The sequence below is a fragment of the Somniosus microcephalus genome, chromosome 11 (genome assembly GCF_052327205.1).
Source record: "Somniosus microcephalus isolate GS21.2 chromosome 11, FLI_Smic_1.0, whole genome shotgun sequence".
NCBI lineage: Eukaryota > Metazoa > Chordata > Chondrichthyes > Squaliformes > Somniosidae > Somniosus > Somniosus microcephalus.
Window position 1 is genome coordinate 18,856,387 of NC_140997.1, and position 144,179 is coordinate 19,000,565.

The 144,179-nt window shown below is 44.1% G+C and overlaps 1 protein-coding gene across 1 annotated transcript; it reads right to left on the bottom strand.

Moving 5' to 3' along the window:
• Window positions 1–9,730: 9,730 nt before the first annotated feature.
• On the bottom strand, window positions 9,731–116,122 carry gna12a (guanine nucleotide binding protein (G protein) alpha 12a). The gene is made up of 4 exons (XM_086000283.1): window positions 115,627–116,122; window positions 70,386–70,601; window positions 20,688–20,738; window positions 9,731–18,246 (listed from the first exon to the last, which is right to left on the bottom strand). Exons 1-4 carry the CDS (start codon window positions 115,897–115,899, stop codon window positions 17,677–17,679), a joined length of 1,110 nt encoding a protein of 369 aa, XP_085856409.1. The 5' UTR covers window positions 115,900–116,122; the 3' UTR covers window positions 9,731–17,676.
• Between the last annotated feature and the right edge of the window lie 28,057 nt (window positions 116,123–144,179).

A 144,179-nucleotide genomic window follows, 5' to 3' on the forward strand; every position in this document is an offset into this window, starting at 1 on the left:
CAATGTCCCACCTTGGGGCTCCAGATAATGGCATGGACATCTGAAGATTTTGGAAATTGAAGTTTGTTTGTTTTCTGTGATTCCCATAGAAAGGTGGTGGGGGGGGGGGTGGGGGGCGCGGCGGTGTGCACCAGAGGCTGATATTCCCTGTTTCTGGGGGGACTGGGGGGGGAAAACATACGTCGCCCCAGTCTGGGCTTCAAAGCTGCATTACGCAGCATCTTTGGACAGGCAGGAGCACGAGAATCACGTATAGTGGGGTGGGTGCGTGCCGCCAGTATTTGAATGAGATGACCTCCCATTGACCTTGGGTATTCCAGCGGGATCAGCGGCAGAGGTAACTGGCGGGCAAAATCCCAACGTAATTGCTGGGATCACTTCCCAAAGGAATTTCTGGGCCTGTAAAGTAAGCCTGTATTGTAATCTATCTAAATCCACTGTTTTTTTTTTACTCTTGCCTCTGTTTAATATTTTTTAATACATTTGATTCATAGTTTGCAGCTTGAGTCATCCAGTCTGTCAAGTGGTGTTTACCCTCAATCAGAAGGATCAAGAAACACAGTGCGCAATCCATACTATTTCCACAGTAGACCTCCATGGTAAAGGGGTTTACTGTTTGCCTGGAGGCTGCTGTCCTAGATACTTTGTGTATAAGGCCAAGTTTCGGTTCATAGGAAGTGCATGCTTGCCTTTGGAAGCTCACTATTGCCGTAATCATGAATAAAATGTAGCTGGAGAGAGCCTAATTTGATCCCTCCTTGGCCTTGCCCTTCCCCAACTCTGTAACCTCCTCCAGCCCTCCAACCAATCTTCCCTTGAAGCTACACGGCCGCGCAGCACTCTGCAGCTCCTGCGCAGCCCGCTTTTAAATAAGAAAAATCGCGCTTCCGTGATACTTTGAAAGGGCCACACTATAAAAAAAAATGAAAGGGAACATTGCCTCCAACCCTCTGAAATCTCAGCGCTCCTCCAATTCTGGCCTCTTGCGGATTCCCGATTTCCTTCGCTCCACCATTGGTGGCTATGCCTTCAGCTGCCATAGCCCTAAGCTCTGGAATTCCCTCCCTAAACCACCCCTCTCTCCTCCTCTAATGCGCACCTTAAAACCTCCCTCTTTGACCAAGCTTTTGGTCCCTTGTCCTAATATCTCCTTATGTGGCTTAGTGTCAAAATTTGGCTCATAATACTCTTGTGAAGCGACTTAGTGCCTTTTAATATAGTAAAATGTCCCATATAAATGCAAGTTGTTGTTGTTATTATTGTTGTTGGATACAGGCCAATCAACCCTCTCGGGGGATCGCACAACTACCACTTTGCAGGTTATTATACCGTGCATAGGATTTCATGTAGTATTAGTTTCAGTTGCGAGAGTAATTAAACAACAGGCGTGTAATGACTTATAAATCTTAAAATAATGTCACTATTGATTACACAGAGTAACAGATGCTGGTGGGAATTAAATGCTGCAATTCAATTTTATATTCATAATAAATCATGCGAGCTTCATAAAGTGATCAGAAGCCAGAACTGAATTAAAGCTTTAATTTCCTTCAAGCGCCTATTCCTTTGTCAGCAATGTCTATATTAATACTGCAGTTCCACTAAGACAATATCTTGGTCACATGGTAGCACATCATAATCTCACTTTCTAATTACATGGAGCTTATATTAATTTGGTTTTAATTTACAGATGTTGAGGGAAAGGGAGAGCTTTAATCATTTTTTATTGCATTTTTAACCAAATGTATTTTAGCCAGGATAATGGGAACTTACTCTCATGAATTTTCTTCCCCCAACACCAAGGCCAGTTGCTTTGCAGCATCTTGCTCAAGTGGCCATACTGGGTCAGTAGGTTGGGAAGGAAGGAGTTTGCATTTATACGGCGCCTTTCGTGACCTCAGGACGTCCTAAAGCACTTTTCAGCCAATGAAGTACTTTTGAAATGTAGTCACTGTTGCAATATAGGGAAACGCGGCAGCCAAATTTGCGCACAGTAAGGTCCCAGAAACAGCAATATGATAATGACCAAGTAATCTGTTTTAGTAACGTTGTTTGAAGGATAAATATTGGCCAGGACACTGGGGAGAATGCCCCTGCTCCTCTTCAAAGTTGTGCCATGGGATCTTTTATGTCCACCGAAGAGGGTAGAAAAGGCCTCGGTTTAACAGCTCATCCGAAAGACGGCACCTCCAACAGTGCAGCACTCCCTCAGCACTGCACTGAAGTGGTAGCCTGGATTATGTGCTCAAGGCTCTTGAGACTTGAACTCACAACCTTCTGACTCAGAGGGTGCTACTCACCGAGTTATTTGACTGTGAGAGGCATCCCACTTGGGCCGGATCCTATACTTATCAGACATTCACAGACATGCACTTCCGGCTGGAATCATCGGATAGCAATCAGGAACATGATTTCTGGCTGGCTTTGCCTTCTTGAACCAAGGAACACCGAGGCAAGACCCCTTTTGCTGCCCTTGGCATGGTGTGTGCCTGCCTCATGTGCTCAGAAGCTCTGGCGACCAGCTGCCAATTGGGGGTGGGGTGGGGCTTTGCTACCCTGGCCCCTGTTTCTCCACACCCCCCTCACCCCACAACCTAGTAAATGGGCCAATAAGGGTATGGTAGCATAGTGGTTATGCTACTGGACTAGTACGGCAGCTGGGGAATTTAAATTCAGTTAATTAAATAAAATATGGAATAAAAAGCAAATATCAGTAATGGTGACCATGTAACTACCAGATTGAATCCAGACCCCATGAAGTCTCATGGCTTCAGGTCAAGCATGGGCAAGGAAACCTCCTGCTGATTACCACCTACCGCCCTCCCTCAGCTGATGAATCAGTGCTCCTCCATGTTGAACACCACGCGAAAGAAGCACTGAGGGTAGCAAGGGCACAGAATGTACTCTGGGTGGGGGATTTAATGTCCATCACCGAGTGGCTCGGTAGCACCACTACTGACTGAACAGGCAGAGTCTTGCCAGACTGGACCTGTGGCAGGTGGTGAGAGAACCAACACGAGGGGAAAAACCTACTTGACCTCCTCCTCACCAATCTACCAGTCACAGATGCATCTTTCCATGACAGTATTGGTAAGAGTGACCACCGCACAGTCCTTGTGGAGACGAAGTCCTGTCTTCATACTGAGAGCACCCTCCATCATGTTGTGTGGCACTACCACCGTGCTAAATGGGATAGATTCAGAACAGATCTAGCAGCTCAAAACTGAGCATCCATGAGGCGCTGTGGGCCAGCAGCAGCAGCAAAATTGTATTCCACAATCTGTAACCTCATGGGCCAGCATATCCCTCACTCTACCATTACCATCAAGCCAGGGGAACAACCCTGGTTCAACGAGGAGTGTAGAAGTACAATCCAGGAGCAACGCACCATACGTATCCAAAAATTAGGTGCCTACCTGATGAAGCTACAACACAGGACTACACGCATGCTCAAAACAGAAATAGCATGCTATAGACAGAGCTAAGCGATCCCACAAACAGATCAAAGCTCTGCAGTCCTGCCACATCCAGTTGTGAACAATTAAACAGATGACGGGAGGAGGAGGCTCCATGAACATCCCCATCCTCAATGATGGTGGAGCCCAGCACGAGTGCAAAAGACAAAGCTGAAGTGTTCGCACTCATCTTCAGCCAGAAGTGCCAAGTGGATGATCCATCTCGGCTTCATCCAGAGGTCCTCACCATCACAAAAGCCAGTCTTCAGCCAATTTGATTCACTCCTTTGAGCGCACTGGATACAGCAAAAGCTATGGGCCCAGACAACATCCTGTCATGCTGAAGACTTGTGCTCCAGAACTAGCTGCACCTCTAGCCAAGCTATTCCAGTACAGCTACAACACTGGCATCTACCCAACAATGTGGAAAATTGCCCAGGTATGCCCTGTCCACAAAAAGCAGGACAAATCCAATCCGGCCAAATACCGCCCCTTTAGCCTACTCTCAATCAGCAAAGTGATGAAAGGTGTAGTCGACAGCAACGTTCCCTATAAGCTGCATGGCTGCGCAGCACGCCAGGGACCCTGCGCAGCTGCCTTTTCAGTACAAAAACCGTGCATGCACGGTATCTTGAATGCCTCGGGCAGCCCCTTAAAGGGGCCGCACAGCACCAAACAAAATTACAGGGAACATTGGTTGACAGTGCTATCAAGCAGCACTTACTCACCAATAACCTGCTCAGTTTGGGTTCCACCAGGACCACTCGGCTCCAGACTTCATTACAGCCTTGGTCCAAACATGAACAAAAGAGCTGAATTCCAGAAGTGAGGGGAGATTGACTGCCCTCGACATCAAGGCAGCATTTGACCCGCAAGAAACCCTAGTAAAATTGAAGTCAATGGGAATCAAGGGGAAATGTCTCTACTGGCTGGAGTCATACCTAGCACAAAGGAAGATGGTTGTGGTGGTTGGAGGTGAGTCATCGCAGCCCCAGGACATCGCTGCAGGAATTCCTCAGGGCAGTGTCCTAGGCCCAACCATCTTCAGCTGCTTCATCAATGACCTTCCCTCCATCATAAGGTCGGAAGTGGGGATGTTCGCTGATGACTGCAGAGTTTTCAGTGCCATTCGCAACTCCTCAGATAATGAAGCAGTCCATGCCCGCATGCCGCAAGACCTGGATGACATTCAGGCTTGGGCTGATAAGTGGCAGGTAACATTCTGTGCTGTAAACTTCTATGATTCTATGACAGGCGAATGAAAATGCCAAATGATTGCTAGTTAGATGAAATTGCCACTCGAGGCCTATGACTGCAACATGTAGACTGTTGAAAGGAGTGTCCATTCTCAAAAGGACCCCAACATTGGATAAGCAGAGATATACCTGTACTATTAAAGTCTGATTAAAACTTAAGCAAGCATTCCTTCCCCACTGTTCCCCTCTCCTGAAAGCACTGCCTCTTGTTGGGCATTGGTATCCCTTGGGTATCTTGCTGAAGTGGCCATTAGTTTCGAGCCTCCACAACGAATGGCAGTAAAGTATTAACTGTGGATGTCATCACAGCCACATCTGATCTTGTTCTAACCCAAGATCCCCAAATGTGCACTTCCAGCAGTGGATCATCAGGTGACCATCAGGAGCAGGAACTCTTTGCTAATCTTTCACTTTTCCACCACTGCTGTCCCAGCGGAGATCCAGCCAACAGCATAGAAGGGGCACCGAGGAAGGGCAAAATGGGGGTGGGGGGGGAGGCAAACCCTTCTCAAAATTTAGCCAAACTTTTGGCTAAGTTCTACCTTTGCCAAAAGGTCATTAAGGAGCGATGATGAGTGAACAATTTGAATGATGTTGAACTGGCATCTCTCCTGAAATTAGCAGTGGAACACAAGTGGTTCAGAACATACTTGTTTTGAGCAGGATGCCAGTCTCTGATGAAGGGGGAATCAGACTAAAGTTCAGGCTGCAAAGCATTAAGATAACGGGCCAGAAATTCAGGTCGGAGGCTTCCCGCGGGTGCAACCCTCCGACCTGCACTTACCTAGCGCGCCGGTCATTGTGCTGTAGGCCCGCGTGGGATTCCGATCCTGGGCCTCCTCCAACTGCCAGCGCGCAGTGCTTGCGTATCCCAGGGGCGCAGTTAGTTCGATGCGTCCCCTGGGATCACGTGGGCCATGGAGAGCCAATGGTAGCAGAGAATCTCTATTCATAGATTTGACAGGAAGACCTGTCAAATCTATGAGTTAGAGATCGGCCCCAAAACATAACTAAAACGTCAAATAAATATTTAAAAAACCACATTTTAAAAATAACTATTTTAAACAATAATTTAAATTTTTGAAAAAATTTATTACAGTTTCTAACGGGGCTAAAAATAAACTTACCTTTCTTTAAAGTATTTAAAAATAATAAACCTGTGGGGAAAGTATGTTTTAATTCACCACTTACCTTGTTAAAAGCAGGCCTTGCGACTGCTTTTTATAAGCGTAGCTGCTGGAGACTTACCCTCCCGGAGAAACCTGCAAAAAAAACGGAAGTTCCAGGCGTACACGCTGCCTCTCAAGCGCACGCGTTCGACCTGTGAACCCCTTCAAGGAAACAGAAGTTCCGGTTTCCCGCGCATGCGCAGTGCATGCACGAAACCGGCACTTTCGTTGGGCTTACGCGTGAGTATCCAGCGCGTACTCACCCGTGGGGACCCGAATTTCTGGCCCAATATTGAAGTCATGATCTAGACCAGCGGTTCCCAACCTGTGGTCCGCGGACCACCAGTGGTCCCTGAGGGCACTGCAGGTGGTCCGTGAAAAAAGTGATGATAATGTAATACATACGAGGTACACGTGATTATATCATATTCGATACACGTTGTGGTCCACAAAAGCTTTTGATGACGATGTAGTGGTCCGCATAAAGGAAAAGGTTGGGAACCGCTGATCTAGACCCAGTCTCCCATTTCTAGTACAGTGAAAGGTAAGGGGGCAGAGTTAAAGTGAAACGTCACATTCAGCCACCGAGAGCTGCAGCAGCATTTCTGTTCCACATTAAAGACTGTGATGAGAGTACAGAGAGATTCGCTCACCAGTAAGAGATACACAGCTCATTTACTGTCCATATCGAAAGCTCAAAAAGGTAAATCCTGTCAAGCTCATCTGGCATCGATTTCAAGTTCCAACACCCAAGACTCCCTGGACAGAAACAGCCAACAACTGCCAGCCAGGCCATTCTTTTAATTTGTCCAAAAAAGAAAATGAAATCTATCGCTCTTCGTGCCAAGTAGAAGCGACCTAGATATGGCCCACAAAAGAACTTTTAAAGCAAGTATACGGTATGGTCCACTGGTAGCTTACAAGTGCCCCAAGCTCTTCAGGCTAAAGGATTTTTCGTATCTTGAGACATCTACATCCTTACACTCGATGAAATGATCAAAGTTGGACTTGAACAGCCAATCCAAAAAAGGTACAATTGAAAAGATTATAAAAGACTGGCTTTACAAGAAAAAAAAATCAAATTGTTAAATTCTCAAACACACTTTATTTGAACTGCTAAACTATTAAAATCCCCCCCCACCCCACCCCCTAGATCCCACTCCCCCCCCCCACCTAGATCCCACTCCCCCCCCACCCCCCAGTATCCGAGTCTTTGGATTTACATTTGTGACTCATTACTGAATGTCAGAGTTCAGTTCAAGGTCTGTTAGTCAGCCCTAAGGCTCTACTGTGGGAGACGCAGTCATTAGTGAAATCATATGATGTGACTTGTGACTTGCCATGGAAATGACCCATGTTGGGTTAAGTACCGTAGTTTCTTGAATAGAAGTGATGCTTAAAATTCAGTGTTTACTGGAAGAACTAATATAGTCACTTTTTCCCCCCAAATGTTACAAAATTTAAATCGATGCACAATTACAGGAAACTCTCTTTTTATCTGGCACAGACGGGACCGGCGTGGTGCCGATTTATCAAAAAGTCCAGATTACAGAGAAGTATAGTAAAAGGTACGAGAGCCCCAGACACTGTCACAGATCCAGGCATCCCTGTTGCATAGCAACAGGTGCAGGAACCCCGGTTACACGGCCACAGATCCAGGAACGACCACTAATATGAAATAAAACTTACCTGAACCTAGTCCTGAATTTTGCTGGTTAACAGAGATTTCCGGTTATTTAGGTGCCGGTAAATCGAGTGTTTCCTGGCTACTCCGATTAACAATCTTCCATGGTCATTATTCTTAAATTGAACTGAAGGTCACCAGCACAATAGAAGTTTTAAATGGGTTGGTTTAATGGTCCATGAAGGAATAATGCTGAATAACTTTGATCGTTGGGCAGAACAACGAATACTTCAACTGTAGCACCCAAAGTCTTGGCCTAACATCTTACAAGTTAAAAACTCAACAGCGGCTCGCGCTCTACTTCCCTAGTAATGATGCTAAACATGAACATATTGCATATCACGATGATCTGCTCATCACTACACATTTTCAGCTTGCCAAGCCACTAAAGTGGGTTTTAAAATCCTAAGAAATTTTAAGGTTGCTTACTCCCATTTCTTGGAAAAACCTTTCGGCACTAGGTCGAAGTCTTTGATCTTATTTATACATTCTCACCTTTCCTTCACCACTTACATTAAAGAGGTCTTGGTTTTATCCGGTTGCTTCCATGTTTACTTGACTTCTTGGATCCATTTGTATTTTTCCATTTTAAGCTACTAAGTTTAGTGACTAATCCAATGCCCTCCTGTATATAAATGTCTTCATCTTTTAAATGAACCGACTTTGGGGCAGTGTCAACCTGGTTCCTGGAGGGCGAGAGTCCACAGCATAAACTATCCCAGCAAATTGGCAACTCCTCTCAAACCACAAGAATAGCTACACAGTTACAGAGCCTATAGCACAGAAACAGGCCATTCGGTCCAACTGGTCTGTGCTGGCATTTATGCTCCACACGAAATCTCCTCCAACCCCTCTGCCATCTAACCCCATCAGCATATTCTCCCTCATGTGTTTATCTAGCTTCCCCTTAATAGCTGGTGCAATAGATGGTATTCTCCTGGGTTTAACGGTACTGTTAGGGCAGAGGCCAGTCCTATACCTGATCCAAGTGTGCTTGGTGCTGACCCTGGGTGCAAAAGGTGGGAAGTTTCTTACGCTCCAGCAGTGACACCCCCTCGCCTCGATGAGCAGTCTAAAGTGATCAAGCTTCACTTTAGCAGTTACCTGAATTTTTATGATTTTCAACTCATATTGGCAATATCCTGTACTCAAATGAATAATTCAACATCACCAGCTTCTTGATTTGATTAGATAAAATTCTTTAGGATAGCACCATTGTCTTATAGTTGTGACATTTTTCACTTTAGTGACGTTATTGCAATAGATATCTAACTGCTTCTTGTGCACAAGAGCATTAAAACAAGCAAACAATTTCACAACCACCAAAAGGTTAGCTTAAGTTATCAGAGTTAAACAATAAAGAGAGCCAAAACCCTGGACTAGAAGATCAAACAGTAATATTGTTCTTCTATCCAGTAAATATTTGGAGAATGGACCAGGTTTTGCCTGGTTTATCATGCTCAGCTCTTCTTAGGCAGTCGCTCAGAACCGAGGATGACTTGCTTCCACATTAAAAATGAGTTCTCAGGTGACTGATGAGTCCAATGCGGGACCTACAGTCTCTGTCAGAGGTGGGGCAGACGGTGGTTGAAGGGGTGGGTGGGTGGGGTGCTTGGGTTGACGTGCGCTCCTTGCGCTTGACTTCCGCTTGTTCCTGGCGAAGAGACTCGAGGTATTTGGCGCCTTCCCGGATGCTTCTCCTCCACTTTGTGCGGTCTTGGGCCAGGGATTCCCAGGTGTCGGTGGGGATGTTACAGCTATGCTGTCACTGGAAGCATGATGCTTTTGCACAAGGGGGGGGGGGGGGGAAGGAAGCGGGGATGGCAGGGAAGAAAGAGAAAGCACTACACCCAGAACTGTACTAGTAAAGGCTTGGAAGCAGCATCAGCCATTTGCCTCCCGACAGCGGAGGAATGTGCATGGCCTGGGAAGACCCAAACAGATGGGCAGTGGAGAAAGAGAGAGAGAGAGTAGGAGAGAACAGAGGGGAAAGAGAAGACCGAGACAATAGAGGCAGAGATTCAACATATCTGGCCACATAACTAGTTTGATTCTTGTGCAGAGAACATGCTAGAATTCCCACATCAATTTATTTTTACTGCACTCAAAATAGCACACAAACAATGCCAACTTTTATCAGCAAAAATGAGAGCCAACTTTTTAAACTGCTTTTTCATTTTTTTTATTTTTTATTATCGAGTTGTACAAGAGTTTACACACTTTCTCAGAACATGTTAGAATACAAAAGAGTACACACTGCTTTCCAGGATACATGGTACCTGCAGATACATATACTGCAGGTCCTATACGGCTATATAGTTATGATGTCTCTGCCATATCTACACACTGACGGACAGTAAAATGCAGTAGAGGATATGGGTGGGGAGAGAGATGAGACTGAAGCATATGGTGAAGCCCCGTCTAATATTGCATTCCATGTGTCAAGAGTTTGGCAAAATCTATATCCCACTAATCAGCACCTCAAAAATACAGAATTATACAAATAGAAGACATTAAATACAGGCAACTACAATCCACATAAAGTACACTTTAATATTTATAAAATCATATATACAGAAACATAATAGAAAGCAATTTCAGAGCTAAAATACAGTTTATACAGTTAACAAAGGCATCAAATGTTTACATGGTTTGTCTTGATTTCTTTACTTGTATTTAATTCAAACAAAGTAAAGTTTAGTAGGGTTAGTATCACTGTGTCCATTCTTAAATATGCGAGATGCTAAAAGTGTTTTACTGCATTTATTTTGTAGAATGATTTTCCGCAATATAAAAAAAAATTAAAAGTTGATTCTGTCGGATGTCAGGCAGCAACATAACCATTGACCCCATGAGCTCTGAATGGCCTTTGCATTTTCAAAATCTGCTAATTTTCTAGCAATCACTGAAGGATTCTGCAAATCAGCCTGGATTAGAAAAAATATACAAAATCCATACCAAATCTTGTGTGCGTGTTCTTGGTATAACTTGATTCTTTAAAAAAAGTTAAAAACTTCTTCCTCCGTACAAAGTGGTTACAGTGGGGTTATCTTCAATACACCAACTGCTCGGGATTTTACATTCAACTACAGGGACATTTTTTCCCATTAGTTGTCATGGAAAAATTCCTCTTAAAAAGGAAATGGGAGGCAATCTTTAATTAGCAAGTGCTATAAGCCGTCTACTTTCACAGACATTGCCTGTACTGCACAGGCGGTGCCTGTGTTGACCAGTTAAGGGAACTCACGATTTTATAAATGGAATTTCTATCTCGCAAATGTGAGGATATAAAACCCCCACCTAAAATGGTAGAGGGATTGGGATTAATGTGACAATAATTGTCTTATGTAGCTCAATATCTACAATAGTTATACCTGCAATGTATAATGAACCAATATTAATTTCAGTGCAAGGTTCCTTTGCATTCTTCAGCATCAAAATTGCCACCAATGGGTAACAAGAATGCTAAACTGTCACCTTGGCTCAGTTGGTAGCACACCCGCCTCAGGTCAGAAGGTTCTTGGTTCAAGCCCCACAGCATACAACCTAAACTGACAGTTCAGTGCAGTACTGACAGAGCGCTGCATCGCCCGAGGTACCATCCTTCAGGAGACCTGTCTGCCATCTTCAGGTGGATGCAATAGATCCTACAGTATCATTTCAAGAATAGCAGGGAGTTTTCCTGGCGTCCTGCCATCATTTCTCTCTCAAAACATCAAAAGACAGATTAACTGCTTATTCATCTCACTGCTGTTTGTGGGACCTGGCTGTGTGCAAAGTGGCTGCCATGTTTGCCAATCTAACAATAGTGACTATGTTTTAAAGGTACTTCAGTGGTTGGCACTTTGGGACATCCTGAGGAAATAAAAGGCGCCAAATAAATGAAAGCTTTTTCTTCTTTTGACAAAAAATTAGTTTCCGATATGCAAGAACGGAATACTACTTTAAATAAATTTTGCACATATGTGGGTAGAAACTTGGTGACGAAAGGCCACTCAATATTGTGAGTTAAGTACAATCCTGAAACCATGGAAACAAATTTCCACAATTGCCTCCTTTATTTAGAATCCTGCACTGGCTGCCTTGCAAATTGTTCCCAGTCTTAGCCCCTTCTACACTACAGCACAGGGCAGGATGTGTAACAAAGCAGTTCACGTGCAGCTCATTAGTATACATAAAAATGCCGACGAAAAATAAAACTGCTTTCTTTTTCATGATCTGTGCACATTAGGATACCGAAATATGCTGTTAACTGGCAGGCATTTATTCTAGTGCTGATTTTTGCCCATTTTTACCCAGATACACCAGTGTTAAACTGGCTGAGCGTTGGGCTGGATTTGGGTGGTACAATTTCAACCTGGTCTCATTTTGCAATTCTGCATTCAAAGGGCTAATGCAGCAGACACTGGTGATCCTTTTAGTGTTCGAGTACAAACATCTATGGAATGTACATGATCAGCACCATCCTGAACACGACACAATTCACTCAAACTTCCAGGTGAATGACTAAAGGTGATACTTCCGGAAGCCAACAATTTTTCCCCAACCTATCCTTCTCTTTCCTGCCCATCCAAGGGAACTAAAGAAGAACTCGGACACTGCTGAACCCCGAGCTGCTGCACTCCACTGATGACACTCGGACTGTTCTGCATGCACCAGTTCTTCACAATATCTAAGCATACACTTAGCCTAGTAACCTCCAGTTCATTATCTCATTGCGGTTTGTAGGAATTTACTGTGTGCAAATTGGCTGCCACATTTCCTACAACACAACAGTGACTACACGTCAAAAGTACTGCATTGGCTGTAAAGTGCTTTTGGATGACTCGAGGTCGTGAAAAGCACGATATAAATGCAAGTTCTTTCTTCCTTTCTAACCAAATGTTTATGGTGCTTTTAAAAAGAACGTTAATCATATTAGCATCAACTGAGTTGGATAAGAATCCATTCTATTTATCCAACACTTGGTTGGAGGAGGGAGAGAAAAACATGGAAGGTGGAATTCTTGGAGCTCAAGCCTCATCTGTACAATCTAGTTCCAAGATCAGTTTGAAGTTAAATAACCATTCATCTACGCTATCCGTGCCTCTCTGTGTATTAAAAACCTGAAATTAGAATCCCCTCAGTATTTTCCGCCAGTGGAAAAGATCAATTCGGCAAGTCTTCTCTTCACAACTTAGACCGCTATGCCCCAGAATCACTCATCACTTTTCTCTGAACATTCTCCAATACATCAATGTCCACTGCAAACGGAACTGCCTATGATATTCCAACCGTGGCTTTATCAACGCGTTTACAGAGTTAAAATAATGTTTGGTTTATAATTCAAAGCTTTGAGATACATGCCAGTTCTTGATTAGCGCTGTTGATAATCTCTAACTGGATTCCTTCAATGAACAGTTGAAATACAACTTGCTTCCCTCCGACAGATTTTTAAAAAAATGACTGGAGTTCCATTGTGATACTTCCGAGATCAAACAGTGGTTAGAATCCCATCTGTGACTGCATTAAATTGGCCATTTCGGCAATGTGGACACAAATCCTGATGACATTTGTATTTTCAATCCTCAAGTTTAGTTAACTGGATTAACAAGATGATGTAATTCATACCAAAAATAATTGCAGAATAGCTTAAAATAATCTGGTTTTGACCTAAAATCAGACCTTCGAGAGGTGACAGAATGGGAGTTGAATTGAAAGAGCAGTGTTGGACCATACTGTGCAAGAGGCATTGCAACATGCCAGCAGCTGGCACATACAAATCGAATTTCAAAAAAGTGGCAATTTATTCAAATGTCGGGCAAAGGCATGCAATACAGTAAATGAAAGCTAGCAAAATGTTGTGCGAAGCGATGCACAATGCAGATGATGAGATTTCAACGATGTTCAACTGTTTATTTGAGCAAAACAATCTATAATTGGAATCTGCTGCTCAGAAGTTAAGTACTATGGGAAAACAGTTTATACAGTTTAAAAGATCTTACTTCACGCTCTGAAGCAGAATTTCTGCAGATGCTCTCCTGCTGATCACCCACTGTAGCTTCAGTGAAACGGCGTAAACTGCCCTTTATACCGATTCTACAGGGTTGCCATTGATCTTGCGGTGGAAGGTCCGAAGAACTCTCATGGAATATCTACCCCCATGTCCTATTGGCTCATCAGTCATTACCAGCTGAAGTTAGGTGGACTATTGCAGGGACAAAGATCTCCGGGGGGGGGGGAAGGAAAAAAAAAAGTACATGGGCATAAAAGGAAGAGAAATTTCAAATCAGACAGCAGGGAGGTCAGATTACTACAATGAGAATCAGCTATCTTAAAAACAGCCAATACTGCAAATATTCTGCTACAAAACTGTCTGCCTCAGATAAGTCAGACACAGACCAACAGTGCAATGCTAGTATTGCATCAGAAATGAAATCAATTCACAACATACCAGGGAAGGCAACTGAAAAAGCTGCTATACGACAACAAAAGGGTTAGGCAACAGATCAGTATTAGATACTGAGCAAGTATGTGGCAATCCATCTATCTTTGCCATAACAAAAAATACCATCATGAAGAGCGAGTCTTTAAGCCCTAAACTTGCTTTTCATGTCATTTCAGTTTTATGCAAATACCTTCATAAACAAGAATGAAGCCAAGGAAGACCAACACAGCGTAATGACCACCAAATGAAGCCCCCACTGTAAACAGATTCTTCTGCCAACAAAGCTGGTCCTCCCAAACAGCTTGGACTGTACTGTGTAAAACTAGGACGATTTAAACAGATGGTGCAGCTATTTACTGTTTTAGGCATCAGGAATTGGGGTGGGGGGGGGGGGGGAAAGAAGGAGGTGAGAAAGAGAAGCAGAACACAAAAAATATCCCTGCTGATCCTAAAAGGATCATTTTCCAATTGTATTTCACTCCCAGTGTTAGAAGATGGTTAAGTGCACTTTAAATAAAATACAAATCGTGCAAACCCTAAATACACAAACATACACACACCTGGTTTCTGTACAAATTAATTCCGGCTCGTTTTAAAAACAAACCACATCACACTCTGATGGCCTACTTAAAGACTGAAATGCAAAACCTATGCAACACGATTTTGCATATGCTCATATATAGCCCAAGAGGAAAAGTTACACTGTACAGTGCGATTTATACAAGGATGGCAGTACAGCCACATATAAAAAGGAGCAGGAGGCTGGAAACATGGAATCACAGACAACTTTGTGGGGGTTTTCTCAGCACATCCTACAACTGACTGGCCACAGAATTTCCATCGGGATGACCACTGTGTTTGGTTATCACCACAGAAACGAGGAGGAAGCAGACAATTATGCATCAAGGCCAACATTAAATACCATTTCACTTTAAAAGTTTTATTTATGCGATAGATTCCACACTTTCAGTAGGCTAAGCAAAAAGGCATGGCTACTTGGGAATTTTAAAGTGAATTTTGCATAGTTAGACAAATGAGAGACAGATCTTTCAAAATTTATTCTAAGATTGAAACAGCGTAGAGGAAAAACTATTTTGAACTAGCTCATTTTACAAGTAGTTGCCCGAGAAGAGGATGCCACATTACAGGATAACCCTTTGACTAAGTCATGAAGAGGAGGACTGAAAAATGGGAAACATTAGTTAAAAAGGAAAATTTCTACCAGAAGACCTGCTCAAAAGATTCGCTTGACTCTACTTCTGACCTGGGTTCTTTACTTCATTTTGCTTCGATATCCCAGGGAATCTCAATTTTATTGTAAAATATTAAATCTAGGAAGAAATCATTAAGGGGGGGGGGGGGGGAGGGGGAGGAGTCAAATTACTACATTTTCCATGCGAAGACTGTAGAAAATCAGTTCAAAAATAAAACTCTGCAAAATATCTTGCTCATTCATTTTAAATTCTGTGTAAATACGTCTTTACATTTCACAGTGGAGATGATAAAATGCAGACACTATCCATGGACAGCTGAAAAAGAATGCACTAACAGATTCTCTGAGAATCGCACTGCGTGGGTTGGCAGGTTTGTAGTTTTCAAATGAATACCGAAACTAAAGCGGACTGGAAATTTCTCGAGTTCTGAAATGGATTGGTGAAAATTGGTTTAAAAAGAGCAAAGCTACATTTATGATACATTAGCCGAAGTACTCAGTGTGTCATTATTGTAACGCCAGCGTTAACCCAGTTCTTTTAAATAGTTTGACACATTTACCCTCGTTATGCATTTACAATAAAAATGCCTCTCAAGTTGTCACCAAATTGCCTCCAATTGACTTCAATCTCAGGTGAAATCAGGCTTCCCAAAATTAACCCACTATTCCAACTCATCATTTCTACTTTCCTTGTAGCAGGGGCGTTTGAACCTATATACAGTGAACATAGCAAGAAAGCAGCTGTGAGAGTCCAAGTGTTGCCGCCTCTTTATTGGTGAAAACCCTACTTACTGCACAGGTTACGTACCATTTATTAGACAATTTAGTACTGAATGTAAGTGTGGTGTTCAAGATAGTGTGCCTAGCGTGGTCAGTAAATTCCAGAGTTAAGTGAAAAGTTGAATTTTCGGAAGGAAGTGATCACGAAAGTGAAATTATATCTAACAGGTTAAAGATCTAACTAGGCATACGTAACAGTGCCAGAGCAAATCAAAAAAAGTGCTTAAAACTACAGGTAGGTCAAAAATGTATATGTAGGAAATTTTTAGTTCTTTCATCTCCAATTTGATCCTGCTCCATTTATCCTTAGGGTGTTGTGCGGTAAGGTATTCAATTAAATCAGATAAACCATCTGGAGGCCAAGTAGAAAAACACGTGCCATTTTGCACCAGTGAAAAGGTTAGCTGAAAGTCCAGATTCCCCAGATCCATGATGGAATTTGAAGGCTTCCTGGGTCACGTCTGATCGATGTGGCTTAGAAACCAGTTGTCTGGTACCACAGGTGGTGCTAAGAAAAATGCAACTGGAGTCTGGGTCACTTATTTCTGTTTTCAGGAAAAGACTCCTCTCGTATGCTCGGTGGCAGCAGACCACTCACTTCAAAACAGCAACTCCACACCGGTGGCTCAGTTCCAAACCCACCGGTGCTACACAAGGGAAGCACAGTCCACTTGGATTAGGATTTCATTTAAAATCTTTACTCTGCCGAGAACCTAGTTGAAATCACAAAAATTCATGTGACAAGCTAAAAGGTTAGTGTGTAATTTTGACCCGTTTTTAGGTACAAAACCATGAGTTTTGAACAGCGCTCCAGATAGCAGAGGCTTCTATCCGTTCATCAAGCTTAAATAACAATTCATATCCGTGAGACATTCTATGAATGTCCTACACATAAGCCAGATATAGCTGTAAAGGAACTTTATGAAAATTATAATAGCTGTCAGTAAGAGAGAGACACACATTCACAATAAAGCAGAACTCCACACTGTACCAAAAACTTCTGCACTGTCGCACTTGGCTGTGAAAGGATTGCAAAACCAATGAAATAAACTGTCAAGCCAGGTCCTTTGCATTACAGTCCCAAATGTCTGGCACATTAGCACTGCTGTAATTGGAGCCATTTTTGTTGCAATTCGCAGCATTGTCCCTGAAAAGCTATAAAGCAAAGGAGGACCAGCATCCACGCTCTCTGCCAAGAGACTTCAGACTCCGGATCCAGTTTGCATTTGGCAGTAGTGAATAGCTGAATTCCAGGGAGGGCTGAAGTCCATGAAGTAGCTTGGATAGACGAGTTAGAAACTTTCCCTGAAACTTTAGTCCATGCAGATTTCCATGCAAGCACCCTTGGGTTATATGCCATTCTGGTACATGGAACTCAACACATTGCAATAGGCTGTTCAGTCGCCCAACTTTCCCATCCAACACAATCAGAAAAGAGGCCTTAGTGCAATGAATGTCTAAAACTATTGCTCACTATGCTTCTGATGTCGGAGCACTTGTATAGAAGTGAAAAGGACACTTAAAAGCACTTCCAAGAAGATGCTGGCAAGCATCAAGCTTTCATGTAAAATCACTGTGATCTCTACTTTATACCCATGACCAGAACTGTTGGCCACTCATGGACACAGTGCTGACGGCAGAGGGAATACCAAGGAGCAACACAAAATCCAATGATGATCTCACTATATCTCTTCACTGCAACATCACATCTTTCAAATTCTCCTGCAGAATAGTGTCTTTCACTGCATGAAACACAAACCGAATGTTTTCCGTGTCGATGGCTGTCGTGAAGTGGTGGAACAGTGGTTTGGTGCGATCTCGTCGCTTGTTGTTGAAGCATTGCACCAGGTATTTTTGTACATCCTCCAGTCTGTGAGGGTCCCCTTCAAAGTTTGGGAAATATTTCTTAATACTGACTGTTTTCACCTTCCCCACAAGCAAGTCCATTTTGTTGAGGAACAAAATAACAGAGACAGAAGAAAACAACTTGTTGTTTACAATCGTCTCGAAGATATTCATCGATTCTACCAGACGGTTTGTCCGCCGGTCTTCCATAAGGACCTGGTCGTATTCGCTGGAGGAAGCCATGAAGAGAATGGATGTAATGCCATCGAAGCACTGAAACCATTTCTGCCGCTGTGATCGTTGGCCACCCACGTCTACCATTTTGAAAGGAATGCCTTTTATGACAAAATCATGCTCCACAATTCCTTTGGTGGCTTTTCTTGCAAGCAGGACATCGTGCCTGCTGGGAAGGTAACTCTGAAATAAAGAAACTGATTAGATCATATTGCAAAACCAGGCATATTGATGACCGTCACAAGTTTTCTTTTACCTTCTCTTTCTTCGCCCCCTCCCCCAAAAAAACCTAAAACATATTCAAAGTGGAGGAACCGCTGGCCCAGCAATATATCAGTTTAAGATGCTTATTTTACAAGCCCACGATCGCAGCAGGCTCGGACTCCAGCACTGGCTGGATACCAGCCAGACATAGGTTTGAGCTTGTTGTTTGCTTTTGAAAGGAGGGGTGGGGGAAGAGAGAGATAGGAAGGGAACTGCTTGCCAGCTGTATTTATTTTCTAAAGGAGACATAGACACACATGCAAGTTTCCATCCCAACCCCCCCCTCCCCCAAATCGGTCCCATGCTACTGTGCTGGTGGCACGTTCTGCATTGGGAAAAAAAAGGATCAGATATCAGTTGCAGTGTTCACTGCAAATTACCGATGTTAAGTAGATTAAATTCGTACAAAGATTTAAAAAGGGGTAAGTGTTTGGTAAATATTTTAAAAAGTGTTCCTCTGCTGTGTTCTGTCCCTCAAACTTTGAACAATTCTGATTTACTTTAAAAAGAATGTGCAACATTTAATCTGAACTGCAGCAATAATTCAAGACACCACTAGTGGCACAGACCGAACTTGAAGCTCAGAAGCTTCAAGTTGAAGTTAACTGAAATTTACTCTAATGTTTCTCGGAGAGTGATTGCAAAGCAATAATCTCATCAAGGGGATCAAAAGCTGGAGTGGTTTGAGGGTTCAGAGTCCAATGAGATTATTGCCATGTGTTTAATTTAACAGAAAGTGCAGTAATATTTTTGATTTCTGCACACAGGTTTTTATTTTTTTATTTTTTTTTAGCTCACACACCCTCTTCCCCCCCCCCCCCAGTATTAACATTAATTTGGTGGGAACAGCTTTGGTCCGCTTCACTGCCGTTGTGATATTAAGCTGCTCCCAAATTGATCCCAATCGGTGCGGAGTTCGTTGATCTCATCTGGCCGCTACAATGCTACAAATTAGGCTGTAAATCTGCTGCAGTAAAAACACATACTATATTCGCAAAGATCGGTAAGCCAGCAATAAGCTGAAGTTACAGTTTAGTAATAATGTGAATAGTGCACTTGTAAAAGTTAATGATAATTACTCAATCTACAGCTTGACTAAGACTATTTAAAAAAAAGCTTTACATAAAAAAACTGCAAATTTCCAGCAGCCAAATCTGTAAATTTCCGTGAGACATAGCAGCAATTTCCAAACCACTGAAGTCTGAGAGTTCCCTAGCTTGTACTTATGATGTGCTGCAAACAGGAAAACTTGGACCCCATTTCCAAATACCTGCAGCAAACTGTGGGCAAATACACCACACAATAAACTGCAAACTGTGCTAGCCAACAGAACTGAAGATTTTTGGAAGGAATGGTGGTGGTTGTGGAGAGCCAAGGAGGAACAGCTGTTGGTTTGTGCAAGTTCTTCAGTTGTAGGTGCACTGCAACAACTGACTACTCTGGGACAGAAGCAAGGCCAAAGAAAAAAATCTGGCATGGATAGTTTTGACCTTTAACATGAAAATTCAAAAACTTCCAACTTCAGCCCAATACCATGTCAAAACAATTGAGGGTGATCATAGCCAGCCAGAGTGTCTTAAATCAGCCCGCAACATTGAAAACATTTGTTAAATGAAGTTCAAAAAGCACAGGCCAAGACAGGGTAGAATTACCACTAAATATTCAGCGGAGAATAAAATGTCCTCCTTCTAGAAGCTCACAGGTGCTGCAAACTGTGCTTTGTAAACAAATGCATTTGAGTGAGGAGCAGAGCAGAGAATTGCCATGAACTTGGAAAGTTTGATTTGAAACAAAGGGTAGCCTCTCCTCTCTTGCCTTTCACTTCTTTCCTCCACCCCCCCCCCCGCCCCACCCCAAACCCACCCCAGTGTTCTTCCTAGCCCAAACATCGAATTGTGGCAGCAATGTTCCTGCTAAGCTGCGTGGCTGTCTGGAGGTCCCGTGCAAGCCGCTCACTGGCTTTTATATGGGAGAAACCGCGCAGGCACGAAAATTTTACTGAGCCACAGAGCCAGTTAAAGGGACCACGCACCAAAAAAAAGGAAACATTGGTAGGCAGGCTCCCACTTAGTTTTTTAAATAGATTTTAAGTTGCAATGAATGCAATTAACAGGCAGTTTGGATGGAACCACCTTGGGCGCACCATGATGAGATTGAGGTTCCCCTTCATATGGTAGAAATACCAAACATCTCAATCTGTGATTTTTCCCACTGATTACTTGATGAGGTGTTAGACACTGAAGAATGCACTAAACTTGTATAAATTTTAAATATACACACAATGTAATCTAGTTTTCCAAATTAGCAAGGGTGAATTCCCTATGTTCTGATTGTTATAGTAAAATAGAATTAACACTCACCAATTGTCCAATCTGGTCAAGGTTATCCAGAAAATACTTCACAGATTCACCCTGTTGGCAGGAAAAAGTAAAAAAAATCAGCTCCAACTTCCAAAATTAACTGGAGTCCATTAACATCAGCTTGCCATTAACTTGCAATATTTCTCTTAAAGCAGTGTGATCTCAGGCCAGGCGCTGAATCACTGTTGATTATACTGAAAGTCCTTTGCACTGGTGAATTAAGAATAGTATAGCAACATCACTGGGAAATTGCTTAATTCTGCAGTTGATATCTAAAGTAAAATATCATTCTCAGATTTCATCCAGAAAACAGACTATAAACCCTAGCCTGAACTGTTACACCAACTCTTCGGTTTAAATTTTATTGCAGTAAAAATAACCGAAGAACAGTTGTTAAACAGTGGATTTACATGTTCGTTTCTGTTCTATAAAAATCCATCTCCTCCTTTCACCCACAGAACTATTGTAAGTTTGCTATCTGTTGTACATCCTACACCTCCGAAGACAGCTGCAGCAAAACATCAGTGTTCCACCGTAGGACCACCTGATTCATCACCAAATGCCCACCATCTCAGAATTTATTTAAACCTACGACCCTTTTAAACTCATATACTGGTTTAAAGAATGAAAACAAATCATGCAACAATCCTGTGAAAACACAAATTCGGCACAAACTTATTTAACTCCACTGTAAATGGCATGTCTGAGAGTTTTGAACCCATCCTAAAAGCACTTCACGAAAAAGTCAGCGCTATTTTGAAAATCCGTGATTTCTACATTAGGCTTGGAGGCACAGCTGAATTTCTTTCCAGAACGACACAAATTTCCCTCAATATATGAATGGGGATTTTGCTACTCAATAACAACTTGTATTTATATAGCACCTTCAACATAGTAAAATGTCCCAAGGCACTTCACAGGAGTATTGAGACACAAAACATTTGACAGCCACACAAGGAGAAATTAGGGCAGCTGACCAAAAGCTTGGTCAAAGAGGTAGGTTTTAAGGAGCGTCTTAAAGGAGGAGAAAGAGGTAGAGAGGCGGAGAGGTTTAGGCAGGGAATTCCAGAGCTTAGGGCCTCGGCAACAGAAGGCACGGCCACCAAAGGTTGAGCGATTATAATCAGGGATGCTCAAGAGGGCAGAATTAGAGGAGCGCAGATATCTCGGGGGGTTGTGGGGCTGAAGGAGATTACAGAGTTAGGGAGGGGTGAGGCCATGGAGGGATTTGAAAACAAGGCTGAGAATTTTGAAATTGAGGTGTTGCTTAACCAGGTTAACCAGGAGTCAATGTAGGTCAGCGAGCACAGGGGTGATGGGTGAACGGGACTTGGTGTGAGTCAAGACACGGGCAGCCGAGTTTTGGATGACCTCAAGTTTAGGTTGGGTAGAATGTGGGAGGCCAGCCAGGAGTGTATTGGAATAGTCAAGTCTAGAGGTAACAAAGGCATGGATGAGGGTTTCAGCAGCGGATGAGCTGAGGCAAGGGCGGAGACGGGCAATGTTAGAGGTGGAAATAGGTGGTCTTAGTTATGCTGAGGACGTGTGGTCGGAAGCTCATTTCAGGGTCAAATATGACACCAAGGTTGTGAACAGTGTGGTTCAGCCTCAGACAGATTTTAGGGAGAGGGATGGAGTCAGTGGCTAGTGAACGGAGTTTGTGGCGGGGAACGAAAACATTTATTCAGGTGGTCAAGGAGCCTAGAACCACACAAACGTATTTGCCAATGTTTTTCACAAGTTGAGTGGAACTAGAGAATAACGCATCTGTCTGACCTTTCCTATTTAATGCAGATAGACAGATGATTAACTCGTGCAGTTAATGGCCCCTGTTACAGTGCCAGTTCAAGTGAAGTGCATTGATCACCACCGACTCATTCGTGCCAGCCAGGCCACATTGTTGCCGGATAATGGCTCTCTATAGGTTTCAGAAGAAATAAGAGTGCCAGCACGTGGCCTGTGCCACTTGGCCTCGCGCATGCTTGCTTACTGCCTGGCCAAGGAAGGTGTGGATGTGAACTTTGACCCATGAGTAGATGGAGAGGTTTTTTTTTATTTATTTCTAGGGTGTTGTGATAGCTTTGGATATGACATTGTTACATAATCCAGCACTTCAGGGCCTCACCACTCCCTACCTCTGCAGACTGCTCCAGCTCTACAACCACACCCCCTCCCCCACCCCAAGAACTCAGCGCTCCTCCGACTCTAACCTGTTGTGCATACCCTCCACCCTTCGACCCACTATTGGTGGCCATGCCTTCAGCCATCTATGCCCCAGGCTCTGGAAATCCCTCCCTAAAACCTGTCGCTGCACCTTCCTTTTCTCCGTTAGGTCCCTGCTAAAACCCACCTCTTTGACCAAGTTCTCCTCTCCCAATATCTCCTCCTTTGGCTCGGTATTCACCTTCGTCTGATTACGCTTCTGTGAAGCGCCTTGAGACGTTTTTCTATGTTTAAGGTGTGATACAATTGCAAGTTTTTGTTGTTGTTGACCCAATTGGATGAGACCTGGCAGTCGAATAGCCAAATTGAAGTGCTCTACACTACAATTTTTGCACTTATTGTAGGTTTGCCATAAATATCCTAGCATGGAAGGTGGCTTCACGATCAGAAAATGGGTCCGATTTGGAAAGCAAGGGAAATTTTAACCAAAATGTAGGTCCTTCGCAGTTAATGTCAGCCTTTCAACGAGAGATCCCGAACATTCCGTTCCGACTCAGGTCGCCTCCCTCACCTCTTTTTCCAGTACATTGCTGACTGTATTAGTGCCACTTCCTGCTCTTATCCCAAACTGAAAATTTCACTAACTTGCTTCCAATTTTCATTGTTCCCTCACCTTCATATGCTCCACCGGAGACTCTTCCCTTCCTCAACTTCTCCATCTACATTTCTAGGGATAGGCTGTCAACCAATATCTACTGTAAATCCACCGACTCCCACAGCTACCATGATTACGCTTCCTCCCACCCCTCTTCCTGCAAGGACTCTATTCCATTCTCTCAGTTTCTCAGTCTCCATCGCAGCTGTTCTGATGATGCCACCTTCCACACCAGTGCTTCCGATAAGTCTTTGCTTTTCCTCAACTGAGGAGTCCCTTCCACTATGGTTGACGAGGCCCTCAACCATGTCCGTTTCATTTCCCGCACTTCTGCTCTCACCCTGCCCTTCACTCACAGAACCACGACAGGTTTCCCCTTGTCCTCGCCTTCCACCCCACCAGCCTCCACATTCAGCAGATCATCCTGTCATTTCCGCCACCTCCAGCGGGATGCCACTATCAAATACATCTTCCTTCTCCCCTCGCAGCATTCCAAAGGGACCATTCCCTCCGCAACACCCTGATCCACTCTTCAATCAACCCCAACACCCGTTCCCACGGCACCTTCCCGTGCAAGCGCAGGAGATTCAACACCTGCCCTTTCACCTCCTCCCTTCCCATCGTCCAGGGCCCCAAACACTCCGTCCAAGTGAAACAGCGATTCACTTGTACTTCTTGCAATTGAGTATACGATATTCACTGCTCACAATGCGGTCTCCCCTACACTGGGGAGACCAAACGCAGACTGGGTGATTGCTTTGCGGAACACCTCCGTTCAATCTGCAAGCGTGACCCTCAGCTTCCGGTCACTTGCCATTTTAATTTTCCATCTCACTCTCACCACGGCCTCCTACGGTGTTCAAATGAAGCTCAATGGAAGCTCTAGGAACAGCACCTCACTGTTTGATTAGGCACTTTACAGCCTTCCGGATTCAACATCGAGTTCAACAATTTCATATTATAACCGCTGCTCCCATTTTCTCAGACAGCAGGTTATGGTAATGGTTCTGCTGTTGTCATTTACAGCGCCTCTGGACCCATCTTTTGTTTCTTTATTTGTCTCATGACCACCCCCTTTTTGCCTTGCACCATCATCCCTTTTGTCATTTCTGCCTTCCACCCCATCACAGCAATTCCCTTTTGTTCTTTCCTCTGCCACTGTACTTGTTTAAAACCTGTTGCATCCCGAACTTTTGCCACTTCTGACGAAAGGCCATCGACTTGAAACGTTAACTCTGTTTCTCTCCCCACAGATGCTGCCTAGCCTGCTAAATATTTCCAGCATTTTGTTTTTATTTCAGATTTCCAGCATCTGCAGTATTTTGCTTTCGATTAAAAAAAGCACCAATGTCCTGTAGTCAAATATTACTGCATCCATCTGCACAGTTCAGAAAGAGACAAGGGGGGGAAAAATTGGGTTGCTTTGCGCCTCCGGTTAAGTGCCCGGGCGCGGTGCCGCCCACACCTCCTGCGAAATTCAGCGGGAGGTTAGCGGCGGCGCTAACCAGTAGCGCCCCGCGGCGCCGGCAATGATGTCATCGCCGTGCGCAGCACCCCACTCGCGATCTTCGGGAGTGTCCCCTGACTTACCGCTGGACACCATGTCCGACAGTCAGGGGGGCCTACCTGCGGCCAGGGAGGCGCGGGGCGGCCATTTTTGTTGCTGGCCGCCTGCCAGCACCAGCCTCATGAATGACCCCCCACCCCCGCTGTGGAGTGCCGGCTGCGCTCCGAGAGCCCGGCACTTTGAGTGCCAGGCTCTTTTGCCGGCACTCCCGATCCACGGGTCCCAGCTGGGCCCCGGGTCGCGCTGCGTAAGGCCCCTCTCCTTTAAGGGGAGGAAGGCCTGCAATACCGCGGCGTGACGTAGTGTGTGGCACTGCGGCACGTAGTGTCGCGATACTGACTTGCTGCGCCCCAAGAGGGATGCGAGGCGCTTCCAGTAGCGCCCCGCTTCCCTCTTGGGGCACAACCATTCAATTTCCGGCACGGGAACGCTAACTTTTCCAGGGAGCTAAAGGCGAAGTTAGCGCCTTAATTTTTAGCCCCAGATGTTTGAGAGATATTGACTATGCCAACCACACTTCCTGCTTTAGATTATAAGGATCGTCTTGGCACCTAAAGGTTTTGCACTCTTTTATCTCACTTACAGCAAAGGGGGCAAGCAAACCTCATGCAGGTAGTGAACACAGATCTCAGAGGAATGCAGACACCAAGGCCCCAAACTCCAAGATGTGATAAAGGTGATTTTAGGATGCTTGGAAACACAATTAGGACAATCATCCATCAGGGCGGGATTGAGAGACCTCGCAGCTGCCCTCGATATTCAGCCTCCAACACGAACACGTGCAGAGTCACAGGAACAGCATGTTTACTGCCAAGCTCTTATCAGCACTTGCCTCTGGGCAAAAAAATAAATCACAAAAGAACTACCTCAAAGCCCCAAGCTCCATACAACCAGTATAGCCTCTTGCCAGAACACAGGTAGGTTCACCTGGCTCTGCCACATGTATAGATGGTTGCCAGCAAAATTATAAACTGGTCTCAGAAGAACTCAAAAATCATTCTTATAATAAATTCCAATAAAACAGCACCGAGAAGTACAGGTGAAAGAACAAGGCTCACAAGTATATGTAACAGAGGGTGGCTATAGCACAGATCACTGTAAACATACTGTACGCACACAATTAATAAAAGCAGTGACCTCTAAAGATTGCAGTCTTTTTTTGATAACTAGAGAAACATTTCTGTGCATTATCTTAAGAGTATTACCAGTCACCAAATCCTACATTCGGTCAATAAAAGTGGTGATATTTTTCTCCACACCATTTTCAGTCTTAATATTTTAAATCTGCTTTATAATTGTGAAGAGCTCTACACTAATTGTTTATTGGCATGAGCTGTACATTTTTCGCATCGACTCCAATACAATCCATTTACTGTATGATGGACTTCTGCTCGCTCTTTCGACAATTACTTAACAAGCGGTTGTAATTATAATAAGGGCTTAACTGCATCAGCAATTGTTTTAGGATAAGCAGACTTGAAGAAATTACTGCTGTTGTAAAAACCTCAGCAAGTGGACATCTCATTTATTCTTGCCATTATGTTCCTTTCAACCAAGTGCAATTAAAACAATAGCTCAATCAGCCAACCAACATTAAGATGAACGATTACTAGTCACACCAGCTACAAGTGGAAAATCTACATCTGTGCGAGATGAGAAAATCGATATAAAGTAATTGGTGAGTTCCTGGAGACTATCAGGTATTCCAACATTACAACAGCTAATCACAGTATCAAGGACCCAATCAGGATATTCCAACAGTCATTAATCATACGCGTTTTGTATTCCTGAGGAGTCAGCTCTGGGGCTGAATCACCAAGCCGTTTGGTTGGTACAATTAACATTTGCCATTTATGCAGACCCACAATAAAAAGGACATCAACTCTTTCGGATTGATTTTAAACCTTCCTGCCTGGCGGAAACAGGGCAGGAGGGCAATTAAAATGGCCTCAGCGGCTTAACTGCACCGGTCCCGCTGCCTTTCCGCAGGTAGCAATCTTAACCTGCTCTTTTCAGCAGGAGAGAGAGAGAGAGAGACCCACAGAAGTGAGTGGGGGGGGGGGGGGGGGGTCTTTAAATATGCAGAGCTGACATCATCGCGGCCCGACTGCAATTTTAACCCAAGGCCTGCACGGGAAATCCTTCGTGGTTTCCCCACCAAGCCACCCTCGTGACAAGGAGCCGGGGCCAGAAGAGACCCAGAAAGGCAAGATCAATTTTATTATTTTGTGTTTCCTTGTGGGCCAGCATGAGCAGGAATGCTCCTCCAGTCCCCACAAGGAAACCTTGGGTCTCCGCTGTCCCAGGCTTGCCTCCCCCTCCCCGACCACGTGCCCTCCTACTCTCCCTTGCTCAAGTGGCGGGGACTGTTCCTTGGGGTCAGTGTTGGCACCCTCGTAATAGTGCTTCCCACTGGGTTCGGATGGGAGACTGATGGGGCCTACGCAGATGAGGTCCGGCAGTTGAATTCTCCCAGGCCTTATTCTGCAGAGGATTGGATGGTTTGCTATCCTCCTAGGCCCCACCGGCATGACTCCTGCCGGAATTAAAATCAGCTCTTCAATTTCTAAAAGGGTTATTTCAATTATGAGCCTTTCCCTTGAATGGGTTAAATGCTCAGTCTTGCTCTGATGTAAAAGACATTTGCTGTTCTGCATAATTACAAAGTCTGGAAAGAGAACACAAGCTCTAGCCATGTTAGAGCTGTTTCACAGTAAATACCCTTGGCCCGCCTCCTCACTATTGTTCCTGCTGTGCCCCAGACAGCGTAGGAGGCCTTGCCTGAAACCTCTAAAAAACACAAAGACTCAATACAACCAACTTAAAACATCTCAATTCAGTCAGAAAGCTCAATCTGGTCCGACAGATGGAAGAACCCTGAAATAAAATAATTACAATTGGCTACAACACTAAACTCTTATCAGTTCAAGGTTAGACTGTTAAAATTTGTGCCGAGTTTATATGCTTTCTTTCCTTGTTACTGCTAATGGGTGGGTGGACAACCTGCCAGTGTGTTTGTGGTCCAGGGATGGCTCTCTGATTTTTCTTCCCTCCACCAGGATCCTGCTCCCATTCAAACTGGCCCATAGCAGCAGGGAGGACATTGGTATTTCATTTGATCTCACTTTGAAAGTTTGAAATATGGACACAACTTTCTACATTTGCCTTCCAGCTACTGGGAACAGTGCCAGCACTGAACAGAGAGAGATCACATCAATGCTCCTCTCTAGCCTGGGTGCCCAGAGCGCTCTCTGTCCCAACAATGCAGTGGCTTCATACTGACAAGCTTTCCATGTTTTAGAAGTACTTGGAGCAAAAAAATAAAATGTGCGCCGTTTTTGTTAAACTTGATTGAGTGTGATATTTCTCTATGTTAAAGGCGCTACATAAATATTTTTAAAATCACAGGTAAATTTGAGCAGTTCATTAAAAAATAGTTGTTACTATCCGAGATAAAGCTTTGCCCGAAATAAAGCTTTGGAGAATGCAACTCCACAGCGTGTTTCGAAGCCTTCTGGAAAATACAATGACTCAATTCCTCACCCTTTGCTTCAACTCTGACAACTACCAGTGTGGACCAAGAAATTCGGCAAAGATTGCTCAGGTGTGATTGGCAAACGCCCAAAAGTGGAGTTGGCTCTTGAAATAAATTAGAACTTTGGGCTACATACCAGATATTTTATAGGAACTGTACAATATTTCTTCCTTCATGCTCTATAAAGTAATAGTGGTAATAGCTGCATGATCACCTCCTGAAATTGGAAGTTTCAACATTAGTGATTTAATTTCTTTAATCATTAACTCAATTACCCCTTTACACAATTTCAAACATACTTGTGAAAAACACACTGTAGTTAAATGATCAAAGGCTGGCTCACTCACCAGTCTCGACTGGATAAAACTCTTAACTTCACATTTTCAACCAGCCAACCAAACACTGACCAACCCAATTTTCCCTTTGTTTTTGATGCAGATCTTTAATAAATGCCTTGTAGTTACTGCGGTTCTGTGGTAATGTGATGTATTTTTATCCAGTGAATACTGTAACATGTACATTGTACAATGTTTGGGGAAAATTGATAGTTGAGTTACTCCAATAAACCAGAGATCCTCGTAATGAGGTTCAATACAAGTCCAAGACCGTTCTATTTTCTTTCCTATATTTCCCACAATCTAAATGTACATGTTGCAGTATTCACTGGATAAAAATACATCACATTACCACAGAACCGCAGTAACTACAAGGCATTTATTTAAGATCGGCATCAAAAACAAAGGGAAAATTATGCAGAGGGTTATCAAGACATGGACTGCCCTACTAGAAACCGTGATGGTAGTGGAATCAGTAACATCTTTTAAAGAAGTGATAAATATTTGAAATAGTAGATGAATGGACTAAGGCGCGATGGGTTGGAAGACCTCCTTTTGTGCTATAAAATTCAATGATTCTATTCAATAATTTGACGGCATAATTTCAGATTCCATGTCACTACCTTTAATATTGTTTCACCAACATCACACTGCTGTTGCTGTGCTAAACTGGCCCTTCATATCACAATAGCCATTAAAAAAAATGTTTAACCATAAATATTCTTAATCACCTCCCTGACTTTTGATGCAGTAATGGAAATCTGCTTTTTTTCCTCCCCAATTTTCCAACACACAATTTCTCCATGTCTTTCACTAGTCTAACCAATAGCCACCACCTGTTTGTTACCTTTGATAGCTCTGCAATTAGCCCCCCTTTGTCGATCAACATTCTGGACCTCAACACCCCTTCCATTTCCAAAACTGCCTTCCTCTTTCATGCCAAGGACTTAACTCCCCCTCAACTGTTAACTCTAAATAAAACTCAAGTCGGTCCAATAACGGAACAGTGCGTCCAAATACAGGGAAGCTCCACCAGCACATCTGCATTTCTGTACAAGAAAAACTCTTGACAGCTGATCCCTCTCAATTTCAGTCTCCAACCTTTATCAAAACCTCTGTCTTTACTTACTTTATTGATATTGGCGTGGTCAGTCCTTCAAACTTTCCTACAAGCTCAAATACACTGATGCATATGTTCATCCTCCTCACCTCTTACCCACTGTGCTGAAACTGACACTTACACCGTTTCCTGCTCTAACGCATTCTCAGGTCCTCAAAACTGTGGAACTCATTACCTTCTTATATTCTTCAAACCATGCTACTACCCAATTTACTTACTGTTTTATTTAGTCATTCCAGCTTTGCTGGTGTCTTGTACCATGAGCCTTCTTCCTTCTTAAAGTAAAATATTACTATAAGTAATAAAACTGAGCCTTAATGAGGGATACATACCAAATAATATTTTCACTTTCTATTTTGGTCTCATCAGACCATAAACCAATTCCAACCAGGGAAGCAACTCTCTGGCCTACACCAAAGTCACGCTTACCTGACCACTTGGAAATGAGGGTTCCAGTGACAACACACCCTTCTGATTCTGTACCCTCTTCTCCCTACAGATCCAGAAAATGTCAAGGGATTGAATCTGCATCCTTCACCCCATAGCAGTACTTGGCAAGAATTTAACCATGGTGTTTTCCCTCCCAAGCTCATGCAGGTCATCAAAATTGCTCACTTGAATTATTTACTTTGTAGCACAACCAAACACATTTAAGTATTCTCTCAACATGTAGCAAACAATTCCATTAGATCACCATCTTGACTAAGATTTTAAGACTGTGAAAATCTGAATTTCCCCATCACTGTAAGGAACACATTCCACCAGGCTTTTTATTCCCTCGGCACAATGCACCAATTTGATTCAGACACACAGCCTAACAATCGTTTACTAGAGAGAACAAAATCATGTTGCCTTTCTTTGAAACCAAGGACACCTGCAGGTTCAATCATCTGGCATAAAGTAGATTTCTCTGCAATTTACAGAAATGTGATGCTCTACTTTATGGTCATGCTACCTTTTCATTGACAGAACCATCAGTTAATGGCATGCCACTTACTATAGCATTTACAGGCACCATACTGAGCACCAATGTTCCCTCGGCAGCTCCCGCCCAGCTGGCTCACCGGCTTTTAAATCGGAAAAACCACACACCCAAAACAAAATTAAAGGGAACACTGCCGAGCACCCATCCAACTTTTCAAACAACAAACTTTAGAAACTGGGTTGCTGCACAAACAATTGTATACGTCCTCCTTCTCTTATTCTTAGGCAGTCGCTCGGAACCGAGGATGACTTGCTTCCACAGTAAAAATGAGTTTGCAGGTGACTGATGAGTCCAATGTGGGACCTACAGTCTCTGTCACAGGTGGGGCAGATGGTGGTTGAAGGGGCGGGTGGGTGGGGTGCTTGGGTTGACGTGCGCTCCTTCTGCTGCCTGCGCTTGGCTTCCGCTTGTTCCCGGCGAAGAGACTCGAGGTGTTCGGCGCCTTCCCGGATGCTTCGCCTCCACTTTGTGCGGTCTTGGGCCAGGGATTCCCAGGTGTCGGTGGGGATGTTACACTTTTTCAAGGAGGCTTTGAGGGTGTCCTTGAAGCGTTTCCTCTGCCCACCTGGGGCTCTCGTGCCGTGCCGGAGCTCCGGGTAGAGCGCTTGTTTTGGGAGTCTCGTATCGGGCATGCGGACAATATGACCCGTCCATCGGAGCTGATCGAGCGTGGTCAAAGCTTTGATGCTGGGGATGTTGGCCTGAGCAAGAACACTGACGTTGGTGCGCCTATCCTGCCAATGGATTTGCAGGATCTTGCTGAGGCAGCGTTGGTGGTACCTCTCCAGTGCTTTGAGGTGCCTGCTGTACATGGTCCATGTCTGAGGCATACAGCAGGGCGGGTATCACTGCTGCTCTGTAGACCGTGAGCTTAGTGCCAGGTTTGAGGTCCTGGTCTTCAAACACTCTCTTCCTCAGGTGAGCGAAGGCTGCACTGGCACACTGAAGGCGGTGCTGGACTTCGTCATCTGCCCTTGTTGACAGTAGGCTCCCGAGGTATGGAAAGTGGTCCACGTTATCCAAGGCCTTGTCGTGGATTTTGATAATCGGGGGGCAGTACTGTGTGGCGGGGGCAGGTTGGTAGAGGACCTTTGTCTTACGGATGTTTAGTGTAAGGCCCATGCTCTTGTACGCTTCGGTGAAGGTGCTGACAATGGTTTGGAGTTCGACCTCCAAGTGAGCGCAGACGCAAGCGTGGTCTGCGTCCTGTAATTCAACGACAGAGGATGGGATGACCTTGGAGCTAGACTGGAGGCGACGGAGGTTGAACAGTTTCCCGTTTGTTCTGTAAATTAGCTCCACTCCAGCGGGGAGCTTACTGAGGGCGAGATGGAGCATTGCAGCAAGGAAGATCGAGAAGAGCGTTGGTGCGATGACACAGCCTTGCTTGACCCCGGTTCGTACGTGAATTGGGTCTGTGGTGGAACCGTTGGTCAGGATCACGGCTTGCGTGCCGTCGTGAAGCAGACGGAGGATAGTGACAAACTTTTGAGGGCAGCCAAATCGGAGGAGGACACTCCATAATCCCTCACGGTTGACAGTGTCGAAGGCCTTTGTGAGATCAAAGGCGGCCATGTTCACAGAATCACAGAAACCCCACAGTGCAGATAGAGGCCATTTCGGCCCATCAAGCCTGCACCGACACATATCCCACCCGATCCCCGTAACCCCTACACCAACACATATCCCACTCTATCCCCGTAACCCCACGTATTTAATCCCCCCTAACACTAAGGGTCAATTTATCATAGCCAATCAACCTAACTCGCACATCTTTGGACTGTGGGAGGAAACCGGAGCACCCGGAGGAAACCCACGCAAACACGGGGAGAATGTGCAAACTCCACACAGACAGTCGCCCGAGGCCGGATTCGAACCCGGGTCCCTGGCGCTATGAGGCAACAGTGCTAACCACTATGCCACCGTGCTGCTCCCTGTTGGTGCTGTTCCCTGCATTTCTCTTGTAATTGACGGGCGGTGAAGAATAAATGAAACACAGTGGATGTTCAGCAACAAAAACAAAGTTCTTCATTAGATTTGTCGCCTTTTCTGAAGTGCACCCAAGTCCCTCACCTGCTGAATGAATGAGCATTTCATGACCAAGTTTAAAAATAAATAGAAACATTACCATTAGTTAACCTCTTGTGGTAAACCACTGTTTGTATTCCACTGTGTACATGCCTGGACATGCCTCGGCTGACTCCTCCCACAAGTCCTAGTATAAAGGTGACTGCTCCCCAGCCCTTTGTATTTCTGGACCGGTCGACCACTCGAGGCAGACCTTCATTCTTTTGTTAATAAAAGCCTTTAGTTACTCTCTTAACTCTCAGTCTTTTATGAGTAATTGATAGCGCATCAATTTTATTAACAAAATTTTTATAATGGAGAAGATCCTCACACCAGCATGCCTGGACTTAGATCATCGGGAGGCGGACTCATCCACCAAGTTTACTCACTGGCTTAAGTGTTTCGAAAAATTCCTGACCGCCTCCGCAGCAATCAAATCGGACGAGGATAAACTGGATGTCCTGACCTCCAAAGTGAACCACCGAGTGTACTCGTTCATCCAAGACGCGACCTCGTACGCGGACGCTATCAAGCTCAAGGACCAGTACACGCGCCCAGTGAACGAAGTGTACGCCAGGCACCTTCTGGGGAGTCGTAAACAACCTGGGGAATCGACCGTGGAATACCTTCAGTCACCGTCTGTGCTTGGCCGGGCCTGTGGTTGTAAGGATGTAAAAGCCGCCGTGTACACAGAGGAACTTATCCGGGACGCTTTTGTAGCGGGCCACAGATCCAATTACACCTGACAGCGACTGTTGGAGTAGAGTGACCTCGACCTCAACAAGGCCTCTGAACTCGCACTATCATTGGATGCAGCCTACCGGGGCATGGATGCCTACTCCTCTGCACCGTGGACGCCGCGGGGAATGACAGCCTGGGACACGGTAGGACCGCCTCATAGCGCCGTGCCACCCCAGCCACACCCTAGCAACGGCCCAACTACCGCAGCAGTGTCCCAAGGCCAGACAGCAGTGCCCCAAGGCCAGAAATGCTACTTCTGTGGCCAGGCAAAACACCCCAGAGCGCGCTGCCCGGCAAAAAACGCGATCTGCTCGGGCTGCGGGAAGAAGGGACACTATGCTAACGTCTGCAGGGCCAAAGCCACCCCGAACCCCAGCAGCGCCGCGTGTGGGCCATGCGGGCCGCCATCTTGGGCCTCCCCGGCCATGTGCGAACCACCGGTACAGCAGCCATTTTGGACGCCTCCAGCCACATGGGGATCATGGACGCCGCCATCTTGGACGACAGCCGGAACGCAGCAGGCCCCCAACACCGCCTCATCTGATACCCGCGCATCACCTCTATACATGTACTTATAAATTCAATAAATACACATGTCCTGTTAAATCCAATGTCCCCGCTAATTTTTAATTAGGGTGCACGGCCCCTTTAATGGGCAGCACGGCCCATTCAAATGATCGTGCATGTGCGGTTTTTGCCATTTAAAAGCCGGTGAACGGCCTGTGCAGGAGCTGCAGATCTCTGCGCAGCCGCTTGACCGCGCAGCTAAACAGAAACATTGATTAAATCTACTCACAAGTTTGCCCCATGTATTAGTTAAGCCTCTGGAAGAATGAGCTCAAATATCAAGACTGGTTATGATGCAATCAATTAAGGTTATTGAAGGCATCTTATGATGTCTGTGCTCAACATTTCCCCCCAGAGAGAAATGGCAACAACAACTTGCATTTATAAAGCGCCTTTAACGTAGTAAAACATCCCAAGGTGCTTCACAGGAGTGTTCGAAGACGAAAAAATGTTGACACCGAGCCACATACGGTGAAATTAGGGCAGATGATCAAAAACCTGGTCAAAGAGGTAGCTTTTAAGGAGCGTCTTAATAGGAGGAAAGAGAGGTAGAAAGGCAGAGAGGTTTAGAGAAGGAATTCCAGCCCAGACTGCTGAAGGCACGGCCACCAATGGTTGAGCGATTAAAATATCAGGGATGCTCAGGAGGGCAGAATTAGAGAAGCTCAGATATCTCACCAGGGGTTTGGGGGGGGTGGGGGAAAAGAGGTTGGAGCAGATTACAGAGATAGGGAGGGGCGAGGCCTTGGAGGGATTTGAAAACAAGGATGAGAATTTTTAAATTGAGGCATTGCTTAACTAGGAGCCAATGTAGGTCAGCGAGCACAGGGGTGATGGGTGAACAGGACTTGGTGCGAGTTAGGACACGGGCAGCCGGGTTCTGGGTGAGCTCAAGTTTACGTAGGGTAGAATGCGGGAGGCCGGTCAGAAGTGCGTTGGAATAGTCAAGTCTAGAGGCAAATCATTGCGAGTTCCTAGTAGCAGACAGTTATAGAATCATCTTCTTAGGCAGTCCCTCGGGAACTGAGGATGACTTGCTTCCACATTAAAACTGAGTTCGCAGGTGACTGATGAGTCCAATGCGGGACCTACAGTCTCTGTCACAGGTGGGGGCAGACGGTGGTTGAAGGGGCGGGTGGGTGGGGTGCTTGGGTTGATGTGCGCTCCTTGCGCTGCCTGCGCTTGGCTTCCGCTTGCTCCCGGCGAAGAAACTCTAGGTGTTCGGCACCTTCCCGGATGCTTCTCCTCCACTTTGTGCGGTCTTGGGCCAGGGATTCCCAGGTGTCGGTGGGGATGTTACACTTTTTCAAGGAGGCTTTGAGGGTGTCCTTGAAGCATTTCCTCTGCCCACCTGGGGCTTTCTTGCCGTGCCGGAGCTCCGAGTAGAGCGCTTTTTTTGGGAGTCTCGTATCGGGCATACGAACGATGTGACCCGTCCATCGGAGCTGATTGAACGTGGTCAAAGCTTCGATGCTGGGGATGTTGGCCTGAGCGAGAACACTGACGTTGGTGCGCCTATCCTGCCAATGGATTTGCAGGATTTGCGGAGGCAGCGTTGGTGGTACCTCTCCAGTGCGTTGAGGTGCCTGCTGTACAAGGTCGATGTCTCTGAGGCATACAGCAGGGCGGGTATCACTGCTGCTCTGTAGACCATGAGCTTAGTGCCGGGTTTGAGGTCCTGGTCTTCAAACACTCTCTTCCTCAGGCGACCAAAGGCTGCACTGGCACACTGAAGGCGGTGTTGGACTTCGTAGTCGATGTCTGCCCTTTGTTGACAGTAGGCTTCCGAGGTATGGAAAGTGGTCCACGTTGTCCAAGGCCTTGTCGTGGATTTTGATAATCAGGGGGCAATACTGTGTGGCGGGGGCAGGTTGGTAGAGGACCTTTGTCTTATGGATGTTTAGTGTAAGGCCCATGCTCTCGTATGCTTCGGTGAAGGTGCTGACGATGGTTTGGAGTTCGACCTCCGAGTGAGCGCAGACACAAGTGTCATCTGCAACGACGCAGTTATAGAACACAGCAGTGGTAGTACCCTGGAGCTATCTGCATCAGTATGGTAACATGAAAAATTATTTTAAACCTTAAATTTAAAAAGTTAGATTGTCAGACCCCATTGTGCCATTAATTTGAGTCAGTTTTTGGCCAGGTGCATGTTGTGTTTTTTTAAAAGCCATATCCTTTAAAGATGCTTTAAACATGCACCTGGCCAAAAACTGACTCAAATCACCAGTGTGTAGATCTAACTTAAAATTCCCAACGATGGCTCCCACTTGTTTACCTAACAAGTTTAAAAAAAATACCATCCTCCCAAGAAGTCGACAGTGAGAAGCAAAGATGAAAGAAGAGCTCTGACCCAAAGGAAACTCTGGATCACTATCATACTGTACTTACTTTTAAAATAGAAGACTTATGTAATTCAACATGGTTATTTCCAGTAAAAGTGTAATGGAAAAACAAGTTAGAAGATGTTCTCAGGAACTACAGAGAGGTATTCAAAGTCCTAACAAGGGTTAACATGACTCTGCACTGAGTTTATGGAAAATGCTTCAAATCCCTCAACATGCTCACGATGTGCTAGACAGTATTTTGCTTGTGGTAATCAGTCTTAAACCTTAATGAGCACCTTCCGGCAGTTCTACTCGATCCTTTTATCAAAACAGCTGGCATTGGCAGTGGTTACTCTAAAGTTTCTAATAACAGCTTGTTTTTTTGGGTTGCTTCGATGTCCTTGAACAAGAGAACATAACTAGCCACATCAAGAGCACTGCAATGTATGACCCTGCTCTGAATTTAGCTTTTAACACCACCATTTTGCAGATGGATAACAAGAATCAAGACTTCGGCTTAGCTTCTACAGTAGTTACTTTTTTTTAAATCCCTTTTCTATACAGTTTGTAATGCAAAAAGCTAAAACTTCACACAGTCAGTCACACCAAAATTTTCCAATGAAGCTCATCAGCAGAAAGGGAGAGGCCCATGCCTCCATGCACCAGAGAAGATGCTAGATACACCATTGTAACCTAGTTCCACAATCAGTTCTTTTTGGGGGTGGGGAAAAAAGAAAGGGACGATGAATACAGCTATAACCTTTAACTGAATAAAATTACTTGCACTATAGAACTAACCCTTCCCTGTATAAAATGTATGTGTGTCTGAACACTCATGCTCAAAGCTTTAAAATAAACATTTTGCTTTAAAAGGATATGGCTTTTGAAAAACAAAACATGCACCTGGTCCCCGGCGGGCATACATGGTATTAACACTGTTCTCCATCTTTAATCTTAGTAAACATAGCTCTAGTCCACACATCTCTCTCAAAACAAGAGACATGGGTCACATTTTGTTGTTAACAGAGCATCTTCATGAAGGCGTTTGGGAAATGTGATGACATTTTAATCATAAAATTATGAGGGGTCTAGATAAAGTGGATAGAAAGGACTCATTTTCCTTAGCAGAGGGGTCAAAAACCAGGGGGCACAGATTTAAAGTAATTGGTGGAAGGTTTAGAGGGGATTTGAGGGGAAATGTCTTCACTCAGAGGGTTGTGGGAGTCTGGAACTCACTGCCTGAAAGGGTGGTAGAGGCAGGAACCCTAACCACATTTAAAAAGTACTTGGATGTGCACTTGGGATGCTCTAACCTGCAGGGCTACAGACCAAGAGCTGGGAAGTGGGATTAGGCTGGATGGCTCTTTGTTGGCCGGCGCGGACACGATGGGCCGAAACTGCCTCCTTCCGTGCTGTAACTTTCTATGACAAACTGTGCTAAAATAAGTTGTCACTCATACACAATGTCGTTGCAATTACAATCTCACCCAAAACAAAAATGCTCATCAAAACTTTGCCAATGCATCTTCCACATCACTTATTAAAAGTTGCCTCCTGAACATTCAAAAAAAGTGAATACACACAAGTCTACTTTTAGCTGCAGTTAATTTTCTTTCAGAACTACAACTCTTTCCGTGTCACATATTCCAAACCAGAATGCCTGAGAAATCTAAAGACATGTACTGTGTTCAGAAATGGTACCATTCCCCAGAAGTATAAATAAGGCATAAAAGGATGGAGCACAGAGGTCAGAAAAGTGAGCACCTTCAATTCAAAAGCAGTAACAGGCTTAGAATAGTTTGGCAGAAGAAAATTATTTTTGTAAATACCAATTTCAATTAAGTCAATATTTACTTGGATGCCAATTAGGATTGTGCAGCCGTAAGCACGTTTCAGGCAGTTGACAACCAGTAATTCATAGCTATGCCAGATGAATAGTACATCTCTGGAAGGTCTAAGGTACAGGAGAAAGAAAGAAATAAGCAGTACTTAATTATCCGATAATGCAATTTAAAAAGATTACAGAACAGAGGTCTGAGAGCAATTACATGGCAGTAACCTAACAGAAGGGATCAAACATCAGAGAGGAACAGTACAACAACTTGCATTTATATAGTGCCTTTAACGTAGAAAAAAACAAGACTCTTCACAGATGTGTAAAAAAGCCCAGATGCCAAACCAAAGGAGATATCAGAAGAGGTGAAGCTTGGTCAAAGATGTGGGTTTTAAGGAGGGTCGTGAAGTCGGTTAGGGAGGTGAAGGAGTTTAGGGCAGGAGTTCCAGGGCATGGGGCCTCAGCAGCTGAAGGCATGGCCACCAATGGCAGGGGCAAAGTTGAAGGAGGGTGCACAAGAAGCCAGAGTCACCGAGAGTTCCTTAGGGTGGGAGGAATGGATGGTTGAAGGAGGTTGCACAGAGAGGGGGGGGGGGGAGAAGGCCACAAAGGGATTTAAACCTGAGCAAAATAACTTTAAATTGGGGGTTTTGGGGGTCCAGGGACTGGTCAGCAAGAACAGGGTGATGAGGGAGTGGGACTTGATGTGAGATGGGATACAGACAGCAGAGTTTTGGATGGGGTGCCAACCATGTCAAACGCTGCAGAGGTCAAGGACAAGGAGGGAAAATGCGCCCTGCTCACAGTAACAGAGGATGTCACCTGTGGCTTTGATTAGGTCCATTTTCGTGTGGTGGCAGGGGCAGAAACCCGACTCCAGAGATTCCGCAGTTGCGGAAAAGATGGGCAAGAATTTGGGAGGCAACAGCACGTTCAAGGACTTTGCAGAGGAGTGAGAGGTTGGAGATAGGACGGGGGGCTTGCATGGACAGAAGGGTCGGGGGAAATGAGTTTTGGAAAGGAGGGGGAAACAGTACCCGAGGAGAATCCACCATTCTGCTAACATGGGGGTCAGGAAGGTAAATTGGGTGCTCAACAATCCTAAAGTTTCAGTTTGGTTTTTGCTTCTAGACTGAATTTAAGTTAAGAAGGGGAGAGGGGAGAGAGAGAGAGCGCAGGAGAGAATGAGAAATGAGAATTTTACAGGAAACTTTGGTTTATCCAGAGGTTAACTGTCCGGAATGCTCGAGCCACCGGCAAAAATCAGGAGCCATTTTGTATGGTTTTTTTTCTTTTCGTTGCTTTTTTCCCCCACCAGTCAGGCTCTGCAAGGTCTCGCTGAAGCTGTTGCTAAACTACAGAGACGCTTGCAAGGTACGGCCGACTGTTTAGAAGCAAGCAACAGGGTTTGTTGCCAGATATGGAGCTCAAAATCTCCATGTTTCAACATTAGCGCTGGTTTGTCCGGCAGTTTTGATGGGACGGCAACAGCTTGGTCCCGTCGGTGCCGGATAGCACAAAGTTTCCTGTATTAGCACCAGCATTAAAAGGTAGACTTCAAAATAACAGCATGAGTAAGCATTAATAACCAGACTCATGTACTAGGAATAAAATCTGATGCAAAATTTTTGAAGGTTTATTGGGTGGTAAGGAGAATGGCATCAAGGGAGCAGGAGGTGGGTCTCGTGGACGAGATGACCCAGAGAGGGCAGGATGGGATATGGGAAAGAAACTATAAAAGGACGTGGGATCAGGACTTATGCAAAGGCAAACCTGGAGGTAGATTTGGCTTGGTGGGCAAGGGGCAGGGAGGGGCAAGAGCAGCAGAGGTAGCTGAAGAGATGGTCTCAATCTTAGTGAAGAAGTAGTCCATTATCTCCTCACGTTGCTGGAGGAGGGTGGAAGAAGCAGGGGAGAGCAGTCTACACATGCAGTTGCTAATGGAGAAAAGCAGCCAGAGGTTATCTTTGCTCTCCAGGATGATCCTGGATTGCCCGGTGTTTTCGGCAGAGGAGAATGAGGCCCAATAGTGCTTACTGTGATCCAGTCAGATCTGGTGATACATCACTAAACCAGTTGTGCGCCAGATACGCTCACGTCTGTGCCATTTGGATTTGAGGGAGTGAAGATGGGAGCCATACCAGGGGGAACGACCAGGATGCAGGTTTTAACATTCAGGTAAATCCCTAGAATAGAACGCAGTTGTAAATATCAGCTGCAACATCTACAAGGAGGGGCTCGTCACGTGGGGGTAGATTTATATCTTCACCAACTGGGCAGTAATCTGTCGGAGGAAATCGCCTCCCCCATGAACTTCCTGAAGTGAGCAATTCTGCTCGGACACCATATTCAGTCTTTTGCACCTTCCCCACATGCTTTGAAGAAAATGTACAAGCTGCTCTGTAAATTAAATGTTTTCATTCCTACACAATTTTTAAAAAAAACGATGTACTGAAAAGAACCTTGTATATGCATCCAAGTCCAGTGTGGAATTAAAAATACACAACGTGAAAGAGGTTAATGTAGATAGCAACTATTAATAAGGGAGTTTATGGCTGTGCGGAGAATAAAAGTTTTCCCAGCAGCTTCAGAACATAAGAGTACTGGCTAGGATCAATAGTCAAGACAATATGCCTAAAGGAAGACTACTTCCAACAGTGGTTTATTTTGAGTCCTTCAGCTGCTGCTGTTAACCAGTGTTGCAACAAACTGCTCGTTACTGTAAAAATGCAAGTTTACATAAGGGTTTCACAATACTGGGATATAAAAGGAACCACAGTGCTAGATGTAAAATGGTTGAAGACTGTACCAACTCACCCCCTCCTGCACTCTGAATAGAAAGAGTCTCCACGGTTTATAACGGGGACGTTTGTGCGAACGCAATTTGCCTGCTATACGCGGGGCAGCGCTATAACAGTGCTCTACGAGTGTATATGCAGAACACTATGTCCTTATTTATAGTCTGGTTGGCAGCATGCATGTTCATTTCACAGTCAAACATACCTGATGTTAAAGCACACACCCATTTTATAGACACACTCATCAGTGTACTTTTTTCCCCCCTCAATCACAACATTTTATCCTTATTTCATATAAGCCGCCACTGACAGTCCCAGTCCTAGAGGTATCTAGTACACGGCACTGTTGCTTCACAATCAGAGGAAAACCACACTTATTCTACAGCTACATCACTGCAGCACTACACTCGCAGCTGGAAATTCTTGAGTGGCTAAACCTTTCTCGTAGGCAAAGGGACACTGGAGACATGATTTTGCCTGACAAATTTAGCAAGCAATGTTTAGCCAATAATTAAAAAAAATTTTTTGTTGCATCTTGTGACAAGAATCATCATCAGAAACAATAAAAATTTACATCGGAGTTTATACCAAATACAAGAATCACATGAAGTAGCGTGAATACAGAACAGGATTGTTCAGGTAACCAGTGAAAGAGGAGACAATGTGGGATCTCAATCTTCAACAGAGAAATATAACCTCACTTCCTTCAATGCACCTTAAAGAGGTGCTATTTACAAAAGATAGTTCATGCTTTCAGTGCATGTAAACGAGGTGCGATCTGGTGAGTGAACACAGCTGTTTCTGGACAAAATAAACAGAGCAATGAAGACAGACGCTATCACTGGCAACTTCAAAATTGACATTAATGCTAATGGTTAATGGTTTTCATTTTTTGGCCGCTATAAGCTACTGCCAGTTTTAAACATACACGTTTTAAGTGGTGGGACTGCATTAGAATATAGAATGCATCTTCACAAGTGGCGATTAAAAGTGAGTTAGTTACAGCATTAAATACTAAAATATTTGCGGCCAAGAGTAGCAAAACATGATACTGGCCTAGGATAATTGACTACCTTCTGTATTAAAATTCCAATGATTTGTTCAGTTCCCTTCGGATTATCTCCATAACATACCAGCATCTTCAACTGGATGGGGAAGCAACCAGAGAGCTTTGGCACGCCATCGAACCAATTGAAGGGCGATAAATGGAGCAAGTCAAACAAACGGCAGTATCCATTCCATGGTCTGTCAGATCCCTACAGTGAGGGACTACTATGTAACTAAATGAAGGGCTTTCATCATGAGGTATGCCTAAGAAAGTAATGTTCAAATAAAGGAACACAGATTCCATAAGTGTAATGAAAGTTTAAATAATTATGGATAGGCTTTTAAAATACCAGTAAACATACAGTTGAGCATATCATTTTCTGAAGCATTTAGCAAAACCAAAATGCTGAATAATTTAAGACATAACTAGAACTCTTTACACTTTGCAAATTATAGGGTGGGAGCACTGGAAGTTTGAGCTCATTAGCATGCAATTGGCCATCACAGTTTAAGTATCGACTCAGAATTCTGCCTACTTAATTTGCTATCTGTGAGTGTATGGCTGCTGTTGCAATGGGTTAAGTGCCACCTGCTCCCACTGCATGGGGTCCCATGTAGCCGACAGCAACCTCAAATTAAACTTTGCAGATTTGCAGGCAGAAAGACCTTTTTTTTTTTTTAAAAACAGTCGTTCCCATTATGAAAGCGGCTCATGGGTACACAGACTCCTCTTCAGCCAACACACACACACTCTTCATTCTCCATTGTGTTTGGTCAGTAATTTAGACAAAGTCAGGGAACGACTTGCACATCTCAAACCAGCTCAGGTTCGATTCTGGACCTTTGTGGAACCACCGCTGTACAGCATAGCATCACCTTGGCAACGGCTCGTTCCTTTGCCAGTTGTTTAGCCACTTATGGTAAAATGAGACTCATTGAAATGTCTCCTTAAATAAAAAGGAGCAAGAACATGAATAAAGTGGGGAAAAATTACATCTTGCACAAGAATTGCCAGACTTGTAGATTAAAGAACACAAGCAACCTGAAAGTAGTCCATTCTTATTGTAGCCAAACTTATGGGAAATGGTTAATAATAAAGCATTAGTCGCAGTAAAACCAGTATACCTACAGAACACGGGCACTATGGGCCGAATGGCCTCCTTCTGTGCTGCAAGATTCTATACCACGGAAAGTACAATGACAAATGCAATTTTTGTTGAACCAAAGACAAAAATGAATACTAAATGAAGTCCAAAATTAAAGACTAAATCTAAGAATGCTTTCTAGACCTAAAACACTGGTCCACAAATTTTATCCTGATGCTGGAAATTAAAACATACAAATAACGGCCTCATTATCATTCAAGCATCAGCTTACTATTTCTCGTGACCTTTAAACTAATTCAACAAATCCACCTGGGAAAGCACGTTGGATGATTGACAAGCTATATCTGGGTTCAAACTTTCTTTCCACACAGCAGCAACTGTGTTTCTGGTTGCAGTTGTCTTACTTGCTTCAGCTTTAAGCACAGCATTATTGAGCATTTATAAAATAAAATGTAAGCTAATTAACACCCAAAACTGATTTAAAAATTACTAGAAAGATTACATACAGAATCCAAAAAGGTGAAAAGAACATGTGAAAATTACTGGTACCTTTGAGAAACACTAACAAAAGCTCAAATGTAGGATTCCCCCCCACCACACAGAACAAGTAGGAAAATGGTCAGAATCCCAATACAATCTGGCAAGCCTTTAAACAAAGTTGCTCACCAAAGCCACATGGGAAGCAAGAGGAAGTATATGTCTCTCTGACTAACTTGCTGAATCACTAACTGTAAAAGGATGCAACAACCATTACAAAACACAACAAATGTTCCAAAAGCTGACTCAATCTCAAGTCAGGAGACTCATTTCTATGTTGACAGATTTTACAATAGTTCTGGAGCATAAAGTCACATGATATATTAGAGAATTGTTCTCCTGTGTTGGAGCTCCACATCAAACCATACTTAACCAAAATGGGGGAAAACCCCACAAATATAATAAATCTTTTTACTACTGGTATAGAAATAGAGTGTACTACAAATAATATTTAGGGATATCTAGAAATTCCCAAGAAAATCAAGATAGGCCATTTGGCCCTTCGAGCCTGCTCCGCCATTCAATAAGATCATGGCTGATCTTCTACCTCATCTCCACTTTCCTGCACTATCTCCATATCCCTTGATTCCCTTAGTATTTAAACATCTATCGATCTCTGTCTTGAATATACTCAATGACTGAGCCGCCACAGCCCTCTGGGGTAGAGAATTCCAAAGATTCACCACCCTCCGAGTGAAGAAATTTCTCCTCATCTCAGTCCTAAATGGCCAACCCCTTATTCGGAGACTGTGACCCCTGGTTCTAGACTCACGGCCAGGGGAAACATCCTCCCAGCATCTACCCTGTCAAGCCCTGTAAGAATTTTGTATGTTTCAATGAGATCACCTCTCATTCTTCTAAACTCTAGAGAATATAGGCCTAGTCTACTCAATCTCTCCTCATAGGACAACCCCCCCCCATCCCAGGAGCCAGTCTGGTGAACCTTCGTTGCACTCCCTCTATGGTAAGTATATCCTTCCTTAGGATACTCCAAGTGTGGTCTCACCAGGGCCCTATACAATTGCAGTAAGACGTCTTTACTCTTGTACTCAAATCCACTTGTAATAAAGGCCAACATACTATTTGCTTTCCTAATTGCTTGCTGTACCTGCATGTTAACTTGCAGAGGGTGGTTGGAGTCTGGAACTCACTGCCTGAAAGGGTTGTGGAGGCAGAAACCCTCACAACATTTAAGAAGCATTTGGATGAGCACTTGAAATGCCATAGCATACAAGGCTACGGACCAAATGCTGGAATATGGGATTAGATTAGACAGGGCTTGATGGCCGGCGCGGACACGATGGGCCGAAGGGCCTCTATCCGTGCTGTATAACTCTATGACTCTATGTGCAAGGACACCCAGGTCCCCCTGAACACCAACATTTCCCAATCTCTCGCCATTTAAAAAATACTCTGCTAGAGATGCTGGACATCCAGCACTGAAGACACCATTACAGCCTTAAAGACCCAAAAGACATTTTAAAGACTATTAACATCGCAAACCGAGACAGCCATCAAAAACCCCCTACTTATCGAAACTTGAATTATGTTAAGCAGGAAAGCAATGATGCGAGAGAAAGGAATGTGTGCAGCTGAGGTTTGGCCAACTTTATTATTTGTAGAACTCAGTCCTTATTGAGCAACAGATTGGATTGTTTTTTCTAATCAGAATTACAAAGATTCTGGGATTTGTCTCTACTTCAGTCAAGATTGCATTGTGGTAATCAAAATGTGACTAATTAGATCACATTCGATCTGTTGGTAGAAGAATGTTACCAGAATGTAGAATGCATCAGGAAGTATAGTTTTCTTTTAAAATATTATTGTACCTTTCATGCCATTGTTCAGGGGAAGTTTGAGGAAGCACTGTTTTGTAAGCACAGCAGCATTATATTATTCTGCTACCTAGGTGGAGCTGCATTTAATGTAGCCTGCACCTTTAAAGCCACAGTCATTTTACTGTAATGGATGGAAGTGAAGAAGCCAGTTGTTGAGAAGTTTTTCTGCAGATTGGCAAATGCTTGTAAATTTCCAGCCCCATCCTTTGGGGTTAAAAACTGTTCAGTTTTGATTTGTTGCTGTTCTACAAAATGTTACTTGAATATGCTGTTTCAGCTAATCAGATACAAGTGTGACACAAACTTTGCATTTCCAGTGTGATGGACATGCTAGTTACACCTCCAATATCACATTTAGCCATTAAACTTACCGTTCACCTCAAGGTTCAGCATTCGCCAATTCTGCAGTGCAATGGACTAGTTCAAAAGGCTAAAAGGAAAACTCTAGATTCCAAACAAACTACAGGAAACTTTGGTTTATCCGGAGGTTGTATGGCCGGAAACTTTGCTCTAACGGCAGAAATCAGCAGCCGTTTTAGTTCTTTTTTTTTCCTTCTCCTAGCATTCTGTTAACAGGCAGGCTCTGGAAAGCGTCTTTGGAGCTTCGCAACAGCTTCAGAGACGCTTCAAGGTACGGGCCGAGTGTTTACGAGCTGTTGCTGAGCAACAGTGTTTGTTGTCAAATATGGAGATTTTCATCTCCGTATGCTTCAACATTGACTTTGCATGTCCGGCACTTTTGATAGATCGGCAACACGCCGGATATCAGAACTTTTCCTGTATATTGAATCGACTCCTCCAATAACTAGTCTAGCAGCAAATAATTTCCAAAGATTCAAAATGGATGTCTCTCTTCTTTCCTTCCCCCTCACTTCTGTAGACTTACTGCAGTGGGTAGATGGCTTCAAACCTTTGCTATAGGATCAGGATAGTTAGAGTCTACAGCCATTCGGCCCAACTGGTCTATGCTGGCGTTTATGCTCCACGAGTCTCCTGATGTCACTCCCTCTACTGCTGGCTAAAATTACAAGGAAATTTAGCAACTCTGTTTAATTTTTACAAGTAAGCACTTCAATTTTTTTTTAATATACTGACAAAAATCAAAAAAGGAGCCGACACTTCTGATGGAGGTCAATAGAAATCCTTGAATACCTTAACACAATGTCTGCAGTAGGCGTTAGTCGCTGAATAGTCTAATCCTGACGAGGAAAAAAAATCAATTACTTAATCTAGTCTGTATAAGAGGCCTTCAGATCAAATCAAACCACAACTGGTTTGTCACGCACTGGAGCCGAGGACAGCACAACACATCCAGATTAACCTGATCACTTGATAGTTTTAAAGTCATCCGCGTAACCTGAAGTCAACAGAAAGAAAAATCGGGAAGTGTGTGTAACAGGCAGCTGATCTGCAGCACTGTGTTTACCACTCAGCGGTGAAATTTAAAATCTACCCCCACAGATTCTAATTCTGAATACAGTCAACGCCATCAATTAAAGTTTGCCTCAAATCCCTTTGGAAAGCAAGGCAGGCTGATCCGGAAGCTGCCAATTTAAACCTTTTCAGAAGGATGAAAACACTGTTGGAAACTAATTTTCAAATCTTAACTTCTATTGGAACAAACAAATGAAGCAAGCAGACATTAAATCAGACTGCCTCAGTTGAGCTGTAAAGTCTTTAAAATACTGTACCCGCTCCTCTAATTAGTTATTTCCCAGTAATATGTCTTAGAAACATAGAAGATAGGAGCAGGAATAGGCCATTTGGCCCCTCGAGCCTGCTCTGCCATTTAATGCGATCATGGCTGATCATCCAAATTCAGCACCCTGTCCCTGCTTTCTCCCCATATCCCTTTAGCCTTAAGAAATATATCTAACTCCTTCTTGAATATATTTAATAAGTTGGCCTCAACTGCCTTTTGTGGTAGAGAATTCCACAGGTTCACCACTCTCTGGGTGAAGAAATTCCTCATCTCAGTCCTAAATGGCTTACCCCTTATCCTTCGGCTGTGATCCCTGGTTCTGGACTCCCCCGCCATCGGGAACATCCTTCCTGCATCTAGTCCGGTTAGAATTTTATATGTTTCAATGAGATCCCCTCATTCTTCTAAACTCCAGCGAATATAAGCCCAATCGACCCAATCTCTCCTCATACATCATTCTTGCCATCTGGTGAATCTTCACTGCACTCTCTCCATGGAAAGAACATCCTTCCTCAGATAAGGTGACCAAAACTGCACACAATACTCAAGATGTGGTCTCACCAAGGCCCTGTACAACTGCAGCAAGACATCCTTGTTCCTGTACTCGAATCCTCTCGCGATTAAGGCCAACATACCATATGCCTTCTTAACCGCCTGCTGCACCTGCATGCTTACCTTCAGCGACTGGTGCACAAGGACACCCAGATCTCGTTGCACTTCCCCTTCTCCCAGTCTATTGCCATTCAGATAATAATCTGCCTTCCTGTTTTTGCCATCAAAGTGGATAATCTCGCATTTATCCAAATTATACTGCAGCTGTCATGCATCTGCCCAATCACTCAACCTGTCCAAATCATACTGGAGTTTCTTGGCATCCTCCTCACAGCACACACGCCCAACCAGCTTTGCGTCGTCTGCAAACTTGGAGATATTACATCTAGTTCCCTCGTCTAGATCATTAATATATATTGTGAATAGCTGGGGTCCTAGCACCGATCCCTGCGGTACCCCACTAGTCACTGCCTGCCACTCGGAAAAAGACCCGTTTATTCCAACTCTCTGCTTCCTGTCTGCTAACCAGTTCTCTGTCCAAGACAGTACCTTACCCCCAATCCCATGCGCTTTAACTTTGCACGCTCATCTCTTATGCGGGACCTTATCGAAAGCCTTCTGAAAGTCCAAATACACCACATCCACTGGTTCTCCCTTATCTATTCCACCAGTTACATCCTCAAAAAATTCCAGTAGATTAGTCAAGCACGATTTACCTTTTGGAAATCCATGTTGACTTTGTCCGATCCCGTCACTGTTTTCCAAGTGCTCTGCTATTACATCTTTTATAATGGACTCTAGCATTTTCCCCACCATCGATGTCAGGCTTACTGGTCTGTAATTCCCCGTTTTCTCTCTACCACCTTTTTTTAAATAGTGGGGTTATATCAGCTACCCTCCAATCCATGGGAACTCTGCCAGAGTCTATAGAATTTTGGAAGATGACCAGCAATGCATCTACTATTTCTAGGGCCACTTCCTTAAGTACCCTAGGATGTAGATCATCAGGCCCTGGGGATTTATCGGCCTTCAATCCCGTCAATTTCCCGAACACCATTTCCCTACAAATACTGATTTCATTCAGTTCCTCCCTCTCATTAAACCCTATGTTCCCTGACATCTGAGAGGTTATTTGTGTCCTCCTTTGTGAAGACAGAACCAATGTATTTAATTGGTCAGCCATTTCTTTGTTCCCCATTATAAATTCCCCTGATTCTGACTGCAAGGAACCTACACTTGACTTCACCAATCTTTTTCTCTTCACATATCTATAGAAGCTTTTACATTCAGTTTTTATGTTCCCTGCAAGCTTGCCCTCATATTCTATTTTCCCCCTCTTAATTAATCCTTTTGTCCTCCTTCGCTGAATCCTAAACTGCTCCCAATCCTCAAGTTTGCTGCTTTTTCTGGCCAATTTATATGTCCTCTCCTTGGATCTTATGGTATCCTTAATTTCCCTCGTTAGCCACGGTTGAGTCACCTTTTTTGTTTTATTTTTATGCCAGACATGGATGAACAAATTCTGTAGTTCATCCATGCGATCTTTAAATGTTTGCCATTGCCTATCCACCGTCAATCCTTTAAGTAATGTTCCCCAATCCATCCTAGCCAACTTGCGCCTCATACCATCGTAGTTTCCTTTATTTAAATTCAGGACCCTAGTCTCTGAGTCAACTACAGGAAACTTTGGTTTATCCAGAGGTTAACTGTCCGGAAAGCTCGATCCACCGGCAAAATTCAGGAGTCGGTTCAGTAAGTTTTTTTTCTTTTCGTTACTTTTTTTTCCCCACCAGTCAGGCTCTGCAAGGTCTAGCTAAAGCTGTTGCTTAGCTACAGAGATGCTTGCAAGCTACAGCCGACTGTTTAGAAGCAACAGGGTTTGTTGCTAGATACGGAGCTCAAAAGCTCCATATGTTTTAACATTAGCGCTGGTTTGTCCGGCAGTTTTGATGGGACGGCAACAGCTCGGTCCCGTTGGTGCCGGATATCACAAAGTTTCCTGTACTTCACTCTCCATCTTAATGAAGAATTCTATCATATTATGATTGCTCCTCCCCAAGGGGCCTCACACAACAAGACTGCTAATTAATCCTCTCTCATTACATAATACCCAGTCTAAGATGGCCTGCTCTCTAGTTGGTTCCTCGACATATTGGTCCAGGAAACCATCCCGTATACACTCTAGGAATTCCTCCTCCACAGTATTGTTACTAATTTGGTTAGCCCAGTCTTATATTGCCTATATACTGTGCCCTTATTGCACCCAAGTCATACAACACCTGATCACATCTTCCAACAACGTCTCTAAGAGCCCGACATATAATTACTTTGAAGTCCAATGACCTTTTTAAATGTGGTAGCCAGTCTACACACATCAAACCCCACAAACAGCAATGAAGTAAATGGCCAGTTAATTTGTTTTTAGCAGTATTGGTTAAAGGTGCAAAACTTGCCAAGACACCAGGGGAACTCCCTGCTCTTATTCAAATAAATCGTGCCACGGGATCTTCAATATCTACCTGAACCACTGTACAGATAATGTGGCCTTGGTTAATCTCTCATCTGAAGAATGACACGTCCAACGATGCAGCACTCCTTCTTGGAACTATCAGTTTAGATTACGTGCTCCAGTCTTGGAGTGGGACTTCTCACTCAGAGGGGAGAGGCGAACATTACTGTGGTGCCAATGCCAGAAAGCAAATCCCAATGATTTTTAAAATAGCAGACTGCAGCCCATGAAAAGTCACACTCGACACTGTTGAACACAATGCAAAAGGTCAAACAACTGTATGCCTGAATGTGGATTGGGTCAAGGAGCTGTGGGGTTAGTTTAAAGACAGCATATTTAGTCCCAGAGTTCTTAATACCAGGCTCTATTTAAATGTACAAGCTGGACAAGTGTTAAAACTAGTTCCATGATCTTTTTCATAAGCAGAAACATACTGTTGGTATAAACAGCTGGCATGTGATCAATCCCTTCCGGTACAGTATCTCAATACTAACAGAACAGACACGAATCTGACCGATGCCTAGCTTTTTTGAGGAGCCTATAGTTTTGTTTGCATAACGTGCTGCTTTATTCTTCATCGTGGAAAAAGTTCAGCTTGTCCAAGAAACCAAAAATATTCATAAGCGTTTTTACACAGTTACAGCAACGTCTCATGAATCAATTAGCAGTGACTATCAGCACAAAACAGCACCAATATTACTTAGCACCATATAAAACTACAAGGCTCATTTTAATCCACTTCACTCTCCCCAATCAGGATTCTTTGGTTACCCTTGCTAGGACAGATAAATTCTCTTTAATGCAGCCAGCATAATCCAACTTCTTCCAATAGTTAAAGGCCAGTAACACTTTGGAGAAGCAGCACATGCACTAAATGTAAAGTCTGTAGGTATTATGGCGAATTAATACACAGACTACAAGAGTAACTTTAACAGGACTTTACTATTCGAAGGTCAGGGCGAATCTGCCCTATAAATCCTGACACAGCACTTATATACCGGTGTGGTCACCGTCGGTATTACAGTATACAGCAGCCAAGATAAAGTAGTGCCACACCTAAAATAGTTCTCTTAAAGGTAGAACAGTTACATACACTACACTAAATAGCTATTTTTTTTCTTAGACGTTTTAGCCTCATTTCTCTGATCGACTTCTGGCAATTCAACTACAGAATAAAATCCTAGCAATACCACCACCCCCACCCCCCCTGAAAATGGAAAATAAACCCTTTTCACTGCGCAGTTCTGCAAAAGATATTTTCATGGGGTTGCCTTCAACAAAATATTTTACCATACATCTTGCAAGATAACATGCAATGGGTCTTCCACAGCAAGAGAAATCTAATGCAATGTGATTGTGATGCCTCCATTTTCCAGGTGTTCTTACAGCAAGCTATGCTTATTCCCGCACAGTTCTTGTTGCTAGACAAAAGTGATGAAACTAGCAGGGTTTAGAAAATTTCATCGGTTGATATGCTCATAAAATGCCCTGTCAAATCACCATGATGCAAGTATCACATGAGTCAAACAGTTCAGCAAAATTAGAGACGTTTATTCACCCATTAAACTGACTAGCAAAATACCCAGTTAACTTCCTGTGCTCTCTACTTCCACTTGATGATTCCTGTTTCAACATCACCAGTCTCATTTCCAAAGGGGTTATTTGTGCCTTTCCAGCAGTCACAAGTATTTCTGTTTTTTAAAATTTGGTGAGGATGCAAACTTGACTCCAGTTAGTTTCTGGGCACACAAAAAAACCCTTGAAAAATTGAATTGCTATCAATTGGCAAGTCACAGGATTGCTTATTGCCCAAGTCTTCCATGTAATGCCAACCCAAGTTCAACAAGGAACTAATTCAGGAGGAGTTCCAGAGGCAAGAGAAGCTGCTTGAAGTTTTGCCACTAGCATATGAATAAATTCAAAGAGGGGATCAATGGTTACTGCATTGCAGATGCCAGAAAAAGAATCTGCACAGCAACAAAAAGCCCCAACTTTGAAACGGTGTACACGGTGATGTGCTCACTATCTGTAACTAGCGCAGGTACACCATGGAGGACATTTTCAAAACTAGCCTGTCCAGGTAATTGACATGCTTTGTTGTCAATTCTTTTCTGAAGTCTGAAATACACTCTATGCTCCACCTTTAACTGGCTCTTGCTATTCCTGGCATCAGTCCTTTTTTCTATAAACCCAACACCACCATCTGGCATATCTTTTGCTGCAGGTTTGAGCTGTGGGGGGGGGGGGGGGTGGCAGGGAAGAAATAAATATTGGATTCATTCTAAAAAATATTCCATTACTTTGACCATTACATGAACTTGATCCCAGTCAAAATCAGCCAATATTATTGCTCTTGCACAACTACCTCAACTGCCTGCAGATCTCCCCTCGATCTGATGGTGCCCTGCAATGCACATCCGTTCCATTCAGGTGGATACCGTCTTAATGCAACCCTCTAGAAACATCTTCACATCCTTACGCTGCAAGAATCCTGCTCAGTTTTCTAACTTTTCTGTCTGCTAACCTTTAGCCAGGTCACTTCTTACCTCACGGGACATTGTCTTTTTCTGGTCCAGCATCCTTACCTTTGACTCTTCATTAACCTTTTCTATTTTCATACAGAACCTAACTGTATTGCAGTCACTATTTCCCAATTGTTCTCCTACTCACACACTGGCTAACTGTCCCACATCATTTCCCAAAACAAAAATCAAACAATGCATCTTTCCTCGTCGAGACGAGAAACATATCAAGCAAACAACCTCGTCCTTTAATTCTTCTCGGTCGCTCCCGAAAATGTTAGAACCAGAAATATTAAGTTCCCAAAACTACCTAAACCCAAGCCACATCTCTTATTACAGCTGCTAAATCATAACCCTCCATTTTTATTAATACTCCCTAGTTTTATTTTGAATGCTTTGTACATTCACATGCATACCACTCATAACAACAGAAAATGCTGGAAATACTCAGCAGGCCAGGCAGCATCCGTGGAGAGAGAAACAGAGTTAACGTTTCAGGTCTGGGACCCTTCATCAGAACTGGAGAAAGCTGGAGATGTAACAGATATTAAGCAGGTGCAGAGACGGGGTGGAGGGGAGGGGGGGGAAGGAATTGAAGAACATCCTGTACTTTTGTAGGGCAGGAAAGATAAAATGTTGCAAATGGGAGTGGCAAAAATCATACAGCATGAGAAATGGGGGCAGGGGTTATGATCTGAAATTGTTGAACGCTATGTTGAGTCCGGCAGGCTGTAAAGTGCCTAATCGAAAGATGAGGTGATGTTCCTCGAGCTTAGATCACAACAACTCGCCATGCAAAAACAATTCTCCCCATCTCCCCATTGATTCTTCCGTCAACCACCCCACATCTGTGTCCTCTGGTTACCGACCCCACCGCCAGTAGAAGCAGCCTCTCCCTGTGTAGATATATATATGGGATCTGGAATGCGCTGCCTGGGAGGGCGGTGGAAGCGGATTGAATAATGGCTTTCAGGGGGGAATTGGATAAATGCTTGAAAAGGAGGTATTTGCAGGGCTGTGGGGAGGGAGCGGGGAGTGGGACTGATTGGATAGCTCACAGAGCCGGCACGGGCACGATGGGCCGAGTGGCCTTCTGTGCTGCATGATTCTGTATTAATCGTCCAGATTTTTCTAGAGCAGGACATCTCGCAGCGTGCCCCGTTAGTTAGACTTCTTCCCTCACCATTCAGATCAAAAACTTTTTTGCCCTGTAAGTTGCTGGGAGTGTGAGCTGATAACAAGGGCAACGGGGCATCTGGGACCTTGGTGAATGACGGGATCATCAGTCTATCTCCTTAAACAATGAGATTTAGGCCAAAGAAAGAGAGGAATGACGGAAAAGGAAATCGGGTGAATTAGAGTCCAATTCGATAGAGAGAGAAATAAAGTGAGGGAAAGAAAGATTGGTCGAGTAAACTAGGCCTGTATTCGCTTGAATTCAGAAGAATGAGAGGGGATCTCATTGAAGCATACAAAATTATTACAGGGCTTGATAGGATGGATGCTGGGAGAATGTTTCCCTTGGCTGGGGAGTCTAGAACCAGGGGCCACAGCCTCAGGATAAAGGGTAGGCCATTCAGGACTGAGAGGAGAAGAAATTTCTTCACACAGAGGGTGGTGAATCTTTGGAATTCTCTACCCCAGAGGGCTGTGGAGGCTCAGTCATTGGGTATATTCAAAACAGAAGTCGATAGATTTCTGACTAGTAAAGGCATCAAGGGATATGGCGATAGGGCCGGTGAATGGAGTTGAGGCAGAAGATCAGCCATGATCTCATTGAATGGCGGAGCAGGCTTGAAGGGCCGAATGGCCTACTCCTGCTCCTATTTCTTATGTTCTTATATTCATTGGAACAATGTAATAGGCCGAGGACGGAGGGGTCAGAGTGGGAGTGAAGTGGTGAATTTTTACATCTCCAGCTTTTTCCAGTTCTGATGAAGGGTCCCAGACCTGAAACGTTAACTCTGTTCCTCTCTCCACGGAGCCTTGATCTTGCCTCCCCCTGCTATATTAATTTAAACCCCTCCCTTGAATCTTTTTCACCCACTCCAATATCCCTTACACTGGCTCCAGGGAGGTAACACCAACGAGGATTCTTAGTTGCAGCCACAAAAGCACCTATCTATTCCCCCCAACTATGGAATCCCGATTACTACCAGGCATCTGCATTTTTACCGCTCTCTGGCAACCACTTGCTCCACAGTGCCATACCTTTGCCATCCTCAAAGTTATCGTCGGCCCAGATATTCAGCATCAAATACCGGTTTGTCGATTCAACGCTCTCTGGGTTTCCCGACACTGCCACCGGTCATCTCTTCCTACCCAGATGGATGGTCCTCATGAACTCACTCTGCCTTGGGGTGACCACTTTTGGTAAAGTACATTCCATGAACCCTTTAACCTCCCTTATGTGACAAGTGTCACCAGTTGTTCCTTAAGCTCATGTATGCGCTGTTAACCTGGACAAATGAAACATCCAAGATTTCCCGCATGGTACGGAGACTGCACAGGCTACAGTTGTTCTCTTCCACCCCTTTCCTTCCCTCCCCACCAACCCCCCCTTCAATTCTAAAATTTTCTCTTAAAAGATTAATAGAATCAAAAACAACTTTACAATTTAACCTCAAGTACTGTATAATTTTTGGTGAATTGCACCTGAAGGTTGAAATCCTCCTGAAACTACACACCTGGGGGGAAAATTCAGTTGCTTTGCACCGCCTGTTAGCACCTAAGAGGGTGTTAATGGGGCGCAAAGCAACAAGTCCCCGGGTGCAGCACCACCAACGCCTCCCACGAAATTCAGCGGGAGGTTAGTAGCGGCGGTAACCGTAAGCACCCCGCGGCGCTGCCAGCGATGACGTCATCGCCGTGTGCAGCACCCCGCTCACGCCCCGGCCGCGATCTTCGGGAGCGCCCCCCTGACTTACCGCCAGACGCCATGTCCGACGGGGTCAGGGGGGCCTACTTGTGGCTGGGGCAGTGCTAATTAAAGGAGGTGCCGGGCGGCCATTTTTGTTGCTGGCCGCTTGCCAGCACCTGCACCCATTGCCGTCCCCGGCCTTCTGTACAGCCCCCCAGCGGAGTGCCGGTTGCGCTCTGTGAGCCCGGCTCTTTTGCCGACACTCCGATCCCTGGTGGCCCAGCTGGGCCTCGGGTTGCGCTGTGCAAGACCCCTCCCCTTTAAGAAGGGGAGGAAGTACTGCAGTGATATTCCCTCACAGCGCCCCAAGAGGGAGGCAGGGCGCTACCAATGAATTTTGGCCACGGGAGTACTAATTTTTTCAGGGGGTTATAAGTAGCGCCCCGGCAAAGTTAGCACACCAAAAGGGGCGCAACTGAAATTTTTTCCCCCCTGGTCTTCTGCTGCTCAAGAGTAATCTCTCGCTACTATACTCATTCATACTGTCTGAACTTACAGAATAGCCCAACTGCCATAGGAAGAACCAAACCAAACAGAACAGCTAGTCACACGACTTGTGTACAATTATTTAATCTATTACTGGCTCATTTGAGCCCACATACAAGATACCAAATAAACAAGTTGAAACAGATCCTAGTTTTGAATATCTAAAATTAATTAAGTCAAAGTACAATAGAATAAATAAGTAAAGATTTCAGCATCTGCACCTCTCACCAAGGGCAAGCTCCATATTTTTCTGGCATTTCACATTCCATTGGTCCCTCTAACTCAATCTGATAAATGCAGTGGTTACACGGGGTGAAATGGTGTACGGGTCAGTTACTAAAAGGGTCTTTAAGATAGGTTTTCAAAACTGGACATCTTCAGTCTGTTCTCTTTCCTTAAACTTTGCCTAAGAACGGGCTTAATCCAAATGTTCAATTAGTATTTGCCTACGGATGACTAAAAATGTCTCCTCTCCCCACCCCCACAATCTTGTATATTTTGATAATTGAATGTATTTTTCTTAATGTGAAAGAGGTGGCTTTTGGCCTTTCAAAGGAAAATATGCAAAACAGTGGAGAAATATTTTATAAATAAGCTGTACAACTTTTTAATTTTATTCAAAGGAGATTTTTCTAACAAATCACATATTATGAACACTTCAGAAATGCTATTCTTGTGCTTTTCTCTTGAAGGGTGGAAAGATGTGACTTTAGGCCATCTCGCTTATTAAATGATCAAATTGAATTCTTTAAGGAAAACAAGCTTTCTCACTTCTCTTTTCCTTTGGTCTTTGGCTTCCTCCGATTTAGTTCAAGTGCAGCTGTTGTTTGTAGACAGAATTCTTGCAAAAAGATCTTAAAGTACAGCACAACAAACTAGTGGGTATTTTTTGATTTTAAACAGATTTACAGATTGGGAGGACCCTACAAATAGGCTTTTAAAACACAGTTCTTTCATCTCCATGATGGCTTGTTAAGTGTGTAATGATATGCCTTACAGACCATGCATAGTGTTCTATGAGGCAACTTAACTTCCTCAGTTCTCAACTTTTACAAAGCTGAATCTTTTGTTGTTCCTACTTAATAGAAGCTGTCCACCTCACAATTATATCAACACAAGCCAGACTGATCAACTAGTAATGTCACACCTCTGTACGCTTTTCAAGCTGCCCAGATATTATAAATTACACTTTCTAAAGAGTTAGATGGCGACAGAATGCATTAGTGTGCAACACCACAAATAGAGGTTCAAATCCTAGCTGCTGCTAACATTCACGGTCGTGTCTATTTGCAACACCAAATTTCTGATTGGTCCCCTTGGAAGACAAGATACAAGCAACGGTTTGTCTGGAATGTGTAATCTGATCCTGCCTGCTGGAGAGTAAAAGATCTTTGCAATGTGTAATTTGATCCATTCATTGCGACAGCCAGGCTCCAGAGCTCACAGCCGAGTCCAGATAGGAAGGGGTGAGGCCAAGAAGGGATTTGAACACGATGAGAATTTTAAAATAAAAGTTGCGGAGAACAATATCCTCCTTAATTTTGTTTTGGGTGCATGGTCCCTTTAACGGGCTGTGCAGCCCATTCAAAAATTCGCGCATGCACAAAATCTCCCATTCAAAAGCCGGTAAGCAGCCTGCATGGGACCTCCAGACAGCTGCGCGGCCACATGGCTTAGTGGGAACGTTGCTGATGGACCATGAGCCGATGTAGGTCAACGAGCACAAGGGTGATGGGTGAATGGGACTTGCTGCGTGTTAGGATACATGTAGCAGAGTTTTGGATGAGCTCAAGTTCATTGAGCGTGGAAGCTGGGAGGCTGGCCAGGAGAACATTGGAATGAGAGAGTCCGGCAAACAACACATAAATGTAATGTTATGCATGTTGTAGGACCAACACAGAATACGTTCTCATTTTTAAAAATTCATTTATTTATTGCCCAACCCTATTTGCCCTTGAGGGGGTGGTAGTGAGCTGCCTTCTTGAACTGCTGCAGTCTTGGGGGGAGTGGGGTGGGGGGGGGGGGGGGAAAGAGAGGAGGGAGAACGTAGTGCAGATGTGAAGAAGGTAGGTTCTCTACCACCCACACAAGTACCATAAAAATGTTATTACCGAGATATCTTCACTGTTCTCCTCCTTCAGCCTCTGCACTGAGCGACTTCTCATCTTCTGATTTCAACCTCCATCTCAATTCATCATGCTTTCTCTATGAGTTCACTAGCCTCCTATCCTCTCTTAATCTCTTCCTCCATGTAAACTTCTCAGCCCATATTCACAGCCACCCCCTTGACCTTGCCATCTCTCGTGGCCTCGCTACTCCCATCGTGTCAAGCGCAGATATGACCATCTCTGACCACTTCCTCGTATCACTCGTCACCCACATTCCTCCTGCCCCCACCCCCCCCCAACCCTACTACCTTCCATGTCCGTCCTTGGAAAAAACTCTCCCAACTCTCTTACAACTGCACTTATAATATCCCAACTGTGCAGCCTTTGGCCCTCCATTCACCACAACATTTCTGCAGCTACCGATCTGCTCAACCACACCCTCACCACCACTTCTGATGCCCTAGTCCCCATTAAAACAATTACACTCTCACCCTGGCCGCTCCCCCTGGTACGGCCCTCACCTTCACTTCCTTAAGTCAAGGGATGCAGACTTGAACGGATATGGTGGACAACTGGTTTAGCTATTCACCGCCAGATCTGGCTGGACCACAAAGCTTTATCGGGTCCTGCTCTTGTCTGCCAAAATTGCTCACTATTCCAGAATCTTTCTGGAATGCAAAGATAAACCCAGCTTCTAGTCTCTACAGCTAACCGTCTTAAACTCCTCTCCCGTCTCCTCCGACAACAAGTGTGAGGAGCTCATGGACTTCTTTGTCTCCAAGATTGAGACCATCTGTTCAGCTGCCTCTGCCACTTCCCCTCACCCACTGGGTCAAACTTCCTCTAAGGTTCCCCCCTGCCCTAGCCCTGAACTTGCATCTTTCTTCAGTTTCTCTCTAATCTCTCATGATCTTTCCGCGCTCATCTTGTCCATGAGACCCACTTCCTGCTCCTTCTACCCTATTCCCACCAAAATGCTGACCATCCAACTTCCTTTTCTGGCTCCCACGTTAGCTAACATTGTTAACGGTTCTCTCTCCTCGGGCACTGTGTCCCTCTCCCTCAAATCTGCCGTCATCACCCCTCTCCTCAAAAAACCAATCTTTGACCCCCTCCGCCCTTGCAAACTACTGCCCCATTCTCTCCAAAGTCCTTGAACGTGTTGCCACCTCCCAAATCCATGCCCATCTTTCTCACAACTCCATGTTTGAATCCCTCCAATCAGGTTTCTGCCCCGTCACAGTACCGAAACGGCTCTCAAAGTCGTAAATGACATCCTTTATGATTGACAACGGTAAACTATCCCTCCTCATCCTTCTTGACTTGTCGGCAACCTTTGACACGGTTGACCTCCTCCAATGACTCTTCACCGTCATCCAGATAGGTGGGACTGTACTCACCTGGTTCCATTCTTATCTATTTAATCGTAGCCAGAGAATCAACTGCAACGGCTTCTCTTCCCGCTGCTGCATCGTTACCTCTGGTGTTCCCCAAGTATCTATCCTTGGCCTCCTCCTAGTTCTCATCTACCTGCTGCCTCTTGGCGACATCATCCAAAAACACAGCGTCAGTTTCCACATGTGCACTGACGACACTCAGCTCTACCTCACCACCACTTCTCTCTACCCCTCCACGGTCTCTAAATTTTCAGACTGCTTGTCCAATATCCAGTTCTGGATGAGCAGAAATTTTCTCCCAATTAATATTGGAAGGCCAAAGCTATTGTTTTCGGTCCCCGCCACAAACTCCGTTCCCTAGCCACCAACTCCATCCCTCTCCCGAACATCTATCTGAGGCTGAACCACTCTGTTTGCAACCTTGGTGTCCTTTATGACCCTGGAATGAGCTTCCAACCACATATTCTTGGCATAACGAAGACCGCCTATTTCCACCTCTAACATCGCCCGTCTCCGTCCTTGCCTCAGCTCATCTGCTGCTAAAACCCTCATCCATGCCTTTGTTACCTCCAGCTTTGAATATTCCAAAACACTCCTGGCTGGCCTCCCACGTTCTACCCTACGTAAACTTGAGGTGATCCAAAACTCAGCTGCCTGTGTCCTAACTCGCACCAAGTTCCATTCACCCATCTCCCCTGTGCTCACTGGCCTACATTGCCTCCGAGTTGAGCAATGCCTCGATTTCAAAATTCTCCTCCTTGTTTTCAAATCCCTCCATTGCCTCGTCCCTCCCCATCGCTAATCTCCTCCGCCCCACAACCACGCCCCCCCCCCCCCCCCCGCCACCCAGAGATATCTGCGCTCCTCTAATTCTGCCCTCTTGAGCATCCCTGATTACAATCGCTCCACCATTGGTGGCCGTGCCTTCTGTTGTCTTGGCACTTAGCTCTGGAATTCCCTGCCTAAAACTCTCCACCTCTCTATCCTCCTTTAAGTTGCTTCTTAAAACCTATCTCTTTGACCAAGCTTTTGGTCATCTGCCCTAATTTCCCCTTATGTGGCTCGGTGTCAAATTTTGTGTCTTATACAGGAAACTCTCGATTTACCGGCACCTAAATAACCGGAAATCTCTGGCAAAATTCAGGAGTAGGTTCAGTTAAGTTTTACTTCATATTAGTGGCCTGTTCCTGGATCTGTGGCCGGGTTCCTGCACCTGTTGCTAAGCAACAGGGACTCTTGGATTTGTTGCTGTGTACGGAGCTCTCGTACCTTTTACTATACCTCTCTGTAATCCGGACTTTTTGATAAACTGGCACCACGCCGGTCCCATTGGTGCCGGATAAAAAAAAGTGTTTCCTGTAATACTCCCGTGAAGTGCCTTGGGACATTTCACTACGTTAAACGGGCTATATAAATACAAGTTGTTGTCGACGACTTAAAGATCCCATGGCATTATTCAAAGAAAAGCTTCTCTAGATATCCTGGCCGATATTTATTCCTTAACCAACATCACTAAACCACATTATCTGGTCATTTGTGTCATTACTGTTGGTGGAGCCATGCGGTGTGAAAATTGGCTGCATTACAACAGAGACTGCACTTTTCAAAAACTCATTGGCTGTGAAATGCCCTAACGTTGCGAAAGGTGCTATATGAATTAATTTCTTTCCTTACTTAAGTTGCAAAGGGTTCCATTCCTCCTCCTTGAGCTCAAAATTCATTCAAGATTTTAAAAACCGTTCCTGTTTTTCTTCTCTAAATGAGAGGCAAGAGGGGTGGAACAAGGAGATGCTCAAAGGAGGAGAAAGTGCCGGCAGAGTAGGGGGGACAGACCAAGGTGTGATTTGGTGATGAGAGCCACACTGCCACCATGGCTGTCTGGGCGGGGCAAGTGGTGAAATGTATAGCCAGGTGGGGAGGTTTCATTTAAGGGCAAGGTGTCATCACCCCTCAGCCAAGTTTCATAATATCAATGCAATCATCCACAATTCAAAATCAAATCAAATCAACTTTTATTGTCATTGTTAGTGCACAAGTGCAGTACAACGAAATGTAGGCTTGCAGCTCCCGAGAGTGTACATTTAGATTAAGACATTTAAACATTCAACATACATTTGGCTTGTAATACATTAACATAAACATAACCATAATAAAGTGCATTGGCAGATGTGCAGGCTTTAGAGTTTATTTGTGGAGTTCAGTAGGATGACAGCCCTGGGAAAGAAGCTGTTCCTAAATCTGGTCGTACGGGTGCGAATGCATCTGTAGCGTCTCCCAGATGGCAGGAGGGCGAACAGACTGTGACTGGGGTGGGTAGGGTCTTTGATGATGGACCGTGACCTCCGTAAACAGCGTTTCTGGTATATGTGCTCTATGGTCGGTAGCCAGGTGCGTGTTGGGCAGTTTTGACTACCCGCTGCAGGGCTTTCCGGTCATAGTAGCTACAGCTGCCATGCCATACTGTGATACAGTTTGTCAGGATGCTCTCTATTGTGCAGCGGTAAAAGTTAGAGAGGATCAGGGGTGACAGGTTACATCTGGAACAGTACCCATGGATTGGAGGGTAGCTAATGTTACCCCACTATTCAAAAAAGGTGGTAGAGAGAAAACGGGGAATTACAGACCGGTAAGCCTGACATCGGTAGTGGGGAAAATGCTAGAGTCCATTATAAAAGATGTAATAGCAGAGCACTTGGAAAACAGTGACAGGATCGGACAAAGTCAACATGGATTCACAAAAGGTAAATCGTGCTTGACTAATCTACTGGAATTTTTTGAGGATGCAACTGGTAAAATAGATAAGGGAGAACCAGTGGATGTGGTGTATCTGGACTTTCAGAAGGCCTTCGATAAGGTCCTGCATAAGAGATTAGCGTGTAAAGTTAAGGCACATGGGATTGGGGGCAAGGTATTGACTTGGATAGAGAACTGGTTGGCAGACAGAAAGCAAAGAGTTGGAATAAACGGGTCTTTTTCCGAATGGCAGGCAGTGACTAGTGGGGTACCGCAGGGATCGGTCCTTGGGCCCCAGCTATTCACAATATATATTAATGATCTAGACAAGGGAACTAGGTGTAATATCTCCAAATTTGCAGACGACACAAAGCTGGGTGGGCGTGTGTGCTGTGAGGAGGATGTCGAGAAACTCCAGGATGATTTGGACATATTGGGTGATTGGGCAGAAACATGGCAGATGCAATATAACGTGGATAAATGTGAGGCTATCCACTTTGGTGGCAAAAACAGGAAGGCAGATTACCTCCTAAATGGCAATAGATTGGGAGAAGGGGAAGTGCAACGAGACCTGGGTGTCCTCGTGCACCAGTCGCTGAAGGCAAGCATGCAGGTGCAGCAGGCGGTTAAGGCGGCAAATGGTATGTTGGCCTTCGTAGCGAGAGGGTTTGAGTATAGGAACAAGGAGGTCTTGCTGCCGTTGTACAGGGCCTTGGTGAGACCACATCGAGTATTGTGTGCAGTTTTGGTCGCCTTATCTGAGGAAGGATGTTCTTGCCATGGAAGGAGTTCAGCGAAGATTCACCTGGCTGATACCTGGGATGGCAGGAATGACATATGAGGAGAGAATGGGTCGATTGGACTTGTATTCGCTGGAGTTTAGAAGAGTTGAGAGGTGATCTCATTGAAACTTATAAAATTCTGACAGGACTGGACAGACTAGATGCAGGAAAGATGTTCCCGATGGTCGGGGAGTCCAGAACCAGGGGTCACAGTCTAAGGATTAAGAGTAAGCCATTTAGGACAGAAATGAGGAGGAATTTCTTCACCCAGAGTGGTGAACCTGTGGAATTCTCTACCACAGAAGACAGTGGAGGCCAATTCATTAAATATATTCAAGAAGGAGTTGGATATATTTCTTAAGGCTAAAGGGATCAAGGGGTATGGGGAGAAAGCAGGGACAGGGTACTGAATTTGGAAGATCAGCCATGATCACTTTGCACTATCGGTTATACCAGAATGGGAGCATTTGATGCAAACACAGGGTAGCTAAAAAAGGGTAAAAATGTTCCCCAGCACTGATAGCTAAAAACTTGATCACTTCAATTTACCCAGAATAAGGTGAAAATAGTTTAGTCACGCTATTTACTGAAAAAGGTATATATAAATTAATGCCCCCAGAATGAAGGGGGGGGGGGGGGGGGGGGAGAAGAGAGAGAAAATCTAGAAAACAATTGCGACTTTGCTGTGTGTCAGGAGCTGTAGCAATGCAGCAAGTGAAGGTTTTCTGAAGCCAGCTTGGTTGAGCTTCACCAGCAGAGAGTGAAATAATGCTGTTATTGTGGCAGTCGCCCACTCAAAGAGAGATTGATTTGGAACAGGAACAAGCAGAGCTTTACGGAGTATGAGTTTACAGCATACTGACAAGCTGAATACTGATCGAAAAAGACCGACACCAGTAGCCGTGACAGCCAGAGGTCACCTCTGAAGTACGTGCAACGATCTGTATATGCCATCATGTACCAGACAACTAGCATTATGAATAGAAGCTTCACCATTTGTAATACCTTCTAAGCACTAACTTTTTTTTTATATAAACGATCTCGTGGGCCAGGTATCTCCAACTTTCCTTACCATCTCAATGAAAGTCTTGAAGACAAAGCACAGCACCCAAAAACCATCATATAATGCCGAGTGACCACTACACTGGAGCACCATCAGAGGCTTGGGAACAGGTCATTTCCCAATCCATCCACATTGACTGCGTATGGACAAAGTAATGAGCAGACTGGAAAATTAATAGAATTATTTGATGTTTATGAATCTTCAAATGAGTAACTTTGGTCAAGTAGAAGAAAAATAACACTTCTTTGGTTTTAAATGGGAGCACTGATTCACATTGGTTTTTTTAAAACTGTTCCACCATCAGAAAGACATTTCTTCTGCCCCAGCTTGTGGAAGCGGTGGCATTTAATGAACGCCAGACAGCAGAGCTATGGATAATTACCACTTTTTAAAATGGACATCCACCATGAAATCTAATTAATTGACCATACCAATATACAAAGTGCAGGTATTCATAATCTACATATGATGTAGATTATTGGTATTTTACAGCAACAGAAATATTTATTCTTTAATAATTGCAAACTGGCACTTAACTGGGATTCAGCTTGTAAAAAGTTACTATCAGTTGACAAACAACAGCATCTAAATAGTCACATTCCAATTCTTAGTTTAATCTCTTTTTTGTAAGAAATTCTAATCTCAATCTTCTTCTGTATACACTGAAATCATGACAATCCCTTATATGTAGCAGCAGAAGTTCATACCAAGTACTGCTGCAGCATGCCAAGATAAAGAAAGTCCAGGGACAATTAGCATGCATCATGATGGTTAAATTTTACAGTTGCATAGCCATCTACATGACTAAAATACTGCTTACAAGAATCGTAATCAATAAGCCTGAAATTAGGGGTTGTGGGAACAGAAAAATGGAGGTACTGTTGTAGATCAAGAGTTTGAATAAGATTTCAAATTGTACAAAAAGAACTCAATCCTTTCTAATCCAAATCCGCAGGATAAGCCTGAAATCAGGGGTTGTGGGAACAGCAAGAGGTACTGTTGTAGATCAAGAGTTTGAATAAGGTTTAAAATCATATTGTATTAAAAATAACCTCAATCCTTTCTAATCCAAATTCGCAGGATATAAAATGCTGCTATTTCAAAAGAACAGTTGAACCCAGTATGATGCGGCCACCAAATATGACTGTGTTTTGCGTATTTAGATTCACACAAAGGATTTTGAATGCAAGTTCCAATCCCACTATGGGAAGTTGTGCAGCTGAATTCAATGAATCTGGTAATTTATGAGATAGCAGCAGAAAATTATCATGAAAGCTGTGGGACTGTAAAACCCAACTGGCTCACGACTATCCTTCAAATAAGAAAACCTGTCACCTCTACCCGGTCTGATCTACACATGACTCCAGTCAACGTCAACAACAACAACTACTTGTATTTATATAGCACCTTTAACATAGTAAAACGTCCCAAGGCGCTGCACAGGAGTATTTTAAGACAAAAGAAATGACCCCGATCCACATAAGGATAAATTAGGGCAGGTGACCAAAAGCTTGGTCAAAAAGAGGTAGGTTTTAAGGAGCGTCTTAAAGGAGGAAAGAGAGGTAGCGAGGCGGACAAGTTTAGGCAGGGAATTCCAGAGCTTAGGGCCCAGGCAACAGAAGACACGGCCACCAATGGTTGAGCGATTATAATCAGGGATGCTCAAGAGAGCAGAATTAGAGGAGCGCAGGTATCTCAGGGGGGTTGTTGGGCTGGAGGAGGTTACAGAGATAGGAAGGGGTGAGGCCATGGAGGAATTTGAAAACAAGGATGAGAATTTTGAAATCGAGGCACTGCTTAACCGGGAGCCAGTGTAGGTCAACGAGCACAGGGGTGATAGGTGAACGGGACTTGGTGCAAGTTGACATGACTGACTCTTAAAAGCCCTCAACGCAAACGGGGATGGGAAATAAAGACGTCTTGCCTACATACCAGGTACAAATAATTAAAAAAATTAAGCTAATGGCAAATCCTAATTGTACATGGAGGTTGAACTAAAAAAAACAGATGGATGTGGAGGAAGCCCAAGGATAGACAGAATCTAGATGGAGATAAAATCTGAGAGTCATTTTCTTAAAACAGCCTCCTGAGATCTAAGCCCAAGTTTTGGTTTCACAATCAAAATTACTTTCTCATTCAACAGAACATATGAAAATGATGGACAGGAAAGACCAGCTAGTCCATCAAGACTGTTCCATATAAAAAATGGATCATTACCCCCAAAACTCCCCACCCACCAACAGTCATGTCATCTCCTGGGAGACACCATTTTTTTAATTTATTTTTTTATTAAATAAAACATCAGCCAATTCAGGAAAAAAAGAATTCTGCAACATTCATCTCTGATCCCGAAAGTGATCAAAACAAGTTCCAGGAGTCCACAGTGACCATGAGGCACATCAGCCAACATCCCACCTTCCTTTTGCATGCAGTAATATCAGCCTCAGCCAGAAACTTGTCCAGTTTCCTTTTGAACATTTGCAGCAAATCCAACTTGTTTCAAAGGTTGATGACCTTCTGAAAAGAAAAACATCCCGACGTCTAACCTCGCTCTATACTTTTGTAACTTGTATGCATGTCCCCTCAACAGCAAGGATAGATATTGAGGAAGAGGAAGGATATGCATTTATATAGCAACTTTAATGTAGAAAAACCATCCCAAGGATCTCAGTGAGGAAAACAGATACCAAGTCAGAGGAGACATCAGGAGGTGTGGCCAAAAGATTGGGGTTTCATGGATGGTCTTAAAAAGAGGGGAGGTGGAAACGTTTAGGGAGGGAATTCCCAAGAATGGCACCCAGGTGGTGGAAAGAACAGCCGCCAATGTTCTGGCGAAGAGAGAGATTAGAGTCAGATGAAGATAAGAGTTTGGGGGACAAATGTTTTGTAGGGCTGATTGAGGTTCCAGTGATGGGGAGAGGCAAAGCCACAGAGGGCCTTGAAGAAAAAGACAAGAATTTTAAAGTTAAGACTTTGATGGACTGGGATCCAATTTAGATGGGTGTGGCCAATGAATATTCTGAAGTTGAACTTGGAACTGGTAGTAGAGTACCATCACAACTCATTTGAAAGCAATGCCAATGAGAATGTTAAAAACAGCAATACCAGCTAAAGTATTTACTTACAATTTATTTTCTACTGTTCAACGGATGTTTTCACGGTATACGCTCAGTACCAAGTTATAAGCAAGTCTTAGTGAAATCCATATGAATGCTTTGATTTGGCACCAAACAATTCCACAAGACTACCAGCAAATTCTAGCAACAAATTCAAATAAATAAGTAAGCATGGTGCTGTTGCAATGTTGACCCTCATCATCTATGCAAATCATGGCGCTCTCAGTTTTCGGATGGGGGAAGCACCTTATCCCCAAGTAGATACAATAAACTCGGTCAAATCTAGTTTAAGAACTCTGCTTCTCCAACCAATTTAGGCTTCAAGGAAACTTTGCATAAACAAGTTCTGCTCGTGATCAAATCCTGAACCCTCATTTCTACAGAAAACACCTACTTTGCCTACACTCTACTAGACAGGAATTTGCTTTCCCAATCCCTTAAATCATTACAATAGGGAGCATTTCCAAAGGGCACAAAGCCAAGTAATAATGCTCAATATATCCATTTAATCGTTTTATTTATATAGCAGCTTAACAATGGGTTTGGAGCGGCCTTTTCTTTCAGCTCAAGGTACAGCACATGGCAGCTACACAGTGGCGGGCGGGGAGAGAAAAGGAGATAAATTAAGAGACTGGTGATTTTAAAATGCTAAATTACAAACACTTCAGCTTCCAAATGGTCAAGACAAGTAAATTACCTGTCTAAATCACAGATTTAGCTCCACTTTCTTTAGAACAAAGCAGCACTAGAGGCTAACCAGACCTGTATTACAAAAGAACAGTCTTAGTCACTGTAAATTGTTCTGGAGTTTTTTTCCATTGGATATTCAGTCCAATACCAGAGAAATAAATAGCAGGTTTCAAAAACACCAATGTACTCAATGAAGCAATTGGAACAAAATGAGCATGCAGCAACCTTAGCACTGGGGAGTGTTCAGAATACATTCAGTGCAAACTGAAACATAGGCTTGTACCATGGATGTTCTAAGATGATTACATTTAACACTGCAAAAGCATTGTTCAAAACACTCCTGACAATGTAACCACCTGACGACTGTACTAAAACCTACTACAGTATATAACTCTATATTGGGTTATGAACAGACTGAAGGGCTTTTTCTCCTTCCTACATGCTTAGCTTTTTCCCCACTATGCTGCCCTAGCTCATTGCAAGTTTAAAAAAGTGCTTATTATACAATACCACAAATACTGGCTCACCAATTTCACATGTACCACACTGCTAAGCATCTCAATAAGCAAACTATTACTTTTCATTATATACTGAAAACTACATAATTTTATGCAGGACAAATGGTTGGCAGTGACCTGAAGGCTAGAAATCAGCTCCCCCAATAGTTTAGAGCACGAGTTCACTGTGTGTGGCTCAGTACCAGATCAGGAAGGTCTTCGGTTGGAACCCTGGTCTGTGCTGATCTATAAGTCAACAGTCTTCTCCTTGGTTCAGTACGGCTGGCAGAAATCCCCATAACCCATCAATGCCTCAACTTAGAAGATGCCTCCTTGTGGCTTGTCCTATGTGTGGGAAGCAACTTCGTCTAGACAGTTTCCCTTCCCTCCAAATGTATTAATAGAGAAGGCTTAGTGCAAGGATCCGTGAAGACTTGGAATCTAACTCAGGCACTTTATTCAGAATCCAACATTCTACAAGACCAAGGCAGAGTATTTGTACCTTGGCACCATGCAGTGCTACAGTTTATTTATTCCTTCAATACTGGCAACACTTGTTGAATTCAAAAAGGCTACAAGAAATCTTTACTGAATAGATTCTAGTTCTAGATTCTATTACAGTATCAAGCAATTGTTTAAATACAGCTAACCAAATGAAGACCAATAGAATATAAGTCAATTTCACAAGTGAGATGCATATAGTAACATCAGTGGCAACAAGTGAACATTCTGCTCCTCACTCATATGCATTCAAAATTGTAAGAAAATGTGCATGGACAATAACCCACTATTCAGAATGATGTCTTTTGCACTGCCAAATAAGCATGGAGGAGAGATCTGAAACATGCTTTTTAATATTTCTGTTGTCCTCCGCTGCTATTATATTGGTTCAGTGTTATCCAGTGTCACTGGATCCCAACCCCAGCAGAAATCCCAGAATTTGCTAACAGCAGTTGCCATGAAAAGCCATTATTTACCAGGTTTTCTCAGTAGCCGACTTTAGCAAATCCAGATGGTCTACTTTGGGGGAAACCCATGCATTGGGAGCTAGAGGAACTAGCATGCCAATAAGCCAATATAAAAGTAGCTACAGTGCCAAAACGTCACTGGGGTGTCATAGTAGGAAATGGCTTCAGCAGATGGTTAAATAAGAGGGCAAAACAAGCAATGTGTTAACAGTTTAGAGAAAGAACCAAGTTCACCAACCGACAAGTAGACCAAACTATCTACTGACCAAGGACGCCAGAAGTAATTTAATCTAAAACTTTAGGTTGGCTACATGCCAGGCATTTTCAATTTGCGTGGAGGCCAGTTATCTGCTGCATCAAGTCCCTCCCTCAAACGTATCAATGTATTTGCCCTTCATTTTATGCATCACGTTCGGATCTGCCTTACTTACCAGCTGAAACTCTCGTCTTCTGTTGTATGCTTCCTGAATTCCTGAATCTTTCCAGAGCGCTCTCAATGCTGGCACATACAATTGAAATGTGGCTGGCTCTACTGGCATTCCGCATTTGTTTTCAAATGCCATCACAAACATTCCATGCTTCTCATTTTCAGTATTTTCCCAGGGAATGCCCAACTTGTTCCTTGCATCCACCAAGACCTTCATACCCTAAAAAGGACAGGGGGATTAAAAAAAAGGTGATTATTAACCAATTATGTTCTGCGCCATGATTTGAGATGGTTACATTATTTTCACATCCACACTGTTCTCGGATGTTGACTGGAATGAGGTCATCTGTAGACCCTTCCATGGAAATTAACTCTGCACCTTCAACGACCCCTCAAAACTGGAGGCAAATCTTCCCCTTCGCTTCCACCGCCCCCCCCAATAAAACCAGTAAGAGCCAATCAATTCAAGCTCTGGCCTTTTAGCTTGAAGTTACTACCAACCTACCTAGATATATTTATCTTACTTCCTTAATTAAAAGTTCCACAAAGATTCGCCGGAAAATAAGACTCACCGTGTAATTCCACATCTTTCGCAATCAGTGGTCATCTAAACAGATTGCTCTTTAGTTTTTTTTAAATTAATCTTTACCCTTGTACATATGAAACTAAAAGGTTTGTTTTAAAAACAGTCACCATCTGAAGAAAGATTACAATTGGAATGACTTCCAGAACATTGAAATTGCTACTTCCGACCAGGAGATTCCGCTAACATCTGGATAAGGAACACACCTATCTTAAATGACTCCAGCAAGCACCAGCCCCTCAAAATAGAAACCGCCTGGTTTACTCATTTTCTGGCTTGCAATGCACAAGTAAAATGAAATGGAGATAATGTAACTTGTATGGCTTTTCCTTCTTTAAATAATATGCATCCTCTACATATTGCAGGAGTATAGCCTAACTCGATATGTTTTCCATAGAACCTATGCTGAGCATGTACACATGAAAAGCAGTAAGGCAGTGTCCAAATAGTCTCCAACTGCCAGATTGCAGAAAGCCCAGGACCTGCAACATTGCACCAGTTCATTTGGACCCAAAACACTCCCAAACTTTACCCTGAATCTCACCAACATTAAACTTAACTGGTAGCCTTTCATGCATTAGATAACCCTCAAGGTTACTCCTGATACAGTAATCGATTTAATATTTTACACAGTATTGAACCAAGACTACTATTAGGAAGCAACAGTTACGTCCTTGGTAATCATATTCAGGTGAAAGGCGGTTTATGCAACGGCCAGAAACCTCGGCAACCGAGAGTGCACCATTACAGTTTGCTCAGTATTTTGGCACGCGTCGGTGCTCATATACTGACTCAACTACAGAGGCACTTTGTTTTTGATAAAGAGATGTACTGAATGAGTCAGTGCCAAAATAAGTAAATTAAGCTCAGAACCCAGCTAGGGCAGACACTGTACTGAGCAAAAGCTTCTAATTTGTACTTTTGTGTGTTTATTTGCCTGTCTATAGAAAACAGGACTGATCGCTAATGTTACCGTAGAAACTAAAGAGCATAGTTTTTCTTTCCAGACAGTGTGTAAACCTGGTTCAGTTGGTAGTATTCCAGGTTAATAAATTGTGGATTTGAGCTCCAAATCAAGACAGAGCTCTTAATCTGAGGTGACACTCAGGCTTAGTACTGATGCAGTGCTACCTTGTCACAGATGCGGCCCTTCTTGATAAGCCATTAAAAATCTAGACCTATGCACTATTTCAGTTAAATGTTAAAGATCTTACAGCACCATTTGAAGAGAGTGGAGTTTACCTGGTAGCTTGGAAAGCACTGCTCCCTCACCCAACATCACCAGAAACAAATGAATTGGGCATTCTTCTCATTGCTGTTGGAGTAGTTTAGACAATCATCGGAAAGCCACTGCACTGTACAATGTGCCTTTCACCAGATCATCAATTGTCAGACAGGCACCAATTTTTACACACAACTCTCGAGGAAGAAGGGGTATTTTAAAACCTTAAGACACTAGATACAGGGGATGAGAGGCAGGGGGGGGGGAGAGGAGAAGAAAGAGGGTGTGTAGCTGCAAAGAAAGGAATTATAATGAAAAACAAATCTAGGTTTTGTGGATGTACCAATCTTGGGTTCTTGGTTTTCAGTGCTTTGAGAAAAATTAAATTGAGGTAGAAGACAAGGGAAAAGAGAGCTTAAAAAAATGGAACTCCGTTTTATTATCTTAATATCTTGCACTGGTTAAATATCTATCATACTTTAAAGTGAGTGGGTCAACATCCCATTTAAAAAAAATTGATAACTCCTATTTTGGGCTCGGTCAATGGCAAAATCCACGTTAAAAGCGTCACATTTGGTTGCAGTACTTGCTGCACCTACAGGTGGCAGTAATAGTTTTTAAAATGTTAATGTCACATAGTTATTTGCTAAAACAACAGCTAGAGTACACAGAGTTAATACCAAAAATAAACTGCAGAGTCTACATTTAGTTAGTTACAGTCTCTGGCTATCAAGTGTTCCTGTAGAACAGCTGGAGTTTGACTGAAAAGCCATGTTTGCGTAAGTAAGGCAAGAATTTAAGCTTCGAAATTAATGTTTTTAAAAAATTCACTCTCAGGATGAGAGAGTCACTGGCATTTCGCTACACCCCTAGATGCCCAGGTGGTCTTTGGCTGCCTTCTCAGGTTCACCTTGATCTCGCCCTCTGTTGACCTGGAGAATCTCTGATGACCCCATCTGTCCAATCAGCACACTGTTCCTACAATTCCCTTCTCACACCTATCCACTGTCTTGATCTCAGTCAGCAGATAGTGTGCCCATCAGTTCACAGACTTGGCTGCTCCCTTCACACCGCCTGCGATTTTTTAACCTGATGTCCAGAGAGATTTTCTTCAGGCTTACCACCCCCCCAGCCCCTCCAAACTGAACAGCACTTGTCGAATTACACAGAATTTTACAGCACAGAAACAGACCATTTGGCCCAACAGGTCCATGCCGGTGTTTATGCTCCTCAGCACATTCTGTAATAACCAGCCTTAAATCCCCGCACCCAGCAGCATTTTGACCAGGACCAAATCCCCTTCACCCCTATTAAGTGAGCATCAACTTGTTCCTCACGAGCCTTCCACAGAGTAACATTTCAGCAAGTCAACCTCCTTCCCCCCAGATCACATCTGCCCTTGCAAACCTCCCCCACTAATCAGAATTTTATCCAAACCCTCCCCACCAATTGAGTAACACCACAGCCCTTGCACCCTCTTAAATGTGCAACTCCACCAGCCTCCAAGCACCCCCTCTCTCTCCCCCCACACAAGCACACCAGCTCTTGCAAGCCTCTTCAGCACCATGGAGTATTAGCTCAAATCTTCTCACTGAACAAGGGATGAGGGAACAACATTGGTCCGAGGCAGGCCCCCATCTCACCGAGCAGGGGATGAGGGAACGACATTGGTCCGAGGCAGGCCCCCCATCTCACTGAGCAGGGGATGAGGGAACGACATTGGTCCGAGGCAGGCCCCCCATCTCACTGAGCAGGGGATGAGGGAACGACATTGGTCCGAGGCAGGCCCCCCATCTCACTGAACAAGGGATGAGGGAACGACATTGGTCCGAGGCAGGCCCCCCATTTCACTGAACAAGGGATGAGGGAATGACATTGGTCCGAGGCAGGCCCCCCATCTCACTGAGCAGGGGAATAGCTCCTGGTTTCTTCTTCACCCCACCCCTACTCTCCCAAAAATCAAGAATTTAGCCAGCTCAGGAAAACTATTTCCCTCTCCTCCCCTACCACTAATCATTCCCTCCTCTTCTCCCCTTGCCAGTCCTTCTGTTCACATTCTTCCTTCCCCACCTCCCTGCACCCCAGTCCACTCTTCTCCCTGCACTCTCCTGCCCATCCTTCTTCCCCATTTTCCCCTCTGGGACCATGGGGTCAATTTTCAGTGTGCCGTGAGGCGGGCTTTTAGGCATGCGAGGGGCAAAAATCCCGAATTCGGGGGTCCCGACACCATCCCGCCCAAAACCCGCCTCCACATAAGTTTCAAAGGAAGCGGGTACCCGCCCCGCACTGGGACCCGCCGACCAGAGGCGGGAAGGGATTAGTGCCAATTAACTGTCTGTTAACAGGCAGTTTTTAGCCTAATCCCTATTTTGAGGGGTGTCGTGTGGGATTCCCGACGGCTCCAAACCACGCCAGGTTAGAGCAGGCGGGCCGTCGGGTTGAAGGACTTGGAGGGGTCAAGATGTCGGTGTTCAGGTGAGTGATGGGTGCATGAGTGAAAAGGTAAGTGTGTTTGGTGTGTCTAAAGCGTGTAAAGAAGTTTAAATTACCTGTACTTACCTTAACAGCCTTTCTTCCTCTAGGTTTTGAGAGTCCATCATTCAGCCGGCACTGAAAGCTGAATGGCTGCGATGTCAAAAGTGACAGCCTTCAGCGCCGGCGAGAATTCTAACTGAGTCTGTGTAGAAGGACTCAGGTTAGAAGACCGTCAGTGTTTGACAGCTTCAAACAGCTGTGAAACAGATATTTCATCTGCCAACACGTCTTGACAGATGAAATTTCAGTCTGTGACGTCACCTGTTGCCGGGTGGCCCTTAATTGGCCTGCTGAGCCCGCTGGGCAGGCTCAACAAGGGTAAATCGTGTGGATTGGCCGCATCTCGATGGAGGCGGGACTAAAACCCGAAAGTTGTAGTCCCGCCTCCTTCCCGACTGCCGAATGAAAATCCAGCCCCATACATCAACAGCCCTCCCCCCAACCCTGCATGATCCAAATACTTGGTCTTGACTCCCTGTGTGCAAAGCCACAGAGCATCAATTGGTAGTTATTAAAAAAACCTTGCACTTCGGTTACAAGTTATTAATGATGTATTTAGTGAGCAAGCATTATGCAAGATCCTACCTTCACGTGCAGCTTAAAAAGGGACACAGAATCAGACCCCTTCCCAGCAACCCAGAATTATAAAGATACCACAGGACAAAACTACTCAATACATAGTTAGTCAGAGTCAAAGCAGTCCGAGTAGAAGTACATAAGTCAAAAAATGTCAGCTTCTCCAACTGGGACCAGCTGTTCCTTTTCAGCTTGGAAAGATCAATCCAAAAATGGTAAAGTGTGCCATAAAACCTAAAACTTGAATTTCATCATTATATGTGCAGAAACATACAGATTTTAGTAAATTTGCTTGATTTAACCACGTAAAACAGCGGAAACAAGGACAATTACAGCTGGCTCAAGAAACAGCAGGCAGTACTCATGAACTAACATTTGGACTGCGCTCAAATTTCTTTAATTGTGCGCAGCCAATTTTTTTTAATCTCCTAAAAAAAATCCAGTTCTCAGAAAAGCACCAGTTGCAATGTGAAGGCTAGCCCTTATTTCAATACTGACACGAGCCCTTCTGAACCACCATTTTGTTTCAATTCTTTTACACAATATAGATTACTTAAGTTCACATGGCATTACTACTGCTCGAACCGGCTGGGAAAACAACTGCAGTCAATTGCATGTAGCCATTCTTGTATCAGCAGAGAGACTTCAGTAATACTCCCAAAACCAGCACCAAATAAAACTACTGGACGTTTGAGTGGGGGCCAGATTTCAAGGCCGCAATATTTTAACTCCCAGGCCTCAACTGCATGTCACTTGCTCGTCCAAAATCTGCAAAAAGCAGCAGCTGGATGGCAGGCCAGAGTGGCAGCTCACGGAGCCAGAGACCACTGGCCGGCAGGAAAGGTTGGTTCACTGGCAAGCAGGTGTTGTATCTATGCTTTAATGCGCTCAATCAAGCATGTAGATACGTCGAATTAAATCAGAACCAGGCAGACAGGCTTCGAACTATGATCTTTACTTTATTGGTAAAATGGCTGACTGCAGCTTTCCCAGGTAATTCCCATAATGCATTGCACATTACATTACCGTATTAACTGGTGTTAAACTCGCAATCAATACACGACATCCCCCTTTTCCTTGGAAACAAACTTGCAGTTTACAAACAGTTGCTTGCAATAACACTGCATAACTGATTTGATTTATAAACTTTTTACAAACTTGTGTCTTACCACACAACGAAATAATTCCCAGGTTTAAACATTTAACATCACCCATGCAGTTCTCGCACAGTTTATGTTGTGACATAATCAGACAGTCTTTGGGGTTTTCTTTTAACCCTTTGAGGTCTGGCTGTATTGGGTATGTCTGACATGTTGGTGTCAGTGGATATTGCCTGTGTCACAGTGGTATGTGTGTCAGGGTCTATTATACTGTCCTCAGTCCCTTGTGTTTCCTCCTGCTCGTGGAGTGTCTCCTTTGGTCCATTGGTTCTGTATTTCTTCACAAACGTAGTGTTTCTCGAGTAGCGTGCTCCTTCTGGAGATTCCACTACTACTTGACTTCCTGTTTTACTCAAAACTTTGTGCGGTGTGGCATTAAAAGGAGTGGTGAACTTGTCCACTTTGTCCTGCCGTACCAGCACTGTGTCGCCAACTTCCACCTCTGAGTACTGTGTTCTCCGCTGTTCATCTGCGTACGGTTTGGACTTGCCTTTTTGTTCTGCGTCCCGGTCACGTACTTCCATGTCTGCGCGCGACTCTGATGTCTGGCAGCTTTCCTCTCATTTTCCGTTTAAAGAGCAGCTCTGCCGGGCTTTTTCCTGTCGTGGCATGGTCAATGCTCCTGTACAGTCACATATTTTCTAAGTTCACGTTTCCAATCTAGTTCCAATTCTGATTCTCTTCATCAGCGATGCATTCTGGCGCTCGACTTCTCCGTTAGCAAAATGGGCTCAGGCTGTCGTTTTCAGGTGTTTGATCCCGTTGTTTTCACAGTATTCTTTGAATAATTCAGATCTGAATTGGGGACCATTATCAGATTTGCAAGTGATTGGCAAACCATGACGGCTGAAGATTGACTCTAAACTATCAATAACCCTCTCTGTTGTTGTGGAGGTCATGATGTCGTATTCATAGTAGCTACTATGAATACATCAACTACCACAAGAATGGAGTGGTTGGATGGCAAGGGTCCCAGTAAGTCTACAGCTACATCCTGCCAGGGGCCCTCCGGTAATGGTGTTGGTCTCAACGGTTCAGGTGGGTCGGGTCTGGCTACTATCTAAAGCGTGCCACGGCTGTCAGTGTTTTTCAGCTGCCTTCTTCATGCCAGGCCACCAAACCTTGGGTCTGAGATGTTGCTTTGTTCCAACTATTCCCAAGTGTCCTTCATGTGCTAACACCAGGGCTCATGCGTGTAACACTGTGGGTAGCACGATGCGTGTTCCCCGAAGAACTAGGTACCCCACTAGGCACAGCTCGTTTGCAATTACTGCATAAGCTTTACAGTTCTCAAAATGTCCGTTTGTGATTGCCTTCCGCACCTCAATCAGCTCTGGGTCGGTAGCGGAGGCTTCCTCCACCTCTCTAGTAGCGAGTGCTTTTGGTGTCGCACTCACAGCTACAAATCTCACGTATTCATCCGAGCCGTGAGAATGTCTCTCCTGTTTTGCTGTCTCCCCCAGCAATCGTGACAGTGGGTCTGCAATGTTTTGCGTGCCTGGAATGTGCATCACCTTAAAATCATACGGCTGTAATCCAAGTACCTATCTTTCTATACGGGCACAGGGTTTAGAGTGTGGGCCGTATATCACCTGTAATGGCTTATGGTCAGTTACCAAGTTAAATTTTCGGCCACACACATATGGATGCAGCCTCTCACAAGCCCATACAAGAGCTAAGGCCTCTCTGTTTGAGAGTATTTCCTCTCTCAGTCTGTTAAACTACGACTTACATAGCATATTGGCACCTCTTGGTCCTGAACTAGTACTGCGCCTAAACCTACAGGACTGGCATCTGCTATCACCTCGGTTGGTGCGTCCTTATCAAAATATGCTAAAGTGCCGGCTCTGGCCAACTCTTCCTTGAGTGCATTGAATGACTGTCTCTGTTGTGATCCAAATTTAAATGGTGTGTCTTTTCTCGTCAGGCGTCGCAGTGGCTCTGATAACGTTGCAAACTGCGGGATGAATCTGCGACTGTACCCAACAAGTCCCAAGAAACTCCTCACCTCTGCAGCATTCTCTGGTGCCCAAGCTTCTGCCACCGCTCGCACGCTCTCTGCTGTTGGTCAGATGCCCTTTTCAGACAACAGGATTCCCATGAAAATCAATCGGTCCATGTTGAATTGGCACTTCTGAGTTTAGTGTCGGTCCACTTTCCATTAGTCTGGTCATGACAGCGTGCAGGCATCTGTCGTGCGTTTCCTGGTCATGTGCATGCACGATAATGTCGTCTGAGATGTTTTCAACACCCCTCTATTCCAGCTAAGGCATTAGCTATCTCGTGCTGATATTGCTCACTAGCTGAAGATACACCGAATATCAGCCTCTTGTACATGTATATTCCATTATGTACTGCAAACGTTGTGATTTCTCGTGACTCAGGGGTCAGTTCTAGCTGGTGATAACCCCATTTCAGGTCTAGCTTACTAAACACCGTCGAGCCGCTCATACCTTGGAGTATCTCATCAACGGTGGGGATTGGATATCGTTCCCTCACTATTGCCTGGTTTGCTTGTCTCATGTCTAGGCATAACCTTGCATCCTTATCTGCTTTCGGTACAATAACCACAGGATTTACCCATAGGGTGGGACCAGTTACAGGTTCGATAATGTCCATGTCCCTCAATTGTTTTATTTTGGCCTCTACTGCCCCCCTTAAGTTGAATGGTATATGCCTGAGCCACAGGCTTCACTTGTGGGTCGATATACAAACTGATCTGTTTTGTGTTCAGCCTTCCTACTCCCTGGAACACCTTTGGATACCGCTGTTCTAGTAGCTGTCTTACATCTACCACAGCTGAGACATCTGCGCCTATTTTTAAAACTCCCAGTTTCATGGCTGTCTCCCTTCCTAGCAACGACTCTCCGTGGCCTTTAACCACAATGAACTCCGCCTGCTCAGTTCTCTTACCTATTGTAATCCCACATGTGAATACACCTTTAACTGACAGTGGTCGGCTAGAAGCATAAGAGAATAACTTTCTCTCTGTCTTAGGGACATGTGACTGACACTTAATGTGTTCTGACTTTAATCCTTCCCATGTATTCTCATCTATCACATTATTAGTTGCACCCGAATCAATTAACATTCTCAGGTTTACTCCCCCCACACAAAAGGTAAGTCTCTGTCACATTATTTCCAGTAACAGCAAATGCACAGTTATTTTGTTCCTCTACATTGTTCACACTGTGTTTCTTTGTACCCTTTGTGCGGCATACTTTGGAGAAATGATCCTTTCCCTTGCACTTATGACACCTTTGTCCGTGTGCTGGGCATTTCGGATCACTGCCCATGTGGTCTGTGTCCATATCTGTAACATTTCCTTTCCTTCCTATCGTCATTTCCCTTTGGTTTCTCTGTCGAGCTTTTCACATAATACCCTCTTTTCTGTGTAACACGACGAACAGTATCTGTCTCCGCCTTCTCTGTACATGACATGGCTGACATCTGCTCCTCGACATTTTCACAGTGAGGCCAGTTGTAACGTGCGGGCGAGCGTTAGACCATGCCCTTCCTCTAGCAATTTCCTCCGCACATAAGCTGACGTGCACCTACTCAGGATAGCATCTCTTTTGATTATCCGCATCCCCCCCAAAAGCACAGTCTTTAGCAGCCTGCCGCAAGCGAGTAGCAAATTGTTGCACAGTCTCACCTGCCTTCTGGGACAACTTATGAAAAGTCTGTCTAGCAAATGCTGTGTTGACCTGGGGCACAAAGTAGTGATTCAAAGCACTAACCGCCGCCGTGTAGTCTGCTGGCTCTCCTGTGTCCGGTAGAGTCGAAAAGATAGCCTGGACATCTGGTCCTGCTAGGTGTAGAAGTAGAGCTCTTCTCCTCTGCTTCATGGCAGCTGTAGAAGTACCGTCGATAATGAGTCCTTTGCCGTCGGCATAAAGCTCAAAAGACGTTAACCGCCTCGTCCATCTTGGACCCAACATGGCTGGCTCAGCGAAACATGCAAAATTTTGAATGCCGGTCTTCTCCATCCTAACTAAAATTTGGGCAACTACCTTTTTTAAAAGATCCTGTCCGTTATCCTCGTCGCCAATGTTGTATCTATGCTTTAATGCGCTCAATCAAGCATGTAGATACGTCGAATTAAATCAGTCAGGCAGACAGGCTTCTAACTGTGATCTTTACTTTATTGGTAAAATGGCTGACTGCAGCTTTCCCGGGTAATTCCACATTACATTACCATATTGACTGGTGTCAAACTCGCAATCAATACACGACAGCAGGTAATTCCCAAGAGGGGCTTTCAGGGCATCAACACCCCTGCTCCTCCAGGCTCTAAAAAAAAAGGAAAGATCATAACTTCCTCCAGCTAATCATAGGCATTCTGTTTGGTTCTTGCCAGAAACTCCACACCCTTGCCCGATTCCATTCATCTCACAGACTACCTGCAAGTTAAACTCATTAATGCACAACCTTGGTGCCCTGCTCAAGCCTGACTGAGCTTCATAGAAACATAGAAGATAGGGGGAGTAGGCCATTCGGCCCCTCGAGCCTGTACCGCCATTTAATGAGATCATGGCTGATCATCCAAATTCAGTACCCTGTCCCTGCCTTCTCCCCATATCCCTTGATCCCCTTAGCCTTAAGAAATATATCTAACTCCTTCTTGAATATATTAAATAAGTTGGCCTCAACTGCCTTCTGTGGTAGAGAATTCCACAAGTTCACCACACTCTGGGTGAAGAAATTCCTCCTCATCTCTGTCCTAAATGGCTTACCCCTTATCGTTAGACTGTGACCCCTGGTTCTGGACTCCCCCACCATCGGGAACATCCTTCCTGCATCTCGTCTGTCTAGTCCTGTCAGAATTTTATAAGTTTCAATGAGATCCCCTCATTCTTCTAAACTCTAGTGAATATAAGCCTAATCGACCCAATCTCTCCTCATACGTCATTCCTGCCATCTCAGGTACCAGTCTGGTGAATCTTCGCTGCACACTCTCCATGGCAAGAACATCCTTCCTCAGGTAAGGCGACCAAAACTGCACGCAATACTCAAGGTGTGGTCTCACCAAGGCCCTGTACAATGGCAGCAAGACATCCTTGCTCCTGTACTCTAATCCTCTCGCTATGAAGGCCAACATACCATTTGCCTTCTTAACCGCCTGCTGCACCTGCATGCTTACCTTCAGCGACTGGTGCACAAGGACACCCAGGTCTCGTTGCACTTCCCCTTTTCCCAATCTATTGCCATTCAGATAATAATCTGTCTTCCTGTTTTTGCCACCGAAGTGGATAACCTCGCATTTATCCACATTATACTGCATTTGCCCAATCACCCAACCTGTCCAAATCATACTGGAGTTTCTCTGCATCCTCCTCACAGCACACACGCCCACCCAGCTTTGTGTCGTCTGCAAACTTGGAGATATTACATCTAGTTCCCTCGTCTAGATCATTAATATATATTGTGAATAGCTGGGGTCCTAGCACCGATCCCTGCGGTACCCCACTAGCCACTGCCTGCCACTCGGAAAAGGGCCCGTTTATTCCAACTCTTGGCTTCCTGTCTGCCAGCCAGTTCTCTATCCAAGTCAGTACCTTACCCCCAATCCCATGTGCTTTAACTTTGCACGCCAATCTCTTATGCGGGACCTTATCGAAAGCCTTCCGAAAGACCAAAAACACCACATCCACTGGTTCTCCCTTATCTATTCTACCAGTTACATCCTCAAAAAATTCCAGTAGATTAGTCAAGCATGCTTGACCTTTTGTAAATCCATGCTGACTTTGTCCGAGCCTGTCACTGTTTTCCAAGTGCTTTGCTATTACATCTTTTATAATGGACTCTAGCATTTTCCCCACTACCGATGTCAGGCTTACCGGTCTATAATTCCCCGCTTTCTCTCTACCACCTTTTTTGAATAGTGAGGTTACATTAGCTATCCTCCAATCCATGGGAACTGTTCCAGAGTCTATAGAATTTTGGAAGATGACCAACAATACACCTACTATTTCTAGGGCCACTTCCTTAAGTACCCTAGGATGTAGATTATCGGGCCCTGGGGGATTTATCGGCCTTCAATCCCGTCAATTTCCCTACAAATGCTGATTTCATTCAATTCCTCCCTCTCATTAGACCCTATGTTCCCCAACATCTCTGGGAAGTTATTTGTGTCCTCCTTTGTGAAGATAGAACCAAAGTATGTATTTAATTGGTCTGCCATTTCTTTGTTCCCCATTATAAATTCCCCTGATTCTGACTGTAAGGGACCTACGCTTGACTTCACCAATCTTTTTCTCTTCACATTTCTATAGAAGCTTTTACAGTCAGTTTTTATGTTCCCTGGAAGCTTACTCTCATATTCCACATCCTGTTTCCGCCCATCTCCGACCTGACTTCACCTCACCCACACACACCACTGATGAAATCCTTATCCACATATCGTCACCGCGGACTTGATTCTTCAAATGCCCTGCCAGCTGTTCTTCCGAACTTCATCCTACATAAACTGTTAACTCATCCAGAACTCTGCCAGTCGCATCGCATATTAGGTCCCATTCATCATCAAGGCAGTCTTCACCAACCTCCACTTGCACTTCATTCCCTGCTACATTAATTTCAAAATCCATGTCTGTTCATGCAACCTCCAACCCCAAATCAAAGGTTGCACCGTTAAAAAGGCACTATACAATGGCAAATTGCTTCCTGAAATATTTCAATATGTCGGAGTTAGCTTTTTGCAACTGATTTTATTACAATGGATATTAGCAAAGGGAAACAAAACTCCACTTCTGATACCCAATATCAGCACTAAGAACTTTCAGGTCTGATCAAGGTAAAGTTCTCTCCCCTGTTTCAACAACTTACCATGCCCTCAAAACACAAGTACAGTCCCGAACTGTGATATTTTCACTTGTATCAGCAATCCCTGCAACTTCTCCGAATAAGTCTGCCAATTTTATGAGCAGCTTTGTGTTGTAGTTTTAGATTTATTCATAACTAGATTTAGGCCTTCTGAAATCATTAATTTAAGGCCCAGGCTCTAAAGAATAAAGGGTGCGAGCTGAGATGTGCAGCTTCAAAAGGATGCAAAGATAGGGTGGGTCAAAGAAGGATTTTCTCGACAAAAGATACAGTGATGAGCAAGAATTACTTATGATTGGTATGATTATTTAAAATTTTAAACTGGGGCGCTGCTACTTGGCCTCTCATTAGATGCTAAATTAATGTCATCAGTGCGACAAGGACCAAAATGGTTATCGCAAAGATTTCCCCCCCAGAATTCACAGCATCACCTACAGTAATGAGAAAGTAGGCTCGCAAAACTGAATAATTGAGTAGATTTGAATATTTTTTCAAAATCAAACCACATTAAGGTTTGGTTTAATACCTAAAGTTCCCAAATCCTGATCACAGGAAGTTCTGTTTCCTTTTCCACACAGAGATTACATCGCCACACATCAGCAAGTAGCTTTTGATATGATTGCATATTCAGAGTTGAGAAATCACTTCAGCCAAGTTCAGACAATGCACTCTTAACACATTGACGCACAGGCAGTGAGCACATATGCTTCAGCATGCAGCACAATCTAAACTACAAAAAGGAAAGGAGAGCAGGTTATTGTTTATTAGTGTGAAGTTGTTCTCCATTTCTGCCTGGACTATTAGCCACTGTAGGCAAGGATGGATGCTGATTCAGGCCCAAGAGCTCCAATGCTGCCTTCAAAAGGACTCTAGGAGGTACAGGAGTGGTCTGGGACAAATTCCTATGCCAATTTTGCCATCATTCAGCATCACGGTTAAGACTAGCAACTCAGAACACCAGATGGTTTAACCGATGATGCCCACCGAGTTGACTGTTCTGCTCCAGCTTATTGTAGAGTTAAAACCTGAAATTCACTTCCATTCTCTCAGGCCTTATTTTTTACTTTAAGAAAGGTATCTTCCTCTTTCTCCTCCCCTCCCAGTCTTAGAAGAAAAAGACAGAGGCAGTAAATTTAGAACAGCACAAGAAAAAGGTCAGAAATTCAAATGAAACATCCTTTTCTTTGTTTATTTTAAGTGGCAAATGTTGATGAAAAAGCAACATTTTTTTTAAAATATAAAGTGTGTCTGAACCCAGAACTTAAGGAAGTGATTCATACATGCAGCTGAAGCTGAATCACCCCAGGTTATTGACTGTACTTTGACTGATGCCAATTCAGTCTCCTGACACTATCCGGTTCAGCAACTCAAAACCCAAACTCCAACAGTCAACATTTACTGCGTTTAAAGAAAGCATCAGAAGGTCGAAAAACATGAGGATGTTCATTTTGTCTGTACAAAACAGGCTACAGTGTGAAAACAGGAAGAGAGAAATGTTAAACATGACAATGACATATTGCACATTATACAGAATTTAGAAGTGAAGCATCTCAGCCACCATTGATTTGAAATGGACCCTACTTGTGTTACAGTTGGTTCCAGAATCAGGCACAAAAAAATGCTCGGGCAAGCTGGTGAGCACGGTTGTTTGAAGTTGTGATCACGACTTTCATTGCTGACTATGGACCATTCCTAGTGTTAGAGGAAAAGGCCCTTCGAGGCAAGCATTGTAAAAACTATGCTACTGACCAGTGCAGGTAGGGGGAGTTTGCAGCCTGGGGGGACAAAAAACTAGTAATAGCCAGTGTCAGGCACACGACATTTTTTGAAGTGGTATCCTCCGTGACTGTGATTCATTATCCCTGCTCATTCTTCAACATGGTTGACCACACCATCCTCCACCAACACCTCTTCTATGTTGTCCAGCTTGGTGCGGTTCTACTCAAATGTTCCACATTTATCTATCCAAACGAAGCCAGAGCATCTCCAGCAATAGTTTCTCTTCCCACCCCTGCACCATTATCTCTGGAGTCTCCCAATGTTCTATCCTTATCACCTCCTAATCTCCATGCTGCTGTTTGGCGACATCATCCGAAGACATGCGGTCAGGGTCCACACGTAAGCTTATGACACCCAGCTCTGCCTTGCTACCACCTTTCTCGACCTTTCCATTGCTTCTAAAAGAGGTGGCTGCAGAGATAGTGGAAGCATTGGTTCTGATCTTGCAAAATTCCCTAGATTTTTGAACGGTTCCAGCGGATTGGAACTTAGCAAATGTAACCCCGCCATTCAAGAAAGGAGGGAGAGAAAAAAGGGAATTACCGGCCAGTTAGCCTGACATCAGTCATCAGGAAAATGCTGGAATCCATTATCAAGGAAGTGGTAACAGGGCACTTAGAAAATCATAATATGTTTCGGCAGAGTCAACATGGTTTTATGAGGGAAATCTTGTTTAATAAATTTATTAGAGCTTTTTTGAGGATGTAACTAGCAGGGTAGATAAAGGGGAATCAGTGGATGTGGTATATTTGGATTTCCAAAAGGCATTCGATAAGGTGTCACATAAAAGGTTGCTACACAAGATAAGGGCTCATGTTGGGGGTAATATATTACCATGGATAGAGGATTGGTTAATGGACAGAAAACAGAGTAGGGATGAACGGGTCATTTTCTGGTTGGCAGGCTGTAACGAGTGAGGTGCCGCAAGGATTAGTGCTTGGGCCTCAGCTATTTACAATCTACATTAATGACTTAGATGAAGAGACAGAGTAATCTATCCAAGTTTGCTGATGACACAAAGCTAGGTGGGACAGTAAGCTGTGAGGAGAACACAGAGTCTGCAAAGGGATATCGATAGGCTAAGTGAGTGGGCAGTAAGGTGGCAGATGGAGTATAATGTAGGGAAATGTGAGGTTATTCACTTTGGTAGGAAGAATAGAAAAACAGAATATTTTTTAAATGGTGAGAAACTTTCAAATGTTGGTGTTCAGAGAGATTTGGGTGTCCTCGTGCAGGAAACACAGAAAGCTAGCATGCAGGTACAGCAAGCAATAAGGAAGGCAAATGGCATGTTGGCCTTTATTGTAAGGGGGTTGGAGTATAAGAGTGAGGAAGTCTTAATACAATTGTACAGGACCTTGGCGAGACCACACCTGGAGTACTGTGCACAGTTTTGGTCTCCTTATCTGAAGGACATACATGCCTTAGAGACGGTGCAACGAAGGTTCACTAGATTGATCCCTGGGATGAGAGGGTTGTCCTATGAGGAAAGATTGAGTAGATTGGGCCGATACTCTCTGGAGTTTAGAAGAATGAGAGGTGATCTCATTGAAACATACAAGATACTGAGGGGGATTGACAGGGTAGATGCTGAGAGGTTGTTTCCTCTGGCTGGAGAGTCTAGAACTAGGGAGCATAGTCTCAGGATAAGGGGTCGGCCATTTAAAACTGAGGTGAGGAGGAATTTCTTCACTCAGTGTTGTGAACCTGTGGAATTCTCTATCCCAAAGGGTTGTGGATGCTGAATTGTTGAGTATATTCAAGGCTGAGAGGGAAGAGACTTTCGGACTCTAGGAGAATCAAGGGATATGGGGATCGGGCGGGAATGTGGAGTTGAGGTCGAAGATCAGCCATGATCTTATTGAATGGCGGAGCAGGCTTGAAGGGGCTGTATGGCCGACTCCTGCTCCTAATTCTTACATTCTTTTGTTGCTTTGTGCTGTGTGGCTGCTTGTCCAACATCAAGTTAAAAATCGGGACGACTGAAGCCATCATCTTCAGCCCAGTTACAAACTGCGTACACCCGCCACCAAATTCCATCCCCCTCCCAGGCCACTGTCTTAGGTTGAATCAGACTGCTTGTAAGTTTAGCATTCTAGTTGATCCCAAACTCCGCTTCTGACTCCATATCCTTTTCATCACAAAGACCACCTACTTCCATTTATGCAGTATCGCCCACCTCTGTCCCTGCCTGAACTCGGGTACTGTAGCATAGTGGTAATTTTACTGGACTAGTAATCCAGAGACCTAGACTAAGAATCCAGAGAATAAAGTGAAAATTTGGATTCAGTTTTTTTTAAATCTGGAAATAAAAAGCTTGTATGAGTAAGTGACCATGACACTGTCGGATTGTCCTTAAAAAAAAAAAAAAACCCAACTGCTTCACCAACATCCTTTAGGGAAGGAAGCCCGCCGTCCTTGCCTGGTCTGGGCTATGTGACGCCAGTCCCCACACCAACGTTGGGTAACTCTTAAACTGCCATGGCAAGCCACTCAGTTGTATCAGAAACTACTGCAGCAATCCAAGAAGAGCCACCATCTACTCAGGGCAACTCTGAATGGGCAATAAATGCTGGCCTTGCTAGCGATGCCCACATCCCGAGAATGAAATTTTTAAAAAGCTCACCTGCTAAATCCTTCATCCATGTCTTGGTCACCTCCAAACTCAATTATTCTAATGCTCTCCAATTTACAATTATGCCAATGCTCTCCAATTTATAATTATTCCGATGCCCTCCAATTTACACTGCATAAACCGACTCATCCAAAACTCTGCTGCCCACATTCTATCTTGCACCAAGTCCTGTGCGACCATCACCCATGCTGATATATTGGCTCCCGCTCCCCCAACCCCTCAAATTTAAAATTCTCATCCTCATGTTTAACTCCTTTCATGGCCTTGCCCCTCCCTATCTCTGTAACCTCCTGCAGCTCTACAACTTTGAGAACTCTACATTCCTCCAACCCTGGCCTCTTGTGTATCCCCCATTCCCTTCACCTCGCCATTGACGGCTATGCCATCAGTCACCTAGGCCCCAAGCTCTGGAATTCCCTCCTTAAACCGCCTCTCTACCTCCTTTAAGACCATCCTTAAAAACACACCTATTTAACTGAACTTAGTCACCTCATCAAATATCTCCCTCTTTGGCTCAGTGTTTATTTTTTGTCTTATTATGCTTCTGTGAAGTATATTGGGGCATTTTTCTACATTTAAAAAGGTGCTATATTGTTGATTGTACACTGGAGTCACTAGCACCATCCTATTGCACATTACATTACTGCCAGCAGAAAATGCTGCAAAGTACTGTAAATGCATCACAACTCCATAAGGTGAACTTGCATTAGTATGCTTAGACGAGCAAATACTAAAAAAAATGATTTTGGACTGGTTAGAGGAATTAGGAATTAAACCTACTGAATTGCTTATTTTTTTTTATTTTTTTTTAAATAAAAGTTACTTCACATCTGTTTGTTACTCTTAACAAAAAGGTGAGGTTAAAAAGAGAGAGATACACAATCTTTACAAGTTAGCTCCATCTCTGATCTCCTCTGGAGGTGGAAGGTCTTTACGCCTAGACCACATGCATGGGTTTCACAGATGAGACCGCATACACCAATTAGATTAAGCCATACCAAATAAAAAGGAGATGCAATCTAAAAAAAAGGACTGCATCAGAGAACCAAGTACAGAGAAACAGAAGTACGTTAAAATTACGTGTTAAATCATCCTCTGCCCATCCCAGGTACAAATTCCATGCTTACAGAAACTGACAAAAACCACAGTGAAACACTAAAGAGCTGCACCTTGTATGTAAGTGATTCACTTTCTGATACATCTACTAGGCCAATCGGCAATACCAGCCAGCACAATTACCTTGAGATGTTGCTGCGGTCGCCTTTTCAGCTCACCTGTATAGATCAGCAATGTGATTTTGGCACTTGTTGGCCTGTATGGACTTTTTCCAGCCACTGAGGAAAATATAGCAGCAGAAATAAATGTTGTGGCCCATCATTTTAAGAGCCTGTGCATTTGCAAGCTTGAGTTATTTTTCTGTTGTTCTAATGCTGTGGAATCCGCCCTGTAACATAGCCACTTCTTGAAGTGGTTCTGCAAATTAAATACTGTACACCCATCTGCCAGCAAATGCACTCAGTAAAAAGTTTCTGCTTTGAGTTTTTCCAAAGGCAAGATTAACTATATCATTTTGCTGCCAATAGCCCTGTTAAGGTTCACACAGAAATGGAGAAGGAAAGAATTCTGCCTCCATTATGAAAAATGCACAAATGTAGCAGTGAATACAGGACTTGTACTTAGTGAAGTAGATCACTTTCTGAAACTTCTTGCAAGATGCCGTTTGCCTTGGCTAAATCTGCTCGTGCTCCAACTGATTCAAGCTGCAGCCACAACAAAGAATTCTGTACACATCAGACACCATGGACAGTCATCGGTGAACTACAGTCATGTTCAGTACCCTCATGCTTCATTATACAGTAGGATTCCATTAACTATTACAAGTACTCATCACACAGCATTTGCAGCTTTAAATAAGTCATTGTACCTGGTTTATGTAAGTAGCATGACTGGCATTATAATGCCAAGACGTTTTTGTGACTAGCAACAAGATTTTGCAAGTTCTAGTAGTAATTTGTGGCTTTTTATTCACATACTACCATTGCTTTAACTCTCTGAGCAGTCAATTTCATAATTCATTCTCAGTAACTTTCAAAACAAGTCACCAACAAAATGGTCACTGTATATAAACTAAGGGAACCAGAGATCATGGGGCTGATTTTAACTGCAGGCGGAGTGCATCCACTGACGTCCCGTTCTTGCCAGTGGGAGGCCCAAGCCATTTAGAGGCCCGCACCTCACTTCCATTCCTCTGGCAAGCTGCAGGTGCCAAAATCGGCCAGCTCCCGGCAGTCAGCGACGTAGGCCCATAAGGAGCACTCCAGCTCCTGCTCCTCCTGGAGCCAACAAAAACAAACTGAGGACCACTGGTTAGGCCACTCACTGCCCAGTACAAATGGGCGGAGTGTGCGCAGTACATCGTTAACCCATTTGTACCTCAAAATTGCAATCGGGGTCCCATGTATGTCAATGGGACCCCAATTTGCATAATTTAATGAGGTTCCTGCCTGACTCAAACAGGTGCCTGGGCCACCCTTGTAATGGCCCTGGGCAAAACCGCAGCTGGCCGGATTAGAATGGGAACAGGGTGTTAAGTGCAGCGCTCCAATTTCAGGACCGCTATTGCTTTGTTCCCGCTCAGCAAACCAAGTTAAAATTGTCCCTCTCATTTACCTTACCAACTGAAATGCTGCTATATTTTCCCAACGTCCCCACCCAGCATTTTCAGCTAAGAATTTTGCTGACACAAGCTTTCTCCAGGCATTAAATCCACATTAGAGCAGTTCGCAAAGTAGGAATTAAACTCATCAAAAAGGGGGAAAAGGTTATTCAACCCACAGCTTACTAGCTGCAAGCAATTAGCTCTGACTTCTTTTAAAATCTGCATAGAAAAAAATACAGCAGCACTCTACGCTCCTCACCCATCCATCTATTAATATTTAAACTAGTGCTTCCATCAGGCACCAGTAAAGCCTGCACATAACTGTTAAACAGCAGCTCAGGTGAAGGTTTGACAGAAAAAGTGAGGACAGTTTAAAAAAGTTAATTTTCTACCCTCAAACCACAGCAAACCTAAAAAGGAACTCTGTAGTATCTTTCCATTTGTAGCAGACATTATGAAAGTGGGCAAACTTGACAGAAACATACTCAATGCGGCTTTCAAATAATTTGGCAATTGAGATTTTTTGAGCGTGGGAGTGTAAATCAGGCATCATTCCAGTTCGGTCTTCAACCACCAGTTCCCGTGGTGCAATATCATACACACATACGTCATACAAGCACACTGATTGCTAGCTACTCTCTCTCATTTACTTTTCTAGTGTGCAGCCAGAGTTAGGTCACTCTCGCAAGTCCCAGGCTGCAAATCTGGAAAGAGAGAGCACCAAGACCATTCAGCCCATCTCAGCTGTGCTAGCTCTCTGAAAGAGCTACCTATTTACTACCACCATCTCATCCTTTGCTCATATGCTATTATTTATTTTTCAAATATTTATCCACTGTCCTTTAAAAGCGATATAATTCTCCTTCCACCACTGTTTGGGGTAGGGCATTCCATATCGCAACAATCCTCTACGTAAAAAAATACATTTCCCCTAACCTTTACCTTTATTCTTTGTGATGATGATCTTAGATTTATGTCCTTTAGTTACTCACTCACTGACCAGTGGAAATAGTTTTAACCTATTTACCTCATCAAGACACTCAATTTTCAACACCTCCATCAGATCACATCTTAAATAAAAACAGAAAATGCTGAGATGATCAAGCATTTGTTTTTTTTTCAGATTTCCAGCATTCACAGTATTTTGCTCGAGATCACATCTTAACCTCCGTTCTAAAGAGCACCAGTTTCTCTAGTCTCTCCTCATAACTAAATCCTCTAATGCTTCGTATAAACCAGTCAATCTTTTCAGCACCCTCACCACGGGTGTAACTAGGACAATATATGTGAAGAGCATCGAGTTATGGAAGACTGCAAGTCATATTTAACTATAAACAGCTTTGTCGCAATCAATAAAAAGTTAAGATTTTTTAAATGGTACACGGTTTCAAGATCTTGATACATGGTACAAAAAAATCTCTACTGATTTTAATTTAATTGCGGGGAAATTGTCAAACACTTCAGCTTTAGCCCAAATTACAGCTACCCTTTAAGTATAATTCAGCGACTGTAGCCAAAGGGCATAATACTGGCTGCATTTTCAGTTTAGCTGAAATATTTCCTCCCAGGTTAAACGGAAACCTCAAACTCGGTTCTCCTATCCTTGAACTTCAGCTTTTCCACATTGACAAGTACAGAAAAAAAAAAATTGAGGAAAATAAAAAGCACATTGTCCTGTGTCCGGGCCTGAAATTTCTACAAGCATTTACTGTAAATTTAATTGCAGTAATCTAGTTACTGGACTACTGGTCTGGTTTGTAAATCAGCTGGAAAACAAAGAGTTTATTCATTCATTGGTTTTAAAATCAATTACATAGGTTTTAAATTGAACCACAAATTATTGGGAAAGGAAACGGCAAAAACACAAGTTTTTGTTGTTTGGACATAAAATCATTGTAATACTAATCCTGAGATACAAACGTGAATATAAAGCCCCACGTATCACTGTGAGATCTCATAGGTCAGGCTTCTACAGTTCTGTAATAATTTGCAGCTGGAGACTTTACTAATGGCAATTATAACTTGACGTCAAGAAAGCCATTATAAACAGGCCGAGTTAACCCATCCGGTAGCAAGTCCCCGTTAAAATTAATAAGACATTAACTAGTTTATGGATTACAGGTTATGTGCACTGTACCTCTCGTATGCCCTCAACACCACGAGATTAAAAAGTGGTGTCTACATTGGCTCCTAAAAAATAATAATTTGACTAGCTGATTAGAAACAAGAGATTCGAAATAAGGTAAGCAGAGTTTAGAATAGTAAGTGCTGTTAGAGCTTCAAGTAGAAATTTGGTTTAGAACTGCACAGGAACTATGTTTTAACACCACAGCTTTGCACTGGACTTGTACATTGCAATGCATTTTGCAGTGACGTGCATAACCCATTTTAAGTAGCATTTTTAAAACGTTGAGAGTCACTACGGGGTTACAGAACTGAAGATTCAAATAAGGGACGAGGGAAAGAGGAAAGGAAACACTTGCTCTTTTGCATGTCCCATAGTACATGTTCACCTTTCAGAAGTAATTCTGCATTTCCTACTACAGTATATTGATTTTTCCCTTAGATTATTCTGTTTCAATCCTCTTGCACAATAGCAGTCATTCAACAGTGTACAACAATAACCTACTAAACCAGGAATGAACACTCATTCAGAAGACAAAAGATCTTTCCTGAAGAATCTCCTCGACTTCTTTAAGGAAAAGTGGCACCTGAATTGGACTATTACAAGCCCTACAACATGTTGTACTAGGACTTCCAAAATGCTTTTGCCAAAGTTCTGCACAAAAGTCTATTAGTTAAGCTCAAAGCTGTGGGATTCCAGGTAACTCTTAGACATGGTTAAGAAACTGGCAAAAGGATAGAAAGCAACAGGTACTTGCTAGATGAATTACATTAGAGTGGAGGGAAAAGTATTGAGCGGGGTACCACTACTATTTCTAATTTAGATCAATGACCGACTCCAATGAAAAAAAATTTGGGCCAGAATTTACTCCAGGTAGGCGGGTTTGGGGGTGGGGGTTGTTGAGAGAGACCGGGTTTCCTGCAGGCCCTGCAGACTTTAATGGCAGGGCCTGCTTTGATTGTGAGGCCTCAGATTCCCGCCCGCAGCCAGTCAGATTGAGAGGTAGGTATAAAGTCAATTACCTCCTGGGTGCAGCAGTCCCTGCCTCAGTTTAACTGTTGGGTTTCACGAATTGTGTGAAACCCATCCCCATGCAGTTAAAAACAACATGGAGGGGGGGAAATAGGCTTCTAGCCTCATTACAATATTTAAACTGAGGTAACGCCCCCTGGGAGCGGGTTGGTCGCCCACCTCCCGTAAAACCAGAAGTGGGCGGGGTCAGGTCAGAATCTCATTTTTAACACTTTAACTACCTCCACGCTCCAAACCCACCCATTTTCTTTTAAGGAAAAATTCCAGCCGGTGTTAAAATAGCTAAGGGATGAAGATGAAAGAGTCCTAGTTGGCTTAGTAGTGTCGACACCAAACAGATCCAAACAATGCTTAGCAGCATTCAATAAAGCCAATAGTTGAAATATAGAGCCAAAACAGGAGAACACAAGTCAGAGAAAGTCATGATCAAACTTTACAGTGCTCTGCTCAGACCACACCTCGAGTACTCAGTCTATGAGCTTTAAGTTTCTACCTGTAATATTTGCTTTTAATGGAACAAGCACAAAGTGATTGATAAAATTCCAGCAACATGATTTCCTACAGAAAGGTAATCTCAAATATAACATGGCGTTCTATCAAAGTGCCAAAAAAAGACAAGGTGATGCATCACCAAGATACCACGTTTGCTAACTTCATGCTAAAATGAGAAACAGCCAAAGGAAGTCTCAAGTGTAAGCCGTAGGTTTCAACATTTCAGGCATCTTGTTAAGAACCCAATTCAAATCCTAGGCAGGAGTTAACTGGCAAAACATTCAGACTTTCCAGGCACGCAATGATCCAAATACCATATGGTGCTGCCCATATGTCCCACCAGTGAATGTGATGTGTAGATACAGGTAGACCATCCTTTATCCGAAAACCTCGGGACCAGCAGTGTTTCGGTTTTAGGAAAATTTCGGATTTCGGAAGGTGCGCGAAAACACTTCGGTTTTCAGAGGTAATTCGGTTTTCGGGAGTGCGGATAAAGGATACACTATCCCTTATCCGAAAGGGTGGGATAAATAACGACTATAAATACTGTAGTTACAGGGATAAATAGTAGTGGTCGTGCGCATTTCGGTTTTCAGAAGTCGTGCTTTGCTCCACTTTCGGCTTTCAGAGGTTTTCTGGTTTCGGATGTGCGGATAAAGGCTGGTACACTTACGCTGAGCGATTTCGGTTTTCAGAAGTGCGGAAAAATGCTACACTATCCCTTATCCGGCTAGGCCTGTAAGTCGTGCGCCACTCTGGTCATGTCATGCGCACGACTTACGCTGACCGAAAAAACCTTCGGTTTTTAGAGGGTTTCGGTTTTCGGAAGTCCGGATAAAGGGTAGGTCTACCTGTATAATGGTTACGTGGACCTTTAAGTGAGCCAATCAATAGACCCCGATTTCAGCAAGACAAAAATACTACAATAGCCTGTCACTTCATAAATACTCTGGGTGCGGATAGTAGGCATCAGTTTGGAATTGGTCTGTCCCGGCACTGAACCGCAAGAACTTTGTGTGGGACTTAAATTCCAATGAAGAGATATTTTGAAGTACACAGACAACAATTAACTTAATGTAATACCCAAATTACTTGCAGCAGTATTTTCATCTTGAACTACATCCTTCCACGTGGTTTTAAATCATCTTGTTCTTATTGGGACAGTGAAATTGAACCAAAACAAACCAAGTTTTCCTGACCTACATATTCCTTCACGATGGGAAAACAAAAGTTTCTGAACTTCCGAGTTCAACAGCAGCTTGGACCAAGTACTTTTCATGGAGATAATCATTCCTCTGAATTTTAGGATGGTCTTAGGAAGTGAATTATACAGCTTTCCCCAATAGTCTCTCCCACCCATGTATCTCATGAAATGAGGTCTCATTTGTCTGCAACCCATTAAATAGGATACCCTGTTGGAACTTATGCTAAGTAATGGCGATCCCAAGGTACTGCTGAGCACCGAAGAGGCATATGTAGAAACCCCCCACCCCGATCCCATTCCATTATAAAGCTTCTTCTGCCACTAAAGGCTTCCAACCTCAAAACAAAGGAATGCAGACTGCGTACAAAAATCAAATACAAGTCTTTGGGTCTATGCTCCAGACAGCTTTCGGAGTTTGCTGGAGCTTGGCTGTCTAAATACAGTAATTGTTACTTGTCATCAAAAAAAGTTGCCTAAGAAAAGGAAGTTCAAGGATTTTGTTCCGAAAACCCACTTGGAACTCAGTCCCGAGTCATGCACATCTGTACAGCAGAATGCACTTGCAAATGCAATCTGGCCCCTGCATCAAATGCATTCAATAACTAAAACTTGGCTGTTCAGAGAAAACTATTAGCTGGAGCATTATAGTCTTTAATGAGAGAGGTGGCTTGGGCCATAGCAACACACAGAAATGTTTAAACACGTTTAATCCATTGTGCTTGGTAAAATGTTGGTCTCATTTGCATAGTATTGAGAGAGCAGTTACTGAGCTCAATTATTTATCGCCTTGCGTGCATTTACACTACAAGTTTAGCATCAGCACAAAGTGGTTTCCACTTCATACTAACAATAAATTTGTGCGGTATAAATTGGGTGCGAAGGCCTGAACTGACTAGAAAGAGACAATAGCAAAATACTGCAGATGCTGGAAATCTGAAACAACAGAAAATGCTGGAAACACTCAGCAGGTCAGGCAGCATCGTGGAGAGAGAAAGAGTTAACGTTACAGGTCGATGACCTTTCGTCAGACGGAGGGTCATCGACCTGTAACGTTAACTCTTTCTCTCTCCACGATGCTGCCTGACCTGCTGAGTGTTCCCAGCATTTCCTGTTGTTGTTTTTGACTAGAAAGAGACTTCTTCCTCTATGGAGTCTCATTCTGCTTCATTTACACTTAATCCACTTTGCACCAATGCTGCAATGTAGTGTTAATAGGCTCATTCTCTAGTTTGTACTGGGATACATTAGGGAGGAACCATTACAGAATGTTTAACATCTCAGTTTATCACAATTCATTACAAAGTTCATAGGAGCATGATAATGCAAAGTAGGAGCATGATAATGCAAAGGTTTTCACTGACAGAATTGTTCTACATTATATTTTCTCAATTTTGATTGTCCAGGTAAACAAATAAAGACTTTGAGTCTGGTTTGTGATCAGAGGGTGACCAAATAAGGATTTTAATTGCGCAACCCTCGTGTTTGAGCTGGACAAGTTACCTTCCAGACTATATAAAAGCCAGTGTAGTCAACCTGGAGGCGTATGTTCACACTACAGCTATATCATTTTTTTCTCTCTTAAGGGGCTTTGTTTTATATCCGTGTAGAGGAGTACGTAACATTGCAGCTCATAATCAGACAGAGCTACTCAAAGTTGAGACGGAATTAATTTTGGAACCGAGATGTTATATCTAGATCACTGAAACATAAAAGATTCTGAGGGGGGTGACAGGGTAGATGCGGAGAGGTAGTTTCCCCTGGCTGGAGGGTCTAGAATGAGGAGGCAGAATATCAGGATAAGGGGTCAGCCATTTAAGACGGAGTTAAGAAGGAATTTCTTCACTCAACAGATTGTGAATCTTCAGAATTCTCTACCCCAAAGGGCTGAGGGCGCCGAGTCGTTGAGTATATTCAAGGCTGAGATCGAGAGAGTTTTGGAATCCAGGGGAATCAAGGGATATGGGGATCGGGCGGGAAAGTGGAGTTGAGGTCGAAGATCAGCTATGATCGGAGCAGGCGTGAGGGGCCGTATGGCCTACTCCTGCTCCTAATTCTTATGTCCTTATGATGCTAGAGCCGGTACAAGGATATTTATTAAAATAACCTAAAATATCTGGTTATGGTATTTCTACAATCAGCAAGCAAACAAAAAGGTCTCTTGCATTAAATCTAATATATTAAAAATCTTGCAAATGCACATATTTGCTGCAAACGTTTTTCATTTTTAAATGCCCATGTCCACATTCATAATGGAAAGTGCCCAAGTAATCATACTGTAATTACACCCTTCCCGCAGTGGAGGCGCTGTGCCAGCACTGACCAGAGCATGGAATCACAATGTAGCAAGTTTACACAAATAAAAATAGTGCAAAGACTCAGCAGGTCAGGCAGCATCTGTGGAAAGAGAAACAGAGTTAACGTTTCAGGTCAATGACCTATCGTCAGACCGGCTGAGTATTTCCAGCATTTTCTGTTTTTATTTCAGATTTCCAGCATCCGCAGCATTTTGCTTTTGTATGAAAGTTTACATAGAAATTGCCTACGATCACATTTAGAATGGAAATATAAAAGTAAGGAAAATATGTATGACTTTTAAAATGAGGACTGAATTAAGTTTGCATTCCCTGGTCCAATTATCTCCTGCCTTCTATTCCCACTTCATCTGAAGACAAGACTTAGTTAAGATTCACTATCTAAAATCCCAGGAGTGATTAACTAGTAGTTGAAAACACAATCTGAACTGATAAGCAGTTAGCATTTTATGGCCAAAAATGGTATAGAATTTCCCCAACACAATATTTATCCAATTCATTAAAACATACATAAATCACTTAAAAAATGGAATTCCACAGGTATCATGTATCTAATTTCTGTTGATTCTACACAGGTTTAAGCTAATTGAAATACCCCTTCAAATATCTTGCTACCCACTTTTCAATGACTTGCAGAAAACAGCTGTCTACATTAGTCTGTAGACTATATTCAGACTGTAACCCTAAACAGCCCATTCAGCACTCTGAGCACAGGCACTGCCTAATAGCTTTCTATTACTGCAACAGCCAATCAGAAAAGTACTAGGTGGAAATATATATATTCTGTTAAATTACTGCAGTTAGCTACTGCTGGGTCAGGATACCGACACAATGTACAGAATGCCCCAACATTAACAGGCACAAAACAATGTAAAACAGGAATCAAATGGATTTGAGGGAGTGAAGGAGGGAAAGGAAGAAAAGAACGAACTGGTATTTATGTAACACTTTTCATAACCTCAGGATGTCCAGGAGTGCTCCACAGCCAATGAAGTACCGTCACTGTTGTATTGTAGGGAAAAGAGGCAGCCAATTTGTATACAGCAAGGTCCCAAAAGCAGTAAGGAGATAAATGACTAGATAATCTGTTTTAGTAATGTTGGTTGAGGGATAAATATTGGCCAAGACATCAGGAACTCCCCTGCACTTACTTTGAAAAGTACGGTGGGATCTTTTACATTCAACCGAGGGGAAAACAGGACTTCGGTTTAACATCTCAATCCAAAAGAGACACTTCCAACAGTGCAGCACTCCTTCAGTACTGCACTGAAGTGTCAGTCTAAAGTAGGTGCTCAAATCCTGCAGTGGGTCTTGAACCCACAACTTTCTGACTGAGAGGCAAGAGTGCCACCACTGAGCCACCACCTAGAGTAATAGCACAGAATGAGGCCATTCAGCCCGTCGTGCCTGTGCCAGCTCTACCCTCTTGCTCTTTCCCCGAGAGCCCTGCAATTTTTTCCCCTCTTCCAAGTATTTATCTAATTCCCTTTCTGAAAGTTATTACTGAATATGATTCCACCTCCCTGTCAGGCGGTGCATTCCAGGTCATAACTCAGTACAGGAAACTTTGTGCTATCCGGAAGTTGAATGTCCGGCAACTTTGATCTAACAGCAGAAATCAGCAGCCGTTTTGGTTAGGTTTTTTTCCTGCTTTTCACAGGCAGGCTCTGGAAAGCATCTTTGTCGCTTAGCAACAGCTTCAGAGACGCTTCCAAGCTACTGGGCCGAGTGTTTACAAGCTGTTGCTGAGCAACAGTGTTTGTGGTCAGATACTGCCATGAAAAGCTCCTATCTGATAACATTGACGCTGGTCTATCCGGAGCTTTTAAAAAAACGGCAATAGCTCGGTCCCATGGGTGCCGGATAGCACAAAGTTTCCTGTATATACATTTTTCCCCCTCACTTTGTCTCTGGTTCTTTTACCCAATTCAGATAACGAATACTTGTGAATTTCAATACTGATATAGGGATAAAGAGTACATACTCTGACTTCCGGGATGTAACAATTGGTGTTGCCCACGGATCTGTACTGGGGCCTCAACTTTTCACCATATTTGTTAATGACTTGGATGAAGGAACAGAGAGTTGTATATCCACATTTGAAAATGACACGAAGTAGTGCCAATGGGAGCAGGAAGTTACAAAGGGACATAGACAAATTAAGTGAGTGGGCAAAACTGTGGCAAGTGGAGTTCAATGTGGGGAAGTGTGAGGTCATCCACTTTGGATCCAAGAAAGACAAATATCAGAGTATTTTCTAAAATGGTGAGAAACTAGGAACTGTGGAGGAGAGAGATTTGGGTGTCCAAGAACACAAATCACTAAAAGGCTAATGGAATGTTGGCCTTTATCTCAAGGGAGCTGGAATACAAAAAAAAAGGGGAATGGGGGGGTGGGGGGGGAGGTTATGTTTCAGCTGTATGGAGCCTTGGTCTGACCCCATCGGCAGCACTGCATTCAGTTCTGGGCACTGCAACTCAAGGAGGATATATTGGCCTTGGAGGGTGTACAGCACAGATTCACCAGAATGATATCAGGGCTTAAATGGTACAATTATGAGGACAAGCTGCATCAACTTGGCTTGTATTCCCTTGGTATAGAAGATTAAGGGGTAATCTCAGCGAGGTGTTTAAAACAACAAAATGATTCGATAGGGTAGATATAAAGAAACTACTGCCTCTGGTGGGGGAATCCAGAACAAGGGGGCATAATCTTAAAATTAGAGTCAGGCAATTCAGGAGTGAAATGAGGAAGCACTTCTTCACACAAAGGGTTGTAGAGACGTAGAACTCGCCCTCAAGAGGCTGTGGATGCTGTATCAATTGAAAATTTCAAGACTGGGATCAATAGATTTGTTAGGTAAGGGTATCTTTCACAGAAACCCCACAGTGCAGATAGAGGCCATTTCGGCCCATCGAGCCTGCACCGACACATATCCCACCCGATCCCCGTAACCCCTACACCAACACATATCCCACCCTATCCCCATAACCCCACGTATTTAATCCCCCCTAACACTAAGGGTCAATTTTTATCATAGCCAATCATCCTAACCCGCACACCTTTGGACTGTGGGAGGAAACCGGAGCACCCGGAGGAAACCCACGCAAACACGGGGAGAATGTGCAAACTCCACACAGACAGTCACCCGAGGCCGGATTTGAACCCGGGTCCCTGGCGCTGTGAGGCCAAGGGTTATGAAGCAAAAGCAGGTAAATGGAGTGGAGGTACAGATCAGCCATGAGAACATGTTTGAGGGACTGAATGGTCTATTCCTGTTCCTATTCCAGAAGCATGGGAAAGCATCGCGATAAGTCATGAATTACAAACAAAGCCTCTTTAAAATGAAGGTTCACAAAGTCAGAACAGTCGCTATTCCCCAAGGAAAGATATAATACAAAATGAGTAAGCACCTATTGAAGACAAACTGCATTTTAAATTCAATAGTTTCTTGGATAGTCTAATAGCACTACAGATCTATTTTTTTCCCTATCTTAAGGGCTTCTGTTTTATATTCATTGCAGCAGTGTATGCAATGTTGCAGCTCATTATCAGCAACATGGTGACACTCAGACTGTCCCTGAAGTCATTTCATCCTTATTACACTGAAATTGAGAGAAAGAGCAATGGTTACAATCACAAGCTGGTGATGTAGCAAAAAAAAACTGGAGAGGTGGTAGTGATAGCAATTGTTTAACAGTTTAAAGCGTGTGGATACTTTTCTGGTTCAATTCTGTACTCAATTATATGAAATGAAATATACTTCAACCTCCTACACACCGTTACCCTCACATACAGCATGACTACCTCATTTATAAACGACCGTTGGATTGCGGATTTGGCAACACGGATCAGGCAGAGTTTTGCATTGTCTTATCAAACAGTAACCAACTGACAGAAGTGCAAAATAGCAAATACTCAACAGGCTCCAAGTCAAACATCAGAAAATAGGATAACTTGAGGCTGACAACTACTCCACAAAATACATCTATAGTCTCGCCTCTAAATATAGGAGTGTCACACCAATGCAATTGCTGCAGTCTGAAAAGACAACCGAAACATTATATACAGGAAACTTTGGTTTATCCGGAGGTTGTATGGCCGGAAACCTCGATCTAACAGCAGAAATCAGCAGCTGTTTTGTTAGGTTTTTTTTCTTTTTTTTTTCTTCTCCTAGCATTTTTAAAAAATTTTTTTTTTTTTTATAAAAACAGTCAGTCTCTGGAAAGCCTCTCTGAAGCTGTTGCTAAGCTACAGAGACGCTTCCAAGGTACGGGCCGACTGTTTACAAGCTGTTGCTAAGCAACAGTGTTTGTTGTCAGATACGGAGATGAAAACCTCCATATCCTTCAACATTAGCGCTGGTCTGGCCGAAAGTTTTCATAGATCGGCATCACGCCGGTCCCGTCGGTGCCGGATATCACGAAGTTTCCTGTACACAAGACTAGATATTATGGTATTTTGACATTAAATTTATTTTTACTTTCCCTGGAGACTCCAGGCAGCACACAAATTCAGCATCTTTTGGCTGCAGTTAAGGGGGAAAGGAGAAACTTTCAAATACAAAATTAGACTGATGTTACTTTGAACTTTCTTGATTGGTCACATTTTGCAGCTCGTTCCAGTGCTTCACCATCCCAGATGAATATTTCACAGACACCAAATAGCCACTTTACATCTAATGACCTAGAGTGGAATGATTAATTTTGGCGGGCGCAAAATGGGTGGTAGCAGATCGCAAGCCAATGATAACCCCCATCTGATTTTCCTTTCCATTGAACCCAATGTAAAAGAAAACTGGGGTGGTGTACAACGGGTGGCTGATCCCGTTTTATGTCTCCAGCAAAGGGCTCATGGGGTTGGGGGTAATATATTAGCATGAATTGAAGATTGGTTAAAGGACAGAAAACAGAGAGTAGGAATAAACGGGCCATTTTTGGGATGGCAGGGTGTAACTCGTGGGGTGCCACAAGGATCGGTGCTTGGGCCTCAGCTATTTACAATCTCTATCAATGACTTAGATGAGGGGACCAAGTGGAACATATCCAAGTTTGCTGACTACACAAAGCTAGGTGGGAAAGTAAGCTGTGAGGATGCAGAGGCTGCAAAGGGATACAGACCAGTTAAGTGATTGGGCAAGAAGGTGGCAGATGGAGTATAATGTGGGGGAAGTGTGAAATTAACCACTTTGATAGGAAGAATGGAAAAGCAGAATATTTTTGAAAAGGTGAGAAACAAGTAAATGTTGGTATTCAGAGGGATTTGGGGGGTCCTTGTAGATGAATTATAGAAAAGTTCACATACAGGTACACCAAGCAATTAGGAAAGCAAATGCTATGTTAGCCTTTATTGCAAGGGGGTTGGAGTATAAGAGTAAGGAAGTCTCGCTGCAATTATATAGGGCTTTGGTGAGACCACGTGCACTTTTATCTCCTTACCCAAGGAAGGATATACTTGCCTTAGGAGAGGTGCAGTGAAGGTTGACTAGATTGATTCCTGGGATGAGAGGGCTGTCCTATGGAGAGAGAGTAGAACAGGCCTATCTAATTGGAGTCGAGAAGCAATCTCATTGAAACGTATAACATTCTTAGCGGGCTTGACAGGGTAGATGCCGAGAGGTTGTTTCCCCTGTCTGGAGAGTCTAGGACTAGGAGTCACAGTCTCGGGATAAGTGGTCCGCCATTTAGGGCTGAGAGGAGGAGAAATTTCGTCATCAGAGGCTTGTGAATCTTTGGAATTCTCCACCCCAAAGGGCAGTGGATGCTCAGTCGTTGAGTATATTCATGACTAAGATCGATAGATTCTTGGGCACGAAGGGAATCAAGGGATATGGTGATAGGGCAGGAAAGTGAACCTGATGTAGAAGTTCAGCCATGATCTTACGGAGCAGGCTCGAGGGGCGTGTGGCCTACTCCAGCTCCTATTTCTTATGTTACTTACGTTCTTAAAAATCTACCCCATACTTCAGAACAGTTTTGAATGAATGGAAAGTTAAATTAGAAAAGTGTCAAAAATATTTTCTCTAGACTATTCCGGCAGCAAAGTCATCACTTTAAAGCTCGTGTCTTTTTGGAGTGGTGGGGAAGTAAAAAAGCAAGCACAAGATTTACATATACAAGTTTTGAACGGCAGGGCAGGAATGTTATTGGTCCAAGAGGAGTGGTTAAAAGTTTGTCTTGTTCAGTAGTAATGAGACTAAGTAAACAAAAAGTTATATCTTGTACACACAATATAAAGTGCTTTATTTAGAGATCAAACTCATTGGATACCATTAGGACCTGAAGCTCTACAGTTTCTAAACAGCCACTGCAACATTAGTAGAGTACTAACATTTGTATCGTCTTAATTGTTTCTTTTAAAAAAAAAATGCAATTCCATGGTACGAACCAGTGGGTTTCCCCCCTCCCCCCAGAGGTGACCTAATTGTGTGGGGGAACAGAGACACAACTGGTTTTGAATACCCTGGTTAGTAGCCAACTGCTTTTAAGCACTACGTGGAAACCATGCAAACTTCCACAAGAATGGAAATATCCCCGATACTGGAATTAGAGCTGTACAAATCTGGCTTACGATGCAGATAGCAAACCTTCAACAGCCACTGCAGCTCCACATTCTCTTTAGACAGTCAGTCTAGTCATTCCAGCAGCCACCATCTAAAATGCTCCGCACAAGTACATTTGTCTGCATATCACATTACTAATTGCCTGTTTGCCCTTTGCAATCTGGGGATGGGATGGGAGGGAGAAACAGAACAAGTACTATTAGATTGGCCAGGAGAATTAAATAGGGAACTGATAGGCATCTGCCCACATTATTATAACCAACTTCACGTGCCAATTCCTGAACACAAATCTACAGGGTACCCATAAACTAGGCTATACAGGTGCAGCAACAGAGGTGGACTCCACAAAGATTTTTCCAGGGCGTTTTTAAAAAAGAAAATTGTACTCAAAGAATTAACGTGCAATTATGCTGTGCATTTTGGCTACAAATTGCAGACCCAAATGCAACCACTTCAAAAATGGTTTCTTGCATTTTGTTTTGTAAAATGCCTCTGCAGTGGTTACAGCATTACTAAAACCGTTTACTTAAATATACATGTTTAAAACTGGCCATGTACTCAGAACCCATTTCCAATCTTGACTAGTGGCACAGTCCTTTCAGAACTTGTTACAGTATGCTGTATACAATGATTATACAAAAAAAACTCAAAAACGGAAAGAAATGCAACTGCATTTTGAATAGATTAGGAAATCTAAGACCTGCACCTTCTTGGGTTCTCTCATTAGTGGTTGATACACGACCTACTGTACATGCTGATTGTATTTGTGATCAATCAGCTAGTATATAGTATGGACTGTTCTCGCTTTCAAAGTTAGCGAGTTCACGTTTTACCTTCATTTTGAGGTTTTTGTACAATAAACTTCTGTTTAGTTACCTTAACTACATCCAAGAATAGCTTTGCTAGAGGTTTTTGTCCACAGTCCATCAAACAAAGGAACAGGACGGGCCAAGGCTTACAAACAGTAAGAGCGGTCATGCTCAGAATAGCCAATCTTGCTTAAAATCAAACATTTTTCTGTACGTTCTAGGCACAAATGCATGCTGCAAGTTTTTAAACCTGTAATCGGGTGAAGCTCCCAGCCGAGAATGAAGGCTCCGAGGCCACGAATGACCGCCAAGTTGAATCTTCACAGAGGCACAGGCCCACAATGGAAAATACTGTTAGAGACAGTCACATTTCAGGGCTTTGGAACATTTTTCCACAGAAAGGATTTTTGGGGGGGGGGAAGTGTTACTTTTAAATGTTAGGGTGTATTCATACAAGTAAATAAAAAGGCATTGAATTGATAGGTGATTAATGAGCAATGCTTTGATGCTGTTTCCCCATGTACTGTAAATAAGAGATCATTTCTTGGCCCATCTTTACAAATCGATAAACATGTCACACCCAATGTTCCCTCTAAGCTGCACGGCCACGCAGTAATGGGAAAGGTTCCATGCAGGCCGCTCACCGGCTTCTCCACTGTAAATACCGTGCATGCGCTGAAATTTAGAGGGGCCGTGCACTAAAAGAAACAGGCCGCACAGAACAAAGCGCAGCATACAGAGAATATTGGTTCAAATTTCATGTTTAGTATATGGGTGTAACCAATTACATTTCACACGTGAAGCAACAATGCAGGAATAACAGACAAAATCTGAGTTAGGTGCAACACTGACCAGTAGATTAATTATTAAGAATGGCTACGTGTAAAGTGACTGGCATCGCCAGAACTGTACCCTTCAGGAGAGAAGAGGGAAAAAAAAGAGAAAAATAAGTAATGATTCAGTATGTGGTGTCAGCAGACAAGACTCGACCCATGAATGTCACAGAGTGCAGGCTAAAAGCCTCTGTAAACACAAATTACATGTAAACAAGAAACTTATTCAATAACTTTAGCTCAGAAAGTCCCACCTGCAAATTTCAATCTATAATTACAGACAGCTTCCGGCTATCTCTGAAACCAGAGAGCTAAAAAAGAAAGAAATCAATATTTTCAGAATTCTACAATCTCATTTCAATTGTTAATATTGCAAGGTGCGGTGTGTGAAACAGAAGTAGGCATTAATGGTCTCCATTCTTGCAATTATCAGCGAGTCTCTCGCTCTGGATGCCCCATGCCAAACAGCATTGACCTTGATTACATTAATAATCACCGTCTGTTATTGATCAAAACTTGCATCAACAGCCACAGCCCCACAACTAACCAGCTTTAATCAATGAGGGTCTATTTCCTTCAATTTAAGTGCCTGGGTGCCCCTTCAGTAACATTTGAAATTACAGTATGCCCTTATGAAGAGGATAGTATGGTTGGCACACAAAATTATACATTTCAGTCATTTCAAGCAAGGCTACAGTTTATCAGGAGTCTGCTGTGCTTAACTAAAAGAAAAGACAGCAACCATTGCATTTTAGCAATTTTACCACTAAAAAAAGAATGGATCTATAAATAATGATGTGCCTTTGCATAAAGCTGAAAAGGATGCTACCTCTTACTTGAATCAGCATACTTACAAATCTTATGGGAATATTTCCTTCTTTAAAGTGCAGTTTGATTGTTCAATTATATTTTGTCAAACAAAATATTAATCTTGGCAGGGATCACAATGGTACAGCACGTTGGAGCTCTAATGTTGAATCGCTAAAAAGGGTCCCACTCAGGTGCAGGAAAGCACGAAGCAAAGCTCAGCACAACTTCAAAGAAATAGTCATCAAAACCTTGGCTACTCTCACACACTTCACAACCCACCCTCTCAGCAGCAATATGGATATGGTTCCTAGACAATGGGACCTAGCAGTAAAATGGGGAGAATATTAAAAACATAAGGCATTTTAAAATTCTAAAAGAAATACAGTACAATAGGTACAAGAAAAACCCAAGTTGCTATTTCATGCAGATCCATTATTGTATTCCTACAAGGAGGATCGGGTCACATTGAAGGGAATTTTAAAGCCCCGATATTGAAGTTTCGTAGTCATGGATCATATACTTTATTTTCTAAAGGGTTTCTCAGTTAAGCTGTAGAAATCTCAAAAATACAAGTGATTAAATGTATCTATTTGTTTTAACACACGCACGCATGCACACACACGGGGAAAAAAAATTGGAAATGAGGAAGCTAAATTGGAGAGGTTGCATCGTTGATAAATTACTCTGTTCTAAAACCCATTTCCCTCAATATTGTTAAAAGGTGCTTTGATCGATAGTGGTTAAGTGAGTAGACCAAATGGTGGCGACTTATTTTAAAAACAGGAAATAATTGGGGGGGGGGGGGGGGGGGGGAAAGAGAATTAGGACTTATCTTTATTCAATAAAACAGAGAAGAACTGTAAAATGTAGATACTCCCAAATGTAAAAAGTCTTATGGCCTACAAGAGCCTTCCATTTGAAATGTATTTACAACTATAAGGAAGTCTGCCTGTGTGGCGAAGTGGAGGAACCAGGAACTTTTAATTTCTTTCTTCAGGATTAGCCAGAAAAAATATTTGAATACAGGAACAGTGGGTAGCAAGTGCCTACCCTGTGTCTTTTCCCACTATACGTGTAGATTTCATTACATAAATGGAAGCAGCAAACTGAACTAGTTAGGCATTTAACAGTTATCAGACAGATAATGAAACCAGGCTGTAAAATTACCATAGGCAGTAGCTGATGGGAGATCTTTCATTTTTTTCTTAAAGACCAAACTTTCCAAAGTGGCATACAGAAATGTATTTCCCATTATATAAGATACAAAGTGAAAATTAAACACAATTAAGCGATAACAATTGGATTTGTCAGTCACGTACAATAAATTTTCCATGATAGATGTACACATAATTAAAGCACCCCGCCCAGCTGCAGGACTGGAATTACTTCTGTACAAATTAGGGTGTAATTATACTGGCATTTTAAGTTTCAATCTGAATCGAGAGGAGTGCAAGAGCCTCTGTGGGAGGGCCACGTCCCACCGCTTGGACCCGACAACTCCAGTGCAGTGTTAAGCCGAGCTTAAAAGTTGGTCAGGGTATCCGTTGGACCTCCTGGGCACTTTACATGTTTTGAAAAAGCAGATGCTTCTGCCCACACTCAAAACCATGAAGGAAATTTATCACCATATACATCTGAACTCTGCAAGTATGTAAACATGAATGCGTGGAACTCATTAATGATCAGAGGTGTCTGATTCACGGGCAAGTAACATCAGGTACTGTTGGCTGAAAATTGATACTGTTCTAGAATCATAGAATAGTACAGCACAGAAGGAGGCCCCCCATTCAGCCCATGGTGTCTGCGTTGGCTCTTTTCGAAGAGCAATCCTGTTAGTCCCACTCCCCCGCTCTTTCCCCATAGCCCTGCAATTTTTTCTCCTTCAAGTATTTATCTGATTCCCTTTTGAAGACTACTATTGAATCTGTAGCCACCACCTGATCAGGCAGTGCATGCCAAATCCTAACCACTCCTTGCGCAAAGAAGTTTCTCCTTATGTCGCCTCTGGTTTTTTTGCCAATCAGCTTAAATCTGTGCCCTCTCATTATCAACCCTTCAACAGTTTCTCTACCTAAATCCTTCATGATTTTAAACACCTCTATTAAATCTCATCTTAATCTTCTCTGCTGTTGCCACGGATCTGTTTTTAAGCACTTTGAATATAACCACAACTTCAGATATTGGGAGTCGTATCCGATTGGCATTTATATTGCAAAACCACTTCAGAATGGAATCTGCAACACAGTATTTTCAAAATGTCCAGCTGCTGTGGTAACAAACGTGCTTGCAAGCCACAAAGCACAAAGCTGTAAACTGGTCAGACTGCTTCAAAATGGAAAAGATGGCTGCAAGTATCTCCAATGGTAGTTCTACTATGGAGGCCGATACCTTCAGACACACAGATAAAAATCACTTCTCTCGATAGGTCTTGGGAGTCTCCAGGCACAGCTGCCTGACATTTACCTAACTACACTGCCAGCTAGGTTGGGGCTGCTTTAAGCTGCAGCACTTTTAAGTGAACCATATGCAATAAGAGTGAATCCTAAATCTCTGCTCAAAAGAAAGTGGTCAGATTTCAGGAAATATGCATCATCTTAACCTACATGAAACCATTTAGAAAGGAGAGATCAAACCATGGGAGGGCTGAAGAAAAAGGAGTACTTTCAATGGTGGAGTACTCCCTCCTCCACACCCCTAAAATCTAGTTAGGAAAAACACTTCCTGCCTTGAGAAAATGTTATTAGTATTATTCTCACAGTAAGCTGAAGACCTATTTTTACTGGTTTCTAATTCATCGGAGAGCCACTTAGCAACAGGCCCCACTTGACAAATTACTTCAAAGGATTCAGCAAACACTGGAATTATTCCAGTCCAACATACCAAATGGGAAGTCTCCAAGGAACAACAACAACAAAAAAATCAGTACATAGCAGATGACTATCACCCAAATTCTTAACTTCTGGACCCAACAGAGCCAGTCAACACAAGAGGATGAACAGCTTTGTAACAAATATGATACTAAGATTGTTGACATTTCCTCTGCAAGACAAAAAAAAGAGAAGTGCTTAAACTTTTTTTTGGTGGGGTGGGGGCATCTACTTTACAATCCATTTGGATAGAAACACTGAAAATCATTGTCCCTACACTTTTCTCCTTCAATTAAAAAGACAAATCTAACCTGGCCAATTACCACACAATCAGCCTCCTCCCAATCATCAGTAACGTGATGGAAGGGGTGATTTATATCAAGCAACAACTACTCACCAATAACCTGCTCACCAATGCTTAGGCCAGCTCCAGACCAAATGACAACCTTGATCCAGACACGGACGCAAGAGCTGAATGCCAGAGAAGAGGCGAGAGTCGCTGCCCTCAACATCAAGGCAGCATTCGACGGAGTATGACATCAATGAGAACTAACAAAGTACAAAACCGTAAACTGGTCAGACTGCTTGGAAATAGAAAGATGGCTGCATATTTATACTTCTACTATTGAGGCAGATACCTCCATAGCAAAACTGAAGTCAATAGCAGTCACAGGGAAAACCCTCCAATGGCTGGAGCCATACCTGATGCAAAGGAAGATGCTCATGGTTGTTGGAGGCCAGCCATCACAGCCCCAGAGCATTACTGCAGGAGCGCCTCAAGGAGGCGTCTTCAGCCCAATCTTCTTCAGTAGTTTCATTATTGACCTTCCCTCCATCATATGGTATAGGGTGGGGCTGTTTGATAACAATTCCACAGTGTTCAGCTCCAGTTACAACTCCTCTGATAATAAAAGCAACCCACGTCAGCCTACAACAGGACCTGGATAAAATCCTGACTTAGGCTGTCAAGTTGCAGGTAACATTCGCACCATACAAGTGCCAGGTAATGAGCATCTCAAACAAGAGAAAGCCCAGCCATTTCCCCATTACCTTGAAAGGCACCATCAGCAAGTTCCCCCACTATCAACATCCTACGGGCCACTCAGATCAACACCATGGCTGGAGGAACAGGACACAGGCTGGGTACTAGGCCACGAGTGGCTCACCTCCTGACCCCGCAAAGCCTCGCCTGGCTGGGTACAGCCGCAACTAAACTAAAGAAGCTCGACACTATCCAGGACAGAGCAGTTCATCTGATCGGTGCCCCTGGACTCAATATCCACTACCTCCACAACCGACGCACAATAGCTGCAGTATGTACAATCTACAGGATGCACTGCAGCTAATCACCAAGGTTACTTTGACAGCACCTCCCTCCCCTGCTACCTCTACCACCAAGAACAAAAGCAACAATGCTGTGAGAACATCATCACCCCCAAGTTCCCCTCCAAGTCACACACCATCCTGACTTGGGCATACATTGCCATTAGTTCAGTCAATAATCTGGAATTCCATACCCAACACCGCTGTGGGAGCACAATCACCACAAGGACGCCAGTGGTTCAAGAAGGAGGCCCATCATCACATTCTCAGAGCAACCAATGCCACTATGACTTCATCGCTCACACCCAAAGATCAAGTAAGAAAAGACTCAGTCCAATGTTTAACCTCTACAGATAAGTTAAAAACATATAAAGGCCAACTTAAAATAGCTTGGAAAATTAAACTGGATATTTCCTTTAAACGAGATTGTCTTGATTTTACACATTGAGGAAACAAATTCACAGCAGGTAGACTTCATAAAGAAAAAACACATCAGCTTAAGCTAGCAAGAGTGAGGCTACAAGATTGTATGCACCAAGAACTGGTGAAAAGATAATAGACCTGTTCCTAATCTATTTAACTAAAAATACAGCTAATTTAGTAAGACTAAACTGTAAATGATTTTAAAATTCTGATGAACTACATTAACATGGGAATGGGAAACTACTAAAATCGTATTCTTATTGCAGAACTACAAAGACGAGAGTTTCTCTTTCAGTTGGTGAAAATACTTTTTTTTTTATAAACAAACATGACAACAGTGGAAAACTTGTAAAGTCAGCAGTCTCATCAGGACCAACCTGTATTTCACCATACATTTCAACCCTTCAAACTTCGAAGTCCATCAATGATCCCAAAAAAGGCCTGCATACAACATAAGAACATAAAAAGTAGGAGCAGGAGTAGGCCATACGGCCCCTCGGGCCTGCTCCGCCATTCAATAGGATCATGGCTGATCCGAATCTAGACTCACGTCCACTTCCCTGCCCGCTCCCCGTAACCCCTAACTCCCTTATCTGCTAGGAAACTATCTATCTCCGTTTTAAATTTATTTAATGTTGCAGCTTCCACAGCTCTCTGGGGTAGCAAATTCCATAGATTTACTACCCTCTGAGTGAAGAAGTTTCTCCTCATCTCAGTTTTGAAAGGGCAGCCCCTTATTCTAAGATTATGCCCCCTAGTTCTAGTCTCACCCACCAGTGGAAACATCCTCACCGCATCCACCCGATCAAGCCCCCTCACAATCTTATATGTTTCGATAAGATAGCCTCACTTTCCCATTACAAAATTCAGAATTGATTGCAACACCAGAATGGTGGCAAATAGGGACTGAGATTCCCTTTCTTTCCCTCAAAAATATATTAAAAGTTCCATGGGAACCAGAGACCCTGTCGCACCTTGCCAAGGCGGTCACTCGTCACCTGCACACTTAGACAATGAGGTACAAGCAAGTTATCCGACTGCAGGGAGTCCGTCCCACAGCGAAGCCGAACTGTGCTCGCACCCAGCTTTCACACACGCACACATACATTGTGACAGAACAATTAAAAGATCTCGATCTGATTTTTCACTCCTGAATGCAGGGTTACTGAAAAAAAAAATGTAGGAACTCTACCACTGCCCTGGCTGAGATCAGCCAACACAACAGAGTCTACTGTACATGACAACAACTTGCATTTATATAGCGCCTTTAATGTAGTAAAACATCCCCAAGACACTTCACAGGAGTGTTATCAAGGAAACTTTGACACCGAGCCACAAAGAGATATTAGACCAAAAGCTTAGTCAAAGAGTTAGGTTTTAAGGAGCGTCTTAAAAGAGGAGAGAGTGTTAGAGAGGCAGAGAGGAAATTCCAGAGCTTAGAGCCGAGGCAGCTGGAGGCACGGCTGCCAATGGTGGAGCGATGAAATTTGGGGGTAGGGGAGGATGCCAAAGAGGCCAGAATTGTAGGAGATCTCAGAAGGTTATAGGACTGGAGGTGGTTATAGAGATAGGGAGGGGAAAGGCCATGGAGGGAATTAAAACCAAGGATGAGAATTTTTAAAAATGGAGGTGTTGCCGAACCAGGAGCCAATGTGGGTCAGCGAGCACAGGGGTGTTGGGTGAAGGAGACTTGGTGCGAGTTAGGATACGGGCAGCAGATTTTTGGATGATCTCAAGTTTGTGGAGGATACAAGGTGGGAGGCTGGCCGGAGAGCATTGGACTAGTCAAGTCTAGAGGATACTGAAAAGAGGATGAGGGTCTCTGGGATGGTGATAAAATTGACAAAAATGTCAAAGAAATTAAAAGCAAGACTTATTTTCTTCTAAAACTACTTGGAACAAAAAGTACTCCCTCTAGACTTGCTTCGCCTTTCATTAGCAGAGCCTGAAGAAAGCTAGATTTTTGCTTTTGTTCTTGATGCAGCTGTTTGGCACTGTAAACAATAGATTATTCCATGCCAGTGACTTACTGCATAAACTTGAGCATTATTTTCTTCATATTTATTCCTTACATACTTCCACAACATTGCCATGTGGAATGCAGTTTTTTTTTTTTTTTTTAATTTGGCCGCTGAGCAAAGCAAAGTTCATGTTTCATCTGCACACACGCACCTATCCTACAGGTTCATATTAACGTTTTTTCTCCAGCCAGTATGGCCTTTTATTTAATGTCACCAAAAGAAATAACAATTAGTTACTCACACAAGAAAGGTTCATTTTTTGAATTGGCTTCACTCTTAGTCCTTCATCTTGTGGCATTTTTGGCCTCACTACCTCCTTTTATCTCAAATCAAACTCCCACATTTCCTCCAAGCTAAAGCTCCCTACAAGAAGTTTGGCTTCCCTTTCATGCTTCTTGCCTCCTTAACTCTATAAAAGGCACGTTTGTCAAAGAGGAACACTGCTCCCACATCTGAGGAAGCGCTTCTCCCACCTTTCAAACACACTACTGGAAAAAAGACAACAGAAAGCTTGTTGTATGTTAACCTCTTTCCTCGCCGCAACCTTGTGTGTCTTTCTCTTTTAAAGAAAAAACACACGATAGGAAGGATGTCAAGGCTTTAGAGAGGGTGCAGAGGAGATTTACTAGAATGGTACCAGGGGTGAAAGACTTCAGTTGCGTGGAGAGACTGGAGAAACTTGGGTTGGCCTCCTTAGAGCAGCGAAGCTGGGTTGGCCTCCTTAGAGCAGCGAAGCTTAAAGGGAAATTTGACAGAGGTGTTCAAAATCTTGAAGGGTTTTGATAGAGTAAATAAGGAGAAACTGTTTCCAGTGGCAGAAGGGTCGGTAACCAGAGGGCACAGATTTAAGGTAATTGGCAAAAGAACCAGTGGGGAGATGATCTGGAATGCACTGACTGAAAGGGTGGTGGAACCAGATTCAGTAACTTTCAAAAGGGAATTGGATAAATACCTGAAACAAAAACATTTGCAGGCCTATGGGGAAAGAGCAGGGGAGTGAGACTAATTGGAGAGCTCTTTCAAAGCGCCGGCACAGGCACGATGGGCTGAATGGCCTCCTTCTGTGCCGCATCACTCCATTCTGGGTCATTGCCAGGGCCCATTTAATTCACAGTTTTCATTGAAATAAAATTTCAAAATTTGATCCCCAAACACCAGTAAAAATCCCAGAATCCCATGTAATTTAATAGAGAATCTGACTCATCCCGTCACCACAAATCAGTGGTTCCAGTGATTGCTCCTCTGAAATTTCTTCTTATTCCTCCTAAGCTGTGCTACATGCTGCTCTTCCCTGCAATCTCACTTTGTTGAAATGAAGATTTGTTGCACCGTCTAATCCTCCCCATCCCCGGACCTCAAAACCCTTCCTTCCTCCTACAACCTACAGAATTTTAAAATGCAGGTTTGGCATTATACAACTTATACGCTCCTCGATTTACTTTGTCCTTTCTTACCTTTTTCAACCTTGGTGGAGCCCTACACAATGGCCTATGGTCTTTCGTCTAGGTTCAAAAGTATACTGCACTGTATTTTCATATTCTAAATACAGCACAGGACACTCCTTTTTTTTCCACAATAGATAGGATTTTAAAATCCAAGTTTAACATACAACATCTAATGTCTTGGTGTACCTTGCCTTCTTGACCAAAACATTTAATTGCCACCCTATAGCATGTCTCCAGCATGACTCACACACATCAGAACTGTAGTATGTCAATGTATAACCCATTTTGTAGAATACCAAACATGCTATAGATGCCAACAGAAGCCTATTGTCCATGGAACTCATTTTTCACAGTTAATACTGAGGCAACTTGTTAAATAAAAATCAGTGTAAGATACAGGTTTACCCATTTTAAAACTCAGCATACACTGTGGGGGGATTTCCGGGGTTTATCAATTTAGCACGCTCAGGATCAGAGGAGGCGTTGAGATGACTGTCCTCATTTTTGTTTAATTGACCTTGCAATTTAAAATAGAAAAAAGTAGTTTGCAACGGGTTTTATCTGTGGCGATGTTTTAAAAAACTGTTAATTCCTAGTTAGGTGGAGTAGAGCATCGCTTGTGTGTCTCTCTCTCTACCTTCTGATCCTCACAAAAAAGGAAGAGAGCAGAGTGAAGACTCCCTTCAGCTGGTCACAAAGGAAAACATTGACAACAAGACCACTTCAGAAATAGGGGTGGGGGGCAACTCAGACGCTCATAATACATACATTTCAGCAGGGTGGGGGGTCAAAAAAAGAGACACAAGCAATGCTCTACTAGGAATTAACAGATGTTAAAACATCTCCATTGCAAATTACTTTCTATTTTAAATTGCAATGCCAATAAAAAATAAGGACAATTATCTGAACGCTTCCTCTGATCCTGAACGTGTATTATTCGGTGCTAAATGATAACCTGGAATTTTTCCCCGACCACCCCACACCCATTAAATGTGCGGATGTTTTTTTTTAACCTTGATAACATTCTCGAAGATGGTGTCCCTGAACTCCTCCAGCGCCTTGCAGTCGAAGTCGCGGCCGTGAATGATCCTCATCTGCTTGAGGAAAGTGCTCTTGCCGCTCTCGCCGGCCCCCAGCAGCAGGATTTTCACCAGGCGCCGGACGTAGCGCCGCTCCCGGGCCAGCAGGGCGTCGATCTCCCGGCTCCTGCGGCGCTGTGCCCGGTCGCTCTGGCTCGACTGACAGGCCGGGAAACAGGCGCTGAGGCGCTGGACGAACTCGGCCATGGTGACTGGCGGCCGGCACTCCGCAACACCTCAGCAAAAAAAAATTAATTTAAAATGAGGGATTTAAAAAAAAGTCGGCGTAAATTCCAAAATAAATTTAAATTTTTTTTTTTTAGAACGGTCTGTCCACCTCCCGCAATCGCCCGGCGAAAACCCACCGACTCCCCATTCATTCACCGACTGACGAACGAAAACTTCACTCGACGCGGGCAGGGGAGGGGGAGGGCTGGAGCCGGTTCAGCCGCTCATCAGTGATTGGCCGCTCCGCCTGTCAATCATGGCCGGCTCCGTCGCTCATTCGACCAGCCACCTGCCCGTCAGAAAAAAGAGGCGACACGCCCACAGCTCGCGTTTCAACTTTCGATTGGTCAACCGACCAGCCTGTCAATCATCGCCGGCTCCTTCGCTCATTCGACCACCGCCCTGTCGGTCAGCCAGAGAGGCGGCACCCTCAAAATCTCGCGTTTTAACTTTTGATTGGTCCAGCGGCCTGTCAATCATCAGCTTTTTTTATTTAAAAAATGGCACGGTTCGCCGAGGCCGCGCAGAAGCCCCTCGGGATTGGTCAGCTCCGCTGTCAATCGAAGCGCTTCGGATCACTGATTGGATATTACTGCTGTCAATCGTCCCGCCCTTGTTCTACATTTTAAAACGTAAAACTAAAGGTAAACGTCAACTCTGTTCTTTGTTAATTCGTTTATATCCTCCAACAAGGAAGTTGTCTATGTAGGTTCAGTGATCGTTCACCTTGAAACTCAGTTAGATTGCGGCCTAGGCTGGGCCACACCCTTCTTTGACTGATCAGAAGCACCGCCTCAATCGCTGTCAATCACTTGACCTGAACCGGTTATTCGTCGAGGTCCTGAGCATGTTAGCCAATAAGTGAGCAGGTAGGCCATCAATGAAACAGATTGGGTGGAAACCCTGTCATTCATTCAGGCCCCGCCCACCCAGACACCTCCAGCGACTGACTGTCCAGTGAGTGCTTAAGAAGAAATGGGAGGAGGCAGCCTGCTGCCAAATAATGGTATCCAAACAATGCCATGCCAAACATCTGCACTGTGCTTAGGATTCCTCCCATTACTCATGAGAGGACTGAGAGGGAGGGGGGGGTCATGAAGGGGTCCTAGATGACCATCCCAGATTTTATCTGTTTATTTTGGTAGATGAATATTCCAGATTTTATCTGGTTTTTCGCCTCTCCCAGGAGATCACGTGGCTTTCGGGTGGGATGGGGAGTGTATATATTGTGATGCACAAGGCCGAGCAGTTGTGTGGGATAGGTTGGATGGACCAGTGGATCGTTTCCTGTCCATCATTGTTCGTATGTTCATAAATCAAACACAATGCATCCATCCTTTCATAAATGATCAGATTTCCACTTCATCTATAATTAGTCCTTATCTTCTGGGTGGAAACAAAAAGAGAGGGCAACCTAGAATTACAGTACTCAAATTGCGCAGAATATAGAAACTCCCATCGTGCATGATCATAGAATCATAGACTAGTACAGCACAGAAGGAGGCCCTCTTCTGCCGCACTTCTGCCCTCACCCCTGCCCCTCCCTCCCGGAACCACGATAGGGTTCCCCTTGTCCTCACCTTTCACCCCACCAGCCTCCACATTCAACGGATCATCCTCCGGCATTTCCGCTACCTCCAAAGTGATCCCACCACCAAACGTATCTTCCCCTCCCCTCCCCTTTCAGCATTCCGCAGGGACCGCTCCCTCCGAGACACCCTAGTCCACTCCTCTATCACCCCAAACAGCCCTTCCTCTTCGCCTGGCACCTTCCCGTGCAAGCGGAGGAGATGTAACACCTGCCCCTATACCTCCCCCCTTCCCACTGTCCAGGGCCCCAAACACCCCTTCCAGGTGAAACAGCGATTTACTTATACTTCTCGCAATCTAGTATACTGTATTCGCTGCTCACGATGCGGTCTCCTCTACATTGGGGAGACCAAACGCAGATTGGGTGACCGCTTTGCGGAACACCTCCGTTCAGTCCGTAAGGGTGACCCCGAGCTTCCGGTCGCCTGTCATTTTAATTCACCGCTCCATTCCCACTCGGACCTCACCGTCCTTGGCCTCTTGTATTGTTCCACGGAAGCTCAACGTAAACTCGAGGAACAGCACCTCATCTTCCGATTAGGCAGTCTGCAGCCTTCCGGACTCAATAGCGAGTTCAACAATTTCAGATCATAAGCTCGGCCCCCATTTCATTTTCTCTTGTAATTGTTCCACTCCTTTCCCCCCCCCCCTTTCCTTTTGTTTCTCTCTCACACCTGACAGCTATCTTTTGCCCTGCCAGTACACTTTACACCTAATCCCAGCCTATTACCATCTCGTCTAGCTTCTAATCTCTTTTACTTCTTTTGTTTCTTTTATTCTTTTGTCCGATCGCAGCCCTGCCTCCGATCTAGTTTCTTTTCTTTCCAGTTTTGAAGAAGGGTCCAACCCGAAACGTCAACTCAAATTTCTCTCCACGGATGTTGCCTGACCTGCTGAGTTTTTCCAGCATTTTCTGTTGTTATTACAGAAGGAGGCCATTTGGTCCACCGAGTCTGCGCCGGCTCTTTCGAAGGGCAATCCAGTTAGTTCCACTCCCCCGCTCTTTCCCTGCATCCCTGCAATTTTTTGATGAATAAACAGGTGTGGAGGACAATCACACGAGCTCCGAGGACAGAGATGAGGAGGAATTTCTTCACCCAGAGAGTGGTGAACCTGTGGAATTCTCTACCACAGAAGGCAGTAGAGGCCAATTCATTCATTAAATATATTCAAGAAGGAGTTGGATATATTTCTTAAGGCTAAAGGGATATGGGGAGAAGGCAGGGACAGGGTACTGAATTTGGATGATCAGCCATGATCGCATTGAATGGTGGAGTAGGCTCGAGGGGCCGAATGGCCTACTCCTGCTCCTATCTTCTATGTTTCTATGATGATAGTCGACCGATAATGATATTTTTTGGTATCTCTGTCCTGGGATTCGGTGACAAAATTAGATGAAATTAACTGAACAAATACAACTTGGTTCAGGTGAAAATGAAACAAAATCTTCATAATCAGAAAACTTTGACTTTAATTGGAAAAGCACAGCAACTTAACTAGCCACAGCTCGCTCAATATGACAATGGGTGATGAACTGAAAATCATTTTTTTGAAAAGCAAAGAGGCATACCAAGTGATGCGAGTCATTTTACTTGTTTATTTACAAGGATGATACTAGAACTGAGGTTCTACCTATCAGAAAAGATTAAACAGGCTGAGCCTCTTTTCTCTACAACAACAACTTGTATTTATATAGCGCCTTTAACATAGTAAAACGTCCCAAGGCGCATCACAGGAGTATTATAAGACAAAAAATTTAACACCGAGCCGCATAGAAAAGGGAAGACTGAGGGGTGACCTGGTCGAGGTCTTTAAGATTATGAAGGAGTTCGACAGGGCAGTCATAGAGAAGATGTTTCTACTTGTGCGGGAGGCCAAAACTAGGGACCATAAATATAAGATAGTCACTAATAAATCGAATAGGGAATTCAGTAGAAACCTCTTTACTGAGAGAGTGGTTAGAATGTGGAACTGTTTAGCACAAGAGTAGTTGAGGTGAACAGCATAGATATTTAAGGGGACGCTAGATAAACACACGAGGGAGCAAGGAATAGAAGGTTATGCAGATAGAATTAGATGAAGGGGGTGGGAGGAGGCTCATGTGGAGCATAAACACCGGCACGGACCAGTTGAACCCAATGCCCTATTTCTTTGCTGTACATTCTATGTAATTCTATGCCCAGGGAGATGACAGAATCTTATACTTCTTTTAATCTTGCTGACAACATTTGTGTTACAGGGTTTTATTTTAATTAACCAAATTCTGGAATTTATTTTTCCGTTATGGGAAACTTTATCAGGTAAAATCAGTGCTAGACAACAGCAGGAAGTAATGCAAGTGAAAAGCAACTAAAGGAACCAGAACAAGATCTAAAATAAGCTTTCAGCGCAACGGGAAACAGTCCAGTGCACCTTTCAGAGTCCAATACTCAGAAGTGGAACAGTATTTCCCTCCTGTGCTTATTTTATATGAGCGGGTTGAGCTAAGGGTGAGGAGCCAGCATGAACCATATGAAATCTGTCGTTAAATCCTACGTCAAACCAATTTGCAGAAGAATCAAAGATTAACAGAACATGAAAGTTTCTTCACTGTGAAATGTGGCGCAATGCAAAGCAGGTGCTCTGACCTCCACACCTAATGCTACAACCCACACTCCCAGCTACCATGGCTCCACACCACAAGTGGAACCTCGCAAAGTCCACCTTTTTATCTAAGACAAATGTTTTCACTGCCTCTGTTACTACACTGTAGCCAATGAACAACAGGCAACCACCACTAAATATCTATACAAGTCGCTTAAAGTACTTTTTTCAAACTGCTTTCAGTTACTATAGAAATAACTTGCATTTATACAGCGCCTTTCACAACCTCAGGACGTCCCAAAGCGTTTTACAGTCAATAAATTACTTTTGAAGTGTAGTCACTGTTGTAATGTGGGAAACGTGGCAGCCAATTTCAGCACAGCAAGCTCCCACAAACAGCAATGTGATAATCTCTTTTAGTGATGTTGGTTGAGATATAAATATTCAGTATACCTCACAATATCATGTGGGGGATACTGAATTCCTGATATGCACCCTTGTTGCATGCAGCTCTGCATGATTCATAAAGCCTACCCCTATATATTATAACGAATGGTACAGGATGGAGTCTATTTTAAGGATGTAATTCAAATTGCTCAGCTTTTAATCTCATAGAGTTATTCAATGATACAGCATAGAAGGAGGCCATTCGGCCTATCGTGTTTGTGCTAGCTCTCTGAAAGAACTATCCAATTAGATCCACTTCCCTGCTCTTGCCCCGTAGCCCTACAAATGTTTTCTTTTGAGGTATATATCTAGTTGCCTTTTGAAAGTTACTACTGAATCTGCTTCCACCACCCTTTCAGGCAGCGCATTCCAGATTATAACAACTCGCTGAGTAAATCAAAATTCTCCTCAAATCCCCCCCTGGCTTTTTTTGCCAATTATCTTAAATCTGTGATCGCTGGTTACCGTCCCTCCTGCTAGTGGAAACAATTTCTCCCTCCCTACTCGATCAAAACCCCTCATATCCTATCATTACTTCAACAAATAAGACTTGATCTCAGGACTGCTGCTTTGCATCTACCCGCCCACTGCTTTTTTTCTATTGATCTATAACAAAGGTACATTAATCGTCTGCTGAGGATCAGGTATCACAAAAAGTTGTTACAAATCTTCTGTTCCAAGCATGGCATCCCATGATGGTAAAACGGCAGCAAGCATTAGCTACCAAAGGATCTGAACTTCTCCATTTCCCACCATACTAGAAACTGGTTGTAAATGAGATAACCCAAATTTTGTATGGTACAACAACAAGAACAACTTGCATTTATATAGCACCTTTAACATAATAAAACGTCCCAAGGCGCTTCACTGGAGCGATTATGAAGCAAAATTTGACACCAAGGAGATAGTAGGACAGGTGACCAAAAGCTTGCTCAAAGAGGCAGGTTTTAAGAAGCCTCTTAAAGGAGGAGAGAGAGGTAGAAAGGCGGGGAGGTTTAGGGAGGGAATTCCAGAGCTTAGGGCCCAGGCAGCTGAAGGCACGGCTGCCAATGCTGGAGCGATGAAAATCGGGGATGCGCAAGAGGCCAGAATTGGAGGACTGCCGAGATCTCGGAAGGTTGCACGGCTGGAGGAGGTTACAGAGATAGGAAGGGGCAAGGCCACGGAGGGATTTTGAACGCAAAGATGAGAATTTTAAAATGGAGGCATTGCCGGACCGGCAGCCAATGTACAGCACTACCTTAGGCATGGGAATGAAGAGAAGAGCAATATAAATAAGATTGATTGATTTTAATCTCTCTATGAGGTTGATTTCTGTCAGACAGGAAGTTTGGTGTCAACATCCTGTGCAATGAGTCAACATCTTGCACAAGCCTTTGCCCTGGAGATAATTCTGGTGGATAATTGGAGGGCAGGTAATGGATGTTTATCTGAATTTCCAGACACTGAAGAGACCCAGTTATCCAACAGGAAAGGTACATCTTTCTCAGATGACGTGCCTGAATGTGACTGAAGCATAAGTCAGTAAATATTGGCTAGATAAACAAATTAGGTTGGACCTATTTTTGATCTCCGAGTTGGATCTAGCTCAGCCATGCTTTGTGTGTTTGGTAGATAACAAAACTGCTGCCCTAATTTTCCACGTCACTTTGACCTTTCAGAGTCCAGGGGTGACATCACTTGCATCTGTAAGAGCCCTGTGTTTAAATGTGTCAAGGAACAACTGCAGCGGTAAAAAGGAAACAATAGGGCAGGACAGAACAAGTTTTCTCATGACTCAGCTGCAGATTATGTTTTTGTTGGTTTTTCAAATGAGCTTTAAAGCACACTCACGTAGTTTGAGAGTGAAGGCATTTATTATAACTAGAAATGTTTTCATATGGGAGATCGAGATAAGTGTTACCAATATGGTAGCTAAATTTATGATGACTTGTCGTAACTCCGACCTCACTAACTTGTTCGACAGGAAGGAGATCATACTGGCCTGTGGTAAGTCGAATTTTACCTTTTTGGTCTATTATCCTGATGAACGGCACTCTACACTTACTCATTTTTATCCTGTTGCATGGCACCGTAGTACGTTTGAAATCCTGAATGATGGTTCCTAATCTCATGCCTTCTATAAGTACCATTAAATCCAGATGATAAGTCACACCATGAGCAACAACAACAACAACTTGCATTTATATAGCGCCTTTAATGCAGTAAAACCTCCCAAGGTGCTTCCCAGGAGCGTTATCAGCCAAAAAATTGACACCAAAGAGGGAGCTTTTAGGACAGGTGGTCAACTGCTTGGCCAAAGAGGTCGGTTTTAAGCAGCATCTTAAAGGAGGAGAGAGAGGTGGAGAGGCGGCGAGGTTTTGGGGAGGGAATTCCAGGGCTGAGGGCCTAGACAGCTGAAGGTACGGCCGCCAATGGTGGGGTGAACAAAGTGGGGGGATGTGCAATTTGATCATTTAAATTAACGGTCAGAAGATCATGTGCAGCGCTTGCCCGAATTTCCAACGTCTGCTTTCGACAGACAAGGCTCCTCACTAATACGATAGCAAAATACTGCGGATGCTGGAAATCCGAAATAACAACAGAAGACGCTGGAAAAACTCAGCAGGCCAGGGCAACATCCGTGGAGAGAGAAATAGAGTCAACGTTTCAGTTCGAAACCCTTCTTCAGAACTGAGAAAAAAAGTCAGGAAATGAAACAGATTAAAGACTCCTCACTGGATGTGCAAAGTCAGTTACCCCTTGACATACAATGAATTATTTTGACAGACAGTGACTATTGTCAAACCTGGATCATTCAAGTGAGATGCTGCAGCAAAAACCTAACCAAGTCTGTAGCATTTTCTGGATGTTGCATTTTTCCATAATATTGCTTTTCACAGGTAATTGAAAGAGACTTTGAGGCGTGTGCGAGTGATCATACTGATGTGGCTTAGGAGTCTGACATTGATTTACTGCCTTAGTAGCCGAGGCTCTCTGCAAGCCACAATTGTCAGGGATAATTTAATCAGAAATGTTTTGCTTAAATTATAGAGAATTTAATGAATGTCTTTATGCTGTAAAAATAAATAAATGGAGACAACAGTTTACTGAATCCTGAAAAATTACTAGTGTTAGTTTTGAAATGGTTTGCTTCCAAGATAGATGTGGTAAGGTTTAAACGCCTTCGGAAATGTGTTTTTACTACCCTTTTCTATAAAGATAATCATATTTTTTTTAAATTTTGGTTTTCAGTTGTCCCCCCCCCCCCCAATTCTCCCCCTGAAGGCACCCAGTCTCTCACTGGGTTACAGTTGCATGGAGCTCATCGTCCTCTAATACCTCCCCATGTGGCTATTAAACAGATGTGAGCCACCTATCCCACCCACCTTACCTCCACTCGCTATCCACCAGCCTGTGAAGCAGTGTGAGACGTCTCTTTGTATGTAATGAGTGCTAAACAGATGGAAGTTGTTCCCCTCACCCAAGACCCCCTGCCTGACTATTCACCCCATTACTTGCCCCACCCAAACCACATGACAGTACCATAACCCTTATCGCTAAGCCGCACCTTGACTTCTCCTCCTATTCCTCTGGCACGTTCCCCTCCTTCAAGCACACTGACTTCCTCGCCAAGATGTCTTCCCTCAGTCCCTGCACCAAGCGAGTCCTCATCCTAAGTGACTTCAACCTACACCCAAGCTCCCCTATCCATCTTTCCTCTGACCTCTCTGCTCTCTTATCTCACCCCGTCACATAAACTGCCCCAGTCATACCCATGGCTCTGCCCTCAACCTCACCATCACTCATGGCCTCTCAGCTCCTAAGGTCTCGATCACCTCTGCTATCTCTGATCACTTCTTCATCAACTTGCCCCAATCCCACTAAACTCACCATCCACACTCACTAATTCACTCTCAACCTTCCAACTCTCTTGCCTTGCACCTGTCTCTGTTGCCATCAACACGCTAAACCGCTCCCCTCACATCTGCCTTCAACTCCTTCATTCCTACCAAATCTTACCCCTGTAATTCTCCCGGTACACTCCTGATCTTCGCTCTCTCATGTCAGAGGACAACAAACTCGAGTGCACTGGATGCAAAACCAGTCCAGTCACTCACTGCCAGGCCCAGCTCAACCACATTAAGCAATAAATTCCTTGCTCACCTCAGCCGAAACATTCTCGTGCTCCAGGATCATCCCCACCTCATTCATCCTTGCCTCCAGTACTAAGTGCAAAGAGCTCATGGATTTCTTCATCTCCCCAATCTCACCCCACCATCACCTTCACATTCCTTATCTGCTTTTCTTTGGCCCTGATGTTGAGGTCATAATTTTTTTTTAGCTGCACAGTATGAACAGGACAACAGGAATGGAGTTCAGCCAGTTGGCAAATATACCGCCACATTGCGTCAGGAGCCCAACCACTCCATCACTAACTCAGTCATCTTGATTCCTGTGAAACTTGTGCACTGAAAGACAAGTTTCTCTTTGGCAAAGAGAGGATTCTTCCTCATTTACTTCAAATACTTTTTACACTCCCACAGTTACAGCCTACTTTAAGATGACTGATGCGCATCGATAGAATACATTTGCATGCAACTTTCTTTCTAACTAGTTTTCTGCTCAAATTGCATTTCTCTAATATTTAAAATGATGGATTGAAAATAGTGCTTTTTCCCACAGTGCAACAGTGTTATAGAACAAAAACCTGAGACCATAATTCTTAAGCTCACTCGAATTGTCTTCTTCCTTTCAGTAATGTACTCCAAGACACAGGCCCAGTTAATAATGTAGACCTTGGTTGACTGATCTCATTTGGTGCATCCTTAAATCGGCTCAGTATAATTTTAGAGTTATCAAATGAAAAATAATTAGTAATATCGTGCTGCTTTAGCCGAATGTTACAGTATTGTGGAAACAGTGGACATTCTGGCTCGCTTTTCTTCCTCAAAGCCTCCTTGACAAGAATCAAAGTGGATGCCTGACGTAATAAAACTCACTACGCCCTTGGTTTGAGTATAAAGCAAGGCTTTAATCAACTTGTTTCAGAACATGGAGGTCTAGTTGTACTTCACTAGTTCCTTGTCTTACAAAATGTCCCTGGCAAGCTGGGGCCGACGCCCGAGTATTTATACTCCTTGGACGGCGCCACCAGCTGGCCGTCCAGCATTATTTCATGAGTAGTTTCTTGATGAATGATGAGATTTATAACAATGCCTATGGACATTTGGAGACAATTGGAGCTTTCAAGGCTGAGATGGTTAGATTTTTGTTGGGTAAGGGTATCGAGGGATACGGAGCAAAGGCGAATAAATGGAGTTGAGGTGCAGATCAGCCATGGTCCAATTGATTGGCTGAGCAGGCTCGAGGGGCTGAATGGCCTACTCCTGCTCCTATGACATTGAGCAGCAAGGTGAGGGAGTGTGAGAAGTACTGGGCAGCAGAGAAGAATAGCAATGAGGGAAGGATTCCTGTCACACAGGAAAATCAACAAGGTGTAAATGGAATATTTCATGAGTTGTAAGTAAATAAAGAAATTGGAATAAACACAATACTTATTAAATGATATGCAGCAGTTATAAGAGTTGATATTGTCCCTTATAATCGATGCTAGTGTCATTTTCGAGTGATGAAGTTTAAGATTCCTATTTACATGTTTGCTAAAGCATTGTGTATAAATAGCATGAAATGACAAATCTCTGGTAGGAGAGTTGCAAAGCTCTAATTCACATGTGAGCATGGAACGTTATAAACTACGAATGTCAGCAAATCTGGAGATCAAATTACGGTCTTGTTGTCTTATTTACTTTGTGTGTGACTTTTGATAGCAATTTTCAAACACAACAATTATTTCATTACCATTAGCTTCTGGGCATGACAGCTACGGCTGCTATAGGGTGATTATGATGTGCGATCTGCAGGTAAACAGTATCACATGAGGAGAAGTGCAACATTCCAAAGGTTGTTTCTGCAATAGTTTAAACATTACTCATCATTTTTCATAATAAACTAGTGGCGCTGCTCATGAATTGGAGGAGGGTTTCAATTACCCGTCTCCCCCTCGTCTTTGTGTTGCTGCTTTTCTCTCTCCCTTTATCTCCTCTCCTGCAAAGCAAAACTGCTCCATACTGATGCTACTATTGTAGTGTAAATGGACCCTAAAGGTTTACAGACATTTGCTTCTTCTCTTTTCCTTTCTTCCTCTCTTTAGCCCTCCTCAAATGTGCCATTTTGAGTCAGTTGGTAGTGAACTTGCTTCTGAGTCAGAAGGTTGTGGGTTTCAGCCCCACTCCAGGTTTTGAGCACACTATCTAATCCAGTACAGTACTGAGGAAGTGCTGCATTGTCAGAGGTGCTTGCTTTGAGTGGAGGAGAAGCATCCGGGAAGGCGCCGAATACCTCGAGTCTCTTCGCCGGGAGCAAGCGGAAGCCAAGCGCAGGCAGCGCAAGGAGCGCACGTCAACCCAAGCACCCCACCCACCCGCCCCTTCAACCACCGTCTGCCCCACCTGTGACAGAGTCTGTAGGTCCCGCATTGGACTTATCAGTCACCTGCAAACTCATTTTTAATGTGGAAGCAAGTCATCCTCGGTTCTAAGGGACTGCCTAAGAAGAAGGCTTGCTTTCAGATGAGATGTTGACCCAAAAGTGCTGCCCATCTCTTCAGATTGTTGTGAAAGATCCCACAGAAGAGCAGTAAGCTCTCCCGGTAACCTGGCCAGTATTTCCCTTCCAACGAACATCACCAAAAACCCATTAACCGATTATCCATTTCATTTGTTGTGTGTCACATCTTGCTGGCAAGTCGGTTGCTGTGTTTGCCGACATAAACACAGCAACAAAACTTCAAAAGGAATCCCTTGGCCGTGAAGCGATTTAGGGCATCCTAAAATTGTGAAAATAAATTACTATTTAATGCACGGTTGTTCAGTCTAATAGTATGTTAGTGCCAAGATTAGTGCCTTGGCAATTTAGATAATGATGCAGATTAATTCAGCCCAACATTTCTTGGCAATGACGAGGCACAGTAGTTTGACTTCACTGTCGCAATATAATATTTTCCTCTATTTATTCAGTGGCAGGGACACATTAACTTTCATTTTGCCTTGCTGAACAGTTCTACTTTTGAAATGCACTTCCCAGGTCCTGACACACGGGCTGCAACAGAATTTTTTTTATTGGTGCTGAGAGGGAATGTCTTCACACAGCACGTTTGTACCGCGGGACAAGGGGCCGACTTTTAAAAGTAGAATGGCACTCACTGAGGCCTTTTTGTTAAATCAACAAGTCAGTGATTAACTCGCCCCTCTTCTCGCAATGAAACCATCACAACAATGCCACATCTCCAGACAGCTTGTAAGTGGAAAGAATACTGTAACGAGTGAAGTATGTGGCAGGTGGGGAGCTCATGTGTTTGGAGGAGAGGGGGGCACAGAGTAGGCCCCCTTGATTTGCGTCACATTTTTCAAGTGGTGCATGTTGAATAAAATGTGTATCGTTACGTGGATTCATTTGAGCTTCTGTTGCAATGATTATGCAGAGGTCTGCTCTGATTTGCGTCGTGGCTCCGGAATGTACCAGATATCCCAGCTGGCACTTGTCAAAGAGGCCAATAATATGTACCAAATGAAAGGCCTCTTGGGATCCTGAATACTTTTGTAGTGTGTCAAGTCATTGGAGGGCATAGATTGTGAAATAACTCTTTGGAGAACTTTCGAATGAAAGGACAACTCGACAGCCAGTTGGTCATTTTTTTCTTTAAAAAAGCAAGTCATTCTCATTTTCTCTTCAATAACAACAGAAAATGCTGGAAAAACTCAGCAGGCCAGGCAACATCCGTGGAGAGAAAATAGAGTCAACGTTTCGGGTCAAACCCTTTGTCAAGACTGGAAAGGCACAGGAAATGAAATAGATTGAAAGGCCAGGCTGGGAGAGAACAAAAGAGAAGTGAAGAGACATTAAGAGGTATTCAAAACGAGACGAGATGGTGATAGGACTAGTGGAGACAAAAGATGGCTCTAGATTAGGTGTGAAATGCGCTGGCAGAATGGGAGACAGTTGCCATGTGGGAGAGAAAAAAAAGGGGGGAGGGGGAAAGGACCAAAACAAAGGTATAGATAAAAAATAAGCAAAAATGTAATGGGGGCCGAGGTTATGATCTGAAATTGTTGAACTCGATATTGAGTCCGGAAGACTGTAAAGTGCCTAATCGGAAGATGAGGTGCTGTCCCTCGAGTTTACGCTGAGCTTCCGTGGAACAATGCAAGAGCCCGAGTACAGTGAGGTCTGAGTGGGAATGGGGCGGTGAATTAAAATGACAGGCGACCGGAAGCTCGGGGTCATCTTTACGAACTGAACGGAGGTGTTCCGCAAAGCATTTTCTCTTTTCCTCTCTTGTCAGTCTGCTCACACCATTCCAAAAAAGGTGGCCAGCCAATGTTTCCTTTGAATGCCATGTGTAACCTGCTATTGAGAAGTGGACAAGAGCAGTCTGCTTTCCACTTGGTGCCCGGTGCCCGAAGGCTCGGCTGGCCTTGGCAACTCACCGTGTGGGGAGTCGTGAGCACCCATTCATGCCCCACCTCCTTTGACACATTAAAGCTGGACCAACACACTGGCTCTTGACCGTAACATTTTAAGCAGCCTTTGTGATGCAATGGAAATCTTATTCCAATGTTTCTGACTGAAGACAAACTTTAGTATTGGGCTGATCGATGGCAAGACTTGGGCTGATAAGTGACAAGTAACATTCGTGCCACACAAGTGCCAGGCAATGAGAGAGAGTCCAACAAGAGAGAGTCTAACCACCTCCCCTTAACACTCAACGGCATTACTATCACCAAATCCCCCACCATCAACATCCTGGGGGTCACCATTGACCAGAAACTTAACTGGACCAGCTACATAAATGCTGTGCCTACAAGAACAGGTCAGAGGCTGGGTATTCTGCGACGAGTGTCTCACCTTCTGACTTCCCAAAGCTTTTCTACCATCCACAAGGCACAAATCAGGTGTGTGATGGAATACACTCCACTTGCCTGGATGAATGCAGCTTCAACAACACTCAAGAAGCTTGACACCATCCAGGACATTGCTTGATTGGCACCCCATCCTCCACCACCTTAAATATTCACTCCCTCCACCAACGGTGTACCATGGCTGCAGTGTGTACCATCTACAAGATGCACTGCAGCAACTCGCCAAGGCTTCTTCGGCAGCACCTCTCAAACTCGTGACCTCTATCACCTAGAGGGACAAGGGCAGCAGGCGCATGGGAACACCATCACCTCCAAGTTCCCCTCCAAGTCACACACCATCCTGACTTGGAAATATATCGCCGATCCTTCATTGTCGCTGGGTCAAAATCTCGGAACTCCCTCCCTAACAGCACTGTGGGAGTACCTTCACCACACGGACTGCAGTGGTTCAAGAAGGCGGCTCACCACCGCCTTCTATGGGGCAATTAGGGATGGGCAATAAACGCTGGCCTTGCCACCGATGCCCACATCCCATGAACGAATTTTTAAAAAAGTACTCAAGGGGCCTCAACCCGCGGGGGGGTGAAATTCGACGCGGGCAGTAGCGCGAAACAGGCGATAGCGAACCGGCAGCCGCTTTACCCACCGCCCGATCTTCTTCGGCCACAGGGTAAAACGGGCTGCCGATTCGCTATGTCCATTTCGCTCGGCCGCCCGAGACAAATTTGACACCCAGTTAACCCTGTCGGCTTCTATATTCTGAAAAATCACATATATATGAGCTCCCTCGTGTAACTTTTTCAAAATGGCACTGAAAACTTTCTAAATCTAAAAATGATAACATTAGATAAATAACTGAAAGCAGGAAATATTTCTTGGCTTGCAAAAATTCGCTAATTCAATAAATAGGAACTACGACCATGTTAGAATGTTTTTTTTTTTACTTTTGATACAATCGCATTAATTTGACCCCAAATAATTAATTATCCAAACTAACATATTGCTGACTAACTAATCAGTAGCTGGGATATTTTTAGCCGTAGACCCTAACTATAAATAGCTTCACATCCAGCCTTCACACCCACTCTTTTGGAAAGACTACTGTGAGCCCTGGCCTCCTTCCACACTGAAATAAGTTGAGACTAAACTTAGAACTAACTATGTCGCCCTATTTTATGTGGGTGGGAGTGGGTGCAAATTTGGAAATGATTTTGCACTGGTTTAAAGCTGTTTTCAATAGTCTATCAACACATTGTTTGATCTTTTGATTACTGATTCGAGTAGGTTTTAAACTTGATTTAACATTGCAGACGAGGCATTGGCCCAGAAATTTGGGTCGGGGGCTTCCCGCGGGTGCAAGCCCCCGACCTGCACTTACCTTGCGCACCGGCCGTTGAGCTGTGGGCCCCCGTGGAATTGCGATCCTGGGCCTCCTCCAACTGCCGGCGCACAGTGCTTGTGTATCCCAGGGGCGCAGTTAGTTCGATGCATCCCCTGGGATCACGTGGGCCATGGAGAGCCAATGGTAGCAGGGAATGCTTCATTCATAAGTTTGACAGGAAGACCTGTCAAACCTATAAATACTATAAGCCCCAAAACATCACTAAAACTTCAAATAAATTTTTTTTAAATCACATTTTAAAAATAAACTATAAATTACATGAAATAACTATTTTAAACAAAAATTTAAATTTTTGAAAAAATTAATTACATTTTCTAACAGGGCTAAAAATAAACGTACCTTTCTTTAAAGTATTTAAAAATAATAAACCTGTGGAAAAAATGTTTTAATTTTAATTAATTCACCACTTACCTTGTAAAAAGCAGGCCTTGCGCCTGCTTTTTAAAAGTGTAACTCCTGGAGACTTACCCTCCCGGGAAAACCTGCAAAAAAAAACGTAAGTTCGATGCGCACGCGCTGCCTCTCCTGCGCACGCGTTCCACCTCTGAACCCCTTCTTTCAGGGGAACGGAAGTGCCAGTTTCCCGCGCATGCGCAGTGCATGCACGAAACCGACACTTCCATTGGGCTTACGGGTGAGTACCCCATGCGTACTCACCCGTGGAGACCCGAATTTCTGGGCCATTATATTTCCTGTTGTGTAACATGTATCCGTGTCGGTCAAGTAATATCAGATTATTTCCGTTTGAGCCACATTGTTTCTATACACACAATTCCGTCATTGCTCAGCTCATTTATCTTCACGATTCGCATCCAAATTCCTTTCAGTCTTTTTTTAAATATTCTCTGGATTATTGTATGTAATAAAGAATGTAAACAAGTGGGAGTCTGACTGAAGGCAGTCGCACTGCTCAGGATTCGGGTGCTAGTCATAAACGTAGCAACAGGAGTAGGCCATTCAGCCCCTCGAGCCCGTTCCGCCATTCAATCAGATCTGTACCTCAACTCTGTTTACCCGCTTTTGATCCATATCCCTTGATACCCTTACCTAATAAAAATCTATCGCTCTCAGTCTTGAAGACTTCTTTTGACTCACATCCACAGCCTTATGGGGAATGCGTTTCGGATTTCCACTACCCTATGTGCAAAAACTGCTTCCTGATTTCACTCCTGAACGGCCTATCTGTACTTTTAAGATTGTGCCCCCTAGTTTCTCTGTATCTACCCTATCGAATCTCTTTAATCATTTTGAACACTTCGATAAGATCACCCCTCAATCTTCTAACCTCAAGGGAATACAAGCCAGGGTTATGCAACCTGCCCTCATAATTTAACCATTTAAGCCCTGATATCATTCTGGTGAATCTGTGCTGTAAACATACATAAGAACATAAGAAATAGGAGCAGGAGTAGGCCAATCGGCCCCTCGAGCCTGCTCCGCCATTCAATAAGATCATGGCTGATCTGATCCTAACCGCCAATCCACTATCACAGAACCATCTCCTGAATCTAACAGAATTAGACACACGAAATAGGAGCAGGATCAGGCTACACGGCCCCTGGGCCCGCTCCGCTACCCACAGGGCCATGACCGATCCGAACCTCGACTCATGTCCAAATTCCTGCCCGCTCCCCGTAACCCTTAACTCCAAGGCCAATATACCTTTACTGAGGTACGGTGCCCAGAACTGAACACAGTACTCCAGATAAGGTCTGACCAAGGGTCTGTACAACTGAAACATAACTTCCTCCCTTTTGTACTCCAGCCGCCTTGAAAAGAAAGACTCGCATTTATATAGCACCTTTGATGTCCTCAGGACATCACCTTCTCAAGGGCAACTAGGGATGGGCAATAAATTCTGGCCTTGCCAGTGACGCCCACCTCCCACGAACAAATTTTTAAAAAGCGCTTTACAGCTGATTAAATACTTTTGAAGTCTAGTCGCTGTCGTAATGTAGGAAACACGGCAGCCAATTTGCACACAGCAAGCTCCCACAAACAGCAATGAAACAAATGATCAGGTAATCTGTTTTTTTTAGGTGTCAGATAAGGGATAAATGTTGGCCAGGACACCAGGAGAACTCCCCTGCCCTTCTTTTGAAAATGGTGGCAAAGGATCTGTCACATCCACCTGCGAGGGTAGATGGGGCCTCGGTTTAACGTCTCATCCGAAAGACGGCACCTACGGCAGTTCCACACTCCTTCAGTAGTGAAGTGCCAGACTAGATTAGTCACAGTCACTGGAGTGGGACATGAACCCGTGACCCTTGTGACTCAAAGGCAAGAGTGCTACCACTAAGCCACAGCTGAGATAAGGGCCAACATTCCATTAGCCTTTTTGATTACTTTTTGTGCACTAGCTTTTAGTGATTTGTGCACATGGACACCCAGATCCCTTTGTTCCTCCGCAGTTCCTAATCTTTCGCCTCTTAAACAATATCCCAATTTGTTATTCTTGGATCCAAAGCGGATTACTTCACACTTCCCCACATTGAACTCCATCTCCCGCAGTTTTGCCCACTCACTTAATCCATCTGTGTCCCTTTGTAACTTCCCGCTCTCATCTACACAAACCTCTAGAACATTTATGATGAACTTTTCAAGATCCTCCATCATGTCACTCTCCTATAAGCCATCTTTGGGAAAGTTATCCTATTGGCACCAGATTCTAAATAGCTTATACGTAACAGTATTTTAAAGCATGGGCTTTATTGATATTAAATTTGTGTAAAATTAGTGAAGCTGCGGCTGACACCTAAGTAGCAAACCCACGACCTCCACCGCCTAGAAGGACAAGGGCAGCAGGCGCATGGGAACACCACCACCTCCAAGTTCCCCTCCAAGTCACACACCATCCTGACTTGGAAATATATCGCCGTTCCTTCATCGTCGCTGGGTCAAAATCCTGGAACTCCCTCCCTAACAGCGCTGTGGGAGTACCTTCACCACACGGACTGCAGCGGTTCAAGAAGGCGGCTCACCACCACCTTCTCAAGGGCTACTAGAGATGGGCAATAAATGTCGGCCTCGCCAGCGACGCCCACATCCCAAGAATGAATTGTTACAAATCTGACTGTAAACTCGGTGATTTTTCAGCATCACAGTGTGTCAGCTGAAAAGTGTTTTTTTTTAAATGGCTGGCCCAGACAGTACAGAATTCTCTGAGCAGTCTGAGGTTTAATACTGCTAGTGGGAAGTGAAGCTTGATAAGCTTTGGGCACACTAATACTTGGCTGTGAAAAGCTAGTGGGGACTGCACCACTCAGTTGTGTCTCCTGGTAGATTAAGCAAGTGCCCACGGAACTGCTCACAGACTAGACTGTCCCAAGCATCCTGACCAAGGAAGGCAGTATAGACGGAGTTAATGTGGGAAGAACATTATAGACGGAGTTAATGTGGGAAGAACAAGAAGCAGAAAGTTGCTGAGATGAACTTAAAAAAAAATACTATCTCTTTCAAACAGAATACAAGACCATTCAGCTTATCGAGTCCTTCCCTTTCAATAGACCATGTACTATTGCCACTGTCCAATGTTCTCACTAGTTTAATGTTCCGAGGGAGGAAAATGGCCACAGCATAATCTTTCACAAGAGAGTTTTCTCCCTGACTGGCAATATACATTGAGGGAGGATCCCAGGTTATCAATCTGACATTGTCCAGTACACTATACAGCACTGACTGACAGTGCTGGGGCCTCAGCTATTTACAACGTATATTAATGACCTAAATGAAGGGAACGAGTGTAATGTATCCAAGTTTGCTGAAGGCACAAAGCTAGGTGGGACAATAAGCTGTGAGGAGAACACTCGGGGCAGGATTTTCATTGGGCCGTGGAGGCGGGATTGGAGGCGTGCGGGGGGTTAAAATCCTGAAATCGGGGGGGGCACGAACCCATCCTGCCCCCAACCCGCCTCCATGCCAGTTTCAAAGGAGGCGGTACCCAACCCACACTGGGACCCGCCTCCCCGAGGCGGGAAGGGGATTAGTGCCAATTAACTGCCTGTTAACAGGTAGTTAAGAGGCAGTTTTTAGCCTAATCCCTATTTTCATTGTTGAAATGTGGGATTCCCGATGGCTCCAAACCATGCCAAGTTAGCGAGGTGGGCTGTCGGGATGAAGGGCTTGGAGGGATCGAGATGTCCGGTGTTCAGGTGAGTGATGGGTGCATGAGTACAGAGGTAAGTGTGTTTGGTGTGTGTAAAGTGTTTAAAGAAGTTGTACTTACATTTACTTACCTTTACAGCCTTCCTTCCTTCAGGTCTCGGGGAGTCCCTCATCTCACCGGCACAGAAAACAGAACGGCCGCGATCTGTCAAAATCTACAGCATTCAGCTTTCTGTTCCGGGGAGATCTCTAAATCATCCTGAGAGGAAGGAATTAACTTGGAGTACAGATTGTCAGTGTTTGACAGCTTCAAACAGCTGTCGAACACTGATATTTCATCTGTCAAAAGGTCTTGACAGATGAAATATCAATCTGTGATGTCACCTGTTGCCGGGTGGCCCTTAATTGGCCTGCTGAGCCTGCTGGGTGGTGTGAGGACACTATGGGGTCAATTTTCATTAAGCTGTAGGGAAGGAGGCGGGACTACAACTTTTGGGTTTTAGTCCCGCCTACATCGACGTCCGGCCAATCCACGCGATTTTCCCTTGATTGACCTTATTGAGCCCGCCCAGCGGGCTCAGCAGGCCAATTAAGGGCCACCCAGCAACAGGTGACATCACAGACTGAAATTTCATCTGTCAAGAGGTCTTGACAGATGAAATATCAGTGTTTCACAGCTGTTTGAAGCTGTTAAACACTGACAGTCTTACTTCTAACCTGAGTCCTTCTACACAGACTCAGTTAGAACTCACACCGGCACAGTAAGCTGAAGGCTGTCACTTTTGACAGATCGCAGCCATTCAGCTTTCAGTGCCGGCTGAGTGATGGATTCCCGAAGCCTAGAGGAAGAAAGGCTGTTAAGGTAAGTACAGGTAATTTAAACTTCTTTACACACTCCAAACACACTTACCTTTGCACTCATGCACCCATCACTCACCTGAACACTGACATCTCGACCCCTCCAAGTCCTTCAACTCGACGGCCCAACTCCTAACTTGGTGTGGTTTGGAGCCGTCGGGAATTCCACACTTCAAGCTTTAAAATAGGGATTAAGCTAAAAACTGCCTGTTAACAGGCAGTTAATTGTCACTAATTCCTTCCCGCCTCGGGTCGGCGGGTCCCAGTGCGGGGCGGGTACCCGCCTCCTCTGAAACTTACGTGGAGGCGGGTTTTGGGCGGGATGGTGTCGGGACCCCCGAATTCGGGATTTTTGCCCCCCACCCGCCTTACGGTACACTGAAAATCTAGGCCTATGCAACACTGGCTGGTTATACAGGACACTGTACAAGGCTGGCTGGTTATACAGGACACTGTACAAGGCTGGCTGGTTATACAGGACACTGTAGAACACTGGCTGATTATACAGGACACGGTACAACACTGGTTGGTTATACAGGACACTATACAACACTGGTTGGTTATACAGGACACTATACAACACTGGTTGGTTATACAGGACACTATACAACTCTGGCTGATTATACAGGACACTATACAAGACTGGCTGGTTATACAGGACACTGTAGCACACTGGCTGGTTATACAGGACACTTTCCAACACTGGCTGGTTATACAGGACACTATCCAACACTGGCTGATTATACAGGACACGGAACAACACTGGTTGGTTATACAGGACACTATCCAACACTGGCTGGTTATACAGGATACTATCCAACACTGGTTGGTTATACAGGACACTATCCAACACTGGTTGGTTATACAGGACACTATCCAACACTGGCTGGTTATACAGGACACTATCCAACACTGGCTGGTTATACAGGACACTATCCAACACTGGCTGGTTATACAGGACACTATCCAACACTGGCTGGTTATACAGGACACTATCCAACACTGGCTGGTTATACAGGACACTATCCAACACTGGCTGGTTATACAGGACACTATCCAACATTGGCTGGTTATACAGGACACTATCCAACACTGGTTGGTTATACAGGACACTATCCAACACTGGCTGGTTATACAGGACACTATCCAACACTGGCTGGTTATACAGGACACTATCCAACACTGGCTGGATATACAGGACACTATACAAGACTGGCTGGTTATACAGGACACTGTACAACACTGGCTGGTTATACAGAACACTACCAGACTGGCTGGTTATACAGGACACTGTACAACACTGGCTGGCTGCATTCTACAGTTGACATTTCTATGATCTCCACAGGACAGGAGTCGCAGCATTTGGCAGAGTATTCGATCATCTGTACCTGCACTTATCCATCTGTCTGTCACTCCCCTTCATGGCTAGCTATTCAGCCACCTCCCTTTGAAGGAGTCAGTCAACAGACCATTAACCACTTTTGATGGACGTTCACTCCAAGTATCTACTAATTTCTTCCAATTTCTAGCTTGCTTGGGATTGGCTAATTTTATTCTTACATGACTTTGGAGCAAGGGTAACATTAGGGAACCTGCTTACATAGAATAAGAAGGACCTATTTCCCTTAGTAGAGAGGTCAATAACCAGGGGGCTTAGATTTAAAGTAATTGGTAGAAGGATTAGAGGGGAGTGGAGGAGAAAATTTTTCACCCAGAGGGTGGTGGGGGTCTGGAACTCACTGCCTGAAAGGGCGGTAGAGACAGAAACCCTCATCACATTTAAACAGTACTTGGATATACACTTGAAGTGCCGCAACCTACAAAGCTACAGACCAAGAGCTGGAAAGTGGGATTAGGCTGGAGAGCTCTTTTTCGGCCAGCACAGACACGATGGGCCAAATGGCCTCCTTCTGTGCTGTAAATTTCTATGATTCTATGATCGACAGCACAGAATCTTACAGCGCAGAAGGGGGTGTTATAAATCTCATCATCAAGAAACTACTTATGAAATAACGCTGGACGGCCAGCTGGTGGCGCCGTCCAAGGAGTATAAATACTCGGGCGTGGGCCCCAGCTTGCCAGGGACATTTTGTAAGACAAGGAACTAGTGAAGTACAACTAGACCTCCATGTTCTGAAACAAGTTGATTAAAGCCTTGCTTTATGCTCAAACCAAGTGTGTAGTGAGTTTTATTACGTCAGAGGGCAATTCACTTCGGGTCTCACGTGCACCATTCCCGCCGCTCCCGTTAAAATCGGGGCCAACGGGCCAGGGGATTCCCATTGGTGCCAGTAATATTCTAAGGGGAAAAAAACAGAACTGGTAGTAAGAGAATGAGAACGTCAGCAGAGGAAGAAAACAATGAAGAAAAATGGGTAAGAAATGCCTGAAGTGTGCTCGCCTTTACATTACTGTGTCCTTTCTGTGACCTCAGGTATATTTATCGCCGCCTAGCAACCTTGGACACCTATTTCAAACAGATGCAATTAACATTTGACATCCTGCATGCCAGAGCTGTGGGAAATGGTGTGCAGCAAGAATGTCTTCCTCCCCCGGTTAATGTTGATATAAAATGCCTCGCCGTCTGAGGTGGGTGCCGGCCCCAGCCACCAGAAACTTTGTTGAGCGCAACGCGGGCTGAGTTTTGGCAGGACGGCCTATTGTCCGCCAATGAAGAATTAGCTGGCTGTCATCTAGGCTGATTGGTCTTGTTGACAAAAGCCTCGCATTGACTGGATGCTTTCCGGGAGCGATCAATAGTTATGCTCAGACCTTGTTCTTTTTCACCTTTGTCAATGGACACCGATCGATTATGGTCACAGCATTCCCGCATTAGTCCATGTTTAAATGCTAACCGAATGTGCCCTGGCCTATGAATTTTTGACTGATATCCGTCTCTCCTTGCACTAGTCACCTGGTCGCTGTCGAGTAGAGATTTGATGGTATGAAAAAAGTTCTTCTCCGCGACAGTGTAACCAGTACACGACTCCTGGAAGGATCACTGAATGAATGCTCTCCACACAGGACCGTGCCCATTTACCATCACCTTTCACTTCCTATTGTCAAGCTGTTAGCGAACAGATGGAATTACATTGATTTACACCAGAAATCTGAGTTGAAGAACATTTTTGACAAAGTCTGTTCATCTCACAATGACATAACGACCCTGTGCGTGACCTCCGGGTCTAAAGAGTCTGTGTATGATCTCTGCATAGAAAGGACTGGCTCTGCTCTGTGTGTGAGCTCTGTGCCGAAGAAACAGCCCCTATGTGTGAACTCGGCATTCTAACGACCTCTATGACAAAAGAATAGAGCCGTGTATGGTCTCTGTGATAAGGAGCAGCTCTGTGTGAGGTTCTCCTTGTCTAAGCAGTGGCACAGTGTGAGAGATTTGTATCTAAACAGCAAGGCCCTTTGAGATTGCTCTGTCTAAAGGACAGTTACTTGTGTGAGCTCTGTGCCAAATATGGTCTTTCCCTTATACTTGGCGCTAGTTTGCAGGATTATGAACTGGGCTTGCCAACTCTGGTCAGACATATCTCTGGACAGCTCAACACATGAACTTTCACCTCCAACCGCCCCATCCCCCCTCAGTCAAACATAGCCCCCCGCCACCTCCAATAAAATTTATAATTAATAAACGAAAGTGTTCAAAGAAAAGTAAAAGACAACTTTTTTTTGAAACCCTAATGTTTCTTGTAATGTATATACCTTTAAGGGGGGAACTACTTTTTACAGCTCATGTATACTGTAATACCGGCAATGACCACACCTGTATATAGCACTGAGTAGTAATCTGTATAGTCAGTTCCAGAGTGAGCCACGTTGAGTAAACACCTGTTGTACTGTTCTCCTGCAGTCTTGTGTCTTACTACTGACAGACACAACATTGGCGACGAGGCAAATTCGATCCTACCTGCAACTCTGCATCACCTCCCAGGGATTCGTTCCTGGAGACCAGTAGATTGGAGGTCAAGGCCAGAGACACGGGCATCGACCACAGGCAACCGCCCAGTCATCCAGCAGAGACTCGAGAATTGCGGGGGAGGCTGTTGAGAGCCAGGCTTGGCTTTCCAGTCGCGGTGGTCCAGCGAAACGGGCTGGCAACAGGTAGTGCGCAGACCCTTCCCGGACAGCGGCGGGCTAGAGCCCGACCAAGCGGCACAGCAAAGGGCCGAGCAGCGTCGACGGGAGAGAGAGAGGGCAGAGCGCACAGGGCGCAGCCGGTGTTCAGGGGCCGAGCAGCGTCGAGGAGAGGGAGAGAGACGCGCAGAAACCCACGAGGCGCCGCCATTGCCACGAGGACCGCCGAGAGCGGCGTTGGCAGCAGCGCAGGAGAAGCGCGCGAAATCTACAGGGCGCCGCCATTGCCACGAGGACCGCCGAGAGCGGCGTTGGCAGCAGCGGGGGAGGAAGGAAAGCGCGGGAGATGCCATTTTAAGTCACACCCAAAATGCCGAAGAGTGGCAGTATCACCGCATTTGACAATGAAGTTGAAGATTGGACTACATATGTCGAACGAATAGAGGTATACTGCAAGGCAAATGAGGTGTCAGATGACAAGAAAGCGCCGGTATTGTTAAATTTAATGGGCGCAAAGACGTATGGCTTATTACGAAATCTAGTAACCCCAGCGAAGCCAGTGGAAAAGAGTTTTGGAGACATAGTGACGATACTACAGGAACATTTAAACCCCACACCGCTGCTGATAGCAGAAAGATTCAAGTTTCACAAACGGAACCAGCATAAGGATGAAAGCAATGCTGAATATATTACAGACCTGCGCAAACTATCGAAACACTGCCAGTTTGGAACGGGACTGGCAGATACCTTAAGGGACAAGTTTGTGTGTGGGCTTCAAAGTGAAGGAACCCAGAAACGGCTTTTATCTGAAAAGGACCTTAGGCTGGACAAGGCTTTCAGCATTGCGGTATCATATGAAGCAGCAGCACGGGGCGCTGCAGAGATACAACAGAGATCGCAAGAATATGGCACAAACGAAATGTCATACAGAACAGAGAAGTGCTATCGCTGCGGCAGAACAACACACGACCACAATGATTGCTGGTTCAAAGACAAAGTGTGCAGACAGTGTGGAAAAGTAGGACACATAGCACGAGTCTGCAGGTCGGGAAAGAAAACCAGCAATAAGAAATCTCCAAAAGAAAAGTACAAGAAGGTACATAAGGTGACGGAGAATAGTTCAGACGAACAAAAGAGTGATACCGACTCCGAAAACAGGGAGCTGAGTTGTCTGAAACTACATAAGGTGATCAAAACAGAGGATCACCGAACCATTTGGGTCACTCTCAAGATAGCAGGAGTCCAGGTAAAAATGGAATTGGACACAGGATCAGCCCTAACAGTCATAAACCAACGGGACTACGAGCGGCTATTCTCACACATACCCTTGAGAGACACAAAAATTATTTTGAAGACGTACATGGGGCAAAAAGTCTACCCCAAAGGAAAAATAAGGGTGACCGTTATATATAACGGTAAGGAAACACCAAAACTAGACCTGTATGTAGTGCAAGATGGAGGACCACCATTACTGGGACATGAATGGATCCGGAAAATACAGCTGGATTGGCATTCCATACAAGCACTGACTGTGGCTGCCAAAAAGGATGACGACGTCACACCTGGGCGACTGTCAAAGATCCTAACCGACGCGCAAGAAGTGTTCCAGCAAGGACTCGGAACACTAAAAGGCATGACAGCAACAATTAAAATCGAAGAAAACGCAAGCCCAAATTTTTTTAAGGCCAGTCCGGTACCTTATGCGATCCGCCCAGCTGTCGAAGCAGAGCTGGAGAGTTTGGAACGTTCAGGAGTACTGTCCAAGGTAGACTGGAGCGAGTGGGCTACACCCATCGTCCCTGTGATGAAAAAGTCGTTGAGCAGCACACCTGGAGAACCAAGGAAGGTTCGCATCTGTGGGGACTTTAAGGTAACAGTGAACCCAGTCCTTCACACCGTGCAATATCCACTTCCACGGATTGAAGATATTTTCGCCTCGCTATCTGGAGGGAAACGTTTCACTAAGATTGATCTGGTCCAGGCGTATCTGCAAATGGAGGTAGAAGAAGCATCAAAAAAATACCTCACAATCAACACCCATAATGGTCTCTACCAATACAATCGGATGGTATTCGGGGTAGCATCAGCTCCGGCTATTTGGCAAAGGGCAATGGAACAAGTCCTGCAAGGGATCCCAGGGACCCAGTATTATTTGGACGACATCCTGGTCATGGGCGAAAATGACAGTGATCACCTCGCCAACCTGGAGCAGGTGCTCACTAGATTGAAGGAATATGGGCTCCGAGCTAACCGCCCCAAATGCGAGTTTTTTTAAAATGTCCTCCACCACCACGGAGAAAACTATTGCAGTCCTACAGACCATTTTTGCCAGGAACGGCTTGCCAGAACAGATTTGCTCCGATAACAGACCACAGTTTGTGTCCGAAGAGTTCCGGAGGTTTATGCAGAAGAATGGGGTAAGGCATTACACATCCACCCCGTATCATCCAGCCACAAATGGATTGGCTGAGAGGTTCGTACAAACCTTTAAGAAGGCAATAAAGGCTATGTACAATGACAACATTCCGCTGCAGCATAAGGTGGACAATTTCCTGTTCGCCTACCGGAATGCGACACATGCAGTCACCAACCAGGCCCCGGCCATGATGTTCTTTAACTGAAGGTTAAGATCTCGCCTGGATTTGCTCAGACCAAACGTACGAAGAGATGTTGAGAGTAAGCAATTCCAGCACATCCATGAGAAGCCAACAAGGAGCTACAATGTAAGGCAACCAGTCTTGGCCTGCGACTACCGAACGGAAAAATGGCTGCCAGGAACGATATGCACACGGCAGGGCCCACTAATGTACACAGTGGACGTTGGGGAGAGCATCGTGAGACGCCATGCTGACCAGATCCTAGAGTCACAGGAACAAGTCAACCCCATGTCTTGCCCATACGTACCTGGTGATGAACCCGACGTACAGGTCGCATCTACCCCAGAAACAGTAGCATCGGAAGCTGATGACCCAACCGACGACAGGGGGCCAGAATCGCCTCCGCACCAAGAGCGAGACACTCGGGAAAGGCACTATCCAGAAAGGATCAGGAAGCCTCCCCAAAGACTGAATATATAAATGGACTATTTTCAGCTAACGTTGCATGTTAAAAGTGTTAATTGTAATTAGTTTGATATTTAATTGTTAAATGAGTGTTATGGTACTGTTAATCTAAAAGGGGAGGAATTGTAATGTATATACCTTTAAGGGGGGAACTACTTTTTACAGCTCATGTATGCTGTAGTACCGGCAGTGACCACACCTGTATATAGCACTGAGTATTAATCTGTACAGTCAGTTCCAGAGTGGGCCACGTTGAGTAAACACCTGTTGTACCGTTCTCCTGCAGTCTGTGTCTTACTACTGACAGACACAACATTTCTCTCCGGGTTTTTGCTCACGCCAGTGTCCTGGTGATTAATCTTTAATTCCCAGAGACTCCAGGTCAATCCTAGAGGGTTGGCGACCCAATCATGAACCTGTGCCAAATAGGCAATGTCTTCACCCGCCCACTATGGATGGCGTCATGCCCTGGGGCAGTTCTTTGGAAAATGTCTTGGCCTCATCCTCAACCACCATTCTCCATTGCACATTTGCGACTAAAGGCTGGAGTATCACATTGATAACCATTTTATTGCCCAACACATACAGGGGAATTGCCCTGACCTCAGTGGGTCCAATGGGTAACTGTGCAATACAACTTTTAGTTTTAAAATTAGAGGGTTCTGTTCTTTGAAACGGTGCTGTGGCATCCTGTCCGCCCACCTGAAAGTGCAGACGGGGCCTCGGTTTAACGTCTCACCTGAAGGACGGCACCTCCGACAGTGCAGCACCCCCTTGTTACTGCACTAGAGTGCCAGCCGAGATTTTGTGCACAAGTCTCTGGAAGGGGGCATGAACCCGTAGCCTTCTGACTTAAAAGGTATGAGCTGCACCCACTGAGCCACGGCCGACACCTTAGGAGCTAACCGGGAGGGCCGGCCTCAAGAAAGGAAGTCACGGGGACCTTATTCTTCAGAATACGAGGCTCAGCCGTTTTCCTGAACTGCCAATTGAGGGGCCAGAAATTCGGGTCCCCACGGGTGAGTACGCGTGGTGTACTCACCCGTAAGGCCAACGAAAGTGCCAGTTTCACTCATGCACTGCGCATGCGCTGGAAACCGAGACTTCCGTTCCCTTGAAGGAAGGTGTTCGGGGGTCAAACGCGTGCGCCGGAGAGGCAGCGCGTACGCC

Bases quoted from the DNA above. Each gene is read 5' to 3' on its own strand.
- gna12a (XM_086000283.1), bottom strand. From the start codon at position 115,899: ATGGCCGAGTTCGTCCAGCGCCTCAGCGCCTGTTTCCCGGCCTGTCAG. The intron at 20,739-70,385 runs GTAAGTAAGGCA...TCCTGCCAACAG, and splicing joins GAAGACGAGAGTTTCAGCTG to GGTGAATCTGTGAAGTATTT. The intron at 18,247-20,687 runs GTGAGTGTTAAT...TCTTTATTTCAG, and splicing joins TTGACCAGATTGGACAATTG to AGTTACCTTCCCAGCAGGCA.